Source organism: Plecotus auritus, assembly GCF_963455305.1.
Source record: "Plecotus auritus genome assembly, chromosome: 7".
Lineage (NCBI taxonomy): Eukaryota > Metazoa > Chordata > Mammalia > Chiroptera > Vespertilionidae > Plecotus > Plecotus auritus.
The window spans coordinates 40,543,800-40,685,145 of NC_137774.1; the positions used below are offsets into that span (position 1 = coordinate 40,543,800).

At 49.5% G+C, this 141,346-nt stretch overlaps 5 protein-coding genes across 10 annotated transcripts in view; 1 reads left to right on the forward strand and 4 right to left on the reverse strand.

The window, feature by feature from the left end:
* Nucleotides 1-2,673: 2,673 nt before the first annotated feature.
* Nucleotides 2,674-65,886, reverse strand: ITGAE (integrin subunit alpha E; the record flags this gene model as incomplete). Of its 2 annotated transcripts, XM_080678608.1 has the most annotated exons (31): nucleotides 2,674-2,986; nucleotides 3,928-4,038; nucleotides 8,463-8,558; nucleotides 10,170-10,265; nucleotides 10,567-10,623; nucleotides 14,005-14,112; nucleotides 14,194-14,257; nucleotides 14,774-14,851; nucleotides 15,721-15,800; nucleotides 16,306-16,404; nucleotides 18,247-18,379; nucleotides 22,209-22,279; nucleotides 26,072-26,200; nucleotides 27,719-27,882; nucleotides 29,573-29,703; nucleotides 31,064-31,194; nucleotides 32,450-32,674; nucleotides 33,265-33,405; nucleotides 33,687-33,829; nucleotides 34,782-34,917; nucleotides 35,623-35,690; nucleotides 36,179-36,329; nucleotides 36,917-37,070; nucleotides 37,816-37,967; nucleotides 38,542-38,657; nucleotides 39,076-39,228; nucleotides 39,434-39,551; nucleotides 39,864-39,931; nucleotides 41,276-41,367; nucleotides 49,992-50,112; nucleotides 65,853-65,886. In XM_080678608.1, the coding sequence occupies 31 exons, from the start codon at nucleotides 65,884-65,886 to the stop codon at nucleotides 2,822-2,824; spliced, it is 3,585 nt and encodes a 1,194-aa protein (XP_080534734.1). In that variant the 3' UTR covers nucleotides 2,674-2,821. The 2 variants fall into 2 exon arrangements, with proteins under 2 accessions (XP_080534734.1, XP_080534735.1); XM_080678609.1 differs by lacking the exon at nucleotides 14,774-14,851.
* On the forward strand, nucleotides 10,840-13,158 carry HASPIN (histone H3 associated protein kinase; the record flags this gene model as incomplete). The annotated part of the gene is made up of 1 exon (XM_080678610.1): nucleotides 10,840-13,158. The coding sequence occupies one exon, from the start codon at nucleotides 10,840-10,842 to the stop codon at nucleotides 13,156-13,158; it is 2,319 nt and encodes a 772-aa protein (XP_080534736.1).
* Nucleotides 65,887-66,944: 1,058 nt separating the features above from the next.
* NCBP3 (nuclear cap binding subunit 3) lies at nucleotides 66,945-102,800 on the reverse strand. Of its 3 annotated transcripts, none has more exons than XM_080678611.1 (14): nucleotides 102,593-102,800; nucleotides 100,662-100,727; nucleotides 98,296-98,401; nucleotides 90,004-90,129; nucleotides 87,685-87,813; nucleotides 87,384-87,457; nucleotides 86,598-86,706; nucleotides 83,965-84,064; nucleotides 83,577-83,680; nucleotides 81,503-81,797; nucleotides 79,801-79,955; nucleotides 77,520-77,679; nucleotides 76,476-76,634; nucleotides 66,945-76,011 (listed from the first exon to the last, which is right to left on the reverse strand). In XM_080678611.1, exons 1-14 carry the CDS (start codon nucleotides 102,773-102,775, stop codon nucleotides 75,903-75,905), a joined length of 1,875 nt encoding a protein of 624 aa, XP_080534737.1. In that variant the 5' UTR covers nucleotides 102,776-102,800; the 3' UTR covers nucleotides 66,945-75,902. The 3 variants fall into 3 exon arrangements, with proteins under 3 accessions (XP_080534737.1, XP_080534739.1, XP_080534738.1); XM_080678613.1 differs by having other exon boundaries at nucleotides 76,476-76,638; nucleotides 77,524-77,679; nucleotides 86,598-86,688; nucleotides 102,593-102,792; XM_080678612.1 differs by having other exon boundaries at nucleotides 76,476-76,638; nucleotides 77,524-77,679; nucleotides 102,593-102,792.
* Nucleotides 102,801-110,385: 7,585 nt separating this feature from the next.
* Nucleotides 110,386-137,644, reverse strand: CAMKK1 (calcium/calmodulin dependent protein kinase kinase 1). Of its 3 annotated transcripts, XM_080678614.1 has the most exons (17): nucleotides 137,510-137,608; nucleotides 135,435-135,616; nucleotides 129,446-129,847; nucleotides 128,545-128,592; nucleotides 127,811-127,864; nucleotides 127,389-127,440; nucleotides 126,978-127,111; nucleotides 126,605-126,641; nucleotides 125,770-125,791; nucleotides 124,251-124,339; nucleotides 120,983-121,182; nucleotides 118,840-118,893; nucleotides 118,058-118,131; nucleotides 116,439-116,526; nucleotides 116,141-116,269; nucleotides 115,414-115,517; nucleotides 110,386-112,364 (listed from the first exon to the last, which is right to left on the reverse strand). In XM_080678614.1, the coding sequence occupies exons 3-17, from the start codon at nucleotides 129,803-129,805 to the stop codon at nucleotides 112,292-112,294; spliced, it is 1,518 nt and encodes a 505-aa protein (XP_080534740.1). In that variant the 5' UTR covers nucleotides 129,806-129,847; nucleotides 135,435-135,616; nucleotides 137,510-137,608; the 3' UTR covers nucleotides 110,386-112,291. The 3 variants fall into 3 exon arrangements, with proteins under 3 accessions (XP_080534740.1, XP_080534742.1, XP_080534741.1); XM_080678616.1 differs by lacking the exon at nucleotides 135,435-135,616 and having other exon boundaries at nucleotides 137,510-137,644; XM_080678615.1 differs by lacking the exons at nucleotides 135,435-135,616; nucleotides 137,510-137,608 and adding an exon at nucleotides 130,023-130,203.
* Nucleotides 137,645-141,233: 3,589 nt separating this feature from the next.
* Nucleotides 141,234-141,346, reverse strand: part of P2RX1 (purinergic receptor P2X 1) — a 15,176-nt gene continuing 15,063 nt past the window's right edge. The window contains exon 12 of the mRNA XM_080678622.1: nucleotides 141,234-141,346. This exon is cut by the window's right edge and continues 1,052 nt beyond it. The gene's annotated coding sequence lies outside the window, so the exon portion shown is untranslated.

Genomic DNA, 141,346 nt, shown 5'->3' on the forward strand with positions numbered 1-141,346 from the left:
AGGAGGGACCAGGCCTGCAAGGGAGGGCAGTTGGGGGCGATCAAGCCTGCAGCAGAGGGCAGTTAGGGGTGACCAGGCCAGCAGAGGAGGGAAGTTGGGGGCAACCAGGCCTGCAGGGAAGGGCAGTTAGGGGGGACCCAGGCCTGCAGGGGAGAACAGTTGCGGGGGGACAAGGCCTGCAGGGGAGGGCAGTTAGGGGTAACCAGGCCTGTATGGGAGGGCAGTTAGGGGCTAACAGGCTGGCAGGGGAGCAGTTAGACATCAATTAGGCTGGCAGGGGAGTAGTTAGGAGATGATCAGGCTGCCAGAAGAAGCGGTTAGGGGCAATCAGGAAGGCAGGCAGGCGAGCAGTTGGGAGCCAGCAGTCCTGGATTGTGAGAGGGATGTCCGACTGCCCATTTAGGCCCGATCCTCCCAGTAGGATCAGGCCTAAATGGGCAGTCGGACATCCCTCAAGGGGTCCCAGATTGGAGAGGGTGCAGGCTGGGCTGAGGGACAACCCCCCCCCCCGTGCACAAATTTCATGCACCAGGCCTCTAGTATACTCATAAATGTCAGAAAAAATTAAAATTTAAAAGGAATAATAATGAAAGCATCTCAATTAGACAAAGACTGGGGGGGAGGTCATACGAATTACTTTCTACATTATATACTTCTGCACTGTTTACATTTTTGCAATAATTTTATAATCCATGAAAATTATTATAATCCATGTTTTTAGGAGTGGAAAGATGTGGTCAAGCTTTAACAGCCATAAACATAAAATAAGATACTATGAGCAAGGCTAGCCTATAACTAGGGCCTAATCTCTGTGCCCCCCACCCTCTCCCAGGCCAGGTTCCATCCCCTGTGGACCAGTGCTCTCTTCTGGCGACAGTATTTACTAAGGAATGAAGTCTCTCTGAGCAATTCACTAAGCAGAAAGCCAGGTAAAGGATTGGCAGTGTTAGTAAATAGACATGTTCATGCATACAATAAAAATGAAGCTACAGAATAAAATCCTGGTCTTCTCTTCTCCTCTCCTACCTAGTGCCTGTTTCGATGACTTTTGTTTTTATACATTTTACATTTGTTCTGGGGGCGTTTTTTGTGGCCTGATTTGAAATAACAGGCAAGAGCTGAGGATCTTGAAATATCAGACTAGGAACCACTTTCAACACTGTCCCTGAAGGATGAACTTCATAGCACACTATTTTGGAGACATCAACAGTAATGGCAAGAAAAATGCATTCTTGAAAAAAAAAAAAGAAAAATAAAAACTCATTCTTAGACAAAGTTGAGAAATGCTATATAATCTCTTGTGAGGAAAAAAGAATTACAAAGTATATTAAATGTGCACTAGAGGCCCGGTGCACGAAATTCATGCACGGGGGAGGAGGGTGTCCCTCAGCCCAGCCTGCACCCTCTCCAATCTGGGACCCCTCGAGGGATGTCCGACTGCCCATTTAGGCCCGATCCTGGTAGGATCGGGCCTAAACGGGCAGTCGGACATCCCTCTCACAATCCAGGACTGCTGGCTCCCAACTGCTCGCCTGCCTGCCTTCCTGATTGCCCCTAACTGCTTCTGCCTGCCAGCCTGATCACCCTCTAACCACTCCCCTGCCAGCCTGATTGATGCCTAACTGCTCCCCTGCCAGCCTGTTTGCCCCTAACTGCCTTCCCCTGCAGGCCTGGTCCCCCCCAACTGCCCTTCCCTGCAGGCCTGGTCCTCCCCAACTGCTCTCCCCTGCAGGTCTGGGTCCCTCCCAACTGCCTTTCCCTGCAGGCCTGGTCGCCCCCAACTGCCCTCCTCTTCCGGCTTGGTCACCCCTAACTGCCTTCCCCTGCAGGCTTGATCTCCCCCAACTGCCCTCCCTTGCAGGCCTGGTCCCTCCCAACTGCCCTCCACTGCTGGCCATCTTGTGGTGGTCATCTTGTGTCCACATGGGGGCAGGATCTTTGACCACATGGGGGCAGCCATCTTCTGTGTTGGAGTGATGGTCAATCTGCATATTACTCTTTTATTAGATAGGATAGAGGCCTGGTGCACGGGTGGGGGCCAGCTGGTTTGCCCTGAAGGGTGTCCCGGATCAGGGTGGGGGTTCCCTTGGGGCGTGAGGCGGCCTGGGCGAGGGGCCTGTGGTGGTTTGCAGGCCGGCCACGCCCCCTGGTGACCCAAGAGGAGGCCCTGGTATCTGGGGTTTATTTATCTTCTACAATTAACTTTGTAGCCTGGAGCAGAGCCAAGCCTTCTGCTTGCTCCATGTTGGCAGCCATTTTGGGGGGGATTTATGTATCTTCTATAATTGAAACTTTGTAGCCTTAAGCGGAGGCCTGGGCCGGCCAGGGTGTGTGGAAAGCTTGGCTTCCTCCATCAGCGGGGGCAACCCTAGCCTCCTGCTCTTTCCAGCTCCGTGGCTGCCACCATTTCTGTTTAGGTTTATGCATCTTCTATCATTGAAACTTTGTAGCCTTGAGTGGAGGCCTAGGCCGGCAAGGGCAGGCGGAAAGCTTGGCTTCCTCCATCGCTGGGGAAACCCAAGCCTCCCTCCTGCTCTCTGTGGCCGTAGCCATCTTGGTTGGATTTATTTGCATATTCGCTCCTGATTGGCTTGTGGGCGTAGCGGAGTGATGGTTAATTTGCATATTACTCTTTTATTAGATAGGATGTTAAAGGCGCTTCTGTAAAGAAAACAGTTTAATACGATTTAGTACCAAATCTTTCACAAGTTTATTTTTTGCACATGCAGAGATACTTTTGGGACGATGTGTTATTGAAAAACAATATTCTATTTTACAATTTATCAGATTCTGCCCTGCATCCTCCTAAAAGAGCAGGTCATCAGTACGACGCCAAGTTTCTAGGAGCTGAGGACTGGCTGACATTCTCTCCCAGCGGACGAGGAGGCTGGTCCTCACCTTCTGTGAGCAGATTCTCTGATTTCAGCTGGGCCTTCCTTATGCTGTCCAAGTTCAGTTGTCGGTATTTTCTTTTAAAAAAGCCACACTAAAACAAGGGGAAGGGGAGCCCAATTTCACACTGAAGATACCCATCTGTCTTAGAAAACCATTTACCTGGTTGTTGCCAAAAGAGCCCTTACACTCCTTGGCTTCTCGGGCTCCCTCTGAATCTCTCCCAGTTAATACAGTCTTCCAAGACCCATCCTAAATGCTGCCTTTCCACAGCCTTTTCTGGTGCTCATTCCCCAGTCAGAAGTGATTTTTGACCTTTCTCTGAAACCACAGAGCTCTTTAACCTTTTTAACTTTTAATTGTGCAAAGTATTATAGTTTTGGCTGTACTGCATCTTATTTATGTAAGAGTACTCAGCCCACTATGCTGAGGCTAGATGATCATGTCCGGTGTCCTACAACAAGAAACTCACAATCAAGTAGAAAGAGAAATAACTGACACACAGTGCCACTTCTGGATTTCCAGCAGGGAGCTCACAGGAAAAGCATACACCACAGCTCAAAGGACTCCGGAGTCCCTGGGCTGAGCAAGGTGAAGAGTGTGAGCAAGGTGAAAACGTGGGGAAGAGCCTGGGGGTGGGGGGGGATAGCTTGACTGACAGCACAAAGACACAAGCCTATTTAGTTCAACTCTGGAGAAAAAAACAAGACTTAGGGTGAGCGGGTAGAAGCCAGGGAGAATCTTGAACAGAAAAAAAAGTTTGAATATTAAAAGAGGGGAAGGGAAGGAAAGGATTTAAACAGGGAACAACAACCAAATCTGTTTTAGGAAAATCTCTCTTTACTCCAATACTTCAATTAGATTTTTATTTTTTTCAGACAGAAACTGTCTTACTCATTTGCCTACACAGATGTGTAGTTGAAGGAAGAGAGTAAAGTGGCCACACAGCCAGGCAACTGTTCTAAGTCAGGGGCTGGCTGTCCCAGAAAGTACTGTGCCCAACCCCAGGGCCTGTATAAACACGATAGAACTGACCTTGAATAGCAAGACTATAATGACTATCAAAACCAGAAAGCCAGCGACACTGCTTCCGATGATGAGAGCCAAAGGAAGGTACTCCTCCTCTTTCAGGAAAATGACAGTGATCTAGAACAAGACAAAGATGTGTCAGGTAAAGCAAATGGGAAAAAAGTGCCACACATTATTTTAAGGAGCAAAATATGAGTAGAAGCTTACAGTGCTGGGATAGAAAACCTGAACTATGCCTAGCCAGTTTGGCTCAGTGGATAGAGTGACGACCTGCAGACCGAAGGGTCCTGGGTTCGATTCTGGTCAAGGGCACATACCTTAGTTGCAAGCTCCTCCCCAGCCCGGGCCCTGGTTGGGGCTAGTGTAGGAGGCAACCAATCGATGTGTTTCTCTCACATGGATATTTCTCTTTGACTTTCCCTCTCTCTTCCACTCTCCCTAAAAATCAATGGAAAAAATATCCTTGAATGAGGATTTTTTTAAAAAGGAAAGAAAACCTGAACTATAACTGCTGGAGGCTCAGTGTGGACAACTCTGAGAGTTAAAAACACCAGGAAACCCAGTCATAAGGGGGCCCCCCACCACATTGAGATTTACCTCCAGGAGCTTGACCAGGTTCCCACAGTAAATACTGGAGAAAAATCTCTTGGCTTCCCAACAGAAAATACGCCATTTTGAAATACACCAGAGCACTCTGTTCTTTTTTTAAGCAACATTACTCATGTTTGATAATTTATTGATTTTGAGAGAGGAAGAGAGAGGGGGAGAGAGAGAAGCATCGATGTGAGAGTAGAACATCGGCTCATTAACAGACTGAGACCTACTTATAGGATGATATACACTTACTTTCCCCCCATACCTCACCACATTACTAAAGGCCTGTTTATAGCAGTTCCTAAAGGCAAAAAACACAATTTGAAGAGACAGAGCAAACATGAGAACTAGACATAGCAAGGATGTTAGAATTATCAGACAGAGAATTTAAGACAACTATGATCAATATGCTAAGGGCTCTAATGGATAAAGCAGACAGCACGTAAGAACAAAGATAAAGAATAGACAGGCGCCAAAACTGGTTTAGCTCAGTGGATAGAGCGTCGGCCTGCGGATTGAAGGGTCCCGGGTTCAATTCCAGTCAAGGGCATGTACCTTGGTTGTGGGCACATCCCCAGTGGGAGGTGTGCAGGAGGCAGCTGATCGATGTTTCTAGCTCTCTATGCCTCTCCCTTCCTCTCTGTAAAATATCAATAAAAAAAATATATTAAAAAAAAAAAAGGACAGGCAATGTAAGTGGAACGATGGAAATCCCAAGAACCAAAAAGAAATGCTCAAGATAAAACACTGTAACAAAAATGAAGAATGCCTTTGATGGCTCATTTGTAGACAGAACTTGGCAAAGCAAAGATCTCTGAGCTAGATAATCAATAGAATCCTCAAAAAGCAAACAGAACAAAAACTAAAGGGAAAAAAAGAGCGCAGTAACATGATCTAATGACCAAAATACTTTATAGCAACTATTTTGTTTGTAATACAGAAATAGAGCTAAGTCTGTCAGGAGACTATGACCTTCTGTTAAGGATTCTCTGACAGTTTAACAGAGGACCCACAAGATTGAGGTCTTCAGGTTTTAAAGACTGACAGAAAATTAAGATTCTACATCCAGCTATGCCATTATACATCCTTGATCCCCAAGCTTCACCTTCAAAATGATGACTTTTTGTAAATGATCTTCCAGCTCTGTTCTGACAGCTCTTTTTGAGCTTCCACAAGTCCCTAAAGTCTGATAACACACTTTCCCCCACCCGAAATATATGACACATTGTTCTGCTCCTCACTAGACTAAAGTATATGTTACTTTGAGATGGGAAAATAAATGCAAAACAGCATCCATGTATACAACCTGTAGAGCTCTTCCTATAGAAGCGATCCCCAGCATTGTCGTCTCAACTTCAGAGTCTAAGCTGTCTTTTCACTAACAGGACTCAGCTGGGAGCTTAGGGGCTGTGCTTCCCAAGTGAGACCCAGATATGGACGTCCCAAGTTGTGGCCAGCATACACACACATCATGGTGCCAGGACTTAAGTGGGGCCCAAGGGCCATCCAAACTTCTCTGCCTGGCCCCAGCCAGGTAGCTCAGTTGTTTGGAGCAACATCCCATGCACCAAAAGGTTGCAGGTTCCATTCTCGGTCAGGGCACATATGGAGGCAATAGATTGATGTTTCTCTTTCTCCCTATAAATTTTTTATAAAACAAACAAACAGGAAAAAAAAACAAAAAACACCTCTGCCTGCCCAAAACAGTGAGCTCCTTTCACACAAATGTTTAAGCACCAAGGTCAGTAATGCTTCGGAGAGAAATTCTGTATGGGGTAGAAGGCTGGACAAATTTATCTTTGAGGCTTCTTCTAACTGAGCTACAGATGGTGGTTACTCCCTAGGGTTGACCCTCCAGGCACTATTTACGTAGCTGACCTTAAAAGGATTAGGTTCTAGGCCAGGGGTGGGCAAACTTTTTGACTCGAGGGCCACAATGGGTTCTTAAACTGGACCGGAGGGCCGGAACAAAAGCATGGATGGAGTGTTTGTGTGAACTAATATAAATTCAAAGTAAAGGAGCGGAGGGGAGAGCAAGAGAACTGGATAGAACAGCCGGATCCGGCCCGCGGGCCGTAGTTTGCCCAAGGCTCTTCTAGGCTGTGACAGCTAGGAGGGAGCAAAGCAACAGAGAGGGAGCCTGTTTTTTCTTCTATGGAAGCGAGAGGGGTGGGGAGGGGAGAGGGGAAAGACAAGTAAAGTGATGAAAGGAAGCCCCAAGGTGACAGTGGTTTACCAGACCAGAACTGAGTAGAAGAAACATTCCTATTTCTCAAAGTCTCTTCCCTTTCCCCTCTCCCAAACCCACAGGTTTCCAAGGTGCCCCAGGGCTGCCCAGTGGAGGTGAAGGGAGAAGCAGGACACCATGCTTGTAGCAAACATTGATGGGGGCCTCCTCCACAGCCATTCTCTCCTTTTATTTTTATTTAAAGTATTTTATTGATTTTTTTACAGAGAGGAAGGGAGAAGGATAGAGAGTTAGAAACATTGATGAGAAAGAAACATTAATGAGATGCCTCCTGCAAACCCCCTTCTGGGGATGTGCCCACAACCAAGGTACATGCCCTTGACCAAAATCAAACCTGGGACCCTTCAGTCCACAGGCCGATGCTCTATCCACTGAGCCAAACCGGTTAAGGCCATTCTCTCCTTTTAGATTTTGTTCAGAAACCATGACCGGTCCAAGCTAATCAAGCAAAGCCTGGTTGCCCCCTTTGCCAATGAGACAAAGGAGCCAGACCATTGACCCTGGTCTGCCTCCCTTACTAGATAAACAGCAGATCCTTTTATGGTATATAAGCAGGAGTCTTCCCTTACCCGCAGCTGAAATGCACTTGGATATACTGCTATTTATACTCATAGATCCATTGTAAGTCAGGTGCTTATTGTCAGGAACTACTTAATACTTTGCTTAGGGTATCAAATTTAAAGAAAATAATTATAAGGAATCTATACTGTAGAATAAAAATATCAGTAAGAGGAGGAAGTACCTAAATAATTTAAGAATGTGCATATCAGAAACTGTTAACAAAAATTCCCTTTGGGAAGAGGAAGTTGGGGTGTGGGAAGAGGGGAAGTAAAGGAACCATCATTTTTCATTTGGTATCTTTCTATAAGGCTTGGATCTTCTTCTAAGCATTATTGGATTTTCTAAAAATCTGGACAGTGGGGTAATGGGGCACTTCTCTTTCTTCCGTATCATTTTCTCTATTAGAAATGCCTAAAAATAAAGGGAAATGCTATTCCTGACATGTCTAGAGAACTGTTCCTTTCTCCTCCTCCTCCAGAAAGAAAATCAGAGGGTCCAATATTTAGCAATCCAGTCTCACTCTCTTAACATTCCTTCTAATAATGAATCATGCCTAACTAAAGAGCTCACAGATGGAGCATCTCCAAAGCCAGCGGCACATCTAGGTGAGTGTCAACAAGAATGACAACTCAGGGGAGCACACACAGCATTTAGCCCATAGATCACAAACATCCGTTTGACCTGTGGTCATACTTCAGCAAAACAAACCCCAGGAGTTCCAGTGCTTAGTCTAAGACTTGTCAAAGAAGTATGCACTCTGAGTATTGTAACTGGTTAATATTATAATTAAACTCTGATACTACACACTAGAGAGTTCATGCATACAAACAATATTTCTCACTTTGGGGAAAAAAAACTTTAAATACCTTTTCAAATCAAAGCATATGTAGCTTTTGGTTCCAGCTTAGTTATTTCAGTTTAGACTTCCTCAGCTTAAGCCTCTTATTTAATTGCCTCATTTCACAGATGGAAAAATTGAGGCAGAAGCTGACTAGCTCAAGGTCACAGAGGCAGTTGGTGGCAGAGTCAAGATCAGAGGTGTAAGACTAAAAACAGGAACAGGGCCACAGCAGAGTGCTGTACAGGGGCACTAAGGCTGAGCACAGTTCTAGGACACCACCCGGAAGACAGGGATTACCTTAGTTCTGTGGTTCTCTGCATTCAGACCCTCATACAGAGATTTGTTGAAAGAAATTTCACCAAGGATCTGCAGTTCAGTTACATCTCTTAGGAACTATAAGGGGAGTGGGGGGAGGAAACATGTTTTAGACGTGGACTTACTGTTTCTGTACAGCATTCACCATCCTTCCTTTATTTGTGTTCCATCCTATGTATTCCTTAGCTTAATGAGCTCAGCAACCACAAAGTTGCCCAAGCAAAAAACCTGTGGTTATTCTCAACTTTTCTCTCTACCTCATGTCACACCCTCACCCACCCCCACCCCCCAAGTCAGTTTTCTTGACCATTTTTCCTTTTGTTTGGTTAATCCTCACCCGAAGGTATTTTTCCCATTGATTTTTAGAGAGTGGAAGGGAGTGAAGGAGGTGGGAGAGGGAAGAAAGGCGGAGGGAGGAGGAGGAGAGAAACATTAATGTGAGAGAGACTGGGGCTCTGGATTGAACTTGCAACCCAGGTACGTGCCCTTGACTAGGAATTGAACCTGCCACCCTTTGGTGCATGGGCCGATGCTCTATGCACTGAGCCACACTGGCCAGGGCCATTTTTCTTTTTTGAGCCTCTCTTGCACCTGTCCCTTTTCCTCCATTCCCATAGCTATTTCTTCAGTTCAGATCTCATCAGTCTTCTGGATCACTGCACGACGTTAAACTGGGCTGTAGTTCCCACTTTTGAATGAGTAATCAAGGAAGGCCTCTCCAAGAAGGTTACATGTGAGCTAAATAAAAGAAACCAGGCACATGAAGATCTGGGAGAAGAACACTGTCATGGAGAAGGAATAGCAAGTACAAAGGTCCTGTGGCCAGAACAATATGGATGAACAGAAAGGAGAGAACAGCTGGAGTATAAGAAGTTGGGCCGAGAAGAGTACTAGGGAGATGAAGTCGAAGAAGAAATCAGAGACTAGATCATGCAGGGCCTTGCAGACTACTGAAAAAGTATGAATTTTAGGATAAATGTATTAAAAAGCATAATGTTTGTTTCTAAAAGGTAGCTGTTGCCCTAGCCAGTTTGGCTCAGTGGATAGAGCATCGGCCTGTGGACCCAAGGATCCTGGTTTCGATTCTGGTCAAGGCACATACCTCCCTGGCCAAGGCCCTGGTCAGGGTGCATGCTGGAGGTAACCAATCCATGTGTTTCTCTCACATCAATACTTCTGTCTTTCCCCCTCTCTCCCACTCTCTCTAAAAATCAATGAAAAAATATCCTAGGGTGGGGATTAACAAAAAATTAAAAAATAAAATAAAATAAAAGGTAGCTGTGTGAGAAATGTTCGGAGAGGGCATGACAAGAGCAGAGGCAAGAAGAGCAGACAGAAGGTTGCAGCAACAGTCTGGGCAAAAGAGGGCAGCCTGATTGACAGAGTAGCAGTGGCCAAGCAGAGAAGTGAATGGATTTAGAATATATTTTGGAGGTGGAATAAGAAAGTTTGCCGTGGGAATAGATATGCGCAAGTAAGAAAGGGAGGAGGCCCACGAAATTCCTAGAAAGTAACTGGAGTGGTGAGGTACCCTGAGGAACTGGGTCAGGAACAGGTTGGGGCAGAAGGTGGGTCAGGAGACATATGATATTTGAGATGCCCGTATCCAGCTATGAATCTTTCTAGGGGAGCCAGATGCCCGTGAGCTGCAGGGTAATCAAATCTGGAGCATTTCGCAGTCTCAAGTACCTGCTTAGACTGACTCACGGAGAGCTCCGCTGCTACCGTTACATTTTCTCTATCCGAAGTGATGGCACAGCTCACCGAATGCCACTCCTCCACAGGCTGGAAAAGGAAAGTCTAGTTAGCACCATCCCTCTTCGTACGGAAAAGCTGTTACTGTAACGCTCAGCACACAGAGCACCTTAAGATCCCAGAACAGATGTGAGCAGTTCCTTCGCTCACCTTGGCGGAAGCCTAGCCGCAACCTCGGCACACAAGACCCGGTGAAGAGACTAAGGAGGCCGCTGGGGCCGCCCTGCACGGGCTTTCGGGGGAAACTTCGGAAAAGTTGTATCCGGGCCCTTCTTGTCACCCGCTCCAGACCCTCCTCCTTCCCTTGGCCTCTCGGGACCGCCGCGCTCACCTGAACCGACTCGCTCCCACAAGCGCGTTCCTGACGCTGGGTGCACACGGTGTAAGCCTGAAACGAGAGCCATCCCCGAGACGAATGAGGAGGCGAAACCGCCGTAGTAAAGCACCCTCCACCCAAACCCGCGAGCCCGTGGTGATACGCATGCGCGCAGGAGGGCGCTAGGACCCGACGTGCCGGCCGGCCGGTGGGCGTGTCGACGTCAACGTTAGCGTCCTCCGGATGTCTCGCGATGTTTGCATTTGAACAGTTTGGCGGGTGAAAGCCATGGCGGAGCCAGTCCCGCGACCCCGGAACCGGCTCTTACGAACGTATGGGGCTGTGGGCGGCGGAGGGCCGCGGTGGCGGTCGGGCCGGGCAGGCGCGCAGTGGTTCGCGCCTCAAGATTCAAAGCGTTTCTTCAGCAGCACCAGTAGCAGCAACGCCAGTAGTGACGACCCCTCGCCGTCTGTCGCCTCTGACGATTCTGATGACCCCGACTTCTGCAGTGAGGTGGGTCTGCGGCGGAAGCGAGCTGGCGGGCGAATCTCCAAGGCCCGGCCGAGCCTGATCATGACTCCAAGACGCTTGAGGCTGCGAGCGCGGCCGCCGCGGAAGTGCAGCACCCCCTGCAGCCCACTCGGTCCGCCGCCCTTGCCCAGCAGCACCCCGGGCCGCCTCAGCCCGGACCTCAGTGTGTGCAGCCAGCCCAGCGACAGCGGCGGCCAGCTGGGCACTAGTGCCTCCTTGTTTAGCTCCCCAGCCTCTCCAGGCCCCGGTCCTGGGTCCCCAGCGCCAGGAGACAGTGTCATAGGTACCGGCCCCTCTACCTCTCTGGATGCCACCTCTCTGGACCAAGCACCTCATTCCTGCTCCCAGGAGGCAGCAACAGGAGGAGGCAGGTTCACCAGATTGGCCCACAAAGCTCGTTCAAGCCTCACGTCAGCTTTCATTAGCCTTATGGACTCAGGAAACCCGGAGGATTCTGAGTTTGGGACAGGTGGGAAGGATATGAGGGAGTCCTGCTGTGAAAGGGAACTGATGGGGAAGAGGCTGGAGAGCCCAGGTTTATCAAGCATGCGAAAGAAGAGGGCCACAGACAAGGACTCTTGTCAAGAGACTGGGGCTCAAGGGGCTGTCCAGACAGAATATGAGGAGGCCAGTGGTTGCAAGAGCTGTAAAGGACCTGGGAAAACCAACAGGCCTGAGAGAACTGGGCCAAGCCAGAAAAGGAAACACCAGGAGGCAGTAGAAACCTCCCTCCTCCATTACGAACAGTTTAAAAAGGGCCAAAAGATGGGAAAAGATTCATTCCTTACCCAGGACCTGACTCAATTACAGAATGACTGCTCTTGGACCAAAGCCAGGGCTTCCTTCAGTTTCCATAAGAAAAAGATCGTGACTGCTGTGTCAGACGTGTGCAACAACACCACTACCAGTTCTCCCTCAGGGTCCTTCATATCAGAATATTCAAACCCTCCTGTCCTGAACAAAACAAGCAGTGCTCCATCCCCTTGGCACTCCTCTTCCATGTATTTGCTAACCCCCTCAAAGACACTACATGTCACAGACCAAAAGACATCTGATGCAGAAAAGGTTTATAGGGAATGCAACCAGGAGGGTCCTATCCCCTTTAGCTCTTGCCTTTCCACGGAAAGACTGGAATGCTGTGAGAAGATTGGGGAAGGAGTGTTTGGGGAAGTGTTTCAAACAATTGCTAATTGTACACCAGTAGCCCTAAAAATCATTGCTATTGAAGGACCGGATTTAGTCAATGGAACCCATCAGAAAACTTTTGAGGAAATCCTTCCAGAGATCATCATCTCCAAAGAGTTGAGCCTCCTGTCTGATGCTGTATGCCACCGCACAGAAGGCTTTATTGGGCTGAACTCTGTGCACTGTGTTCACGGACCTTACCCTCCCTTGCTCCTCAAAGCCTGGGATCACTATAACTCAACCAAAGGGTCTGCAAATGACCGGCCTGACTTTTTCGACAAAGACCAGCTCTTCATTATACTTGAATTTGAATTTGGAGGAATTGACTTAGAGCAAAGGAGAAAGACGTTGTCCTCCATAGCTACTGCAAAGAGCATTCTACACCAGATCACCGCATCCCTTGCCGTTGCAGAGGCATCGCTGCACTTTGAGCACCGAGACTTACACTGGGGGAATGTGCTCTTAAAGAAAACCAGCCTCAAGGAAGTCCACTACACCCTCAGCGGGAAGACAGGTACTATCCCCACCTGTGGGCTGCAAGTCAATATCATTGACTACACCCTGTCACGCTTGGAGCGGGATGGGGTTGTGGTTTTCTGTGACATTTCCATGGATGAGGACCTTTTTACAGGTGAAGGTGACTACCAGTTTGAGATCTACAGGCTAATGAAGAAGGAGAACAACAACTGCTGGGGTGAATATCACCCTTACAGTAATGTGCTCTGGCTACATTACCTCACAGATAAGATTCTGAAAGAAATGGTCTTCAAGAGGAAATGTAACACCCCTGCCTTGAAGCAAATAAAGAAAAACATCATACATTTCCATGGGACAATGCTGAACTTCAGCTCTGCCACTGACCTGCTCTGCCAGCACAGTCTATTTAAGTAAGTCAAAGGTGCCTTACCGCCCCAAAGCGGGAGAGACCACTAGCCTTGAAAGCCCCCAAAGTTGTTTTCGATCTCTATCCCCAGGGAAGGGTGAAATTCCTATTCTAATCAGCTTTTCAAACAAGAATTTTGTTTCCAAGTGGAAACTGAAGTGTTTGTGGAAATCTTTAAACAACAAACATTCTTTAAAAATAAACTACACGTGAGAACAAGTGTTTACAACTTTTAAGCCCTCTTTCTGTCAGCAGAGTCTATTCTGTAGGTTTCCGTATTTTCATTTTCAAGCCTTGACACTTTATGTAGCCTAAGGGGAAAAAAAATTCAGCCCAAGGTCTCAGCTGTCATACTAATCAGAGCCTACAGGTATTGGCAGGCTGGCTTTGGGAACCATACTATACAGCTCAGGAGTTAACCGAGAGCAAAGAGGCTGTAGCAAAGCAGAGACCAAGACAGACAGATTGGAGGGAGAGAGAAAAGGAAGATGGTAGACAGTTTATAGGGAGACATGCAAGAAACGCCATATATTTTATCAAGCTCATTTGCCAGTCACAGAGAAGTAGAATTTAACAATTTTCAACAGGAAAATAAATGTCTCCATAGCTACTAAAAAAGTTTTGAGTTTTTGCTTATTTTATCTCAAGGGAAGTAAACAAATATTGCTTTAAGAGGTGGGTGGTTGATAGTCCTTCTGAACATGACTTGGATAATTTACTCCTAATGTGTTCTCAGGTTAACTAATCTTGTTTTTACTCTTTTTCTAGAACTCTAGTTTTTATACCTTTGAGAATTTGTAGTCACTCTGAAAAGAGTTGCAATCATGATAGAGTCAAGAACCGCCTCTAAGTACCTGAGTCTTTGTCAGGTTCTTCACTCTTATAAGCTGGAGCCCTTGTAATTTAATTGGAACACAGATTTGCAGCTGGAATTCGGCTCCAAAGAAATTTTCCCCATGGATCTGCAAAGTAAAGAGTAGGAAGTCAGAGTTGGTGTTGCTTTGCTACTTGTAGCTTTGCAATAATAAATGCTAAGCACTTACATTGAAGGAGAATTCTTTGTGGTCAGAAAGCCCCTGGCTTGTGTTCATGTACATCACTGCTGGTCTGCAATTGAGAGGACATGTGTTAGGCCTCAAGGCCCCCTTGTTTTAAGTGAACCTGAATGCTACTAGTTGGGTACACTGGGACAGAGGGCACCAGATCCTTAAGAGGAATCAAAGCTAAATATCAAAATGTAAATTGGTGGTAGGGCAGTTGGGAGTAGGCAGAATATTTGAATAGTATATATTTGGGCTGGTTCTTTATCTAATTATCATTCTTCAGAGTGGCCTTACTTTACTCCTTCCTTCCTTTTCAAAGCCATAGCCCCTCCCTTCTTCCCTTCTTAGCATCATGTCAGGACCCTTTTGTAGCAAGACCAGTTGACATTACTACTTTGATTACTACCATGGGTTTCTAGAAACCAACTGTTAGTGTCCGAGAGATTGATGGGAGCCTGGGTTTTAAGCAGCCTCCTCTCAAAGAAAGGCAGTACCCATATCCAGCCTGCCCACCAATTCCACCCACAAGAGAGAATGCTCAAAACTGTCCCCCAGGTGTTGGCCCCTTGGAGGTACTTACTTGGGAAGAATTGCAATGAAGGCATGCTTGAAGTGAAGTCTGTGGGTCTTTCTGACCAAAGAGCTTCTTTCATTGGCACTAAGAAATAAGAGTGTCAGTGCACAGCACACCTGCTTTGTACATATGGCTGCTTCTGTACCTTGGCTTCCCAGGGTCATCAGGGGTCAGATAAGAAAAGACTCTTGGAAATAAGTAGAGTGCAGAAGAGTTGCTAGAAGTCCAGACTTGGAGAAACATTGATTTAGAAGGGTTTCTCAACCTCAACAATATTAACATTTGGGGCAAGATAATCCGTTGTGAGAGGCTGTCCTGTATATTGTAAGATGTTTAGCAGCATCCCTGGTCTCTACCCACTAGATGCCAGTAGGACCCCCCAAGTCGTGTACATCAAAAATATCTTCCGTAGCCCGGCCGGCATGGCTCAGTGGTTGAGCGTTGACCTATGAGCCAGCACCTCACAGTTCAATTCCTGGTCAGGGCACATGGCCGGGTTGCTGCGGCTCCATCCCTAGTGGGGGGCGTGCAGGAGGCAGCCAATCAATGAGTCTCTCAGCACTGATGTTTCTATCTCCCTCTTCCTTCCTCTCTGAAATCAATAAAAATATATATCTTCAGGTATTGCCCCTGAGGGGCAGACTCACCCTTATTTGAGAACCCTTTCCCAACACAGTATCCCATCCTACCTCCAAACATAGAGGTTTTGCAGGTGAAAGCTTCCCCAAAATTAAATGAACCAGAATTAGAACTCCAGTCCAAGGCTCATTTACCAGACTATACCATAGTTTTACTTTGTGTGTCAATGAAAGAATGTTTTAGATATATTTGCTAACCATGGGGACACAGGTGCCTTCTCTGGGCTCACTGAAGTGCCCTTCTTTTTGGCACGTGGGAGGGAGGTTTCTTCCAGGGCCATAGCCTGGGTCTACTGTGGCACAGGCACTACTTACTTGGTGATTGTCACAGTGATGTCAGCTGTCCTGTTTGGAAAGGCACTCTCCTCTAGCTGCCAGACTACTGAAAAGTTTGCCTGTTTTGAAAAAAAAGAGAGAGAGAAAAAAGTCACTTCATTCTTCTCTATACCACTCACAATTCAAACTACTTACTACTAACGAGACAGGCCTGGGAAATAATTTATATTGCTCACATTTTTGTATCATAGCAGGCTTCCACATTTGTTATTCCATGTAACCTTATTCCCCTTTACAACTGAGCAAACATTCCTGAGATTCTCACAGCACAAAGATCCTCAGTGGCACATCAGGGACTCAGCTCAGGACTAATAACTTTGGGTCTGATGACCCTTCCATACTACCTGCTATTTCACTCTGTAGTGAGCCAACAATTTTTCTGGCTGTATTCCCCCACGCACCTCTCCCTACTTCCAGAGTGGACTTGGCAGTTCTAAGCACAGCTATGGATTGACTGTACAGTGAAGGGAAGCATGGGACCACAACTGAGATTCCAATGAGACTGGAAAGTAGAAGTTACCAACTCTAGGGTAGTGAGACAAGTCAGCCAATCAAAACACTCACAGATGCCCTCCTGAGTATGGGGTGACCAATCTTGCACTTCATGACCAGGATAGAAGCAGCTGGCTTAGGGTGATCACACTGAATATTTGGGGAAGGAGGCTGTTAACACAGAAAAGACTGTTCTTAAAAGGCAAAAAAGAAGAAGAGCAGTTTTCTCACACCAATTTAGCATCATTTGCTCATTTTTTTCACATTCAAGACACCTTGCCCAGAGCTGAGGACACAAATCAGACTTGGTCCCTATCTTCCTCACAAGCTGGGCAGGAAGGCTCAGTGGTAGATGGTTGAGGAATTGAAATACAAGGCCTAAGGCAGCCGTGGGCAAACTACGGCTCACGGGCCGGATCCGGCTGTTCTATCCGGTTCTCTTGCTCTCCCCTCCGCTCCTTTACTTTGAATTTATATTAGTTCACACAAACACTCCATCCATGCTTTTGTTCCGGCCCTCCGGTCCAGTTTAAGAACCCATTGTGGCCCTCGAGTCAAAAAGTTTGCCCACCCCTGGCCTAAGGAGTGGTTCTGTGAAAGAGGTACAGAGAACAGCAGTAGAGAAAGCTGAATTTCAACTTGGACGAATGAAAGTCTTCATAGGGAAGGAGACATTTGAATTGGGCCTCGGGCCAATGCAAATTTCACATACTGAGATGGACTAGAAGGCTAGCATGAGCCCAGCACCACCATGCTGCCCTTTTCAATCCTGGTTCCTCATCTGGACCACTGAATACAGAGAATGATTTGAGCAACTACTTTTTTTTTTTTTTTTAACTACTATTTTCTTAATTCTCCCAAGGAGGGTGCATCACCAGTTCCTTCTGGATGCTTAGGAGATCATTCCATCCTTTCCATACAGTGGATGCTGTCCTAGCCCGAATAGCCTAAGACCTTCAGGGACAGACCATATCTGACAAAGCCAGGTTTATTGATTCATTATAGAGGAAAACTTCACTGTGTGTCTTACCAAACAAAGGAAAAAGTTACTGAAGGACTCCGGGGAAGGGTGGTGTTGAGGTGAGATGTAAATGAGGCAGTGTTTTGATAGGTTAAAAATCAGGGCTGTGTGTAAAAGGGTCACTCAACATCAGGTCTGCACTGCGGAGTGGTCCCAGGGACCCATGTTCTTGGGAACTATTCAGATGGATGTGAAATGCTTTATGTGCAGCTCTGTACCTCAGAAGGATATAGACTGCTTCTCTTTGTCAAAGTGACTTAAATTCTCCAGGCAAGGGTGAGATGGTTTCATAATTACAGATACAACTTCAAACAGCAAAGTTTCTGATTTCCAAAGACTTTAGAGAACACAATTGCTCAATGTTATGATACTTTATAGCTGCAGGGTGTCCTTGGCAAAAATACCATTTCCTAGTATCTTGCAGCTGGCTTCCTGTCTGCAATCCCAGGCTGATGAATGGCAGGGCAGACTTTACATTTTAGCCCTAGCTAATTTATTAGAGATTATTTTTCTCTCAGAACCTTGGTTAGGGAAGGCTGCAGGCAGGGAGGAGGGATTGTGTGGCAAAATGGCACCATTGAAGGTTTGTGAGACAGAGAATGGCATGTCTGGATCCCATGGCATGTAGTTGGATGGAGGGGCTTCATCCAGTTAATTTATTTTTTTAATATATTTTTATTGATTTCAGAGAGGAAGGGAGAGGGAGAGAGAGATAGAAACATCAATGATGAAATTGATCAGCTGCTTCCTGCACACCCCCTACTGGGGATCAAGCCCACAACCCAGGCATGTGCCCTGACTGGGAATCGAACCATGACCTCCTGGTTCATAGGTTGACACTCAACCACTGAGCCACTCCCTTTAATTTAAATCATTTATTGAATGGACCAAGATGAAGCCTGAGGCAGTTTGGAGGTTGCCATAAAAAAAGAGAGTATGCAGGGAGGAAAAGCCATGAGTGGCATGTTTCCCAAAACTGCTGTCATAGTTACCTTTTGTAGCCTCTTAAACTGTAAGTTTCTGGGGTAAGTCAAAGCCATGTTTGTCATGTAGGAATCTTCCCCAGAGTTAGTTAGGCTGATGTTCATTGTCAGCTCCTTTGTGACACCCACCACCAATTCCATCCTGCACAGGGTAGCAAATAAGCATTACCAGTTTATTATTCTGTAAAAACCTCGATGCAATGCAATAGCACATTCAACTAATTTCTTAGATAAATTGCCTAAAGAATACATTTACCCTAGATTTTCTTCCCCTTAACATAAGCAAACACTTGGACCTCCACACCCACCTCAGTTGCTGTGCGAGATAATAATAATAATGGCTACCATTTATTTAGTCCTTTCCATGTGCCAGGGTCTGTGCTAAATGCTTCACATGCTCAATTTATCCTCATAATAATCCTATAAAATAGGATGGTTATTCTTCATTTTATAGAGAAGGAAACAGAAACCAAAAGAGGCTCACTAATTTGCCTGAGGTCTAGCAACCTCAAAAAGGAATTGGGAGAATTGGATCTAAATCCTCTTTCTGTTACCAATTCTCTGTGACCATAGGCAAGTCACTCCCTTACACAAATCCATCCATTTCACATCTATTTAAAGAGTAGCTTCCCTGTGCCAGATACCCTACTCAGCACTAGAGTAACAGTGGTGTGTGAGACAGACAGCATCCCTGCCCCTTTTCTGGCCTTAGCTTTCCCTCCCACAAAATCATTCAGTCCCTTCTAATTTAAAGGCTATGGTTTAAACCAGGAGTCTGCTCAGCCTGGTGAAGAGAAGACTTGGGGCTTTGTGGGAGTTTCCTTCAGTCTGCTGAGGTGCATTGGAGCCCCAAAGTGCAGAACAACTGCCAGTAATTGAAATCTGTAGGAAAATGTGTCAACAGTACAAAGAAAACTTTCTACCATCTGACATAGTCAAAGACGGAATATGTAGCTCTGGGAAGAAACCATGTGCTTTGTTGTGTTGTTTTTATCACAGCTGAAAAGAGGACAGATTGATTGGAGGGAGAGAGGGGTCAGAGCCAGCCTGCTGTGGAGATCCATCTGAGGGATGGCACATGTCTGAAATAAGACAGTAGTGGTTGGGATGGAGAGAAGGGATAGAAACCAGAGATGGTAAGGCTGTAGTTGTGAGCAGAGCACAGGGAGAGAGGACTCAAGGATGAGTCCCAAGGTTACAGCCTGGATGACTGATGAGGAGGAGAGACCACAGGAGGAAGGGCAGAGGAAGTCGACAGAGAGTTCAGTCTGGGACATGATGAGAGGTGTTTACAGGATAACAAGGTAGAGATGTTGAAATGTCAGTTGGATGCACTGTTCCAGAACCCAGGAAAGAGATCTGAGAGTTGTCAGAATATTTTAACAGGGACAGTTTCAGAGGCCCTGAATTCAAACATGGATGTGTGCACACCTGATCTTCTAGGGCAGTGGTTCTCAACCTTTCCAATGCCGCGACCCTTTAATACAGTTCCTCATGTTGTGGTGACCCCCAACCATAAAATTATCTTCGTTGCTACTTCATAACTGTAATTTTGCTACTGTTATGAATCGTAATGTAAATATCTGTGTTTTCTGATGGTCTTAGGCGACACTGCTAGCGGTTCTCAACCTGTGGGTCGCAACAGGTTGAGAACCGCTGCTGTAGAGCCTAAGACCATCGGAAAACACAGATATTTACATTACGATTCATAACAGTAGCAAAATTACAGTTATGAAGTAGCAACGAAAATAATTTTATGGTTGGGGGTCACCACAACATGAGGAACTGTATTAAAGGGTTGTGGCATTAGGAAGGTTGAGAACCACTGGTCTAGGGAGAAGAGTCTGTAGTTTTCCTTAGACTCTTTGGGAGACCTATGTCCACAAGGTCAAAAACCACTGAAGTGTTTGGATGCTAAAGATTAGGCTTAACAATAATCTTGAAAAACGAAGAGACTGCTTGCTGTGTATGTACACTAGGGGGTGATGTAGGGCCAACTGTGTGTGCTGTGTCTCTAGTTCACACGGATTGGCTAAGAGGGCAGTGCTTGGTTTCATTAATTCCCTGTTGGAAGCAGTTGTGTTTGCTTGTTAGGCTGGATTGCAAAGCATTCAAAAGTCTTGAATTGGATCCTTATCGATTGAGATGGGCAGCGCTAAGCCATGCACATCTGAAACACAAGTCTTGGAAACGTCTAGAAGCACTGGCCATCGGTACCATGTTATACACACAGCACTGGTAGCCGGGTGGGCATTTAAGACCACCATACGTCCCAAACCAAACTTGTGATCTCTTCCTGCCTTCCAAAGTCATTCTTTCAAAGGCTTCCCCAGTTAAGTTCTTGGCATCACTGCCATCCTAGAATTTTGCGGTCATGGAAGTGGTTATAGCTGTGCTGTGCAGTATCACTAGCCATATGTGGGTATTGTGCACCTGAAATGTGCACAGTACAACTGAGGGGCTAAAATTTTAATTTTATTTAATTTAAATTAAAATTGGACAGCACAGTTCTAGATGCTCAGGCTGAAGCCTTGAAAGATTTTTTAGACCCCTCTCTTTCCCTCACTCCCCACCTCCAATCTGTCATCAAATCTATGGGCTTTAACTTCAGAACATAACCACCTTCATTGCTTCCACCCTTGCCCAAGGCACCATCCCTTCTCACCTGAATTATTGTAAGAGCTCCCTGTTAGCTCCCTGCTTCCACCTTTGCTCCTACAGTCTGTTCTCAGCACAGCAGCAAGAATGACCCGGTGAAAAATGAAAGATCATCCATTCCTCTGGCTTCCCAGCTCCCAGTAACAGCCTCATGGAAGGCCTGTGCAGCCCCAGGTGACCGTCCCCTGCCCACACATTGCCTCTCCCTCCTCATGCTACTGCAACCACACTGCTGTCCTGGCCATTCCTCCCACCTCCAGGCGTGCTCCCATCCAGGGCATTTGCACTTGCTCTTCCTTCCAATACCCACATAGTTCTTTCCTCAACATCCTGCATGTACCAAAATGCCTCCTCAGTGAGCCCTTTCCTGACCACTCCATTTAAAACTGCCACCCTACCTCTACCCCATACTCCCTCCCACCTTCCCTGCCCTATCTTCATAGTACATCTTGACAACATAATATTTACTTATTTGTTATCTTCTCCTCCTAAAAATAGCAGGAAGGCAGGGCTCTTTGTCTGTGTTGCTTGCTGCTGTATCTGCAGCACCTGGAGTGCTTGGCACAGAGTAGACGCTCCATAAACATTTACTGAATTAAGTAATTTGATTAACAGGTGAGCCAGGGAAGAGGTTGCCTCTTACACTGGCTTATGAAAATGGCATTGCCCAGGATGTCAGAGACCTGGGTTCAAGTCTACCAGATGACCCCTGTGTCACCATGCAGGCTCCCAACTACTGAGTCTGTTCTCTAATCTATAAAATGGGAAAGCAGATCTCTGTGTTGCCTCCCTTATGGGATGGCTGGGGAAAACAAGTCTATCTAATAAAGAGGGAATATGCTAATTGACTGCTACGCCCTCAAAGATGGTGGCACCCACAACCACAAGATGGCGGCGCTCCGCGCGCCTGCCTCCGGAGTCTCCCAGTCCCCTCAGCCCCCCAACCTCCCAGGGCCAGCCCAAGGCTCAGGCAAGCCTTGGATGTTGGCTGCCCAGCCGCCCAGGGCTGCCCGAGGCTCAGGTGACCAGGGCTGGCCGAGGCTTGTGCTGCCGGCAGTGGCAGCAGCAGAGGTGTGATGGGACATCACCTTCCCCTGATCTCTGGGTCACCTCCAAACCCCTGAGGGCTCCCAGACTGTGAGAGGAGGCAGGCCGGGCCATGCACCAGGCCTCTAGTGGATAATAAATGCAAAGCCCTTTGTGGGCCATGAGCAGAAGGAGAGGGAATGAGCAACTGATCCTGATGAGACGTTGGTTCAGGTAAGTCAGGAGGAAGTTGACTACAGAAACTGTGATGACTGGATTTGACTCACTGAGAGGTGGTGGCCAGCTGTAACTCAGCAACACAAAACAGCTTATTCTTGCAGGCCTTCTCGTAGGGCAGCTGTAACGAGACAGGGGCAGGATTAGCCCAGGGACCCAGCCATCCCCGGCAGCCTTGCCTCATGATCTCCTTAAGACATGCTGGACAGGCTGGGTTGTGTCCACATGGCTGTGACTGTGACATTTCTTGATCTGGTAGGGGTAGGAGGAACAGTTGGGTAACAGATGGCAAGTGATGGTCTGTCAGGTAGGGGGTGTGCTTGGTCCTACAACACAGGTATACCATGAGTCAGGCCTCTGGCCAAGGTGAAAAATGGGGTGACCTTCATGGAATGGTGGGAGGGCCTGTCACATTTCTATCACCAGAAATAAGCACCAACACTCACAACTCACTGTGTACTTTGAATTTGGGGAGGAAAACCTATATGAAGAAGAGTTTTCTTAGTCCTTTCAAGTAGAGGTAGGAACAGCAGGGGCACAAATGGAAGACCCCTAATCAATTATTGTCAAGATCTAGTCCTGCACACCCTCTGATTCCGTGGGTAGTCTCTGGGTGTTAAATGTTCCCCTTGCAATCGTGCCTACACTAAACCAAACTAATTCAGAGTCACAGTGGGTCCAAAGGCCCAGTCAAAGTTGAAAAGCCCTATCAGGTTGAAAAATCAAAGTTTCTAAAGAATCTGGGTGGTTTTGTTTGTTTGTTTGTTTTATTGATTTCAGAGAGGAAGGGAGAGGGAAAGAGAGATAGAAACATCAATGATGAAAGAGAATCATTGATCAGCTGCCTCCTACGGGCCCCCCACTGGGGATGGAGCCTGCAACTGGGCATGTGCCCTTGACTGGAATCTAATCTGGGTCCCTTCAATCCTAGGCCGATGCTCTATCCATTGAGCCAAACCAGCTAGGGGTGGGTTCATTTTTTATTATGAAGGAAACACAGCCAGCTCCTTAACTGGTAAATCTCTGCATTTATTTCCCCAGCAGCCAGTGACCGCATCAGCAGCTTACGCAAGGACTCTGCCCAGGGCCTGAAGCGGGAATGGAGCCCAGAGTTAGAAAGGAAACCTCCTACTTCCTGGAGGCTGGAGGTGCAATTTGCAGAAGTCAGAGCTTGACTCTCCGACTGGGTCAATAATTTGGGGCAAAGTTTTTTGGATTTTCTTTAGTTTTGTTTTTAATATAGACAAGTAGCCTGCTCTCTTTCATCCAAACCCAGTGAGAGTGAGCAAGGTTAAACTATAAGCTCCTAGCTAGAACTCATTCTCTGGAAACATCTGTGTATTTAAATTAATACCAAATCATGCCTCCTTGTCCATTTTATCAGTGGAATAAAAAATGTCTTTGCCAAACCATCAAAGTAACAATTGATTCAGGTAAGAATCATGAATAAATGTTAAACAGGATTCATTCATAATCTCCAAGCATCGCCTATAAGATACTTATTCATGACCAGGGGAAATAGCACCAGTCATGGGACAAAGCAGTGTGCCCCTGATATGACACCTGGAAGGACCAACTTCACTTCTATAATATTCTTACCCAAAACACACAATCTAATCTAATCGTGAGGAAACATTGGACAAATTCAAGTTGAGAAACATTCTACAAAATAACTGGCCTGTATCCTTCGAAAATGTTGAAGTCATTAAACAAAGAAAGACTGAGAAACTGCTCCAAATTAAAGGAGACCAAAGATAAGTGATGACAAAATGCAATAAATGATGCTGGACTGGCAGAAAAAGTTTTTTCTTTTGCAATAAAGGATGTTAATAGGACAACTGATGAAATTTAAATAAATTAGGTAATAGTATTTTATTATTATTTCCTGATTTTGATCATTGCACTGAGGTTTTGTAAGAGAATGTCCTTGTTTTTAGGAAATATATACTGAATACTGGAGAGTAAGGCATCAAATCTATAACTTACTCTCAAATGGTTCAGAAATACAAATGTGTGTATATGTGTGTAATTTGTATATATGTATATGTACTGTCTACATGTATCAAGAAAGAATGCTAAAGCAATGTGAATAATAAAACGTACAAATGTTAACATTTTGGAAATCTGGATAAAGAATGCATGGGGAGCCCGGCCAGCATGGCTCAGTGGTTGAGCATGAACCTATGAGCCAGGAGGTCATGGTTCGATTCCTGGTTGGGGCACATGCCTGGGTTGCAGGCTTGATCCTCAGTGTGGGGCATGCAGGAGGCAGCTGATCAATGATTCTCTCTCATCATTGATGTTTCTATCTCCCTATCCCTCCCTCTCTGAAATCCATAAAAAATATATTTATTAAAAAAAGAGTGCATGGGGATTATTTTGGAGTGTGCTTATAACTTTATAGTAAGTAAACCAACTATTTCAAAATAAAGTTTTTTAAAAACAATATATATAATTAGTGATCATCTGCTTATTGACGAAACTTTATTACATTAATTCTCCTTATCTTTTTTTCATCTAAATTGCTGTCAATACCAATTTTTAAAAAAATTCTTTAGCCTGGTAGGCGTGGCTCAGTGGTTGACCTATGAACCAGGAGGTCACGGTTCAATTCTGGGTCAGGACACACTGGGGCCTGCAGAGGCAGCGGATCAATGATTCTCTCCCATCATTGAGGTTTCTATCTCTCCCTCTTACTTCCTCTCTGAAGTCAATAAAAATACATTAAAATTTTTAATTCTTTACAAAATATACTATTATAAATTTAAAATAAAGTCTCTTGCCTAAAAAATTAAGATGTCAGTCTTGGTTCATACTAGTAGAGGAACCTGATTCCCTCCCTTCCTGGGCAGATGAGCAGTGAAAACAGTCACCCTAATTGTGTTGCTCTCTTATTTCTATTTACTATTTGTTTTGTTTAGTGTTTTGAGAGAGAGAGAGAGAGACCTCGATTTGTTGTTCCTCTTATTTATGTATTCATTGGTTGGTTCTTATATATGCCCTGACCAGGGATTGAACCTGCAACCTTGAACTATCATAATGACTCTAACCAACTCAGCTACCCAGGCAGGGCTCTGTTTACTATTTGTGATTAATACATTAGGTATTGACCAAAACTGGAGCTAAAAACTTATATAATTTAATTAACAGAGCATTTGGGTAAAAAATATTGGACAGTCGGGACTGTCCTATGATTACCTGGAAATACGTTACTAAGCTTTTCTGTGCCCGCATGAACTACTGTTGGCTTTTTAGTTTAAATTTTGGAGACTCAACTCATCCCAACTGACTGTAATTATTACTCTTTAAGGCTCATGTTGTCACTTCTTTGATCCTGCTGATTTTTCTATACCCCATAACACACTCTAAATGTAGACAGATAGAATATTCCAGAACCTGGATACAAGCAAAATCACCTTAGATATCAAAGAGTCAGGAAATATGACTTTGCTTTTCCCCTCTGATTTCCCTTAGTAATGAGAAAAGTTTCTTGTGACACTACCTGCCCGTTAGGGGGCAAGTTTGGTGGGCCAGACATTCAGCCTGAAGGCCCTGAGCAGGACCTGGGTAGACAGCTGTGCCAAAGGGCATCCTCTCTGCCAGCAGGGCAGGGTGGCTCCAGTCCAGTCCCCACATGGGACCCCTACCGGTCATCAGACACCCTTGCAACGTCAGGCAGTGTGTTCAAATGCTTCATTAACTATGTAGCAAGCACTCTGTGAACATAAAGGAACTAGCCTTGGGTGGTAGTTTGGAGACGTGGTTACCCACCAATGAGGCCCCATTGTGCAGTAAGGGGCCCAAATGCTGTCTGAAGACCCTCCCAATTCTAACATTCTTTGAAGTTACGGGAGCAGGTACTTTGGGCGGATGGTTCCCTGGAGGGTCTCATCCTAGCTGTGGGTAGAGTCACCTGGAAGATGGCGGAGGGCTCACTGTAGATGTCCAGGACAGGGTGGGAATGGCTCCTCTGGTCCTTGGAGTTCTGGAGTTGGTAGCTGACCTTGACACTGATGTTGGAGAAGCAGTCCTCTTCACAGAGCTGCAGTCACCAGGGAGGTGGAGGTGCAGTTGGATGTGGGGCAGAAGATGACAAGGAGAACACCTTTAACTTCAGTGTAGTCATGAAATAAACCATGAAAGTGGTGAGCCAGAGGTCCTAAGCCTCTTCCAAACAAGCCAGGCTGAAGGGAAGCTGTCATGTAACCAAGCTGCCAGGAGCATTGGAAAAATCCCTGGATCTGCTGTCAAATCTCATAACTCCTTATGGTTTCCACCCCAATCCTAAGGGGTCTGGCCATGATGAGTTAAAAACTGACGACTTTGCCCAGCCTGTGGCTCAGTGGTTGAGCATCAACCTATGAACCAGGGGGTGGCGGTTCAATTTCTGGTCAGGGCACATGCTCAGGGCTTGATCCCCGGTGGGAGGTATGCAGGAGGCAACCGATCAATGGTTCTCTCTCATCATGCATGTTTCTATCTCTCCCTCTCCCTTCTTTGAAATCAATAAAAATATATTTTAAGAAAACAATATATTCTTTAAAAACCTGATGATTTCATTCAGAGAGCAAATGGGAGGCACTGAGGGACGACTCATGGTCACATCTGTGTTTACAAAACAGCATGAAGGACATATTAGAGAGGAAGAACAAAATGCCATCCTTCTCTCTGAGTGAGCCATGGTAGAAGCTTCGAGCCAGGAGAGCAGGTGAGCATGACTCCTGGTGGAAAGAGTAATGCTTTTATTTAAAGAAGCCACAGACTCACTGGAAACTCTTTCTTAATCCTATTAACAACTGGAACAGATGTGGGGACAGATGTGTGGTTAGAAGCATAATTTATGAGGTTGTTGGAATAAATGATCCTTATAGGTCCAAAGTTCTAGGGCCTGTCAGGCCCTGAGTCCTGACAAATACTGTGTGTGTTTGTAGACACCTTTGTCAGGTGTAAACCTTCATAAATGATAACTTTTGTCTTTCTATTTCTACGTTCTGTCATTCAGTTTTTCTGATAATGATTTGAAGAAGGACCCTCAGCCCCACTTTTAGGTCAGTTGACAGGGGAAAGGAATAAACAGCAATTAGAACATTTCGCTTTCTGTTCAGATGCTAGGAAGCTCAGAGATATAGTTAGTGTTCAAATTAATTTGGATTTCTAATATAATTAACTTCCTCACCCATGCCATTATGTGGTTCCTGGTCTTTTATTATTTTTTAATATATATATATTTTAAATATTTTAAATATTTTTAAATTGATTTCAGAGAGGAAGGGAGAGGAAGAGAGGGATAGAAACATCAATGATAAGAGAGAATCTTTGATCGGCTGCCTCCTGCACACCCCCTACTGGGGATTAAGCCTGCAACCTGGGCATGTGCCCTGACCCGGAATCTAACCATGACCTGATTCATAGGTCAATGCTCAACCACTGAGCCATACTGGCTGGGCTATTATGTTAATTGTCTAGTTTGTATGGACGGATACATACCCTTCATTGCACACCCCTCAGTTCTTATGTCAAAGCACAGAACCCTCTGGACTTTCCCAAACTCTTCACTTACCTCTCCCTCTGTGGGGCTGAGCAGGCGGGACTCACAGAGACGGGACCCACTGCTCCACTCCCGAAGGCAGCTCTGACAAGTCCTCTGGTCCACACACTGTAGCCTCTTCCTCTCCTTCAACATATCCACGTCCAACGTGAAATTCAGAGACGTCCCTCTGAGGCCTGGGAGTGAAGACCAGACCTTCCCCATGAGGCTGGGATGGGCAAGCCCCAGACACAGCACCCCCAGCCCGCCTGAGGCTTCCCGGGAGCCCCTCCAGGGTGTGGCCCCGCCAGGTGCTTCCCTGGGGCTGGACTTCTGAGTTTCTTCACTTCAAAGGTACTTTTCTCATGTCTTCTGGCACCTGGCTAGCGTCCCTCAGGGTCCCAACCCAAACCCAGAGCAGCACATTCCCAGAGCTGAGGCTTTCTTCCCTAGGAGAGGGAGGTCTCAGGGAGGAGGCTGGGATTCAGGGTGAAAAGGAGGAGGAGGGGAAACAACACGGAATGGAGAAACGCAGTGGTCGGCAAACTGGGCTCACGAGCCACATGCGACTTGAGAGCCGCGGTTTGCCACTCTGTTGACTAATGATTTTGCCGACCACTGGACTAGACTAAATGTTACCGTGTAGTTGGAAACTGTGAGGATTAGGCAATTGTGGCATACTGTGTGCAAAGAGGTAAAGGGCAGTCTATGGCATAGAGTAAAACCTGAGGACTGCAGAGCTGGAAGCACCTTACAGATTACCTGGGCCAACTCCTTTACTGTACAGAACAGAAACCAGGACCAGAGAGGGAAAGACACCTGCCTAGTGTCACACAGCTGCTCAGCAGCAGCCGTCCGGGCTCCACAGCCTGAATCGTTCCGCCTGTACAGCGGGACCCGATAGGCCCGTCATTTCCTCCCTCATTCGATAATGGCCTCCTTCTGCAGGAAAGCCACCCGCCCAGGAGAGGGCTTTCTTATTTGTAGGAACCAGAGAGACATTTCAGGGATTGCTACTGAGACTCGACACCTTGGGGACTGTTGCTGATGGGTTGCTCTGGAGGGGAGCTCTTAGGTTGCCAGGAAGTTCCTGGGCTGTGAACGCGGGCCCACCCTCTGCCTCCTGGAAACAATCTCCCAACCAGTGCCAGGAAGGGATGGGAAGAGAGGCCAGGCCTCCACCTCCGACAGGTCATCCCATCCCACCTTGGCCAGGGAGACAGCGAGGAGGGCAGGGGAGAAGATGTAATCAGAGAGAACGAGGAAAGGCACTTCTCAGGGTTCCCTGCACACCCGTGGGCACCGTGGATGGAGATGAAGAAACGGCCGTGCCGAAACCAGTTTGGCTCAGTGGATAGAGCGTCGGCCTGCAGACTGAAGGGTCCTGGGTTCGATTCCGGTCAAGGGCATGTACCTTGGTTGCAGGCACATCCCCAGTGGGAGGTGTGCAGGAGGCAGCTGATCGATGTTTCTCTCTCATCGATGTTTCTAGCTCTCTATCCCTCTCCCTTCCTCTCTGTAAAAAAAATTAATAAAAAATATTTAAAAAAAAAAAAGAAAAGAAAAGAAACGGCCGCCCTTTCCTGAGTCTTTTTTTTTTTTTTCCAGAAACTCAACCCTTCACACCTGAGGAAGGGCTCCAATGTCCTTGTTCCCAACAGGGTCAGAGACCCCTGCAGAGTGAGGACTCACCAGCAGATCTCCCTTTTCGAGGGCACTTCACCCTGAACAAAACCTAACGTCAAAGGAGCTAAGCTCCAAATAGAGGGCTGTCAAACACCAGAACCTCATCACTCACATAGCCCAGCCCCACCCCATCCTCTTTCCCTGCCCTGAAGCCAACAAGGAATGACCCCAACACCATGGGCCAGCTAGGCTGCCTGTTACCTGACGTGGCAGCTGTGGTCTCAGAGCTGATTTCAAAACACAAATTCACATTCACAATGCTGTTGAAGCCAATGGGCAGCGCCTCGGGGGTGAAGGTCATGGACACCTCCAGGCGAACCACAGGTCTTGAGCTAAATAAGACAGCAAAGCGGACCATAAGAAGTGACCGCAGGTCTTCTGTACCAGTGCTTGGCTCATTCATTCCTTCAATGGGTATTATCGAACAAGTCTAATGTGCCACTGCTGTCCTGAGACTTCAGGGAAAAAGACAAACCCCTGCTCTAGTGGGAAAATAGACAACAAGCAAATAAACAAGAAGAAACAGTAAAATACTATGTATGGGTAACACTATGATAAAAACAAAATAGGATAAGGTCATGGAGACTGGGGGCTCCTTAGGCTGGGTAGTCAGGGACGGCCTCACTAACGAGGAGACATCTAAGTTGAGATCTGTTTACGGGAGAGAGCCAGCTATGTAAAGATCTAGGGGAAGTGCATTCCAGGTAGAAGGCACAGCTAGTGCAAAGGGCCTGCGTAGGAAGGAGCCTGGGTTGAGGAACACCAGGGTCAGCATGACAGGAGCAGTTCGTGAGACAGAGGGTAGCAAGGGACGGGGATGGAGGAGTGGGCAGGGCGGGCCGTGAGGAACTTCGTGGGCCGTAGTAGGGAATTTGGGTTTCACTAAGTGGGAGCTATTGAGGGGTTTTAAGCAGCAGAATGAAGGGATCTCTGGCTGCCGCATGGAGAATGGAGCACAGGGAGGGAGGCAGGGGAAAACGCCATGGCGGAGATCCAGGCGAGAGGTGACAGTGTGTTGTAGGGGGAGGTATTTGGGAGGCAGAGCCAACAAAAACGTGTTGATGGGTGGCAGGGGAAGGAAAAGAAGAATCAAGGATGACTGCTGGGTTTCTGTCCTGAACAAATGGTGTCATTTGCTGAGATGGGAAGCCCAGAGAGGGGCTGGTTGGGGGAGACTAAGAAGAAGAGGGCCGTTTCAGACATGTTGACTCTGAGATGCCTGGGAGCAACAGCAAGGAGGGGTGTTGAGTTGATAGCCAAGTCTGGCGCTTAGTGGAGAGCACAGGGCAGATCGGCGCCCCGTCAGCTTATTTATCGTCACGGCACTTGATCATTCGCTTAGGGATGGGCACAGGAGCGCTGACATTCATGATGACAATAATGGCAGCCACCACGGGGCACTGTGCTAAATCCTTCGCATAGATTCTCTCAATGGATCCTCATAACTCTGTGAGGTAGGCACTACTATTATTTCCATTTATAGATGAGAAAGTTGGGACTTAGAATTCAACAACCTGCCCAAGCACACAGCGTGAAGGGAGAGAGGAGGTTCAAACCCAGATGGGCAGACTCCAGAGCCCCTAATCACCTACTCTCTCCCGTCAGTGCCTGGCATCTTCATGAGGTCACTCAGGGCAGGGAAGGTGGGTGAGGCTGGGGCCTGGGACCCCAGGAGGCAGGGCAGACCCCTACCGGAGCACAGCCGCCCGACCAAGAGTGCCCACGGTGATGTCAGCAAGGCCATCGCCGGTCACATCCAGGCCACCGTCCACAGACATGCCGAAGTAGCGCAGTCGGGGGGCAACCGCTGCGGCTCTGATGTGCTGTGGAGGGAGAGACGCAAGGCATCGGGAGGGAAAAGAGAGTCCTTTGGATGTGATTCAAATCAGCAAATCAGCATCGGTCCCCACCTCTCAAGGGGAGCCTGCAATTAGAAGCTGGAAAGAGTAGGGCAGGGTCTCCCAGGGAAGAGGCGTTTGAATGGAGCCGGGAAGGACATGTGGGACTGGAGAGGGGAGATGGGGAAAGAGGGGTGGGCAGAGCAGGGTGGTCTAAGGAAACAGCCGGGGGCCAGTGCTGGAAACAGGAGGGGAGTTGGGTGCAAGGAGGCTTGATGTGAGGCTGGGGTGTCTAATCAAACACGGGGCGGAAAATGGGGTGGAGGGAGGAGGTGCAGGGTTGGGAGACAGCTGGAATGCTGGGATGCACACGGGGCTGACAGACTGTGCCCAGGGTCGGGCGTCTGGGATTATCCCGGGTTTCTGGTGGTGCAGACGGGGCCCAGAGGAACCACGGGTCTTGGGGGAAGAGGCTGCTTTCTGTTGGGCAGCAGGAGAGTGACCTACTTCGGAGCCACCCAGGCAAGGTGCTCAGGAGGCAGCTGGACATACGGGACTGAAACTGAGGAGAGAAACCAGTTGGAGGGGGTGAAAGTGCCATAAAAGATATAGCATGAGCCCTAGCCGGTTTGGCTCAGTGGATAGAGCATCGGCCTGCGAACTGAAAGGTCCCATGTTCGATTCCGGTCAAGGGCACATGCCCGGGGTTGTAGGCTCGATCCCCAGGGGGGACTTGCAGGAGGCAGCCAATCCATGATTCTCTCTCATCATGGATGTTCCTATCTCTCTCTCCCTCTTCCTTCCTCTCTGAAATCAATAAAAATATATTTTAAAAAAAGAAGTATGTATCTATCATTTTATTTAAAAAAGAAAAAAGATATAGCATGAGAGGTTGGCAACAGAGCCCTGGGGGTGAGAGCTCAGGCATGGAGGGCTGGGTGGGGTTAGGTGCCAGAGAAGGGACAGCAGGAGAGGGAGGAGGATCTGAGGCAGGTGCACGGCCGGAAATGCCAAGGAAGGGAGGTACAGGTCAGGGTAGACAGATGTTGTCACAAGCTCTTGCCGCTTCTGACGGGCCGGGAACCTCCCACCAGCCTGAGTGACTTCTGCCCTTCACTGGGGACCCCCAACCCTGTGGGACTGCCTGGCACTTAGACCAGGAACTAACTTGAGGTTCAGGCCATTACATCTGGGGGGTCACTGTCCCAGAGGAGAGGCGGGAGAGAGCCCTGCGGGTTACCTGCGAGGGGCTGGTAGAGAGGCCGTCCCGGCATCCGTTGTAAATATACACACTGCCAAAGCTGGCGCCATCATCGGCCCCCAAACCCTCCAGGGGGGCTCCGATGGCCACATCCGTGAGCTTATCCTGACTGATGTCCCCCACTGTTGCCATGGCAAAGCCAAATCGGGCATCAGGGAACCCAGGCTGCCCACTCAGCATGCGTGCCAAGGAGAAGGAACCATCCTGTAAAGCAAACAGGCAGCTCAGCCCTTGAGACAGGCATGCAAGGGTGCCCACCCCATCACTACCCGGGAGGCATGCTCCCTGGCCTTGTCAACGCAGAGTCCCTGGCAGGGAGGCTGAGGCTCAGAAGGGGCAGGGGCCCTCCCAAGCTGGCACAGTGAGCGAGCAGTAGAGCTGGTTCCTGTGCCCTCTGCTCCTGCAGTTGGCAGCACTGGGCTGGCCGCTGGGAGGCCTGGGTTCTGGTCTTGGCTCTTCCCCACACTTGTATGTGAACTTGGACAATTTTAACATCACCGAGCCTCAGCTTCCTCGCCTGTAAAGTGTGAGTGACAGCTCCCTCCCAGGTACTAGAGAAGCAGGTGAGATACTAGACAAAGCCTGCTTTATCACCTGGCTGCCACTGGGGTGTAGTCACCACCAATATGAGATGATGAGATGGGGAAAATGAGAAAGTGGGGTGCAGCGGGAAGTGAGTCGCTGTCCACCTGAGCACCTCCCCATCACTGCCTTGGCGATTCCACCTCCGCCACCCCTGCACCAGGCCAGTGGCCGCAGCCTGCACAAGCTCGCAAAGATGGAGACTCTCCCACCTGCTCATTCAGACGGTACACGTAGACTCTGCCTTCCTGTCCGCGAACGTGGTAAAACGGAGCCGCCACCAGCAAGAAGTCCGTGGTTCCATCCATGTTGATGTCCACAGGGCACAGCTCAGAGCCAAAATAGGACCCCATCTACAGCCCAGGGAGAGCTCGCTCACAGGGCGCAGGAGGCCCCTCCCCACCCCTCAGCAAGGCCACCCGCTCTGGGTCATTCCAGATGGATCTGTTCACCGGAGTAACACAGAAGACTGGGAGAGCAGCCCGACCCCACGCGGGGCACCGCTGGCAGTCAGACACACAGGGCCAGGCTGGGCCCCCCACCCACGGTGTGCCCTGGAGCCCATCCCTTTCCTTTGGGCCTCTGATCCCCATCTGTAGTAGTGGAGGGTCCGTGGTCCTTCCCCGGCAGGTACCTGCTCTCCCTCCAGCACTGGCACGAAGTTGGTCTCCCTGCCCTCCTTCCGGAGCTCAAACACGGCCCCTCGATGCTTGTGCCGGGGAGCCCCCGCCACGCAGGAAGGACCACTGGCCTTGTGCAGCACGGCCAGTGAGTAACCTGGGACAGGGGTGGTGTGGCTGTGATCAGGAGCACCCACCGGGCCAGGCCTTTGCCCCCCCAGCCCCCCTCCCCCACCACCTTCCCAGCCAGGCCTTCGAAGTGGCCCTCGCAGGAGGACAAAATAGGAGACTGTCAGTCTTATCTTCTTACAATTGGCATCAGGAGCTCTCCCACTTACCCACTGTTGCTGGTCACACACACATGCCCACCACACAGATGTGTTATACATACATCACTGTCTAAATACACGCATCTGCACACACAGTATATAAGGACTGAGGTGAGGGGTGGAGGGAGGCCCCGCCTTCCCTAGGCAGCCATCCAGGGCCACCCCATGAATCCGGTACTGAGCAGGCCCTGTCCCCTCCCAGGAGCCCTAATTTTCAGCTTCCAGATCCCTAACTAGGGTCCATCCCTCAGTCCATGGAAGCCTAGTGCATTATAAGGTGAAACATCAGTGTCCCTGCCCTCACCCAGGTAATCTCCAGGCCCCACCCTCACCCAGGTGGTCTCCAGGCCCCACCCTCACCCAGGTAATCTCCAGGCCCCGCCCTCACCCAGGTAATCTCCAGGCCCCGCCCTCACCCAGGTAATCTCCAGGCCCCACCCTCACCCAGGTAATCTCCAGGCCCCACCCTCACCCAGGTAATCTCCAGGCCCCACCCTCACCCAGGTGGTCTCCAAGCCCCACCCTCACCCAGGTGGTCTCCAGGCCCCGCCCTCACCCAGGTGGTCTCCAGGCCCCACCCTCACCCAGGTGGTCTCCAAGCCCCACCCTCACCCAGGTGGTCTCCAGGCCCCGCCCTCACCCAGGTAATCTCCAGGCCCCACCCTCACCCAGGTGGTCTCCAGGCCCCACCCTCACCCAGGTGGTCTCCAGGCCCCACCCTCACCCAGGTGGTCTCCAGGCCCCGCCCTCACCCAGGTGGTCTCCAGGCCCCGCCCTCACCCAGGTAGCTGTGCTTTCCAGCCTTGTTGTCCACCACCGTCTGGTTCAGGAACTGGCCCCGGCAGCTGTGCCTGTCATAGAGCAACACGCCCCCGGACCAATCAAAGGCCCCAACAGCACCGAGCAGCAGCTTCTCCTGTAGGGGACAAGGATTAGAGGCCATTTGACCCGGAGGTGCCCAGGGTCAGCCACTGTGACCTCGGTTCTACCGGCCAGCACAGCGAACCTTGTGCTGTGGGGTGAGGGGCATTCTGTGACCCCAGGCCCACCTGGCCAGCCATGCAGGAGGAAGGTAAGATGGCAAACAATGGTTCCTGCCTTGTACCCATGACCCTGTCCCTCTAATACCAACAACCCCAGAGCAGAAGCCATCCCGGGCCCAGGCGTGAAGGAAGCACTAAAAGAAGAGACTGAGAAGAGAGTGCTCATCTCCTACTTCCCAGGTTGCCCAGCCTGGGCTGAGTGACAGTTCTAACCGTGCTTCCACCATGCACGAGGGCCATGCCCTGCCCTCCGTGCCTGCATCTCGGCCCACCTGTGGGAACAGTGCCTCTGGTGGGGAGAAGTAGGCAACTTGGCAAGCTGGCCCAGGCCAAAGCCTGCTCCTAGTGTGTATTTTAAGAACAGCTCAATTCTTGAGCACACAGAACAAGACGACCCCCGTGATGAATATGGCCATTCTTTGTCTACCTCAGGGCTCCAGATTACGTTATCCTAACGTGGCTCCTTCAGAGGCATGACTAGGAGGCAGAGCTGCTCTGTGGCCCAGGGCCCCTAGTCCCTGGGTGTTGCTGGGGCCCCCTCCATGGCGAGCCTGCCTCGTGCTGAGTTGGCCACGTACCTCATTCAGGATCTGGGCACTGAACCCGACCTGTGCCAGCTGGAAGTGGAGGGCTTCTCCGACCGTGCCTGGAAGCCAAGACGCCCAGTGAGACACTGCTCTAGGCAAGATGGAGGGAGCAACCAAGCCAGGGAAGGGTCCAGCCTGGCCTCGCTCCCAGACGGAACTGGGTTTGGTGTGATGGGAACAGAACCAGGCTGAGAGCAGAGGTGTGGGTCCTGCTTTAGCAGCTACCGGACGAGAGCCTGGGCAGTTCCCTCCCTCCTTCAGGGCCTCGGTCTCCTCATCTGGGAGCAGGAACCACACCCAGTCATCCTTCTTTCTCCAGCACCAGGTCAGCTCATCAGAGCTGCGTGGAGATTCGGGGAAGTGCAGAGGCCAGGGCATATGGTTGCCTTTTTAGAGATGGAACAGCCGAGGCTCAGAGAGGTGATGTGAGTTGCCCTGAGTGTCACATGGAGGGAGGCCAGGGGTGGGGCTGGAGGGCAGGGCTCGGACCTCCTGCTGGTTGCCGAGGGGGCAGCCACAGGGTGGCCGAGGCCCCTGGAGCCCTCACCTTCCATGGGAACGATCCTTTGCTGCAGTTGGCTCAGCAGCCCATCCAGCGCCGCGTAATTGGTCACCTTGAAGGCATGGGTCTCCGGGGGGTCCGAGGCGATCAGCTTCAGTTCCTTCTCAGTCTTAGCCTTCGTAAATGCCTCTCCCACCTGCGTAGAGGCCCCGGATCCGTGGATCCACACCATGAGGGCTGGCTGCTTCCTGAGCCCCGAGGCCTTTCCAGGCCCAGGGAGAGGGCCGGCCTTGCCACCTGGCCTTCAGGGCCTCCACCTCGTGCCCCCTACTTTCCCTGCTCCCTGTTCTCCCCCAAACTCACACCGTCGTTTTACCAATCTACATGTGTTGTCCTGTGTGTTCCTTCTCACCTCTGCACACGCTGTTCCCTCTGCCTGCAGCGCTCTTCCTTCCTCCCCTGGACCCTCGGCCAGTTACTCCTGTCTGTCCGCCAAGACTCAGCTCACCACTGTCTCCTCTAGGACCAACCCCCCACCCCACCCTGATGTGGGCTCCCAGAGTTACCACTGCTCTCCCCATCACTGCTGAGCAAGTGAGCTATGCCCACATTGGGGAAATGAGCCTCTGTGGAGTGGGTGTGGTGCCCGGGACATGAGGCGGGGAGAAAAGAAGTTGGTGAGTGTGAACAGACGGGGGTAAGCTGCTTACAGAAGCCCCTACCAGGAACCCTGGCTCCTCCCCTACGGAGAGTGAGGAGGCGCCCCCTGCTCCCAGCTCTTACCCCAATGGCAAAGCGCTCAACACCTTGCATCTTTGTGGAGCTGATGACAGTTGTGAGGTTGAGGGGGTCCAGGAATATCTCCCCATCGGTGAGCACCACCATGACCTTGGATGCCTCTTTTCTGGAGCCGTGGCTTGGTGAGAAGATGTTGTCTCTAAGTAGGGAGAGTAAAGGAAGTGGAGGACTTGGCCAGAGAGATGGCTGAGCTTGGGGAGATTTTATTCACAAACCTGTTTTAGAATTGGAGAGAATTAAGGTGCCCTCCCAGGGGAACAAAGGCCCAGGGAGGGGTGGGGATGCCCCTACAGCACACAGCAGGGCTGGGTGGGGGTGGGGCACCTGCTCCCAACAGAAAGGTGCTGGACAGCACAGGGAATAGATTTGTGTGGGAATAACAATGACATTAAGAACAGTGGCTAATATTTACAAAGCACTTATGTGCCAGGCACTGTAATAGGCACTGTATGTATTTTAACCCATTTAATCCTCACGGAATCCTCTAAGGTAAGGGCTATTATCATTCCTATTTTAAAAGCGAGAACTAAGCACAGAGAGGGCAGGCACCCAGGTCTCCAAGTACAGACTGGCGCTGGGATGTGGACCCAGGCAGCTCGGCCACTGAGCCCAGCGCTGTCTGCACCGTGCTGTACTGCCGCTCACAAGAGGAGTCCTCGGAAGACTTTTTGGAGGACTGTCCCAAGGTGTCATTCATCAGCCAAGGATGGATTGAAAGACCTCACATTCTCCTCTCAACCGAAGAGGAGCTAGGACCCTGATCCTCTCCTCTTTACAGGTCTGTCCTGCCACCTCTCCAGGCATGACACCTCAAAGCCTCTGGGCAGGGATGCCAGCCAGCACCCAGTAGGTGTTCAGGTAATTCCCGCTGCCCTCACACTCACAGGACATGCTGCATGGCGGAGGCTGTCTTGGTGACATTCTTCACTTGAGTGATGTTCTGGACTTTGCTGAGGGAGGCCATCACATCCTGGCTGTACCGAAGGTCAAACTCAGTCTGGATCACGTCTCCGTACTGCACCAGGGCAAAGCTGCACTGGAGGGAGGGCAGAGGGAGGAGGAGGTTGGCAGAGTTGCCATGCCCTGAGGAGTGAGGAACGCTGAGGAAAAATCTACTCATTCCTCCTTGTTTAAGGCAAGAGGAGGTGCTAAGGCAGAGAAAGATGTGCCAGGGATGGCTCCCAGCGGATCGCAGACTTCTCCCTGAACCCATGTCCTTGTGTCCGCCCTCTCCCCTTCCTATTCACCATGTGACTTTCTTTGGCCTTTGGGAAATCAGCAAATGGGATACAATCAGAGACATGAAAAGTGCTTGTGTGCATTAGGTCTTGCCCTCTTGGAATGTTGCAGCCATGAAAACGTTGGGCTGACCTGCTGGAGACACATGGCCAGACAAGTGAGGCCACCAGTCCCAGTCAAGTAACCAGACACCTGCAGCTGCAGGAAAAAATTCAGGCAAGACCAGCAGCAGAAGAACCGCCCAGCTGAGCCAAGCCCAAAGAGCTGACCCATAGAACTGTGAGCAGATCAATGGTAGCTGTTTTGAGGTGGTTTGTTCATAGCGATAGAGAGCAACAGACTGTGTGCATCTAGCTCCTAGGGAAGCCCACCTCGAAGCACTTCTCATAGATCTTCCTCATCATGTTGGAGATGAAGTCTTTGGCTCTCTGGAAGTCTGGGGGATCAATGCTTCCCGAGCCATCCAGGACGATGGCAATCTCAGTGCCTGGGCCAAGACAGGGAGCAGGTCAAGAGTGGGCATGGAATTGGGGCAGGAGTGAGGGTGGCATGTTCTGCCCTATAGGACACCCACCCCATTCAGGCCCCAAGGGCTCATTTCAGGGAAGAAGTTGGTGAAGCTCCCAACAGCAAAGCCTTGTCTCAGAGGCTACGAGAGAGCCAGGACCTGCTCAGGCTCTGTCTCTGTGAGCCACTCCCATCACTCCCACTCTCTGAGCCTGTTTCCCCATCAGTAAGATGGAGGAGGGCAGAGCTGGGGGTGGTCAGCCCTGTAGAATCCAGACAGTAGAATCCAGCCACTGTTCCCCATATCCCAGACCTAGGCACCTCTCACCACTGGAGTTGCCAGCCTAGGCATCAGCTCTGAGAGCCTCAGAGAGCAACCCAGATCTGCCTCTTCTCACCAGCTCCTTCCTCCTCCTCCTCCTCCTCCTCCACCTTTTCCTCCTCTTTTGACTTCAGAGCCCGGCGCTGCCTGGCTGTATTCTCAGGGCTGCCTCTTTTGTTCCTGTAGCAGTCTCCAGCATCCACATGTGCCTCAGGATCCAGGAGATTTTCTTTAAAAAGACACATGAAAGAGCTCAGAGTCAGACAGCCTCCTTGTTCACCTCGGGTCAAGCCCACACTTAGCCCACGGCGGGCCTAGGCCCAACTTGCCCTCTCTGGGCCTGTGTCCTTCTGTATCTGCCATGGGCAGGTGCCCCTTCTTGGAGATTCAAGGAAACCTCCTTAGAGCTGTCCAAGGCCAGTGAGTATCCTTACCAATGTCGTTGAAAGAGACCAAGGCCTGGTGACTGAGGTTGGAGGCCAGCAGGCTGCAGGTGCCTGTGAGTTCTGAGCTGAGGCTGTGGGGCCGCCGGGCCACCACTTGAATGCAGATCTGGGGGAGAGAGGGAGAAAGGGAGAGGGAAAGTCTGGGTCACCCCCAGCCCAGGCCCCTGAGTCACAGCTACCCAGAACCACATGCCTCAACCAGGCAGGGGATGCAGGAACAGCTGGCTCACCCCTCACCAGAGGTAGACGTTGGTGCCAGGGTCAGAGCTGACATCAGCCCTAGAGTTGGCACCAGGGAGACACCTGGCCTTGGCCCTGAGAATAGCATGCGAGTCAGAACTGGCATTAATACAGGTTTGCCACAGGGGTCAGTCCCGGCTTCCCCGAGCCCTCCAGCCTCCTGCCCATGCACACTCACCAAAACACCGTGGTGGTTCCGGGCAACTGTCACTCCCCGGTGCCTCCCCTTCGGGATGGGGACATGCTCTGAAACAGAGAAGTCCAGGTAAGGTGGGAGGGACACAGGGAGGCCACCCTGGAGCCAAGGTCAGAGAGGACACAAGGCTTGGCCAGATGGTGATGGGGACCTAGAAATAACTGAGACTGGGGCTTTCCTCCAGGGCTCCCAGTCTGGTGGGGCCGGCGGGTAGAGAAGCAGGAGGAGTGAGCGTGTGCAGCGCGGGGGAGGTGTGCAAGATGCTGAGGGACTGACTGTATGGAACAATGGACCCTCCAGTCTCAAAGACCGTCTCTGGGGAATCTTACTGCCCCTCAACCCCAGGGGCAGATGTGGTCGCTCCTTCCTCTCCCTTCCCATGTGGGCCCCAGGACACGGTTTCATTTTTGTGGTTTGTTTATTTTTAATTTATTTTTATTTTTATTGATTTCAGAGAGGAAGGGAGAGGGAGAGAGAGAGAGAGAAACATCCATGATGAGAGAGAATCATGGATCGGCCGCCTCTGGCATGCCCCCTAGGGGGGATTGAGCCCGTGACCCGGGCATGTGCCCTGACCGGGATTCGAACCCAGGACCCTATGGTCTATAGGCCGACGCTCTATTCACTGAGCCAAACAGGCCAGGGCAACGGTCTCATTTTGAAGCATTAGATCACCCTGTCACCCTGCTGGACGGTGCCCCCTTCTGAGTCTGTTCAACACAGTGCCTCTCACAGAGACAAGGATTCTGCCATCCACAGCTGAGGGGCCACCAGCGAGTGTGTGCCTTGAGTCAGACTGAGTGGGATGGGTAGAGTTTGGTTAATAAACAAATATGGCCCATTCATTTGTTCATTCATTTATTCAAACAGCATTTATTGAGCATCTAGTAGGTGCCAGGTCCCATGCTGGACATTAGGGTGGCCACAGTTAGATTGGGAGGGTAGGAATGGATGCCACTGGTGTGTGATCAGTTGGGATAGGTTAGGTTTTGGAACCAGGTGAAGTTGGGTTTGCATCTGTGGTGCCCCCAATACTATGTGTGTGACCTTAGTCATACTGGTAACCAGAGGACTCCTCTGAGCTGGAGGTTCCTCTTCTGTCAAATGGTACGGTTTTGAGGGTTAAGTGGATGAAGAAGTACTAAGCATGGGGAGCACGCAATACATGCTAGGTATGTTTTTGCTGTTAGGATTGGGTCAGGAGAGGTGGGCAGGGATTAGGGTTGGGTTGGGATGGGATTGGGCATTGGGATAGAAAGTGAGCCCTGGGGGGGGGGGGGTCTGGGGGGAGGGGCTGGATTAGATGGGGCTGGGGTTGGAACGGTTTGGGCGGGATGAGTGGGATTCCTAGAAAGGGGTCCTGGGAGCATTCCCTGGAGCTGGGCCTGACTTACCTACAGGCTGGCAAAGGATCTCATCCCGGGTGAGGGAACACTGATGCAGGGGCGCTGCTGTCCTGTTGGTTCTAGGGCTGGTGACCAGGAGCCTGAGTGGGAGGGTAGACCGCAGAGTTGAGCCGCTTGCTGATACCCTCCTCCTCCCTGCCCGCCCACGCACAGTCTGCCCACTCCAGGCCCATGGGCTCACAGGCTCCGTGTCTGGAAAACCACGGAGCAGGCACAGACCTGGGAAAGGCGGGCAGACTCCCCGCCCAGGATGGCAGACACCACATTCCGTGGAAGCCATTGCTCAACCTCTACCTTTGCACAGCTCCTGGCAGGAAATGGTTAAACACACCCCTCTCTGCCCTCTGGCGCACCCTGACAGAGAGGGGTGATAGTGGCCGTAAATGAGGACCCTGCTCTTTGGTGGCCATGGGGGGACCCAGGAAGCCACCAGCAGCACCGTTGGTTATACTGGGGGCAGTGCCAGCTTTTCATTGGCTGCCAGGGAGAGTGGGCCGCCCCAGCTGGTGCCCCTATCCTATGAGTCAGTCAGAATTAGAGGTCTGGGGTGCCCCTATCCTATGAGTCAGTCAGAATTAGAGGTCTGGGGTGGGCGCCTCCGCCTGATTAAGCCTCAGAAGATGTGATGCCCAACAGCAAACTTTGCCCCCCAACCCACCCACCCCAAGCTCAGCCTAAACCTTCTCACTACCCTTGCTGCCCGGGGAGGGCTGGGCTGCCTGAGACAGGGAGTGAGCGCCCCATCTTAGGGTTGTGAGGAAGGAGTGCTGGGGCAGGGGCCCTGAGGCTGGGCTCAGTAACAGCGAACCAAGTCCAAGGTCTCCGTGCTGAGGGCAGTAGGAAGTCACAGAGGGCTTTATAAAAGGGAAGAACAAAATTAGTCGATGGCTCGAAAGGTCATAATGAGGCGATAGTGGGGAGGGCAGAAGGAAGTATGTCTCCACTTCCCCACCTTCCATCAAGCTACATCTTTCAGAATTATAAAATGGCCCTTTAGTCCGACATCTCATCGAGGCAGCAGTGGTAGCAGCTGCTCTTCGAGTGCCTCTACGCCGCCCCAGGACGACAGGAAGAAGAAAGCTGCTGGAAAGTCGGCCAAGAAAGACAAAGGCCCAGTGAACAAATCTGGGGCAAGGCCAAAAAGAAGGCGTGGTCCAAAAGGAAAGTTCGGGGCAAGCTCAATAACCGAGTCTTATCTGACAAATCAATACATGACAAACTGTAAGGTCCTTCCCAACTATAGGCTTATCATGACCCCAGCTGTTGTCTCTGAGAGACGGAAGACCCCCAGTTCCTTGGCCAGGACAGCCCTAGGAGCTCCTTAGTAAGGACTTGCTAAACTAGCTTCAAAGCACAGAGCTCAAGTCATGTACACCAGAAACACCGAGGGAGGGGAAGCCCCAGCTGCTGGCGAAGATGCATGAACAACTGGCCCCACCAGCTGTACATTTTGAAAAATAAAACTTTATTAAATTTAAAAAAGTATAAAATACATCCTCCACTTATTTCCACAGTTGATAGGATAATAATAACATCTACATCTGTGTGCATGCCCCGCCAACTTAACCCGCCCCAAGCTGACTTCCACCCAAGGCCCCCACATTGCCAGAGCCGGTGGACACCTTTCTGTCGTCCTCTTCCTCAACCTCTCAGCAGCCTGGGCGTAAGTGACAATCCCCTCCTGGAACCCTTTCTCCTTGACCTCCTCCGACCTCTCTCGTGACTCCTCCCCAGGCCCGTTCGCTGGCTCCTTCGCTGGCTGATTTCTCACCGGAGTCCTGAGGCTTGGTCTTGCTTCCTTGCCAGCACACCCTCCCTAGTGACCCCCGCCGCCCCATGGCTTCCATCCAACCCCCAATGCTGAGATTCCCACCTCCGCATCTGTGGCCCTAGCATCCTTCCAGCAGAAGGCAGACTAGCCTGGCCATAGGAAGCAGAATATTGTCCACCGCCGCCCCCCGCCCCCCGCCCCCCGCCCCCACCCCACCTCCCCGCCAGATGTCCGTGTCCTAATCTCCAGACCCTGTGACTATGCTACTTTTCATGGTCAAAGTGATTTTGTGGATCTGATTAAGTTAAGGATCTTTTTTTTTTAATTATATTTTATTGATTTTTTACAGAGAGAAAGGGAGAAGGATAGAAAGTTAGAAACATCGATGAGAGGGAAACATCAATCAGCTGCCTCCTGTACACCTCCTACGGGGGATGTGCCCGCAACCAAGGTACATGCCCTTGACCGGAATTGAACCTGGGACCTTTCAGTCCACAGGCCGACGCTCTATCCACTGAGCCAAACCAGTTAGGGCTAAGTTAAGGATCTTAATATGGGGAGATTATCCTGGATTTTTTTAATTTAAATTTTATTTTTCTTCTTTCTTTAAATGTTATATTTTGAGGAATGTCTTAATTTTTATGTTTGACAGAAACTTTGTCTTTTTTACTTTTTATTTTTTGTTAATCCTCACGGGAGGATATTTTTTCCATTGATTTTTTTTGGAGAGAGGGAAAGGGAGGGAGGGAGGGAGAGAGAGAGTGAGATTGAGAGAGAAACATCAATGTGAGAGACACATCGATTGGTTGCCTTCACACATACCCCAATAGGGACTGGGATCAAACCCGTGACCCTTCAGTGCGCAGGCCCACGCTCTAACTACTGAACCACACTGACCAGGGCTAAAGGTTATTTTTCAATTACAGTTTACATTCAATGTTATTCTGTATTCGTTTCAGGTGGACAGCATAGGGTTTAGACAATCATGCACTTTTACCAAGTGATTCCCCGATGTTTCAAGTACTCACCTCGCGCCACACATAGTTATTACAATATTATTGACTATATCCCTATGCTGTACTTCACATCCCCATGACTATTTTGTAACCGTTTTAGAGACTTGGACCTTCAGAATGGAAAGATAATAAATTTCTATTGTTTTAAGCCACTAAATGTATGATAAGTTGTTGCAGTAGCAACAGGAAACTAATACAATAACCAACTGCCCATTGTCTAATAGGCATTGCAAACTGGAAATGTCCAAAGCAGAACACATGGTCTTGACCTCCACACCTGCCCTGTCCGCCTTCCCCAGCAACATATGGCACCAGCAACCACCACAGTCCACATCCCCGAGCCTGGGGCATCCCTGCTTCACCTTTCACTCACCCCACATCAAATCCATGCGTAAGCCCTGTTGGTTCTTTCTCCAACCTATATACAGAGAGCATTTCTTTATTTTTTTTTTAATTTGTCAATATTACAAATTTATTTTAACAAACACCTGCCAGAATTTTTTGAAAATGTGACATTTTCCCTACCATTTAAGTGGAAATTTTTAAGTCCAGAAATATTGTACATGTTGAAAACGAACAAAAAGAAAGTGGGAAATACATGACGAGATATTGAGATATATTTTAAAACAAAAACAAATTTAAAATAGTGAGGCTGTTGCAGAAACCAAACAGAAGAAGCAACCAACCAAAAATCCATGTTCGGTGGGTCGGAATCCCAGTGTCCAGGAGGAACCGCCGACGTGTGTTTGGAGATGGGAACCTGGTGAGCAGCAGCAATAGAGCGCATTCCTTCTCTCCTTCCCTTGCCACCATCCTGACCACCATCCTCTCGCCTGATCTGTGGTAATACCATCCTGTTGTTTTTGTTTTTTAAAATCGACTTGTAATTTACACAGTCACTCCCCTGCTTCAGTAGCTTCCCTTTCACTTAGAGTGCAGCCCACAGGGCCCTCCATGATCCCGCCCCTCCTGCCTCTGAGACTTCCCCTCCCGCTCCTTCCCTCTCCAAGCCCCACTCCACACTAGTGGCTGCTGCTGTGCCCTCTGCCAGCATCTCTCGCCTCCCATGCCCCAAGGCTGGCTCATTCTCATAAATGCCTTCTCCAGCCAGCCCCACCTCACCGCCAGTCCCTCTGCTCCCAGACACCCTGTTTTATTTCCTTCGGAGCCTGTCCCCTCTGTAGTATCCTGCTTACATGTTTACATGCTTCTATCTGTCCCTCCCAGTGACCTGCAAGTTCCCCAAGGATCTTGTCTATCTCGTTATTCCCAGGCCTGGAACGGTGCCTGGCACAGAGCAAGGGCTCAGGAAGTATTTGTTGAGTGACAATGAACTGACAGCCCAGGCACAGGTGAGGGGACTAACCTTGGGCAGGGCTGAGGGGTGGAGAGCTGGGTGCAGCTGAACTCTGTAGGCTCTGCTGCTGAGCCCCCAAATTAGGTCACCTGCTCCGCACCCCTGCCTCTCTCCCTCCCCAGGCTCCTCCCCAGCCTGAGCCTCAGCCTAGGCCCCAGCAGCTTAGAACTGCGCCCTGCCCCAGGCCGTGTTTCGGTGGGGCAGGTGCAGGCCTTCCTCCCGCAGCCTTTGCCCAAGCTGCCTGCTCTGCCTGTGGTGCCCTCCCTCCCTCTTCCTACTGAGAGTCATCCCATCACCAGCTCCTCAGGAAGTCTTCCCCAAAGAAAGAGCAACGTGACCCTCCGAGCGGGCCAGGTGGCCTGACTACTAGACCCATCCCACCCCTGACTTTTGTTCCCACCGAGACCACGAGGGCACCTGCCAGGCTGTGCCCTGCGGAACCCAAGGTCGCCGTTCACATCAGTCACGCAAGGCTGTGGCCTGGGGCTCAGTCTGAGCTGCCTCTGCCGCCCACCTCCTTATCGCCCCACCACGGTGGGTGGTCTCTGGGTCTCCAGGTTTGCTGACTGAGTGACTGATTAACTAAACAATAACTGAACCTGCCATCAGCCGACAACCCACCTGATGGATTCACCCAACTGGAACCTGTCTCTCTTCTCAGCCTATTCCCACCCCCGCCCCTCACCCCTGGAAAGGCCTTCCTTCTGTCCCACTGCATCCCCGCTGTGGCAGCCACGCCCACGATGCTGCCAGCCTGGCTGCTATGTTCTAGGGAGACGCAGCATGAGGGAGAGGGGACATGTCCTCACACGCAGGGCACGGAGGCCTGCTCCTCTCTGCGGCCTGGTGGCCCGCGGAGCACTTCCTGTCCCCACAGCAGGCGCGTGGTCTCTGGCTCGTCATTGCGGCAGGAACCCAGGAGCGCCTCCCACCACATCCTCCGTGAGCCCCTCCACCTCAGCAGGTGTGCAGGGCCTTCATGAGCCCAGCCCTGGGTGGGCTCAGAGCTTCTGTTCCGGGGCTTCAAACTCCCCTTCTCCATGGAGGCCTGTCAGCTGCTGAGGGAGGGAGCCCTAAGCCTGCCAGGCCTGGAGCTGGTGAGGGCCCCGCTCTGGTATTGGTGCGAGGCGACTGAGGGGGAGATGGGCATAAATCACTGAGACTGAAACCTGGTCAGAAACACTGAGAAGTTTGAGAAACTGAATGCTAGGCCCGCGCATTAGCCTGATCCAGCAACTCCAGCGCTGGGCACATGCTCGAGGGAGGGAAGGGCAGTGGTCCACTGGGAGAAAGGGCCCGGCCCTGCTACTCATAAAGCCCAGGGAACAGCCCAAATCGCTAGCGACGAGAATGAGCCCCCAGCCACAGGCAAGCCCATAGGGGAGAGTCACAGATTATGTCGAGGGAGAGACGCCTAACATAATAGTGTGCCTACTGTGTGCCTGGTTTATAATACGTTCAAGATCAAGCAGAACTGCCCAGCTGGTGTGGCTCAGAGGTTGAGCGTCAACCTGTGAACCAGGAAGCTGGGGTTCCATTCCTTGTCAGGGCACATGCATGGGTTGCAGGCTGGATCCCCAGTGTGGGGCGTGCAGGAGGCAGCCAATCCATGATTCCCTCTCATCATTGATGTTTCTATCTCTCTCTTACTCTCCCTTCCTTTCTGAAATCAATAAAAAATATATTTAAAAAATAAAAAATAACCACGGCACACACCTCATTCGTTTGACCTGCTGCTAGTACTGATCCTATGATTCACAGCGTATTTCTTCCATTTTCGGAACAATGAGCATGCCCAGTCTGTCGCCATTCCAAGCAGGGCTACCATAAACACCCTGTCCCGAAAATCCTCCAGGGCTGGGATCTGGGAGTGGAATCACTGAGCCTAAGACCACGTGCATCTTCAGTTTGACCACACATGGCAAACTTGTTCTCCAAGGTGGTTACACCAATTTACGTCTTCACAAGTTTCTGTACAGCCACATCCTTACCAACAGAATGTCATCAGATTTAGTGTTTTGTTTGTCTAATGAGTGGGTACAGATGATATTTTCAAAAGATAAGATATCATGATTGAGCTTTAATTTGGCCAGAAACTATGCTAAACCCTTTAAAACGTGCGTGAGCTCAGCAGTCTTTGCATCAGCCCAGAGAGGCAGGGGAGCCCTGCCCCGTTGGAGAGATGAGAAGTGAGGCTGTGGGGGAGGCCTTGCTTCAAATACAGAGGGAAGCTGCCGCTGAACCACGGCCACCAGAGCCACAGCTGCCTCTTAGCCACCTCCCCCTCCTGCCTCAGAATTTCCATTTTATTTTATTTTTCAAATTATGTTTTGATTGGTATTAGAGAGAGAAGAAGGGAGGATAGAGAGATAGAAACATCAATGAGAGAGAAACATCCATCAGCTGCCTCCTGCATGCCCCCTACTGGGGATCGAGCCCGAAACCTGGGCATGTGCCCCAACCTGGAATTGAAAGAGCGATCTCTTGGTTCATGGGTCGATGTTCAACCACTGAGCCATACTGGACAGGCCAGAATTTCCATTTAAAAAAAAATATTTTTGTCACTGTCCAAAATTCCTACACTGAGCATGTGGTACTTTTGTAAGGGACAAAAGAGCCTTTAAAAACGTTACCTAGCCCTAACCGGTTTGGCTCAGTGGATAGAGCATCGGCCTGTGGACTGAAGGATTACAGGTTCGATTCCGGTCAAAGGCACATGCCCAGGTTGCAGGCTCGATTCCTAGTAGGGGGCATGCAGGAGGCAGCCGATCAATGATTCTCCCTCATCATTGATGTTCCTCTCTCTCTCCCTCTCCCTTCCTCTCTGAAATAAATTAAAAAATGTATTTTTTTAAAAATGTTATCCTATCTAATAAAAGAGTAATATGCAAATTAACCATCACTCCGCTATACCCACAAGCCATGCCCACCAGCCAATCAGGAGCGAGTATGCAAATTAACCCAACCAAGATGGCTGTGGCCATGGAGAGAGCAGGATGCTTGGGTTTCCCTGCAATGGAGGAAGCCAAGCTTTCCGCACACCCTGGCTGGCCCAGGCCTCCACTCAAGGCTACAAAGTTTCAATTATAGAAGATAAATAAATCCCAACAAAAATGGCGGCAGCCATGAAGCTGGAGAGAGCAAGAGGCTTGAGTTGCCCCCAGCGATGGAGGAAGCCAAGCTTCCCCAGCCCTGGCCTGGCTTGGCCTCTGCTTAAGGCTACAAAGTTTCAATTATAGAAGATAAATAAATCCCAGATACCAGGGCCTCCCCTTTGGTCGCCGGGGGGCGTGGCCGGCTTGCAAACCACCACAGGCCCCTCGCCCAGGCCACCCCATGCCCCAAGGGAACCCCCACCCTGATCCGGGACACCCTTCAGGGCAAACCAGCTGGCCCCCACCCGTGCACCAGGCCTCTATCCTATCTAATCCTCCTATCTAATAAAAGAGTAATATGTAAATTGACTGTCACTCCAAAACACAAGATGGCTGCCTCCATGTGGTCAAAGATGGCTGCCCCCATGTGGACACAAGATGGCCACCACAAGATGGCCAGCAGGGGAGGGCAGTTGGGAGGGACCAGGCCTTCAAGGGAGGGAAGTTGGGGGTGACTGGGCCTGCAGGGAAAGGCAGTTGGGGGGGGACCCAGGCCTGCAGGGGAGGGCAGTTGGGGGGGACCAGGCCTGCAGGGGAGGGCAGTTAGGGGCAACCGGGCCTGCAGGGAAAGGCAGTTGGGGGGGGACCCAGGCCTGCAGGGGAGGGCAGTTGGGGGGGACCCAGGCCTGCAGGGGAGGGCAATTGGGGGGGACCAGGCCTGCAGGGGAGGGCTGTTATGGGGGACCAGGCCTGCAGGGGAGGGCAGTTAGGGGCAAACAGACTGGCAGGGGAGCAGTTAGGCATCAATCAGGCTGGCAGGGGAGTGGTTAGGGGGTGATCAGGCTGGCAGGCAGAAGTGGTTAGGGGCAATCAGGAAGGCAGGCAGGTGAGCAGTTGGGAGCCAGCAGTCCTGGATTGTGAGAGGGATGTCCGACTGCCCGTTTAGGCCTGATCCTACCTGGATCGGGCCTAAATGGGCAGTTGGACATCCCTCAAGGGGTCCCAGATTGGAGAGGGTGCAGGCTGGGCTGAGGGACACCCCCCCCCCCGTGCACGAATTTCGTGCACTGGGCCTCTAGTATATGATAATAAAAGCATAAAATGCTAATTAGACTGGACAGCCAAACAGCGGAACAACCATCCAGATGACCTTCCGGACGACCTTCCAGAGGAAGCCAGGGCTGCAAGGGCCGAGCCCTTTTATGAACTTCATGCATTGGGCCTCTAGTTTTAAAATAGTTGTGAAGTCCCCCCACCCTCACCTCAGCAATGAAGAAAGAGAGGGGCCAGGTGAGGAGAGGGCCCAGGTGGACTGGCCTGGGGCTCACAGCCTCTTCCTCCTTCTCTCTCCTCCATGCCCAGGGGAAAGTGCAAGGAGGTTCTCCCCAGACTGTGGGGGTGGGGTGCCAAGGCCTTCTCTGGGGCCCCCTCGGTCCTCAGGCTGCCTGTGCCGGGTCCCACTCACCAGATCTGGTTGCTGCTGGGGTCTTGGTGCAAAAGGGAGCTGAGCACATAAGGCCCGCGTTCCTCGGGAGTCACCCAGGTCCAGTTCACATCCACGTTGAAAGCCCCCAGAGGAGCCAGGCCTAAGAAGAAAAGAGGAATATTTAACAAAACGCACCTGGTGAGGCCATGGCTGGGCCTTTTTGCCAGTTATCCCATCAAGCCCTGCAGTGTCATCATCCCCTCTGTACAGATGAGAAAAGCAAGACTCCCAAGGACATTCCCCCTCCCCCACGGGAACTGGACTGGAACAGGTGTGTCTGACCCAGAGCCCCTGATCCTCCTACTGAACTAGCCATGTCAGCTCCCTTCTCCGGGAGGTCTTCCCTGAGCCTCCCCCCAGAAACACTTCCCACCTTCTCCCACATCCCACCACGCACTTCCTGTACTGGTCACATAGCACACGCTCATCACTGAGTCTTTGTACCGAAGTGAAAATAGACAGTGAGTCCCAGCGTACATTCAGACTATGTACCCCCAAGTGACTCAAGAGAAAACGTATGTCCTCAAAAATACCTGCACAAGAATGTTTATAGCAGCTTTATTTGTAACAGTCCCAAACTGGAAACCACCCAAATGTCCATCCACAAGGGCAGGGGTAAAATAACTGTGGTATATCCATACAACAGAACACGACTCAGGAGTGAAAGGGAATGGACAACCAACATACACAGCAATGTGGCTGAATCACAAACATCATTATGCGGAGCGACAGAAGCCTTACACTAAAGAACGTCTCCTGTATGATTCCACTTGGATAATGCTCTAGGACCAGCAAAACGAGCCTACAGTAGAAAATATTGCCCAGCGGGTGTGGCTCAGTGGTTAAGTGTCTACCCATGAACCACGGTTCGATCCCGGTCAGGGCACATGTCCGGGTTGTGGGCTCAATCCCCAGTAGAAGGTGTGCAGGAGGCGGCTGATCAATAATTCTCTCTCATCACTGATGTTTCTATCTCTCTCTCTCTCTGAAATCAATAAAAACATATCTTTAAAAAAATAGCCTGTGGGGATTAACAGGGATGGGACAGGAAGGAACTTCCTGGGGTGATGCAAATATCGTATATCTTATTGGAGAGCCTGTATTACAAAGGTGTGTGCATTTGTCAAAAACACATTGAGTCGTCCACTTAAAATTTGTGTGTTTTACTGTATGTGAATTTTACCTAAAAAAACAACCCTATGTAAATATTGAACTCTAGTTGATATATATGCTGAAATATAAGATAGTTGATGGATGGATAGATGCATATAGATACATACATGGGTGGATATACATACACAGATATGTTTTATGTAATATATATTCTACACTAATAAAAGAGAAACATGCAAGTTGACCGTCACTTCACGATGCCCACCAGCCAATCAGGAGTGAGTATGTAAATTGCCCCCAGCTGCTCCGGGCCTCCGGGCAGCACGCATGCAGGCACGGAGCAGCTGGGTGGGGCGGGGTGGGACACCTGCTATTAGGAGGGTGGGGGGTGGAGAGAGCTACAGGAGAGGAGCAGTGCTCTGGCTGGAGCAAAGACTCCGGCCAGAGCGAAGATGGAAGGTGGCGGCCAGAGCAAAGGCCTGGGTCCCGGGTGCCGGAGGAAAACCAGTGCCAGCAGCAAGGGGAAGGAAGGCCTATTGCACGAATCTTTGTGCAACGGGCCTCTAGTATAAATATATAAACATATAAAGATAGCCCTGGCTGGGTAACACACTTGGTTAGAGCATTGTCCTGATACACCAAGGTTGTAGGTTTGATCTCTGGTCAAGGCACATACAGGACATAATGAATGCATAAATAAGTAGAACTGCAAATCAATATTTCTCTCTTTCTCCCTCCCTCTCTCTCTCTCCTCCTTTCTCTTTCTCTCTAAAATCAATTATATATATATTGACTTTGAATAATTATAAAGTCAGTGTTTATTAATACACAGCTCATTTTCAAAATTTAAAGGAATCTACATAAATGAATACATTTTTTGTCAATGCCTGTTTCAAACTGATGACCCTTCTGGTCCAGGCACTGCTGATAACGTGAAGCAATGGAATAAAAAAACACCAAGTATCATTTCATTTGATATTTGTGTGCCCTCAGTTCATCTACAGTTGCTGGTTTTGTACTGTAAACTTTATCTTAATGTATCCCCATAAAAAATGTCTGGTGGCACTTTAGGATAAATTTTCTTTGTTCTGGCTTCACCCATTATTTCAAATCAGTTAAACCTAAAAAGGAGTGGAAAATTAAGTGAGTTGTCAGCTGTTAAAGTGTGTATACATTTTTTGAGACACGTATATATACTATATATACTATGTGTGATAATGAAAAAAATAAAATGTTGACCATTGTAAAATCTAAGTGTGATGTGTGGTTGTTCACTGTACAATTTTTTCAAGTTTTCTATGCTTGAAATTTGTCATTAAAAATTTGGAGAGAAAATTGATATATCCAGATTGCCCGCCAAAGAGACTGTGCTGGTTCATACTCCAACGACAGAATAGGAGGCCTGCTTCCTCCCAGCACTGCTTCACTGACTGTGTGCAATCTTGTTGCTCTTGTTTTAAAGGAGCATCTCATTATTTTTTCCAAAACTTTTTTAAAAATTGATTTCAGAGAAGAAGGGAGAGGGAACCATTGATCGGCTGCCTCCTGCACCCACCCCCCAGCCCCCCACAGTGGGGATCAAGCCTGCAACCCGGGCATGTGCCCTGACCAGGAATCGAACTGTGCCCTCCTGGTTCATAGGTTGATGCTCAACCACTGAGCCAGGCTGGCTGGGCCCAAAACTTTTTTTAAAAACATATATCTTTATTGATTTCAGAGAGGAAGGGAGAGGAAGAGAATGATGGGAGAATCATTGATCAGCGGCCTCCTGCATGCCCCACACTGGGGATTGAGACCACAGCCTGGGCATGTGACATGATCTCCTGTTTTCATAGGTCGACGCTCAACCACTGAGCAACGCCGGTGGGGCCAAAAACTATTTTTTAATTGTGAGTGAGGTCAAGCCTCTTATCAGCTCATTTAATGCCTATTCATATACGTTATCTATTTTTATGAGGCATTTATTGTTTTCTTATTCATGTGTAAGAGTTTTTTGAGTCCAAAAGAAATTGTCAATGTAACAGATAGTGTTTCTCACTTAGCCCTTTGACTAGCATATTATATTTTTCCACGTCTACACTTCTTATGGAGTCAATTTATTTTTTCCTTTCTGACTCTTGAGTTTTGTGTCATGCTTCCCTACTCAGAGGTTTGTTTTTTTCAACTCACTCAATGTTTTCTTTGATATTTTGTTTGATTTCTTACGCTTGAATCTTTGATTCATCTAGATTTTATTTTTGTGTGTAGATTGAAACAGAGATTCAGCTTTACTTTTTCTTCCCCCAAATGAAATGATCTCAACATAATTCCCACAGATTTGAAATACAAGCTCTCTCATTCTCAGAATTCTCATATGCATTTGGGCCTCTGTTGGTACTCAGTTCTGCACCACTGACCACATTGTTTCTTACTTGGACACGTTCATTAGTCCCCTGACCTTTCTCTTCTAAGACTTGTCCCTCTGGCTACATCCTCTCTAAACCAGCTGCCAGAAATAATTCTTTTTATTTCTCTTTTTAAATTTCTTGATTTTTATTTATTTATTTATTTATTTATTTATTTATTTATTTATTTATTTTGAGAGAGAGAAAGAGAAGCAGCAGAGCGGGGAGGGGCGGGGAGGAGAGACATGGGTTTGTTGTCCCATTATTTGTGCATTCATTGGTTAGTTCTTACATGTGCCTTGACTGGAGATCAAACCCACAACCTTGTTGTATGGGACAATGCTCTCACAAACTGAGCTGCCCAGCCAGGGCTTGCCAGAAAGAATTCTTAAAATCATGGTCTGGCCCTGCTACTCCACTGCTCAAAACTTTCTATGCACATAGGAAAAGGCAGGTAAAGTTCAGTCTATAGACTTACCTGTTCAATTAACTTTTTGCCATAATGGCTCTTAAAAACCTATACCACTGTAGTATAATGACTTTTTCTTCCCTGAACATACCAAATAAACATGCCATAACGAATGATATTATGACATCACACTTTCAGGGGATAAACACACTCACCAATTTATCTGAATATAACAGTTTTAGCCCAGTGATGGCCTAGGGAACAAATCTGCCTTGCTTGCCAGGTTCGGGTAAACCCCATAGGCATTGTTTTGCACACACATGCCGATCCGGAGGGCTGCAGGGGTAGCTTCCACAGTTCTGTGCTCTGCTGAGTACACAAGCTATTTCCATGTGTTTCAAAGTGCTTACTTGGCCCTGAAGGTATTTTTCTGTGCTATAACTTCATTTTTAAGTAAAAATCTATAAGATAGCCGTAAGTCTCCAGAAGGTTGAAAAACAGTGAAGAAATGGTGTAGAGAGAACTATGTACCTTCTCAATAATGATTCCCTCACAGCCATCCTTTACCACCCATGTCAAAAGTCTTCATTACTCCTTTAATGAGCACAATAGACCTTCATTACAATAATTTTTATATATGAACTGTATCTTTATATTCATATTACTGGTTTTTTAAAATATAAACTTGATTTATTGGTCAATTAATAAATTTTTCCATCAGTAAAAATTGTTTGGCTATTGGGTTGGATGGACTGCATCACAATTTTTCATTGAAATTGAAGGAAGTATTTTTTTTCAGAGAATGGCTTTTCACTTAGCAGTAGAGTTTTAGGCACAAATAAAAGTAAGTAAGCAAAGTACATGTTTATAGATTATGCTATCTATATATATAAAAGCCTAAGTGACCGAATGACCTAACGACCTGTCAACCGGTCGCTATGCTGCGCACTGACCACCAGGGGGCAGATGCTCAATGCAGGAGCTGCCCCCTGGTGGTCAGTGCGCTCCCACAGCGGGAGTGCCGCTCAGCTGACTGACGGGTGCCAGACACCGGGCTCACTGCTGGCAAGTGCAGCTGCGGGTGAACCTCTCCCGCCTCCGTGGCAGCGTGCTAATGAGCAGCAGCGGCACAGGCACAGCAGGGCCGGGATGAGGGGGAGCGGCACTTTGCGCACTACTACATCCCCCCAGGGGTCCCAGATTGCGAGAGAGTGCAGGCCAGGCTGAGGGACCCCACCAGTGCACAAATCTGCACTGGGCCTCTAATATTTTATATAAGAGAAGGAAATATACACATATGAACATGTTGTTCTTCATCCATCAAGAAGTTATAACAATTTAAAATATGTATTAGCCAATAACATTGCTTTAAAATATACATAGCAAAAATCAACTGAATTAAAAGGAAAATATTAAAATCAACAACTAATGTGGGAGACTTTAATGTTTGGGGTTTTTTTTTATACCCCTCCCCCCGAGACTTCAATGTTTTAACAAGTCTTTCATATTAGCTCTAAAAGCAGACCAAAAAAAATCAGGATATAAAAGATCTGAACAATACAATTAACAAGCTTGGGTTAATTGACTAACAGAACACTGTACCCGACAATGGTAAAATAAACAGTTTTTGACATGCACATAAAACACTTACCCAAACTGACCACATGCTAGCCTCAATAAATTTCAATAGTTTGAAATAATTTAGAATATATTCTCAGTCTCTACTGGAATTAAACTAGAAATCAATAACACAAAGAAAACTTTAAAAATCTGAGTGTTTTAGAAATTAATGCACTTTAAATAACCTAGGGTCAAAGATGAAATCACAACAGAAATTCTAAAATATCTTGAACTGAATGAGAATTAAGATATGACAAATCAAAACTTGTGGGAGGCTTCTGGAGTGTGGGGGAATGACTCAGCACAGGGATCCTGGCAGCTGTCCTCTCAGCTCTCTCCCCAGAGCCACCCTGCCCCCTCTCAGATAGAGAGAGAGAAGAAATCAAACACTGCATTGGAAGTAATGAGGGAACCATCCCCTTATTCTAAAAATTGACTATTAAAAGGAAAGTACTAAGCAATTTTCTTGCCTTTCCTATGAACTGCATTTCAGAGTCACCAAATAGTCCTAGTTGATGAGGAAAAGTTTTTTACAGAAGAATTATTGCTAATGAATGTGGGAGGCATAATAAAATCACAAAACTCAATTTTGCAAGCCATTACCTAATTAACTCAGGCCACGATCTCAACGGATGAAGCTACTGATGAGTTTGCACAATTAGGCCGACACCCGCGCCCCCTCCCCCCGCCCCCAGCCCACTAGTAATCCTTAGTGTCCCCAGATGGGTCCCCAGCATATGTGCCTCCTGGTGTGACACCCTAGGAAAGACACAGGGACCAAGACTACATTTCTCACAAGTGCTCAATAACACCTATGCTGCTGGCCATCAGACCACATTTTGAGTAGCAAGTGTGTCAAAGACTTTGGCAAAGGAAACAAAAAGCAGCAGGAAGGATGGCAAAATCCTCAGAACTGTTAGAGTACGCTTGCCAAAAATGCTCACCCTGAATTTAATTGAAGTCATTAGCACCAACTTCCAGGTTTGGGGACATGTAGGGCAGTGGTCTGCAAACCGAGGCCGCGAGCCACATGCGGCTCGCGAGCTGCAGTTTGCTGACCACTGGTGTAGGGGATAGAAGAACAAACCACACCCAGGGGAAGCCAACGTGCAAATCCTGAAGGAAATGGCCTACAACAAGTACCGAGCTCCACTGGGAAGCCAGGCCTTAGAAAAGGCACACCAACCACACAATGCGCGAGGCGGCCCCTGTGGGCTTCACTTCAACAAACTAACCGTCAAAGGAAGACAGGAGGCTCTGAGTAAGGATGGGTAAACGACACCTCAGAGCGACTGCTCATTCGTTAGGGCCTAACGGTTAGCGATAGAAACTTTGCAGCTCTATAACAAAACATCCACACGTGACAGAAATGTGTACTGAAGCAGGCAGGGGTGAAATGACGGGTGCTTGGGATTTGTTTTTAAGTAATGCTTCTGAAACATTCATGTGCAAATGACTCACCCAAGTCTCCTGTTAACATGCAACTTCCACTTCAGTGCGTCAGGGAGTGGGGCTAACCAGCTCCTAAGTGATGCCATGTGCTGGTCCCCACACCAGGTTTTGAGCAGCAAGGCCTTAAAACGTTTGGCGAGCCCTGGTCGGTGTTGCTCAGCGACTGGGCATCATCCCATGAACTGTAAGGTCGTCAGTTTGATTCCCGGTCAGGGCACATACCCAGGCAGTGGGTTTGGGCCCCAATCGGGGCATGTACGGGAGGCAACTGATTGATATTTCTCTCTCACATCGATGTTTTTCTCTCTCTCTCTCTCTCTCTCTCTCTCTCTCTCTCTCTCTGAAATCAATTAAAAAAAACTGCTTGGTAAAGGAAACAACAGGAGACATTGAAATACGTGCAGCAAGTGTAGCAAACGCTTGGTAACAATGACATCTGTGTGATGGGTATCTTGGGCTAATCATTGTTGTTTTCCTTACTTTGGTACATGCTTAAAATTTGTTATTAAAATCCAGCCTTCCAGAGGCTCAGGAAGGAGGCGGAGTGTGAGAAGGCTTGGGGGCAGATCTCTTCCTGAGCAGGCACAAAGCGGGCACCTGGACCTCATCCTTCCCTTCATACCTCTGCCTTACCCAGGATGGCTTGTGGTGACTCATCAGAGATACACTACACTAAGGTAAAGCGTGTTTTAAAATAATGGGGCAGGTGGAATTAAAAAAAGACAGAAGGAAAATAATCGATAGAAAAAAGTAAGAAAAAAAAGAAGAAGAAAAAAAGGGGGCCTATCAAAACAGAAGGAAGCTAAGAGCTAACCTGTGTATCAAAGAGCCAGCACTTTCTATGATGGGCACTTTCACCTCTGCACACCGCACAGCACACGGTAGGCACGTAATACAATTATTCATTGAATAAATGCATAAATAATTGAACGCTCTCAAAGCCAGCATAAGGACTAAAATGACCCGTTATGTCATTCACAGCATCCACAAAACTGGGCGGGGGGCGGGGGGCGGGGGCGGGGAAGAGAACCCAAAAGCTATTCTAGTGTAGCAGAAAATAACAGAAAACCAGAAAAAAAATTTCTCTTAGCAAGAACATTGAATGAACTGGGACGGGGGGAAGGGGGGATGTGAAAAAAAAAAAAAAAGACACTGAGTGAACAAACCTGCACCCCAAGTTCCCCGGAACTGCTATTCATGTCCTCCCCAGCATGCCCCAAAGTAGAACGCAGACGATGTAACCAGCCATGAGCTCTTCCGTTTGGGGGCCTTGTATCCCTTTGCAGATTTGAGGGGAGCATCAGAACCCTCCCCAGTCCCTCAAGTGCACATGTGTACAAATCTTGGCCTCCTGAGGGCTCTGCTTGAAGGCTGGCCCCTGGCCCCTCCTCATCCTCACCATGCACCTCCTCTCAGAAGCCGCCCTGACCCCCAGACCCCTGCCTGGGCACTCGGTACCCCACAAGCCTTTCTCCAGTTGGAAATGACATATTCGTCTCCTGCTTACGTATTGCCTGGGACTGTTCCCCCACCACCAGGAATCCCCCAGGGCCCAGACTGTGTGGCTAGGTGTTGGACGGGTGAAGGGAGCTCACAGACCCCCTGTGGCCTATCCATGTACCCTCAAGAGCTCCAGAGCAAGACCCCAAGTGGGGAAGGGGGAGCCCTGTCCTCTATGAACTGAGTTTGGACAAAAGAAGTCCACAGGGAATAGGGACTCAGGGTCCTTGGCCTGTGCCCAGCCCTGTGTCTCCCGGGTGCCCAGGCTGGGTGAGAGTGGACGTCGGCACACTTCTTACTGTCTGTGTAACTTGGACATGACTCAAACCCCTGCGATAGTCCAGGGTCCTTGTCCGGGCATCCACGGCACCTCCCTGCCCAGCTCCTCTACACCCCCTCCCTGAACACCATCTCACACTTCCCACCTGTGGGCCTTTGCACAGGTGGTTCCACACCCAGCCACCTTCCTTAGCACCTGCCCACTCTGCCACCCCTGGGGGCCCTGCTCAGGCACCCCGGCGCCAGGAGCCAACCCAGATCCCTGTTAGAGAGTGGGAATTTTTGAGCACTCCGGAGAGGCCGTGGACTACGCCCCAGATAGGGCTGTCAGTGCTGACACCAGGCCAGGCCTTGAGATATGGTCTCATGGCCCCTTTCCCCTTTGCACCTCACAAAATAGCCTTGCAAGATAGAACACTGTCAGCTTTCTGAAGAACAGGATAACCCTATGAATAACATGGTCGTCAATAGCATGGCCCTGACATTATTTGGGAAAAACTGTTTTGTCTTGGGTTACTTACTCTGTAAAAACAGGATGTGGTTAATGTGCTTAAAAGTGGTCTTGCACAAAGGGTTGGGGCTGCTCTCTGACCTCCCTGCTTGGAAAGAGAGCAGTCGCCGGCCGGCAATAAAGGTTCCCTAAATTTTAATTTGGTCTGGACTCCAGTGGTCTTTACTCGCGTTTGCTCCACAACAGTCCCCAGTCAGAGTAATTCACTGCATGGGGGCCTCCCCTTCCTATCCCCTTGGGATCCTGAGGTGTCTCCGTCTGGCTCTGACTAAGTCCTGTCTGGGTCAGAGCGATCTGTGATTAAGTCAGTATCCCCCAAATGGTGATCTGCTCTGAGTCACCCATGACAACCCCCACCATCTCCACCACAAAGCCCAGCTCAGCAGTCAGGCCCAGAAGTAGTGTCAGGAAATGTCAGCGGGCCGATTCCTGATCCCACCTCATCCCATCCCATTCCACCCCACTTTCACGTTGTTCAACCGCGGGACCTTGCTGCAAGACTGGAGGAGCAGAACGGGGAGCAGACAATCACAGCTCTCCCACCGCCTGCTGTCTCCCAGCACCTGCTGTCTCCCAGTGCCCGCTGTCTCCCAGCACCTGCTGTCTCCCAGGCCCGCTGTCTCCCAGCACCTGCTGTCTCCCAGGCCCGCTGTCTTCCAGGCCCACTGTCTCCCAGGCCCGCTGTCTCCCAGCACCCGCTGTCTCCCAGCACCCGCTGTCTTCCAGGCCCGCTGTCTCCCAGGCCCACTGTCTCCCAGGCCCGCTGTCTCCCAGGTCCGCTGTCTCCCAGGTCCGCTGTCTCCCAGGCCCGCTGTCTCCCAGCACCCACTGTCTCCCAGGCCCACTGTCTCCCAGCACCCACTGTCTCCCAGCACCCGCTGTCTCCCAGCCCTGCTGTCTCCCAGGCCCGCTGTCTCCCAGCACCCGCTGTCTTCCAGGCCCACTGTCTCCCAGGCCCACTGTCTCCCAGGCCCTCTGTCTCCCAGGCCCTCTGTCTCCCAGCACCCGCTGTCTCCCAGCACCCGCTGTCTCCCAGGCCCGCTGTCTCCCAGCACCCGCTGTCTCCCAGGCCCGCTGTCTCCCAGCACCTGCTGTCTCCCAGGCCCGCTGTCTCCTAGCACCTGCTGTCTTCCAGGCCCGCTGTCTCCCAGCACCTGCTGTCTCCCAGTGCCCGCTGTCTCCCAGGCCCGCTGTCTCCCAGCACCCGCTGTCTCCCAGCACCCGCTGTCTTCCAGGCCCACTGTCTCCCAGGCCCGCTGTCTCCCAGCACCCGCTGTCTCCCAGCACCCGCTGTCTCCCAGGCCCGCTGTATCCCAGCACCCGCTGTCTCCCAGCACTCGCTGTCTTCCAGGCCCGCTGTCTCCCAGGCCTACTGTCTCCCAGGCCTGCTGTCTCCCAGGTCCGCTGTCTCCCAGGTCCGCTGTCTCCCAGGCCCGCTGTCTCCCAGCACCCACTGTCTCCCAGGCCCACTGTCTCCCAGCACCCACTGTCTCCCAGGCCCACTGTCTCCCAGGTCCGCTGTCTCCCAGGCCCGCTGTCTCCCAGGCCCGCTGTCTCCCAGGCCCCGAGCTGGTGCTGGGCTCGGGGGGGCCCGGTGATGTGCTGTGATCTGTGGGTGAATTAAATATTTGTGTCTGGGCCCAGGTCTGCCTGATTCCAAAGCCTCATTAAAAGCTTGAGGGATGGAATCAGAGCAGGTCATAAGGAGCCCCAGGGCTGGACATGGGCCCCAGTCATGCCAGCAGCTCACCGAGCTGGGGCAGAGCTCTGGTTTAGGGGCTGGTAAGTAGGTCAACGAGAACCTGTGTGTGTGTGTGTGTTGGGGGGAGGGGTCCCCATATTTGCTGAACTCTCCCAGGCACCAGCTGCCAACCCCTCCATGCCAGGCTCTGCCAGGGGTGAGTCATCTTGCCAGAGTAGATTCCTCCCACGCTCCTGACCACCTTTGCCCAGGCTGGCCCCACATCGCCTCTCTCAGTGCCTGCTGTCTCCCAGGCCCACTGTCTCCCTTCCCACTTCCCACTGGGGCTCAGGAAAAACAGCATCAGTCCCAGAGGGGGACAGTCCTGGGTTCAAATCCTGACTTTGCCACAGAATTGCTGAAGGACCTCAGGCCTGTCATCCCGCCTCAGTTTCCACATCTGTGTTGGGGGGGTTGTGCAGACCCAATGAGGCAACGCATGGCACAGCGTCAGACACTGAGCTAGGCGCACGGCATGTGGGCGCTGATGCTCCAGCGCTGTAACCACAGGGAGGCCTGCCATGCGCTCTGACAGCCTTGCCCTCCGCCTAAGCCCCCCACAGGCTGTCAGACGTGAGCCCCGCTGAGCCAGTGTCTGTCACCACACCACCCACAGGCTGTCTCCCCCACGCTGTTCCCAGCCGCAGGGACCTGTTGAGTCAGACTGCGACCCTTCCTCCATCCTGTCAGCCACCACTGCCTGCCCCCTCTGCCCCTACCTCCCCCGACACTGGGCATTTTATTTTTTTATTTATTTTTATTTTTAAAAATATATTTTTATTGGTTTCAGAGAGGAAGGAAGAGGGAGTGGGAGAGAGGGAGCTAGAAACATCAATGATGAGAGAGAATCACTGAGCGGCTGCCTCCTGCACGCCCCCCCCCTCCCCATTGGGGATCGAGCCTCAACCTGGGCATGTGCCCTTGACCAGAATAAAACCCAGGACCCTTCAGTCCGCAGGCCGATGCTCTATCCAGAGCCAAACCTGCCAGCGCCACACTGGGCATTTTAAATATACGTTCTCACAGCCCCATTTCTGCTTTAGCAAACTGAGGTCCAGGGGGCATGGTCTGCCAAATTTATACAAGGAGCCAGTTGTGGACCTGGGACTAGACTCAGGTGTCCTGACACCCACCCAGAACACCCCGGTGGGCCTTGGGGGAGGTTATGCCTCAGAGGCGCCTGCAGAGCATCCATCCGGTGCAGCTCACCCCTTGGCCCACCCACCTTGACCTTCCCCAGGCCTCAGACACCCTCAGTCCACATACAGTGGCCATCAGGTCTGGGCGCTCACTGTGCCAGCACTGTGTTCAGTGCTTGGGGATTTTCTGATTTCCCTCCTATTTCTCATGAGTCCTCCCCCTCCACACGCTCACCTGCCCAGCACCCCGGTACCTGCCACGGCAGCATCCAGCATCGTCCCGCCAGCAGTATTGTCCTGCCGGCTGGCCTCCTGGCCTGCCCTTTCCCCAGGACTCTGGCTCACTCAGCACACAGGTCTCACTGTCACTACCCCCAAAAGCTACTGCCCTGGCCTCCACTGCCCCAGGCCAGGTCCCAGCTCCCTCAGCCTGGCACTGTGGCCACCCACATGCCCCCCACACACAGCCTACAAGACAACCCCCCTGAGATGGTGGGAGACTCGGGTTCCTACAGGGCCTGCGCTCCTCACCTGTCTTGCCCACAGGCATGCACTTCTCTGACATTTTACCTCTGCCTGCAAGGTCCTTCCCCTCCTCGATGTGAGACCTGAAGGCATCCTCAAGGGGCCTTCACCCTGGGGCTAGAGTGGAGGAAGGTGTGTGTGTGTGTGTGTGTGTGTGTGTGTGTGTGTGTGTGTGTGTGTGTGTCCTGCTTTCTTTTCACACAGAGGCTCCAGGACAGGGATTGTACCATGTCCTGGTTGTGGGGGGACAGGCAACGTCAGAGTGGACAGCTTTCTGCTGCCACTCAAACCTCACCCTGCATTTTCCTCAATAGACTCCTCACACCCACCTCTTTGTCCATACCATTTTTCCTACACAAAAAGCCCCCACCCCCCATCTGTACTTGCTAAAGGTCTCCCCCACCCTCAGGCCACCTCGGACACTATAGTCCCCCACCCGCCATGACCAAGGTCTGGGGTTGTGCCCCAGACAGAGCCGGGTCTGCTGCCCTCCTCTCCCCAGAGGGGCCCAGGCCGCAGCCTGAAGGTGCTCCACCACAGCGGAGCGAGGAGAGAGAAGTGAGGAGCGGGCCCTGGACTCTGGTTCCTCTGCCCCTGAGAAGGCTTTGTAGGCTGAAAGCAGAGTTCCCTTCTTGACATGGGGGATGTAGATTCAACCTCAGACCCCAGGAGGAACAGTGAGCGGCTGTGGTCACAGAGTGAGTCAGGGATGAAGTGACCTGGGGACAGCAGGCCACTGGGGAGCAGCCTGAGCTGGGGCTAGAAGCGGGGGTATGGGCAGCTGCAGTTTCAGTATGTCTGCGTATCCGCGCCTGACTCAAAACCTCTCAGACAATTAATGCCATCTCATTTGCTCCCACGGATGAGACGTGGACATCCCCACAGTGGGTAACCTGGGAAGAGTAGAAGGTCAAGGTCAGGCCAGTGGCCTCGGGAGGCCCAGCCAGGCACAGGATTCAGGGCCCTGAGCCTGGGGTCGTGGTCTGAGGGGGTTCCTCCCACCCTCCCCAGCACCTCCTTGTCACTTTCTCAGACTTTCCCCAATCCTCTAGACTCAGGGCTAGTTTCACCTCCTCCAGGAAGCTCTCCAGGATTAGTCCATCCTATCTCAGGACATCACAGCTTAAGAGTAGAACTGTCACAATTTCATTTCCCCCACCCAAATTGTAGCTGCTGGGACCCTGCTCCCACATCCTTCCCATAACGTAGCCAAGCTGTGGGCTATGTAATCTCATGGCAAGCCCACTCCATCTTGCTCTCTGCTGTCCATCAGCTTGGGGAGTGGCTAGGCCTCAGGAGGGGTTCGATAAATGTCATCTGGATTGACATGTCTGAAAAAGGCCCCAGGCCATGGGGTATTCTAGAGCTGGGAGACAGGATAAGAGGTCTGTGCTGGACCCTCATTTCCACTACTGGCTTGTAACCCTGGACGGTCACAGCTCCTCTGGGCTTCAGTTACCTCCTCCACCTTGGGCGGGGGGTGGGGGGGTGGGGGGGGCGTGAACCATAATCTAAGCATCTTCTCCGGACATTCTTGGTGATGGGGGATCAAAGCCGTAAGCTATGAAGAGGGAGAGCCCCTCTGCACACCTGCACACCGTATGTAACTGAAAATAAAAGTGTAAACTGTAATATAAGGAAACGAAAGACCAGCAACGTTCTGACCTTTCCATGACTTTGATGTTTTTGTAATATTGTGTATTAAAACATGTCCCAAAATACTTGCTTCGCTGGTGCCTTGCACATGCTTAGCCTGCCTCTGGGTGCTCGGCCCGTGGCGGGTGCTCATCCTGAGCCCCTCCCAGCGTGGACTCAACGCTCAGACACTGGGGCTCACTTGCAGCCCTGGCCCATCCCTCAGGGAGAACTGCTTCTGTCTGATGTCCATCTCATTCTTCTGTCAAGCTGCTGCCCAGAGCAGGAGACCCCAGGAAGCCTGCCCGATCACCAGGCAGGACCACCCTGGCCTCACACCTGGCCCGAGCAGTCTCCAGGGGCGGACTGTGCTCAGTCCCATCCCTGCGGCCTGTGAGCAGGCGCAGGCTCAGGGCTCGGCTTGCCCCAGGCGGCTTCCACGGGAGGTTTAATGGCCAGAACAGGACTTCCAGGGAGTGGGAAGAGGAAGTGTCCCACTCCCCCCACCACACACACATACTCTCATCTTGGCCCCAACATCGTAACAGGAAGGTGTCTCCCCCAATGCATTCACCTCTGCCACACAGACACGACCCCAGTCTCTCGTCAACACATTCTCACAGGGTCTTCCCCTCATCAGTGGAACCCCTGGTCTGTACAAGGGTGCTTTGCTGGGGGAAGGGAGGTACCTGACGGTGCCTCCACTCTGAGAGCAAATTTGGCACAGACCCGAGGACCTGCCCAGAGTGGGTGCCATAGGGAGAGAGCCTGAGTGGGGACGGAGGCTGGGTGGGGAGAGGGCCTGGGTGGGGAGAGGGCCTGGGGGAGGATGGAGGCTGGGTGGGGAGAGAGGCTGGGTGGGGATGGAGGCTGGGTGGGGAGAGGGCCTGGGGGAGGATGGAGGCTGGGTGAGGACAGAGGCTGGGTGGGGAGGGAGGCTGGGTGGGGATGGAGGCTGGGTGGGGAGAGGGCCTGGGGGAGGATGGAGGCTGGGTGAAGACAGAGGCTGGGTGGGGAGAGGGCCTGGGTGGGGAGAGGGCCTGGGTGAAGACAGAGGCTGGGTGAGGAGGGAGGCTGGGTGGGGATGAAGGCTGGGTGGGGAGAGGGCCTGGGTGGGGAGAGGGCCTGGGGGAGGATGGAGGCTGGGTGGGGATGGAGGCTGGGTGAGGATGGAGGCTGAGTGAGGAGGGAGGCTGAGTGGGGATGGAGGCTGGGTGGGGAGAGGGCCTGGGTGGGGAGGGAGGCTGGGTGGGGAGAGGGCCTGGGTGAGGAGGGAAGCTGCGTGGAGAAGTGACGGGGTAGCAGAGCTCTGGAGTTCGAAGCCACAGGCTGTCAGCACTGCCGACAGAGCCCCAATGTCCTTCAGAGGAAGCCGGGGAACCTGAACCTCGGAGGAAGAGCATCTCCCTGGGGACAGTCTCACCCTTTCTCTAACCCCTGGCTCTGACAGCCCATTAGACAGACGACAGACGACAGACAAGGCTGCACTGAGGGCACAGCAGCCCCTCCGGGCAGGGGTGAGGCTGACTTACTGGTCACGCAGAGCAGTGTGTGGAAGAGCCACATCCTAGCTGAAGCTGAGGCGCGGAGTGGGCCTGAGCCTGGGCCAGCTCAGCTTCCCCTCCTCAGCGGGGTGCCAGGAGGCGGGGACAGACGCACAGACACAGGCAAGGACCCACAGGCAGACAGGCGTTTTCAAGCACACACAGGCGCTCCCACTGGTCCACGGCTGGTGGCCTGGCTTCCTCGGCAGTTGTGGTGGAGTCCTGGGAGCTGAGACACCTGTCACCCTCATTTCCTGAAACGGTGAGCTGAGCTGAGGCCTGGAAACAGCTCCGGGTGTCCTCAGCCAGAGCAGTGTTAACCCGGCTATTGTTTATCATCCATGTGAGTTTCAGCCCCTGCCCCAGTCACACCACCAGGACACCTCAGCCCGGCACCCCCTCAGGGCCCTTGGTGATGGTTCCCCGGGCAGTGACCACAGGAAGTGCCTTCCCAGCAGAGCTGGGGTCCTGCACCAGGCCCACACTCCAGCTCCGGGCCATGGAGGGCCAGGTGAGGGGAAGATCCAGCGCCCTGGCTGAAATCACTTCCTCAATTCAGCTGTGGCTGCTCTTTACCAGTAAATCCTGGCCACAGCGCCACGATGCCAGTAGTGGTTTACCAGAGCTCTGGGCTAGCAGAACAACGGCACATGTAAAATCCCATCCAACTCTCAGCAACCTGACCCACCCCAGCACCCGGAGGACACAACAGGCAGCCTGCAGTCACAGTTTAACGCCAACTCCATCTGTCAGACTTTCCGTGTGACATCTGTCATGGAACAAAGCTTCTCTCGCCCCCCAGCGTCCCAGGCTGCCGTGCAGAGCAGCGCTGTCCCGACCCCTGCGGTGTTCTGAGCTGCAGTCCCTATGGCAGTCACCAGCCACAGGTGGCAACTGAGCCCTGCCCTGTCACCAGTGCCACCAAGGACCGGACTTTTAAATTTTATTTAATTTTAATTAATTTACATTCAAAAAGGCAGGGGACTCGATGTCTCTTCTCACAGGAAAGACTGTATGTCAAGGGAGAGTATTCTGAAGTGTGGATGTGTTAAAGCACAGAGGACAATGGTGTTGACTTAATGACGGTGAAAATCCATTTTATTTCATTTCTCACATTAAAAGCTCGCTTTGCCAACGTCTTGTAAAGTTTGATGACACTTAAAACATTTTTGCATTGTCTGCTTTGGTCTGACCAAATACCTACTAGTAAGATAGTTCCCTGATGTTACATGTCTATTACACAGATGACAATTCACCATCTTCATACCATATGCCATCGAACAGAGAAGTTAAACACCTCAGAGCAAAGCTCCAGGTCGGATGATCTCCCTCCCAGACCACGATGAAGACCAGCCCATCACAGCTTGGTCCCCAGTGTGGGGTGTGCAGGAGGCAGCCAATCAATGATTCTCTCTCATCATTGATGATTCTATCTTTTTTTCCCCTGTCCCTTCCTTTCTGAAATCAATACAAATATATTTTTAAAAAGAAAAAGGAAAAATGAAAACACAGCGGGAAACCACATTATTGGAACGGCTGACAAAATTGAAACATGAACTACAGATTAGATACTACTATAATGATTAGACAAAATTATACATTTATCAAATTACCTGTGTCATAGGGGAGGCCTGGCCCGTGTCCACACCGCAGGGTGCAGTGACTGCCCTCCCCACACCTGCTCGGAGGGTCAGGGGCACCTGGCAGAGCCACAGGAGGCCTGCTGCACACTGAGCCGGAGCAGACCAGCAGCGGGGCAGGCTGGACCCAGGACTGCAGCCTGCTCGAGACTTCTGGGAAGCAGGACTTCACACCTGGAGTGTGACCTCTGGGCACCACAGGAGGCGAGGCGAGGTTGGTGCCTGGAGGCTGGACCAGGCACAGGGCCATTTTCTGCATCTTTGGTGATGTCTAGAATGAGGTTTCATCCAAGCTTGCTGATGCCAGCATGGCAGAGCCCTAATCATGAGCACACACAGGGGCCCTTCAAACCCATCTGACAGCAGTCACTATCCCCACAAACCCAATTTAAGGTCCCAAGGACTGTGTACAAACCTGGCTGTTTAGCAAGTACATATGTATCCAAAAGGAATGTGGAAATGACTTTAAACAAATGTTAGAGGGCCAACTCAAGGGATATTCTACAACACAAATGGACTGAACTCTTCAAAAACATTAATATCATAAAAGACAAGAAAGGCTAAAGAGTTTTTCCAAATTAAAGAAGAATAAATGTAGTGGGTGACACTGGATTGGATCCTAGACCAAAACAAAAACAAAAACAAAAAAATTTGCTTTAAAAAACATTACTGATTTAGCAAAATATACCATTCCTGGGAATGGTAACCAGAAAGTCAAGTCTCTGGTTATGGGCAGAAAGATGAGAGGTGAAGGGTATGACTGTGGAGAGTTACACAAAAGGCATCAACTCTAGCTGAAATTTACTAGTATTTTCATTAAAAGCAGTGGGGTCCCGCTGGCGTGGCTCAGTGGTGGAGTGTCGACCTATGAACCAGGAGGTCACAGTTCGATTCTTGTCGAGGGCACATGCCTGCGTTGCGGCTCGGTCCCCATTATGCGGCGTGCAGGAGGCAGCCAATCAATGATTCTCTCTCATCACTGATGATTCTATTTCTTTCTCCCCCTCCCTTCCTCTCTGAAATCAATAAAAATATATTCTAAAAAGAAAAAAGAAAGAAAAATAAAAACACAGTGGGAAACCACATTATTGGAACAGTTGACAAAATTGTAACATGAACTACAGATTAGATACTACGGTACTGGTTAGATAAAATTATACATTTATCAAATTAAAATTTGATAACTATACTATACCAGAGAATGGTATAGTATAGTTATCAAATAACTATGAGAGAATGTCTTTGTTCTCAGGAAATGTTCACTAAAATATTTAGGGAGTAAGGGACATGACTATGTAAGTAACCCTCAAATAATTCATGGTTCAGAGAGGGAAGAAGGGGGAGAGGCAGGGAAAGAATAAATGATAAAATCTGGCAAAATGTTCTTTATTCTACCCTTGAAACTATTCTGTAATTTTAAAGGAAAATGTTTTAGGGCTGGAGGGGCCGTGTTCAGCATGATGTAAAAGGACTAGCTACTCTGTCTCGAGAGTCCAAGCACCAGGATGAGGGTGTTCCCACAGCCCTGCCTCAGAGCCCCAGTCTCAGGAAATGTTTCCAACTACCTGCTTGCCTTCTGAGTCCCGGGAGAGCATTTGGAAGAGTGAGGATGTTACAGAGACTAGAGAGGACTGCAGTGGAGGCCAGGGCTGGCAAAGGGGGCTGGGGACGACAGAAGAGCAGCAGTCACCACCACTGTTGAACGGGCACTCAACGGGAGCCGCAGGCTCAGTGTCCAGGGCCTTCCGTGGAGCCCTCATCGGGTCCTCACAGTCACCCTGCTGGGTCATCCGATTTCACCAATGAGGGTGTTGGCTCAGAGAAGGTGGTGAAGGAATTTACCCAAGGCAAATGGCTAATTAGTGGCAGAGTTGGGACTCAAACAGGTCTATCTCCTCCAGACCCAGGACTCTGAACCAGTAAAAGCTGGTGCCTTCAGACCCAAGGATCTATTGTGAGCTATTAAAAAGCAGGGACCTCATTCCACAAACATACTGGGATCCTTGCATCCCTGGGTGCCATGCACTGAACTGTGTCCCTCAGACCCCCCAAATTAATATGTTGAAGTCATAACACCCAATTTGACTATATTTGGGAATAGGGCCTTTAGGAGATATTTAAGATAATAAAGGTAGGGCCCTAATCCAACAGGCTTAGAAGAGGAAGTGATCCTTCTCCCCAAGTGCAGGCAACAGGGAAAGGCCATGTGAGGACACATGAGAAGGCAGCTCTCTGTAAGCCAGGAAGAGAGGCTTCACCAGAACCCAACCATGCTGGCACCCTGATCTTGGCCTCCAGATTGTGAGAAAATAAATTTGTTGCTGAAGCCACCACGTCTATGGTAGTTTGCTATGGCAGCTCAAGCTAATATTCTGGGCCACCTCCTAAAAAAAACTCCCTTATAAATAAAACATTGAATGGTGTGTGCTGGGGAAGGGGGGCTTAGTGGAGAGGAAGCAAGCGAGAGGATCCTCTTGGCTTTTCATAACTGAGGGACTGGGAGAGGGGGATGGGGGTTGCACTTGAGTCATGGAACCAAGGGTCCAAGGTCTTAGACCTCTTGCTTGCCCCCACCTCCTTCCTGTCCAGCTTACAGTCCTTATGCTCCCTGGGAAAGTACAGCAAAGAGCTCACAACTCACATTAACACTAAAAGAAAACTGGAGATCCCTTCATGTGACAGATGGGGAACCTGAGGTCCCAAGAGGTGAAGGGACTTGCTTAGTCTTTCCCTGTCTGTACCTGGGACAAAGGGAGTTCCCTGGGCTCTAGCCCCAGCCGTAGCCTCCATACTATTTGACTCTCCCCAAATGATACTCTTACCTGAGCTAAGCGTGCTGCATCCTGCTCACAGGCCCCCTGAGGAACCCTTACCAATGACAAGAAGGACACATCATAGGATTAAACACACAGCAACCCCAGGAAGAGATGGGAAGGCCATGTCTTCTCTCCTGCCAACTGTGGGGGCCTCTTGCCCTCACTAACCTACACTGGTCTGGGGCCTCTAGAATTGCTCAGACAAAACAACTAAGGGCCCCAGGCAGGGAATGACTGTGGTGGATTCAACACTACCCGTACTCTGGAGTTTTACTTACACCACAGCAAAACCCCACTCCAATGCCTCACAACTATTTGAAACAGGCTTGGAGTTGGCATTTCCCTAATTGCTCCTGGAACATCAAAAGTCTGTGAAATGTTCCTAAATTTCATTTTTTTTTAAATGCTACAGTAGGTTTTCTCCTAAGACTTACTTTATAAACATGTAAGGAAAGTCCTAGGTTATTGAACTCAACAGTAATCTGCCTTGAAGTGTGCTATTCTCAAGATTATAAAAAAAAAATTTGGTCTTTTTAGTTCTTAAAAGAAAAAAATGGTTTAACTTCTAATTTACTTCTTATTATATAAGGTTTAAACGCAAATAATTATACATCAAGCATATTTGTGCAGCAATTAATGAATCTGTGAAGCCACGAGTTGCTGTTAGCTTTAACCCACATAGTCTGTCAGCATTTCGCCATAATTTTAAGAACGCTCCCTGTGAGAGCTGGAATGCTGCTTGAGGCAAAGGGCTGCTGCGGAGAGAGCTGCTTCCTTTTGCCTTCTCTGGGCTGCTGTTCCTCCCCAACAGGACCAGAGGCTAGGCTGTCCCAGCAATCCTTCTATCTATGGGGTTCCGTCCACCTCCTGTCCTGCTCTCCTGCCTTCTTACCTACGTAATTCTCTAGCAAACTCTTCATAGAGCTGGGTAAGTTTCTGCTCAGCTATGGCCAGATCACCAAAATGGGAATTTTATCGAGGTTTTAATGAGATGTTTTTGTTATACAAGTATGCACTGCTGAGCAACCTTCCTCTTCTGAATCTGGTGGTCTTGACTGAAAGTAGACTGACGTGTAGACAAAGGCACCAGAGCTGGGTTAGGTTACCACAGTCCATTTACCAAACACTCTTTAGGCGCCACTTACTCTGGTATGTTGGGAGGACACAGAGGCGACAACAGGAAGACACCTGCTCATTGGGAGTTCACAGGCTGGCAGGGACAGTAAAACAAAGACAAAGTGTGGTGGGTACAAGGCAGGAAAACAAGTACTAGCCAGGCCTCAGCGGAGGGAGCTGCTCCTGCAGTGGGGGTTGTGCACACCCAGCACCTGTCCGTGGGGGGCCTGTCAGGTGCCAGGACTGGGGAAACCCCAGGAACAAGCCAGACATGTCCCTGCTCTCACAGAGCTTACAGTCTAGCAAAAAGACAAACCAGGAATAGGGAACTACAATCCAGTGGAGAGGTGGCAGGCTTGGGAGTGGATAGAGATTTGGTATCATACACACACTTCACTTAGGCAAACACTATGGCATTTGTCTGGGGAAAAAAGACAAGGAAAAAGGGAAATAATTTTAAGTCATTTGGCCCATTCACCTGCCTTCCACTCACCTAGCAGAAGGCAGGAGGGCCAGTGGCGAGCTCAAGCTCTGCTGCTCCTGTGGCCTCTCACTCCCAAGCACCTCTTCTCACCTGAGTGGGACTATAACACCTGAAGAAGTGTCTTTTATATAGCATGGCCCTAATAATCGCAGACCAGACACTTCACCTGGTGCTCCACCAAAGGAACCGTGACCTGTTTCCACACGGGCAGGAGCAACTGCACTCACTATGGACCTCCTGATGCTGGTCTTCAACACAGCACTTCCTCGGGGTTTCCAAGAGGAACTGTGATTACACGCAATGTTCCCCTAGGTATGATTTTCTACTCTAACCCTGGAGTGAGCCAAGAAGACTTCCATGTGGCAGTACTGTGGGGCACAAAGCGGGGACCCAGACCCTGGCTCTGAGAGCTGGGGTAGCCTCATGGAGGGGTTGCTAAGTCCTTGAGCATGAGGGAAAAGAGAAGGCCAGGCAGGAGGGGACAGGGCCAGGGGGAGGGGGTCAGTGCGGGAGGCAGCACTGAGCAGAGCCTGGAAGGCTGGGAAGATAGCGATGAGCCAGGGAAGTAGTGAGCAGAGGGCAGGGGAGGGTGGGCCAACAGGCCAGAAACACTGCCAGAGACTAGGTCTTGACCAGCCGTGTGAGTATCGGAGGAGTTTGGGATTTATTCCAAGGGCAATGGTGATGCTTAGGAAAAGGTCTTCGGCAGAGAAATAACAGAAAGTTCACCCTGAAGCACATGAAAAGATAGCCGACATCTGTAGTCATCAGGGAAATGCAAATCAAAACCACAAGATACCAATTTATATCAGAAAATAAGTTGCTGTCGAAGATGCAGAAAAACTGGAACCCTTGTATATTGCTGGGGCGGGGGGAGATGAAAAATGATGCAACCACTTGGAAAAACAGCCTGGCAGTTCTCCAAAAGGTTAAAGACAGAGTTATAATATGACCCAGCAATCCCACTTCTAGGTATACAACCCAAGAGTAATGAAAACATATGTCCACATAAAACTTGTACATAAATGTTCATAGGAGCACTATTCAGAATAGTCTCAAAGCAGAAACAACCCAAATGTCCATTAACAGGTGAATAGATAAATAAAATGTGGTACAGCCATACAATGGAATATTATTCAGCAACAGAAGGAAATAAAGTCCTGATACATGCTACATGGATGAAACTTGAAAATATGTTTAGTGAAAGAAGCCAGTCACAAATCAAACAAAGTGTATGATTTCATTTATATGAAATGTGCAGAATAAGAAAATCCATAGCGACAGAAATAGTGGTTGCTAGCGGGGGGCAGGGACAGGGAATGAGGAGTGATTGCTAATGGTACAAGTATTCTTTCTAGTGATGCAATATTCTAAAATTGAGTATGATGATGGCTGCACTTCTCCGTGACTATACAGAAAGCCACTGACGTGTACAATACATAAATTATATATCAATCAACTGCTAACAACAGAAGTTCACCCTGGATATGGTGCAGAATAGAGAAGGAGAGATGATGCAGAGACCAGTGAGGAGCTGCTATAGAGATGGAGCAGGAGACAGTGGTTGAACTTCGGGGAGGGTTTCAAGGAACTGAACTAGACGAGGCCAGATGAGGAAAGTTTACATCTGTGGAGCCTCTGTAAGTTCCCCTGGGTAGCTGGTACCTCTCCCAAGAGGTAAGTGGGAAACAAATGAGGTATCTAATTATTATCAAGCAGCATAAATGTATTTAAAATCTTGTACGTATAAAGACGAAGAGAAATATGAAAAGTGCATAGTCCTGCTGCCCACATCCATGAAGAGTGCCACGTGTAAAAGCCCACTGAGCTCCTGCCAGGGGACTGTCCTGACTGTCCATTCTCACTCCCAAACTCCAAAGGAAGGGGCTGAGCACTCGGGGCACACCTAACATATTGCACAATCTGAGTATCTGAGTACAGTCTGGAGAGCAAGAGAGGCTGAGAACAATAACTTTCAGAAATACACTGAAAATCTTTTAAGATCCTTTTCTGGGTTCTGTGTGTTTGTGAGAATTGCCAAGCTGCTAAAGTGGGCACTTTTCTTGGTTAAATCGAAGACCCGGTTTGACTACAAACCACCACTCACCTGAAAGTCTTCCCTGGTCTCTACCGGAGACCGGGGAGGACCAAAAGGCCCTGGGACAGATGGGCCTGTACCACTGCTGGGAAACGCAAAGGAAAACCTAGGAGGGGCATTTTCTGAACACTACAGAGACCTTGTCAGTTGGGGCCCTGACCACAAAGACTCTGTCCCACCCAGAGACTGGAATGGATGGGGTAAATCCCTGTCCACAACCTCATGCACAACCTCAGTTGACTCCTTGACCCTTCCCTCACCTGCAACAGAAACCAGTGCTGGCCAGCTTACTGCAGCCATAACTGGGGCAAAAAGTCAACCACCACTGAGACACACCAACAAAGCCAGAAGCTCTGGTTCCAGCCATTCATTTGCTAAATGGGGAAACCAAGGCCCAGCTCATGGAACACAGCCAGGGGTGGCACCCAGGTCTCTGACTCTCAGGGCCTCATATTTCTCACTCGATCAACTCCCAAACCCTCCTCAAGAACCTGGCTCTCAGTGTGCTTCAAAGAGCAAGAGAAGCTAAGAAGCCTCAGCAACCTTAGGTCTCACCTGGCAGAGAAGCCTAAACCAGTGGTCAGCAAACTGCGGCTCGCGAGCCACATGCGGCTCTTTGGCCCCTTGAGTGTGGCTCTTACACAAAATACCACGGCCTGGGCGAGTCTATTTTGGAGAAGTAGTGTTAGAAGAAGTTTAAGTTTAAAAAATTTGGCCCTCAAAAGAAATTTCAATCGTTGTACTGTGGATATTTGGCTCTGTTGACTAATGAGTTTGCCGACCACTGGCCTAAACGATCTCTTTCCTGGAATCCTATTAGGAAGGTGAAACATATCATGGGCCTGTTGTTCTAATCTTTCTAAAGGGAGAGAAAAAGGCAGGTTAAGCAACAAAATACGGACAATGCAGGCTTTGCTGCAGCCCTCACGTCTCACAGCCCTTTACGTGATTAACAACAGTGCTCTGCACTCAATCAGCTCTCCAGGGAACACTAATGAGCTCAGCCACAAGACGAGGAGGAGCTCTAGAATGCAGGGTTGCACTGGGACTGGGACACTCCAGGCAGGTGGAGAGCTGTGACATCACAAAAGGGACAAAGCTTCACTATCCCTAACTCCCAAGTGCTGGTGAACTGAAGTGAAACACCCTTTTTAAGCTGCAGAGGAATGCAAACATTAAATACTTCAAAATAAACATCAGACAGGAAAACAAATTAATCTACTGCCTTTTAGTTAAAAATATTCGAACTAAAACTAGAAATAAATGAACTAAAATTTCTATCACTAAGTCATTTGCCAGTTTTGAAGATGTCTCCAGGTGCCAGAAAAAAGGTCAATGCATTACTTCTAAAAGGATAATGAACAACACGACCCCATCTCTGATGGGTGGGTGTTTTTCCTACAGTGGCCAAAGGCAAGCTGAACTCTATGTACAACAGACAATACAATTAGGATCATTTAAAAATAATGAGACTCCTCTCTTTGCCTTCTTCCAAAGTATATAATATATATTTAACAGCACATTAGACACCACTTGAGCTTCCCTGGTAGCCAACAGGAAGTATTTTCACATATAAAAATTAAAAATTTAAACCTTAAATCATTAATATTTTTTAAACATAATACAGACTTAGAAATTGTTCAACATGACCCCATGACCCCACCCCTAGCACAAAAAAATCCATCCCAAATCCAGAAGTCACAGTTTTTGTTCCTAAAAATCCCCCAGTACTGAACTTGATCTTCACGGCAAGCCGATTACTAACAAGAGGTCCCTAACAGGTATCTCCAGGAGGAACGGAAGCACGACCGACGCTGTGTCTGTGATCTACCTGGGCAGCACTGGTGCACCTCTGAGGTCAGGTCCATGAGATTCGGCCCCACACTAGGGTCCTGGAAGAGTGAGCTGGCAGCTTCCCTCATCTTCCCCCTCGAAGGCTGTCCAATAAGCACCTGGGAATTGACTTTTCTTGGGAAAAGGGTGCTGGTAACAGCTGTCAGGGCCAAGGCAATAGTGAGAAGTTCAGTTCTCTGTTCTTTGGATGAACTGTGTAAAACATTTTTTTTTAAAAGACACAATGTTAAAAATATTAAGAAAAACATCTACAAAATCTGGAGGGCTGCCTTTTTCTCAAAGGGTAAAGCTTGTGGGGTGGTAGGAAAAAAAATTGAGGGCCCAGAACTATAACTGCAGCAAAAGATAGATAGATGCCCTTCAAACATGTCACATTCTTAAGAGGTCTTGCTAAAGTAGCAAGAGCTGAGGGTGACTGTATGAGTAAAAGCGGGAGGGGCACCAACTCCTGCAGGGGAGGCTCCTACTGTGCACCCCACCCTGCGCAAGAATGTCAGGCTTTAGGGCAGCTGCCATCGGCCCCAAGGGCATCAGGACTCTGCCTCTGAACCAGAGCTGCTTTCCCGACTAACTTCAATCTGGAGAGATGGTAAGTTATCTAACCGGCTCTTCTTTTGGCGAGACTGTTCTTTCTCCTTAATCAGAGCCCCCCATGCCCTTTGCAGCTCGGAGTCATCTTCCTCAGTGCCAGGAGCCCTATGATCCACTTTCTTCGTGTTCTTTTCTTTGGTCTTGGATGCAGATCCTAAGCGAGTCCATAAACTACCTGTTTAAATAAGAAGGCATTTTAGTTTTGGTAGTCAATGCTGAGAAGCAGGGTAGTACTAAGGAAGCAGGGGTACTGCTGACACCTGATGAGCAGGAAACAGTGGTGGGGGGGGGGAGCGGGGGAGGGTCTGTGGCACTTGCAACCATTGTGCAGCCTTGCACAGGTAATCTCATCTCCCTGGCTGCAATCCCCTGCCTGCAAACTGAGGGATCTGGACCCAAGGGGAGATTCTCACAGCCAGGGAACATGTGCCTCCATGCTGAGCATATTAGAATCACCAGGGAGTCTGTGCTACACCTGGCCCCTCCCTGGTGAAACTCACCACCCGGTGCACAGTTGCATTCTGCCAGGAGTGGGCCATCCCCAGATCATCCCAGCTACAACGTTCTATAAACTGATGGGCCTGCAACACTGCAAACTTTTAGAGATTCTGCCTACCCTCCATTAATTTTAAAAATATACTTTATCAATATCTAATAGAGAAATGTGTGTTTAGAATTTCATAGTATAGCCACACTATATGGCAATTAAGTTTTATCTATAAAGAATATAACCATGTAGGAAAGTGACTATGGTAAAACACTATATGAAAAGGTAGGGTATGTATATGGACAAAGACTGGAATAGCATACATGAAACTAAAAAGTATTTGTGCTAAACTGAAAGAACCAGAGATGGGTCTTTTTATCTATTTACTAAAATTTCCATATTACTATCATTATTATTATTGTTGCTGTTATTACAATTATTATGGAAGAGAAAAAATATTTTTGGCACCTGCTATTTACTGCCTTCTGCTAACAAAATATTTCAATGCTTTACCCATTTGTCCTTGCTCTTCTTACCCAATTCCCATTCCCATCAGTTTTAAGTGTTACCAACCTGATTTCTTCTCCCGAGTATCAGAATAGAGGCCTTTAATGTCTTGCCTGGGAACACCTAGCCTACTATGAACATCAGAAAAGGGTTCTCTCCGAACAACGGGGTTACAAGCTTTTTCTGGAGAATGTGGTCTTTTTCCTAACCGCTGGCGTATATCTAGGAAAAAAAAAGTACTACTGTTACCAAGTGTGTGTGCTTTGCTATCTGTACTGTCAACCTGAGATCCTTATAGGACCTGGTCCAGATCTCCCCGAGTGAGGACAAAGGGCCAACACACTCAAGCTTCTCAACATCGCTCTATGCCAGTGATTTTCTTTCTTTCTTTTTCCTTTTAAATATATTTCTTTATTGATTTCAGAGAGGAAGGGAGAAGGAGAGATAGAAACATCAATGATGAGAGAGAATCATTGATCGGCTCCCTCCTGCACACCCCCCACTGGGGATCAAGCCCGCAACCCAGGCATGTGCCCTTGGCCGGAATCGAACCTGGGACCCTTCGGTCCGCAGGCCGACGCTCTATCCACTGAGCCAAGCTGGCTAGGGCTATGCCAGTGATTTTCAACCTTTTTCATCTCATGGCACACATAAGCTAATTACTAAAGTTCTGTGGCAGACCAAAAAAAGATATAATTTTGATTCATCCACATGGGACAACATGTTGGCTGTTGTCATTCTTTCATTTGACAATCTAAAAGAAAAGAGGTCAGTGCCCCTGACTAAATAGTCAGGTACTGCATGTTTTAAAAATTCTTGTGGCACACCAGTTGAAAATCGCTGCTGTATGTAATCTAGATTTCCTTAGGAAAATTCAGATGTAAGGGTTCCCAGTGGGCAGGGTCCTCAGCTGACTGCTCCAGAAAGGAATTTCTGAGGCAGAATCAACTGTCCTTTTTTTTTTTTTTTAAGTAGAACCAAGCAGACCAAATGATTTACAAACATTTTAGTTAACAAGCAATATTGCAAAAGCCGAGGGCAGAAGCCACAATCTTTGAACATATAAGTTCTCAATAAACTTATTACACTTAACAATAAATGTAATGAGAGTGGTGAAAAACAAAAGATTAAGAGAAGATGTTCCAAATAAAATTTGTTCTTCCTCTATACCCCCTCCCACCTCCGAAATCTGCCTTTCATCCTGAGTTCCTTCTAACAGTAACATAATAACAGCAACAACAAAACCACCTTTATTAGCAAGTCACTGTGCTGGGCTCTTACCCACCTTGCTTATTCTCGGAGAGCAGCACCCATCATCCGAATCGAGTTGTGCATATGCTATCTGCCCTCAGGAATACTGGCCTGAGCCCCTTGGCTTCTCTCCCTTTCCTCCCTCACATCCCAGTGCTGCACAAGGTTTGACATTCTTGTCCACTCTTGTCTCTGTGGTCCCTGACCTAGTTCAGGCCTTTGTGACTTACTTAATTCTATATCCTACCCCACTCTGCTCCTAAGTTATCTTTCTAAAATAGATATAAAATCAGGTTACTTCCTCAAAAAACTATATTTGCCAACTGAGATCTTATTCTCTCCCCACATTCTCTAAGAAGCCTTCCACAATTCTGCCAGAAGATCCAGCTTCCCTCTCTGCTCCCATAGTCCACTGCTTACAGGACTATCAGAGCATTTCCTCCACTCTGCTTTTGGGGGAATGATCTGAATGTGTGCACTCGTGTGTCTCCATCAAAGTTCTAGGATGATTGTGCATCCCCTCTGAAGACTTCGAACACTCCTAGCACCTAGCCCAGGGCCTGGCACACAGCAGACATGGCCAAGTATCCGATACACTCATGTCTGGTTCAAATTCTTAACCATTTCTACAACAATTTATATTACCCCTACATATAAAAAAATACCAATGATTGTGTCAACCTATGAACCAGGTCACAGTTCGATTCCCAGTCAGGGCACATGCCCAGGTTGCGGGCTTGATCCCCAGTGTGGGGCTTGCAGGAGGCAGACTATCAATGATTCTCTCTCATCATTGATGTTTCTATCTCTCTCTCCCTCTCTCTTCCTCTGAAGTCAATAAAAATATATTTTAAAAAATACCAATGACATACATAGTAAAATAACTGTTAAGTTCAAAAATACTGAAAGCTAGTATTAAAAAGTCGGATTATTTTTCATGTCCTGAAATCAAATGCCTAACCCATAATTTAGAATGAACTATAACAACTAAATCTGTCCACAAATGACATCATTTAATCTAAAAACCTATCCCTGCCCATTTGCCTTCTGGAGCTCAGAATGAAGCCCAGAAACAGAACTGAACAACAATACCTGACTTAGTACTGCTGCCTGATGGCCGTGGACGTGTGTGCTGACGTTTTTCATCTAATAAATGTCGGACGTCTGCAAATTTCTCAGGTGGTAATTTGTTACCGATTCGGTGTTTGATATTGCTTGTTGATATAGTATCTGACCTCATGGAGTTCCTTAAGGAAAAAAAAAAAAGACACAGCTAACTAACTTCAACTATGGGACAATGTCCATGCAACAATCTCATATACTTCTCTGGGAACAATTAAAACCCAATCTAATCTAACATTCACTTACAAATACTACACACTGGTAATTATTTACAAAAATCATGATCAGCCTGATGTAACGAGACCAGCCAGGTGAGCAGGTTCCAAGGTTTCCACACCTGATGTTTGTCAGCCATCACGAGCATGTAACTATGAGTCTCCTTCTCCTGGGACAAACATTGAGAGGCCTCTGCTCGCCCAGGCTGTAGACAAGATACAACAGAGTCTGCAATCCCTTTCTTTAAGGGCTGACTTCTCCGTCAAAGACATCTGCTACCATGCTAGGAACCAGCATTATTTTGGCAGCATTTGTCCTTACAAAGTTCTGTGAAAACTAAAAATAAGGATGTGAACAAAGCCATACAAACCAGCTTGAATGGTTCCTTCCTTTCCCCAAATACACCACCAAGAACACTTAGAGAGAGCATCCCTAGATTCCAACCCTTCAAGTTGTGCATATGCTACCTGCCCGCAGGAATATGCTCATCCTCATCCCCACTAGTCATCAAAGAAAAGCACATTAAAATAACTGTTTTTTTGCCCTGGCTGGTTGTACAGTGGTTAGAGCGTTGGCCTGTGGACCAAAGGGTCCCGGATTCAATTCCCGGTCAAGGGCACGTACCTTGGTTGCAAGTTCACCAGCCCAGGCAGGGGCTTGTAAGAGAGCAACCAATCGATGTATCTCTCTCATGTTGATGTTTCTCTCCTTCTCCCTTCCCTTCTCCCTCCCTTCCACTCTCTAGCAATCTATGGAAAAAATATCTTCAGTGAGGATTAAAAAAAAAACAACTATTTTTTTGGTCCATAAAATTAGCAAAAATTAGAAAATGTAATACCTAACATTGATGAGTATGTAGGTAACAGGTGGCAATGTGAGTGAATAAAACCTTTCTGGAATGAAATTTTGCATACCATATTTTAAAACATATGCAATAATTGTAATTTAAGGAATTTATCTATTAATGCGATAGTAAGAAAATAGAAACCTAAGTGTCTATCAATAAGAGATTGGGTTAAATAAACCATGATACTTTCAAACAATGAATTACATACAGCTGAAAAAATAGTGGATCCCTATAACATGTTGAATGGAAAAAGCATACTGCAAAACAATATAAATAGCGTAACTTCACTTTTGTACAACTATGTCTATAATTTCTCCATGTGTTCTGTGTATGCATGAAATTAGTGGGAAGGTTATTCACCCAGATGCTAACAGTCCTTGTCTCAGGAAAGGATGACTATACAAGTGATTTTCACCTTTTATACTTTCTATAACAAGGATCTCTTCTTGTATATTTTGAGGAAAACTCAAACACTTTTATTCAAACTCTACAAAGGACTAAAATTAGAACAGATAAAGTGATTATAAAACTAAGAGAAATTAAAACAAAGTTAGTAATTAGTATTTAAAACCAAATTAAAAGCTAGCCCTGACAGAAGAATAATCTTACCTAATATTTTTCAACTGAGATTCCACTTCATCAGCATACATAGTCATTTTCATGCTTTTCTTTGGTGAAGGAGTGGAAATCATTTTCAGTTCTAGATCATAGTCCATTTCATCAGAGTCTGAGCTGCTGGCACTGGACCTCCTGGATGAGCTCCGCTCCCGGGTCTGCTTGAGAGCTGGGAGCTCCTCATGGTACTCTACTACCACCCTGTCGTCGGCATCCATGTCCTGGTCCTCCTCCTCCTCCTCCTCCTCTTCCTCTTCTTCAATGGGTTCCTCAGGAACATTCACTAGTCCTAAGGAATTTTACCAAAAAAATTTAGAAAAAGCAATGACAAGTCTAATTTTCTATTTACTTCACTGACTTCTTTAAAAGAAAGGGCTCCCATGCCCAAGATTTTATTGACGCATTATCTATAACAGTGCCAATCTGGTTGCCATTCTCATACCTACAACAGAAGGATGGCTAGGTCAAGTATGATCTAGCAGCCCATGGATTATAAAATTATCTAAAATACAGTCAACTGCCATTATTCACAGACTCCATATTTTTTATTTTGCCACATTTATTTCTAACTCCAAAATCAATGCTCGCAGTGCTTTCATGGTCATTAGTGGACATGTGCAGCATGGCAAATATGAGTCGCCACACATGCATCTTCCCAGCACAGGTCAAACGAGGCAGTGCTCTTTCCTCTTGCTCACCTCACACTTATGTAAGTGTCCTTTTGCAGTCTAGTGAGTGCCACGTTTTTCACATTTATGTGGTGTTCGTTGGTGATTTCACTATTTAGTAATGCCAAAACTGTCTAGTGTTCCTAAATGTAAGGAGGATGTAATGTGCCTTAAGAGGAGAGGAAAATATGTGTATTATATCAGCTTTGTTCAGGCATGAGTTATAGTGCTGGTGACTGTGAATTCATGCTTATGATTGTATTAAATGTATTAAAATAAAGTGTCTTTAAACAGAAAGACAAGGTTATATATTGATCAGCTGACAAAATGGTATGACCGGATTCTCAATGGTTCAGTATTTGCTCCTTCAAGGGTCACAGTGACTTAGACCATAATCACCAGAAATAATGAAAATCAACTGTAACTTTAAAGTTCATGAAAAAAAACATATAAATAGTAGAAGAAGCACAATATAGAATATATGTTTACAAAAATTATAATATTTACTATGAAACAAAAAAAATAGGAAAAATGTAAAATGAAGTCAGTATATTATAGTGCTAGAATTAGGGGCAATTCTCTTTTTAATATTTTTAATATAAATATGAAGATTGCATGATGAAAATATCTTAAATATCTTAATGTAACTAAAATTAGGAAAGTGTAACTGCATAAAATGCAAATTTCACGTATATAATTTTCTATATACACATTAAATAAAAATGTATAGATGTGACCTCTCTCTGTCCTTGTTACAATGATAAATGTGTATGCATGTTATTCCATGTTTGTATGTTGACTTAGCTAGTTCTAGTTCTACCAAGCATGTGGAAGATAACCACAGCTTAGGTTCAAAATAAAAAACAAATCTTTATAAAACATAATGAAAATGGTTCTTTTACAATAAGCAAAGAAAGAAAAAAAGAAAGACGAGAAGAGAAGAAAGGAAAACAAACCCAAGTCATGATATCCTATTTTTCTGGAGACATTCATGTGCACAAGCCAATACGCATAAAACACTAGATATAGCAAGGCTTCATTTTCAGATAAAGGAACAATAAAATCAGCTCATCTGATAAAGTATTTTTTTTTTAATTTTTTCATGCAGCTTTTGATATAAATAGGAAAAATTAGATTACTAAGAATAGTTTTATTTTCCATTTTCCCTATGTCACATTTGACCTTTTTTATTAGAACAGCTTTTATAAAATCATTTGACCTCTTTGTATGGGCAATTTAAAATTAATTGTGACTTGACTTACTTTCCTATATGTTGGCAGAGGGTGAGGGCAAGGAAGAGAGGATGATAAAGTTTGGAACCTTAAAAGACTGTATTAAGAATAAAAATATGATTTCGGGAGCCAAACATGTGTCTACCCAAGAGCTGAGCAGGCAACTACCGGAATGTCGATGTTTATAGGACGTCAAGCCAACATCATCCCCAATCATGGCTCTCTTCTTGATCACATCCCGCTGAATGCGACGGGAATGATATCTTCGCTTCCTGCAACATTGCCAAAATAAGCACATAATCAAAGACCAACAGGAAGGACCATGAAACCCACTGATTAATTTCAACTACACAATGACAAATGTCAGGTACTGAGACAGAGACATCTGAAATGAAACTGAAACTCAGTATTCTCACACCTTTTACCACAGTTAAGAATCTTGCACTCTTCCCTCGTCTTCCTTTGAGTCCACACATGGAGTTGACATTCCACTGCAGAATACCAACTAAAGGATTAAGCAAAGTTTAACTATTGTGTTTTATACTTTTGGACTCACCAAGAATTACTAAGAATTCCTTTCATGCCTCCGTAATTTGGATTCCCATATTTCATGTAATACTGACTTCTTCTGGCTGCTCCAAGTTCTTTTTTGTCATCTAAAAATTAATTACAACAGTTACCTAGGATTTCCTGTGGGTGTGAAAACAATGTGTTATAGTTAAAAATAAATAAATAAAAAAGACTGTTTTGCATAGCTGGGATCAGGTCAGCACAATCAGCCAACAGAAGGGAAAGATGCACTGCAAACATTCCCCTCTGTGTGCCCACTAAGGCAGTGTGTGTGGCGGGGGGAAGGACATTAGGGGGGAGCAAAGCAGAGATGAATGAAGTGAAGCAGCTGTCAAGGAGGAAATACTTCATAGAGGAAATACCACTATTAAACCCCAACAATACAAGACATAAGGTTCTAAGAAGCATGACAGAGCTTCAATCATTACAAGTGCTCAGGCATCAAATGGGCTTTTTAGAAAGGGTGGCATTTTTCACTGCCCCCTGAAAGGTGATATTCATTTCTTTTTTGTAATAAATATATATATTTTTTATTTCAGAGAGGAAGGGAGAGGGAGAGAGAGACAGAAACATCAATGATGAGAGAGAATCATTGATCAGCTGCCTCCTGCACACCCCACACTGGGAATCGAGCCCGCAACCCGGGCATATGACCAGAATTGAACCCGGGACCCTTCAGTCCGCAGGCCACCGCTCTATTCACTGAGCCAAACTGGCTAGGGCTAATATTCATTTCTGAATCATAACATACCAATAACACAGAATCGGGATTAAAGAAGCAGACTATACATAATTCCATATGTTTGATAAACCATTTTTTCCAGTTTATCGTGATTTCCTCAAAATGGCTTAAAGTACTATACATATATCTAGAATGCTCTCAACCACTCAAATCAGTAAATGCAGAGAAGATCCCTTTGTCAGGTTAAAAGGTCCATTCATAGGAAAGAAAGGTGGTCAGTGATCACACATACTTTTCATCATATAAAGGACCTGGACAGCTCTTTGGGCCCTCACTGACTGCAAAGGACAAACCCCAATGTGAATGTATCAGTGCCATGGGTAAACTTAGTCACACAAACTAGTATGCCCCCCTACAAAAGAAAACATGCCTGAGGAGAAACAGCTGGTTCCAGATCAGAGGCAGGGAAAATACAAGTTGGGTCTGGAAAAACAAGATGTTTTAGTGTGCCATAAAGAAAGTGGTCCAAGAATCATGGAGACATGTCAAAAGCACACAGCGGGAAGAGGCTCTACTGGCCAAATCCAAGACAATTCGTGAATCAAGATAATGATAACAATGGATGATACCCAATGAATAAAATAAAACTCCATGAGTCTAAACTGATATAAGTAAGTAAATAAATAAATGGGTAAAAGGGAAAGCTCTTCCTTATAGCAGACTGCCAACTAATAAACGGTGCAGTTAATAAGTCAATGGATGCTAAAGCTACTGCATGAAAGCTTGATGAGCAATAGGCTACTTACATAATCTCAAAGTATCTTCCCACAAATTTTAAAATTACAAATGGAGAAATAGAAACTTGACGGTTTAGAGAAACCTGGTGATCATTACCTTAACCAAGTGATGAAAGGTACCATCCCCGGGTATGGGACAAGTATCATGTGCCTCCTGATATGAGGCACTGAAAACAACACATTATCACTTCTGTGGTATTCTTGCCTAAAATGCACAACCCAAATCAGAAAGAGACACGAGACAAAACCAAACCAAAGGTTTGTCTATAAAATAACGAGCCTATCTCTTTAAGAAATGGTTCAGTCAAGGAAAACAGAGGAGCAGGTCCAGATCCAGGGAAACTGGGGAGACATGGATTACTTGAACACTCGCTCAGGAGTGGACCCCATGTTGGGGGGTGGGGGGTAGTAAAAGGAAAGTACAAATTTATTTGACAATTATCATCGTCGTCATCATCAAAAACTGCTACACACAGCACTCACTGTGTGTCAGGCAGCTTAATGTACAGAATGAGGAATTCTTGGAACAACTAATGAAATCTGAATGTGGATTATGGATTATTGTGTATTAATGCTAAATTTCTCGATTTTGAGAAGTGTGCTCTGTGTAAGACAAAGTCCTCATTCTAAAGGAATACATATTGAAGTATTCAAAAGTGAAGGGTCATTTCTAATTAACTGTCAAACAATTAAAAAGAAACTTTGTGGGGGTTTAATGTGCACCGAAAATCATTGTGTATAAAAAGCCTTACAAATTATTATAGGCTTGACCTAATTCCTTAGAGAATTAGACCTGAAGGGCACTATGAGCAATGTCCAAGAGGTTATTACTGTGATAAATAAAAATATACAATTTTAAAAGGTTTTCATGGTTCAGATGATAAATTGGCTGAAAAGCACATGGGCAAACCAGCTTTAACAGAAAATAACTTACTTTAGCCAGAAATCACAAAAGAATACAAATAGTTAATATTTACTTTCCAAGTCAGAAATTCCAACTCGGGCAGCAAGACATCATTTCATAAGCACAAAATACTAGTTTGAGATTACTTGATCTAACCTCTGATTCAAAAGAGGATGTCATTCAATAATAAATCACTTTGATTAATAATAAAAATCAATAGCAAATATTATATTTACCTTTTGTAGCAAATCTCATGAATAACTTATTTCCTTTAGCAAGTTTATTAGCTGGACGAAGATCGTTTCTTAGCAGAGACTCTTCTTCTACCTGAGATAATGTTTCCAACTTAAGAAAAAAGAGCATTTCAATATAAAAAATTAAAGCCATTTTCACTTTTATTCAGTAGCGTTACCATTGATTAAGAAAGCATTCTGCCTTTAGTAACACTCTCAGTATTACAGCACTAGGTTCTAAGTCAGAGGTCTTCCCTGACCACTTTGTCAAACAATGGTTTCCATCACTCTCTATCCACTTACCCTTCTTAATTTTACTCATGGCAATTATCACTGCCTGACATTGTATTATATACCTGTGTATCTGTATTATCTGTCTTCCCCACTAGAATGTAGGCTCCAAGAGAGCAAAGACTTTGCTTGGCTTGAATCTATATAATGCATCTTTTTACATGAATACACTTTAATTTTTCCAACATTAGTACATAATCGGTTAGGAAATATGCCATTTCTTGCTTTTTCCTAATTTTACTTATTAGATAACACTTCAAAGTATTTCTTAACAAAATCATTTTCTCTTACAGAAGTGTAAGTACTATTCTAAGATCTCAAGATAAATCATGCATTATAATCACACAAACTTAAAAAGCAAGGTTCTGGTGTACCCTCAGGAAGTCTAGTGGTGAGAGCCAGAGGAAGAACGCAACTTAAGTCTTTAAGCCTTAAATAAAAACATAGCAAGCAGTTTTTTCAGTGAAACCTTACATATATATTTTCCCTATTACTAACCTCTACATCACTTGAGTTTTCATCTTCAACTTCTCCTTCTTCAGCCTCATCATCTGAACTGTCTTCCTGCTTGTCTAAAATGGAATGTGAGGGACAAGATGATCTTTAAAATAACTCCATCTCATATCATTTAAAAGTCCGATTATTTTCTCCATCTGTTTACTAATGATCCAAAACATCAAAGCCTTTTTCAGAAATAACTAGTGATGAGATACTATATAACACTTTGCACAGAAACCCAAACCAACTGAGTAAATAATAGGACTTTCAGCCCAAAAGTCCCTTCTTTGTGTTCAGTTACCTTTTTTGCTTTTCTCAGATGACTTGTCCTCATTGGCATCCCTGCTTTTTATCTTATCCAGGTCTGGCAGAGAGCTCATATTGATAAGGGCTCGTGTGGCTGTCATTTCATCCAGCCAAACCACATTACCTAAAATAAAATGTAAAATAAAACATATCACATCCAAATGGTTAAGTTTCCTGAGAGCAGAAACTGCATCATATTCATTGTTAAACCTCATCTAGGTACAGATTGAGAGCAATAAATATACAAACCAACGAATGAAAAGAATAGGAAGTAGTAGTAAAACCTCTTTGATGAAACTGGCCTTAAGCTGCATTCCCCAACTGGGTTCCACAAAATAATGGTCAAAGATTCCATGCAAAAGTGTTTACATAATAAAACTGCCTGGCACTTAGTGCTATGTGTTAGTTCTTGATGAGAATGATGATGATAATCTATAATAACAAAAGGGTAATATGCTAATTAGGGTGGACGTCTTCCAGACGTCCCCCTGGACATCCATCAGGTCAAAGCCACAGCAGCTGCGAGGCCCGGGGCTCAGGCAGCCATGGGCTCAAGCAGCTGCTGTGGCCAGCAGTGGCAGCAGCAGTGGGGTGATGGGGGCGGCGCCTTCCCCTGATCAGCACAGTCGCCTCCTACAGAGGGAGGCCAGACTGCAGCTTAGGCCCCATGGGGAGCGGGCCTAAGCCATCAGTAGGACATCCCCTGAGGGCTCCCAGACTGAGAGGGGGCAGGCCGGACTGAGAGGGGGACCCCCCCCCCCACCACGTGCACGAATTTTTGTGCACCGGGTCTCTAGTTATCAAATAAATGTGGATTGTCCTCTATACCACTGCCCCTCCAGGGAAGCCCTATGCTATTCCTTATCATCCAGACATGCTTTTAAATGATGATCCCCCAATGATGATGGTACCATCATGGGATATATACAATGGAGACATAACAGACACTTGGCTTTGTAGCAACTAACTGAATTTGCTTCTTTAAGGAAAAGAATTTATCCAAAAAGAAAAAAGGTTTTGAGAATTCTTATAAAAAAGAAACCTGTTTAGCTATGGAAAACAGCATTTATATCTCAGTTTTGAGGTCTAAGAGTCTCACCTTTGTTACCGACACGCCATGTGGCCTTGGACAATTTACCTTCTCTGTTTCTCAGTTTCTTGGTTTCTGATTCACAATATGAGGTAGCTGAACTGGATAATTCTAAGGGTCTCTCCAATTGCAACATCCCTTATCTAGTTTTAATGATTTAAACCAGTGGTTAGCAAACTAAAACCTGCAGGTCAAATCCAGCCCATCATCTGTCATTTATTTGTTTATATGTGTACCAGATTTATTTAGGTATAATTAATGTACAATAAACTACACATCCACTGCCTGTCTTTGTAAAATAAAGTTCTAAAGAAAACAGCCAGGCTCATTCAACTACATACCGTCAATGGCTGATCTCATGTTATTATGGCAGAGCTGAATAAATGACAGAGACTATATGACCTGCAAAGCCTAAAATATTTACAACCCAGCCCTTTATAAAAAAAAAAAAAAGTTTGGCAACCCTGATTTGGATAATGTAAGTTAAGGAAAAAGAAAACAGGACAAAAATATTTTACTCAGTCATGTTTCTTATTTCAATGAAAACACTGAATCAACATCTTTTAAAGAAAGCAGCCAGAAAAACCAGGCTGCTATACAGGGCACAACCTGGTAGGCCAGCAAGGTAGCAGTAAGTGAAGCCAGACTAGAAATGAGTCAAGACAAAAAGCCAGTAGCGTGATCACCAGTCACAACAGACTTGGAGTGGGGAGGCAAGTTAAAAATTACAGTTGGCTCACAAATTAAACAGCTCACAGGTCTGGTAAAGTGGCAGGGTTTCTGATATAGTTCTAATTAGAGACACTGAGGCAGAGCCAGCCCCTGGATAATCAACTGTATGGCAAGCTGCAATGACAAAGTCTAAAGTCCTGAAAACACAGCCCTCAGCCCAAGTCTACAGAGCTGGATCCACCCCTTTGTTGGGAAATTGTGGAAGTTCAAGAGGCCTTAATCGTATACACTGGGCTCAGATGCCAGCAATCAGCTTTATAAGCCCTGGTCACCACTCTGGGCTGACTTAGAATACTCATGGGGTATAATTTGGTAGACTAGTTAATGTATCTGGTTCTCATCAATGGGGATTTTTTTTCTCTTCTACACTAAGGGCAGAGGTTAGGCACAGACAAGTAGTCTGGGCCATAGTCATTCACCATCTGAGGTGGCGAGAACAATTTCAAAATCATAAGCAAAAACATATTTAACAGAAAACTTGGGTATACTTACAGGAGGTATCATCCAACCATTCAATGTGAGCCGGAGGATATTCTTTAAAATAGGAAAAGATATCCTGGGTACTCATCTCATCTACTCCGCAAATGTAGATTGTCTCCAGTCTCACTTTGGGGATTGCTAAAAACACAGGACACAGAAAAGATGATAGAATTTTCCCACCCACTATTGCACATTCCACCCTATTACACAGTTCAGGTAACATGTGTTTAGAAAAGAAATATGCTGAAAGAGATGACATTTATTTTAAAAGAAAAGGAGAGATGACAGCAAGGTACACTATTTTGCTTTTTATCACAGACCAAACAGCATTAAATCAATTATTTAAGTCAGAACAGGCTTTTTGGCTAAGAAAGATTGAACAATTAATGTTGATAAAATACACAATACCTCTCCCCAAATTAACCAGCAGTTAAAGCAATACCAAATTCAATAGGCTTTTTCATTAAACTAGGCAAGCTGATTCTAAAATCTATATATATAAAAAAGCCTAAGCAGCCAACCAACCGGCCGCCCATCCAGTTGCCATGACACGCACTGACCACCAGGGGGCAGACACTCAAACCAGGAGCTGCCAAGCTGCAGTGACTTGGCAGCGGTGGTCCTCGGGTAACACACCCCGAAACCAGAGAGGAGGGAGCCTGATTCTTTGTGGTGCTGCACGATTCCACCTTCAGCCGTGGGTTATGTTGTTGCTGGGGCACTATAGGCCCCAAATCTGGTTTACTGCACACTTGTGTTTGTGTTCCACACCCTGCATGACAGGAACTTTGCAGAGTGCCCTCTCGCACTCCAGGACCCTTCAGGGGATGTCAGAGAGCCGGTTTCAGCCCGATCCCCACAGGCCAGGCCGAGGGACCCTGCTCACTCCACAGACACCAGGGAGGGACACAGGAGGCTGGCTCCAGGGTGTGTCCAGCCCATCTCACCCAGTCCTGCCCCGCCGGCCACCTTCTAATTAATTTCCTTTCAATGTACACAAATCCGTGCACAGGGTCACCAGTTTTTAAATATTTATCAAAGAAAAATGTGGGCCCTGACCGGTTTGGCTCAGTGGATAGAGCGTCGGCCTGCGGACTGAAGGGTCCCAGGTTCGATTCTGGTCAAGGGCATGTACCTTGGTTGCAGGCACATCCCCAGTAGGGAGTGTGCAGGAGGCAGCTGATCGATGTTTCTCTCTCATCGATGTTTCTAACTCTCTATCCCTCTCCCTTCCTCTCTGTAAAAAATCAATAAAATATATTTAAAAAAAGAAAAAGAAAAATGTGGAACAGTTCAGGCCATTCCTGAAAAAGAAGAGATGCTGCCCCTGGATATAAAGCAAAGAAGGAAACTAGAGTAATAAAATCCTACAAATACTGATAAAATGACAGCTTAAAATAAAAACAGGCAAAGAACATGAGTAGACAATTCACACAACAGAAAATACAATAAATACATGAAAAGATGGCTGACCTCACAATCAGAAATACACATATTAAAACAAGATACCACTTTTCAATTACTAGAATTTTTTTAATTTATGTATTTTATTGTCAATTGTTGGTAGGGTGGAGAAAAGAGCCCCTCCCTCTGCTGGTGGGATTGAGAAGTGGCACAGCCACTCTGAAGGACAAATTGGAAGTGTCTGTTATAAATGTAATTTAGCACGTGACCTTTAGGCATAGTTACTCCTCATGTGGGTTCATATAGTAGCTCACACAAAGATGTTTGTTTTGTCATTTTGAAGAGTAAAAGGTTTAAGGGGAGCCCACGTAGGTGTGTCCAGACTACCTGGTAAATCAGGTGATACCTTCCTGACACCCAGATTATGAAGATGGAGATACTATTAAGACCTTTGAATCTCAGCAAGTCCTTACTAGTGACCAGCAGTGCAACAGTGAACAAAGGCCCAAATGAGACAGGTGTTCACAATGGACATCCAGGTTGGGAAACTGAAGGAGTCAGACCAGGGAGCCTTTTCAGTTCTTGGAGCTAAAAGCCATGAGTATGGATGAAAAAGGTCCCAAGGGAAGTAGAGAGGGAACAAACAACAGGAAGAGCTCCTGGAGATGGCAGAGAAAACAGACCAGGGAAAAAATGTCTGAGGAAGACTTGTTGACCTGATAACGGGGTTTAATCATAAATAAGACAAGCAATAAATAAATACATAAATAAATAAATACCAAAAGAACCGACAAAAATAAATACCAAGAGCATCATAGCACTGTTCTAACATTATAATGCTTTTATTAAAAAAACAACACAACCCTGCAGAAATAGCTTAAAAACAAAAGACAGTAAGGAATAAAACTTCTGGCCTCAGATGTCTTTATTTAAAAATTTTTTAAATTGATATTTAGAGAGAGGAAGGGAGAGGGAGAGAGATAGAAACATCAATGATGAGAGAGAATCATTGATGGGCTGCCTCCTGCACGCCCCCCACTAGGGATCGAGCCTGCAACCTGGGCATGTGACCTGACTGAGAATTGAACTGTGACCTCCTGGTTCATAGGGTGATGCTCAACCACTGAGCCACGCCGGCTGGGCTTTATTTTAATGTACAGAGAATGGTATACACATCTAGAAATGGGCAATGAACAGTCTTGTTCAAAAGAAGCAGATATAGATACAAAGGCCATTATCACTACAAAGATAAACGTTTCAATGAGCTGAGGGAAAAGTTCATTCTCAAAAGAGAACCAAACCAACTGTGGCAAGATGCACTAGAGATGGAAACCTTGTTAAGCTCAAAATGTGATGGAAGACTGCCAAAGGAGAATGCTCAATACTTTCTCACCTTGCTGACAATGTCACTGCTTAAAATAAAACAAAGCAGGAGCCTAGATTTGTGCCCAATCAATGAGGAAGGGCTAACTGCTGAGATGGCAGTGAACAGATGGATGAGGGAATGAGAATGGCCATTTACTGAGTGCTGACTACCAGCAAGATGGTGAGGGCATCACCTTGCTTTTTTTTTTTTTTAACATGAAAGAAAACAATGAATGACAGGGAGTAGGAAAGTAGATTTCTGAAAAATCCAGAGAAAAAGAAACCAATCCCAAGGCCTCACACTAGAATGTTGAAAAAATTTATAAGACATTAAATATAGTTACTCAGAATATGAGAGGTGATTCCCAAGGAAAAAAAAGGCAGCAAAGCTTGTGTGAGAACAATTTGCCAAATAACACATATGGGAGACAGACAAAGGGTAAATGACTAATGACAAAGGTAAAAGAACAAATATAAGAATCTAAAAGACTAACATCAGGCTATATAATGACATGGAAAATGCAGATGGCAGATTGTCAAGTGAAAAGGAAAGGAAGAAACAAAAATAAAATCTGCGTGCAGAAAAGATTAGAAGGAAATACACAAAATGTTGACAATGACTGGGTTTGATGATAGACTGTGGGCAACTTTTCTTCTTACTCTCCTTCCCAAGTTTTCTTTGGTGAACGTGAGTTGTTTGTGAAACATCTAATGAAGAAAAGGGTACAGTTCACAGTATATAGGCTCATCAAAAATTCCGATGGCTTTTTTTGTCCGTACACCAAAAAGTTACAGGTTTGATCCCCAGTCAGGGCACATACCTACGCTGTAGGTTTGCAGGTTGCTTCCCAGTTGGGGCACATACAAGAGGCAGCTGATCGATGTGCTCTCTCTCTTCCTTTCTCTCCCCCACCCCTTCCTTTCTCTCTAAATCAATAAAACATACCCCCAGGGAAAAATTAAATATATATATATATATTTAAAAAATTTAATGTCATTCTCTGGAATTTTTTAAAAGGAGCTGATCAAACAGAATCTACAATCCCTTAAGAAACCAAGTCTCGCCCTAGCTGGTTTGACTCAGTGGACAGAGTGTCGGCCTGTGGACTGAAGGGATGTGGGTTCGATTCTGGTCAAGGACATGTGCCTTGGTTGTAGGCTAGAACCCTGTCCTTGGTCAGGGTGTGTACGGGAGGCAACCAATCGATGCGTGTCTCTCACAGCGATATTTCTCTCTATCAGTCTCTCCCCCTCCCTTTCACTCTCTCTTAAAAAAAATCACTGAAAAATATCCTCGGGTGAAGAGTAACAAAACAAACAAAAAATAAAACCAAGTCTCTCCCTTGGAAATGATGTGAGTTCTCTAAGAAGCAAGCCACACAAACCTCTTTTCTTTTTTTGGCAGCATTACCCCACACCAAGAAATTCAAATTCTATCTCGAGACCATTAAGGCATGTAATCTAGTTCCTCATGACAATAAAATGAAATGTGGACCTGATAATAAACTAAGACTTATAATTCATGGATCTGTGTTTCATGGCATGATATGGGATTATCCTGATCAACATTTACCAACAGCTGGATAAAGATGCAGAAGCCTGGCATACCAAAGTGAGGAATATAGCTAAAATGCTAAAAAGTACAGTTAAGATGAAAATGAACTCGATAGACTGAAATGGAGTCTTGAAATTAAAAAGATATAATTTGGTAAAGATAAATAAGAAAGTAATTCTTAAACAGTGCCTCAAGTACAAGACAAGACTGCTTTGATGGGGAGAATTCCCAGGGAAAAGACTTGTGTGCTTCGGTTGACTGGAAGGTGAGTACACTATGAAATGACTAAGACAGAAATCGTGGGATAGCCCTGCCATTCTCTCCATGAATCCAACATATCTGGAATCTACACCTCACCTTATGAAGGACATTTAGAAATTGAAAAGAGTTTAGAGGAGAGAGGCTAGAAAGTCAAGTCACATAAACAAAGTGTAGGAAATGGGCTTACTGCTCATTCACCTGAAGGATTATTATGTGAATGAGGAAAGAACATAATGTTGTTCTAAGGGTCACACAGTAACTAACTAATAGACAGAAATTATTAGAAAGCAATTTCTGTTCAACATGAGGAACATGTATTAACATGTATCCAAAACCAAAATTAACTGCTTCATAAATAGTCCTTCTGCCATCACTAGGAAATGTTCAAGCAGAAGCCAAAAGATCATTGGGAACTTTGCCAAAAGGCCTGCAGCACGGGGCAGGAGTTGACTTTTGATGACCTCTGAGGTTCCTTCCAACCATGAAAGCTTTGATCTTGGGGATAAGGAAACGAAAGCTGCTCGGCCCTGAGTGGCTAAGAGTAAGCAGCAAGTCACTCCTGATGCAGAATGATCAGTGCAGCACATCCCACACTCTACCTGAAAGCTGGCAGAGAGGTTAGGAGCACAGGCTTCAGCCAGACCAGCCTGCAAATCCCAGCCTTGCTACTTACCTAGCTACTTGCTATTGGGACCTCAGGCAAGGTTCTCAACCTCTCAGCACCTTAGTTTCCCCATCAGTAAAACAGAAATGGTAATTACCTTCCCTTCACAGGGCTGAGTGGCATATACTAAGCATTTACCAAACGGTATCTTTATTATTGCCATTGGTATTAAGAAGAAGCAATAATTTGACACCTAATGTGGCTGCAGGAGTCAAGATGTTTATTCCAATGTTCCCATTCTCCCAAGAGGCTAGGCCACTTAGAAGACTGCTTGGAAGATGGAAAATGCCAGATAATGAAAATAACAACTAACATTTATTGGGGACTTACTATGTACCAGACATAAGAACTGTAACATTATGCTAGACCCTCCCAACAACCCTATTAAAACTACTGTTATCTGCCTCTCCATATGAAGAAACTGTGTTTCTTAGAGCCTAAGTAACTTCCCCAAGTCACAGAGCTAGAAAGGAACAGGTCAGGATTTGAATATAGACAGCCAAGCTTCAGAACCCACACTCTTTTCTTTTTTAAAAAACTGATTTTAGAAAGAGGGAGGGGAGGGGAAGGGGAAGGAGAGGGGGAGGGGAGGGAGAGATCGACATGAGAGAGACACGTCATCAATTGGTCACCTCCTGCATGAGTCCCCACCAAGGCCAGGGGACTGGCAACTGAGGTACATCCCCTTGACCAAGATGGGCCCAACTCTTCGGTCCATGGGCCAATGTTGTAACCATGGAACAAACAGGCCAGGGCCAGAACCAGAACCCACACTCTTAATCACCATACTAATGGTTCTCAATCTTGACTGTACAATAGAATTACCTAGGGAGATATAAAAATAACTATCGCTGGGACCTATTCAAACCCCTCGCCTACCTCCCATCCTAATTTAAACTGATCTGGGATAGGCAGCAGGGTTCTCCAAAGCTCAGGAAGACTACCCTAGACCATGCTGCCTTCTGGATGAAAAACAGATTATAATGAGCAACGTGACCCAGCTCATCCAGGCAGATCTATTGCTTTTTAGGAATATCTTAAGAACCATAAGATTAAAATTGCTTTGCAAAAAAAAAAAAAAAGAAAGAAAGAAAAATTGCAAAATTTAACCCCAAAAGTGATCCTATTCATGTAGGTATCATATTCTCACGTTATAAACAAGGGGATTGAGACCTAACAAAGTTCAATAACTTATCCACATTCACAAAGGAACTGGGAAAAAGATTCCAGGAGGGCACCAGCACATTAAAGAGCTGCAACAGAGGTAAGAAATTTGAGTGGGTGATTAGGGCTTCATGGAGAAAATGACATCTGAACAAGACAAAGCATGGGACAAGGAAGGGCAAAATCAGCAGAATGAAAAGGCACGAATTGCCACAGTGAACGTTCACAGGCTAGAAGTTAGCAAGCTGCAGTTATGAGAGAGGCTTCAGAGCTCTGCTTGGGCCGACTGAGCAGGCACATGAATGCCAAGCTGCACAGCTATCCTTGGCCTTCATAGGACTTTTCCTGAAACAGAAATCCACTCAGGTAGATGCCTGGAAACCCAGCCTGCAAGGGAAGCAAGGTCATATTTCCAACTTGAACTCATGAGGCAAAAAAAAAGTGTAAAGCAGGATTCAGAGTTGAGCTCTGTATCCAAGCTACTCTACCCACTGGGACAGACTGAGATTTGGGTCTGTGCTATCATATCACATACATCAGGCAATTGGTCGCCTCCTGCATGAGTCCCCAGCAGGGCCAGGGAACCTGCAAGCAAGGTACATCCCCTTGACCAGGAATTGAACCCCTGAAATCCTGACTCCACTTTTACTAGCTGCTTAACCTCAGGCATTTATTAAACTTCTTTGAGCCTATTTCTACTTCTTTGTAAAACAAGAATAAAAAATATATTCCTCATAGGGTTGTTGTGAGAAATGAATAAGAAACGAATATGCAATATGCCAACTAACATAGTGCCAGGTAAGACAGCAAGTTCCCCCAAAGTAGTTATTCTTTCGTTCATTCAACATGCTTTTATCAATCAAGCAAGCCTAGAGAAACTAGAGCAGAGCACAGACATTTAACATGCAGAGGTCTGCCTATTAAGTCCTTCAGAAATACCCAAATTTGCAAATACAACAGAGGGAGACCTTTTGTACTCATGGATTTATTTTATATTAGTGTGGAATAATAAGTATGGCTATGAACTCAATAAAAATTTTCCCTTTATTTTATAAATTGCTTCAGAAGACTGGGGCAGATTACTCTTTATAATTCAGGGTGAGTTCCAAGAAGAACACTTACCCTAATAAAATAGAAAAATAAGATAAAATCATAAGCCTGCATCTAAAGAAGTACTGACAACTTTCCCCTACCAATCCAATACTGCTCTGACTCCCCTTAAAGAGGTCTCACTGTGATATACTTCTAACACATTTATTTTATTATTTTATCCTCACGCAAGGATATCTGTTCCATTAATTTTTAGAGAGAGTAGAAGGAAGAGGGAGGGAGAGAGAGGGAGAGGGAGAGGGAGGGGGGGGGGAGAGAGAGAGAGAAAGAGAGAAACACCAATGTGAGAGAGACACATCGATTGGTTGCCTCCTGCATGCCCCCGACCAGGGCCAGGAGCCTGCAACCGAGGTATGTGCCCTTGACCAGAATGGAACCCGGCACCCTTCTGTCTGCAGGCCGACGCTCTAGCCACTGAGCCAAACTGGCTCTGGCTACTTCCAATACATTTAGACAAAGAAAAGTTAAGCTTTCTATAAGAGCAGAAATGGATGACTACGTAGAAGCACAGGTTCTAATCTCAGTTCTGCCACTAACTGGGTGACTTTCTTTGGGCCTCCTCTGACAAGACAATCTTTTTTTTTCCCAGCTCTAACATCTGAGACACAGCTAACACAACTTTAAATAGACCACCTCAAAAATGGAGGCTTCAAACGTCTCTTTCCTTTGGGAGTATTTGAATGAGGACTGGACATGCAAGGCAAGGCCAGAAGCACCAGCCATGGCAAGAAACATTACTATCTGGGGAAATGTGGACAAATTCCCCCCAAACACCCAGTACCTTTCTTCATCATGTCTCGGTCCAAGGCGATATTTCTTTGGGCAAGATTTACTTCTGATCGTAAATGGAAGCGCTTGGCTCGTTGTTCTTTCTTTTCAATTGCTTCCTAGAAGGTACAATAAAAGCCACGTTTCAATGAACGAGAAAAGTTAGATCGCACACACAATCACAAATACAACATAAGGCATCAGTGACAACCCTAAAATAAATCAGAAGAAATAAGCAACAATGTACCTTTAATAATTTTTGCAGAGAACTGGATATTCAAAGTCAGTGACTGGGAGGGTGTACATTAATGCTGCTATAATTTGTAATAATCTCCATGATGATTCAATGCCTATCACTGTGTCTGAGGCAGAGTAGGAATTCAATGAATATTAGTTGATCCAATGAGTAATAAGTAACGCTTAATTCTCTGACATTTCATTTATTAGCAGTCATGATTCAAACAAATTACAACTAAACAATCTCAAATCTCAATTTTCCAGGTGCAGAAACTGAAGCACAAAAAAGTTAAAAGGTTTGCTGGAGGTACTTCAGCAGTAAGTGGGGCAGAACTTCTGATCTCAGTGCTATTTCTAGGAGTCCCCCCCCTCCATCCTCATTTTACTGTCTGTGTGCATGGTAATCACACCTATCACGCTCATCCACATTATGTCTACATGAGCAGTCCACTCCCTAAGGCTTTTTCCTGGTTTAAAAATAGCTTTGAGGCAAAGAAACTCTCTCTCTTCTAGGCTTGTATCCATGGAATTGCCAGTTTTCAAATTAAGTGACAAGAAGCATTGACGCTTCATTGAAAAACAAAATAATCAGCTTCATAAGTTTTTTTTTTTCCAAGACCTAAAATAAATCCAGATCCAACTGTGGGTTTCTGATGGCTCTTGGGAACCCTTCACTAATTACATATTGACTTTGCCACACTAATTGAAGGTCTGACTATACAGAAAGCTTGTGGGGATTGGTAAAGCAGCAACACTTCTGTTATTTCCCAACAGTTATGCTAATTTTCTTCCCTGAAATCTTTCCAGTGCAAATAGCTAATCTACCTTTCTTTAGTAACAATTTAAGTACCAATTCTGGGACTACCACTCTTTCCCCCATTGTATTTGTTTAATATAATGGCAAACTGTATAGGATTAAGAACAGTACAGTCTACTTCTGGTTCAATTACAATAAGAAAACATCTTCACTTTATTTTCTTGTTTGTCTAAAAGATCATTTCTTTCTTTTGGCCATTAAGCCATCTACGACAGATTGAGTCCCAAATAAGGGACTGGGGATGTGCCCACAACCAAGGTACGTGCCCTTGACCGGAATTGAACCTGGGACCCTTGAGTCTGCAGGCTGATGCTCTATCCACTGAGCCAAACCAGTTAGGGCTAAGTATGACATTTTTATTTTTTATTTTATACATCCAATATAGCCACATAGTACTATTATTCAGAATTCAAGATTCTATTCCAAACTCAATTGCACACATTAAAGCAGAAAGAATGTCTAAACTGGATATCACCAATTAAAGCAACAAATATACACTTATTTATATAAGGAAAATAATAAGTTTGGCTCTGTGAAGAATTACAGTGAAGTTGGTAATCTAGTAACAGCAATCACTAGATGAAAGATAATATTCCCACATACTGAGAATAATTCAGCTGACTTGGTCTTCAAAGTTTAGATAGCCACACAGTAAAGAAATCCTATTTTTCTGGGGGGGGGGGTTGTGTGTTGTTTTTTGTTTTTGTTTTTGTTTTTTAGGAAGGGGGAGAGAGAGAGAGAAAAAGTAACATCGATGTGAGAGAGATACATCAATTGGTTGCCTCCCGCACGCACCCCAATCAGGGATCAAACCCCACAATCTAAGTATGTGCCCTGACCAGGAACTGAAGCTGCGACCTTGTTGCACAGGATGACGCTCCAACCAACTGAGCCACACCAGCCAGGGCAGGAAATCCTATTTTCCTAAGCCTGCAGCCAGTGAGGAATAAAAGACATTTACTAAAAGCCTACTATGTGCCAGGCACTTTTCATGTTTTGTTTCATTTAAAGTAAAAAATAGTATATCACTTTTAAAGAATGTATACAGCATAAAAAAGCATTTGCAGTGCAGAACTTTTTCTTGGATATGATTAAGCACAGGTATAGTGATTTTATCTTATCGTGAACATGAGAATACACAAATACTGCCTGGATGTTTCCAGAATGCACAAAAGCATCATTGTGTAATATAAAATTTAAGTTAAATAAATTTTAATCCAGCAACTAAAGAAAATAGGTGGAAAGAATAATTGCAGTTCCGCCAATCCTAAGAACCAAGTTCACCCGCTTGTCAAAATGAATAAATAAATCATGGTCTGTCTTACCTTAGAGGTGACATCAATTCCAGTGATGAAACTGCCAGCCTTGTTTTCATATCTTCTGCTTGTGTCCTAACACGAGGAAGAAGAGTAAGAAATGCTGACAGCAAATGACGAAAAATTCATAAAAACAGCTGATGCTTTTGGGATAGTCATTCTCTTGAGCAATTCTTCCCCCACTCTGACAACCCCTTATCCTGAGGAAGCCCATCGCAGTGACTGTCGTAGCAATCACCACGCTAAGAAGTCACTTCTAGCTTAGAGCCTGTCCAAACCTTAAACAATTCCATCTACTGAAGGTGTCATGTAAATGGAAATCTACAAGCTTTTGTGAAAAGCATCCAAGATGAGGCACAGTCACCTATCTCCCCAACCCAGACCGGCCCAATTTATCATGCCAGGCCATGAGGTAAATAAAGCACAAGTCTTCATCAAAATGCAGAAAATCCAGACTCGCCCAGACCTACGGAAAACACAGCATAGTGCAATGAAAAGAGGGTGGGAATTGGGAAACCCAGGACTGAAAAGGCAGCTATGACGTTCACAGACTACATGACACTTCACAATTCCTTTGGCCTCTCTGGGCCTATGTTTCCTCCATGGTATCTGCCCACCTCCCTGACCTCTTACTGCTCTCATATTTGTTCCCCAACAAAACAATCTTGTGCCCATCTCAGAGCCTTCTGCTTACTGTTGTCCCTACTGGAGACACTTTCTTCCAAATCTGCACATGGTTGGGTCCTTTGTGTCACTGAGGGTTTGGCTTAAATGTCACTATCTCAGAGGACTTCCCTGACCATCCTATCCCATGCAGCTTCCCGCTCTGCACACCCTACCTGCCCTCTGCACTCTCTATGCCATTAACATGCTTTATTCTTGTCATAGCATTGACCACTATCCGAAATTATTTGTTTATTTGTGTCCCCCAACTGGAACATAAACTTCGGGAGGGAGTTTAATCTTGATCAAGTGCCTAGGACTGTGCCTGGCACATAGTGGGGGATGCCGTAGGTGTTAAACTGAATGAATACAGGGATGACACATACTTCACAACTACGGTGATATTGAAATGACATAATGTAGTAAATGGTAAAATGACAGTTAATTATTGTTACCGGAGCCATTATCATTTCCTATCTAGAGTGATCCACTTTCACCTTTCCCCATAATTTCAGTTTAACACCAAGGCTTGCTGACATGGTAAAAAGTCGTTCCTTCGTGTTAGGTGAGACATTAAGGGCCTGAGAAGGGCCACACAGGCCTGAGACCGGCCCCAAGAAGCGGGCAAAGGACCACCAAAACACAAGCAAAACACCGCTCACCATCCCCGCGGTGATAAAAGGCGGACCAAGAACCACTGCGCATTCGCGGATGTTTTGGTTTCATGAAAGGTCAGATGTCGGGGTCGGTGTGTGGGGGCTACAGAGCCGTGGGGCTGCGCGGGGGCAAGATGACCCTCAAGTCACCACAGAAACATGGAGCTCCTATTGCTGTCAAGTCCAGCCCGCCCAGAAGAAACCAAGAGAGCTCCGTTTACCAGACACCAGCCACCCGCAGCAGGACCCGCAAGGAGCCCAGTGTGCCGGCGCGCTGACAGTGCCGTCAGGGCCGTTCTCGGTTCGGTTCCCGCCCAGACAACCCAGCCCCTCCTCACTCACCCCCTGGCACAGACTGGCTCAGAGGGGCGGGAAGGGGACGTCCTTAACCACCCTTCAGCTCTCCCACCTCCTGCAGCCCCTCAGCACCCATTTCCGGGCGCCCTGCGTCCTTTCTCTCGCTCCCGGTCTCTTCAACCAGGCGCCCCCGCCCCCCGGGCGCTCGCTCCCCTCTCTCCTTGCCCCGACTTTCCCCGGCCGGGCAGCCGGCCGCCTCCCCTTCCGGCCCGTCCAGGCGCGGGACACTCGCTCGCCCGGCGACCTCCCCCTCGCCTCCCGTACCGGGATCAGTTCTTTCAGCGAGCGCCGCACCGGCACAATCTCCAGCTCGCCCTCCTCCACCTCCATGGGCTCTGGCTCGCCACGTTCCAAACCGGACTCCGCCTCAGGCGACGGGAGCCCCAAGGCCAGCCCCGCCGAGGCCTCAGCCTTCACCGACACTCGCAGGCCCCGTACGGCCGCCATCGCCGCCCGCCGGCCGCACCACTGAGAGCCCGCCCCGCACAACCGACGGCTAGAGCGCCGCCTCCACTGCCACCGAGCAGCCGCCTCTGCTGTCTAGAGCGTAGCCCCCTTCGCTAGAAGGCCCCCTACAGCGCCGCGCCCCCTGGTGTCGGGAGGAACCCGGCGGGCTGCAGTAGGACTTGGGAAGGAGGAGGCCGGACCGAATGGGGACGAGGGTGGGGCCTGTTGGAGGGGGCGGGGCATGAAAAAATCGGTGTAGTCTGGATTTAGAAAACGCTTTAAACCTGTAAGAAAACGCTTTAAACCTGTAATAAAATATTTTTACTGTGGTCATTATGTGCCAGTGACTATTCCAAGCACTTCACTCCTACAACAGCCCTATTAAGTAGGTACTGTTATTCCCATTTCACATGGAAAGAAACTGAGACACACAAATTTACCCAAGGTGACAGGCTATCCAATATAACAAAAGGGTAATATGCAAATTGCCCCCTCCACTGGGAGACCAGGGGGCGGGGCTGGTCCGCCAACCACCCGAGGCTCCTCCCCCCTCCAAGTTCATCCCCCATCAGGGCAGGCCTGCTGGACCCCACCTGTGTATGAATTTGTGCACCAGGCCTCTAGTATAAGGGATAAAACTTGAATCTGAGCCTAGGCAATGAGGCTCCAGAGCCCAGAATGAGCTTTGGTCTATGACCTCTGAGCAGTCTGTAGGTTTGCCTTGCCAACCTATGTCTCTTTCAAGTCTCCCAATAATTGACCCATTTTACATACACAAAAATGGAGGCTCCAAGAGCGTAGTGAGCTGCCCAAAGGCCAGAGCTTTCCTGACTCCTGAGGGCCAAAAACACTGTCTGTAAAGTTCTGAACATGGTTTCTGGCATGTTCTAACAAGAGCTCGGTGGGGAGAGAGGGGGTGTCTGTAGGCTCCCAGAGGGATCCACTGGTCAGTTTTTCCTTTGAGTCCTGATTTTGCACCTTACACCCTATGTTACCTTGGGCTAGCCTGGCCCCTTTCTGGGCCTGTCTTCCCATCTCAGGAGGGTGTAGCTGGGATCCTAGGGTCTCAGAGGCCCTACTAGCTCTGACCATGGAGGAACAGTCAATTATAAACCAAGGGAGAACATTACCAGCATCAGACACACCTGGGTTTCATGTGCCACTTATACCACATGTGATCTTGGGCAAGCCTCTTAACCATCAGAATCTCAGTGCCCTCAGTAGTTGTATGGGACAATGTTGCCCACCCCCAAAGGAGGCTGTGGAGGTTAAATGAGATAAGTGTAGCCACCAGTTCACAGTGGGACTTGACTTAGGTCTATAAGTTGGTTGGCCATCGGGGACTTTGACGAGACCAATGTGCACGAAGGGGAAGGTAACTTAGAGATGGAACTGGAGGAAGTGTGGACAACTCTCTTAGAAATTTGTGAAGATGGGGGCTAGGGGACAAAGAGGGTATTGAGGGTCTTCTAAAAGTTTGGCTGAAATTGGCCAGTCCCTCTCCTTTCTCTCACCCGCTCCCTTCCAGGGAGGAGGGGAATACATAATGGAATCCTACCTGTCCTGGGATAACACAGGGAAAAGTCACTAAAAGGTAATATAAGCTCCTATGGTGAAATCAAATGCTGCCGGAGGACTGGTAACACGGTCCACTGGCCTGAGGCGGTGTCCTGCTGACTCACGCAGAAGTGCTCTTCGATGCTATTTTAAATTGGACACCCACAAACCCACACCCCCAGTTCATGTCCTTGGACAATTTGCAGGTCGGTAGTTAAGGAAACATTTCTCCAGTTAAAGAAAAGGCCTCTGACCCTGACGCAGGCGGGTATCTATGCTCTGCGCAACCCCACACAGTAAATTATTGAAAGGACTGTCCTCCCTCACTTTCTCCGTGTGACTTGACCACTCAGCATCATTGACACTGATGGCCACTCCCCAGTTCTTGAAACCACACACACTCCTTATATGGTCACTCTGGGTTTCCCTTTCACCTCCCAGGCGGCCTCTGCTCCAGTGCATTTTCAGGTTCTTCCTCTTCCCCCAGCATTAACAGTCCCCCAGGGCTCACTCCTGGATCCTCTTTCTTCTCATCCCAGGCACACTCCCTAGGCCATCTCATTACACCCATGGCTTCCAGTTCCACTGCCATCCCTACCCTGAGGACCTCCAGGTCTCCATCACCAGTTCTCCCCTCTCCTCTGTCTAAATGCCGCCTGCACATCTTCCCTGGAATGTCTTAAGGCACCTCAGACTCAACTTACCTGAGACTCAGAATCCCCCTTCCAAGCCAAGTCCTTTCCTATGTTCCGGACTTCCCTGATCAGCACCAGAGTCAATCCAGGTGTGCAAGCCTGGAAAGCTAGGAGCCACCCTGGACCCCTTCTTCTCCCACCCCATAGCCAGGCCACACATAATTCTTGTCTGGCCTCCCACATCTCTCTCATATCCACCTGTTCCTTTCCATCCTCTCAGCTGCCACCCCTCAGCTTCTTTCCGTCCCAGCCACCATCATATCACCTCTTGTCTGGACGCTGCAGTGGCCTCCTCACTGGTTTCTCTGTTTCTCCCGTTCCTCCGCCCCCATCCCTCCTCTACACACTGCAGCCAGAGTGATCTCTTCAGCACATTATGCAGCCCTGTCACCCGCTCCAACTTCATTCTGCGTTACTCTCCTCCTCACTCCCAGCACCACCACTTCAGTTCTTGGAAAGCACCATGTCCCTGCTAACCACAGGGTCCTTGCACAAGCTGGTCTCTCTACTTGGAGTTTTCTTTCCTCCCCGTTGGCCTAGCTAGTTCTTCCTCAGCCTCAGATCTCAGCTGGAGCTTCCCTTTAGCTGGAAAGCCCCCCTAACTATTCTCAGAGAGCCACCACCACGGACCTTTCCTTTAGAGTTGCCCATATCGGTTCCAAATCATCCACACATGTACATGGTGATTTGGTTAATGTCTGACTCCTGTGATGGACTGTGAGCGCCATGAGAGCAGGGACAGTGTCGATTTGGTTTAGTGTCTAACTCAGTGCCTGGTTATAGAAGGCCCTGGGCAAATATTAAAAAGATGGATGGATGGATGGATGGATGGATGGATGGATGGAGTACATATCAAAAGAAAATGAGACCTTTTCCCACATTTGATTTAGAAACATGCACCAGATTTCCCCCTCACCACCACCACCACCCTTACCACATTCTAGACCAGAGCTAATCATGTCAACTATCACTGCTCATTAAAATCACCTACCTAGTGCACATATTCACAGCTGGTAGATAAATAAGTCCTGGAGATCTAATAGACATTACAGTGATTATAAACAACAAAACTATTAAAAACATTGAACTAGATATTTTTAAAAAATGTATTTTTATTGATTTCAGAGAGAAAGGGAGAGGGAGAGAGAGATAGAAACATCAATGATGAGAGAAAATCATTGATTGGCTGCCTCCTACACACCCCTTTCTGGGGATGTGCCCTTGACCGGAATAGAAGCTGGGACCCTTCATTCCACAGGCTGATGCTCTATCCACTGAGCCAAACCTGCTAGAGCAATGGTCGGCAAACTCATTAGTCAACAGAGCCAAATATCAACAGTACAATGATTGAAATTTCTTTTGAGGGCCAAATTTTTTAAACTTAAACTTCTTCTAACGCCACTTCTTCAAAATAGACTCGCCCAGGCCATGGTATTTTGTGGAAGAGCCACACTCAAGGGGCCAAAGGGCGGCATGTGGCTCGCGAGCCGCAGTTTGCCGACCACGGTGCTAGAGCATGAGACTAGATATTGATTGTTTCTACCACTAGAAGAAATCATTATTATGTAACAAGACAGAGATGTTGGGTGTTAGCTAATGGGACAGTGGCAATCACATTGCAATATATAAATGTATCAAATTATACACCTTAAATTTATACAATGTTATATGTTAATTATATCTCCATTGTAAAAATTTAAAAAATCACCTAGGAAGCTGAGAGGATTACCTGCTGTATAATTCTAACTATATGACATCCTGGAAGAGGCAAAACTACAGAGACAGTAGAAAGATCAGAGATTGCCAGAGGATGGGGGTGGGGTGGAGAATGAGGGGCTGGGAGGGAGGGAGGGATGAACAGGTAGAGCACAGGGGATTCTTCAGACAGTGAAATGATTCTTATGATACTGTAATGGTAGATACACACAACATTACACATTTGTCACACCTAGAATATACAACACAGAGTGAACCCTACAGTAAACTGTGGCTTTAGTTAATAAGAATGTATCAGTATCCGTTCATCAGTTATAACAAAGTACCACACTAATGGGAAGCAGGAGAGAGGGTTGAGGGATTATATGGTAAGCATCTGTACTTTCCACTCTTTTTCTATAAACCTAAAGCTGTTTCAAAAAATAAAGTCTATTAATTAAAAAAAAATCCAGACACCCAGACTACATCTCAGACCAATTAAATCAGGGTGGGGCCCAGTTTTAAAAAAAATACTTTTATTGATTTTAGAGAGAGAGGAAGGGAAAGCGAAGAGAGAGAAATATTGATCCGTATGCACCAAGACTGGGGACCCAGCTCACAACCTGGACATGTGCCCTGACTGGGAATTAAACCAGCAACCTCTCAGTGCACAGGACGATGCCCAACCAACTGAGCCACACCGGCCAGGGCAGCATCAGGACTTTTAAAAAGTGCCCTAGGGCCTAGGCCAGTGGCCGGCAAACTCATTAGTCAACAGAGCCAAATATCAACAGTACAAAGATTGAAATTTCTTTTGAGAGCCAAATTTTTTAAACTTAAACTTCTTCTAATGCCACTTCCTCAAAATAGACTCGCCCAGGCCGTGGTATTTTGTGGAAGAGCCACACTCAAGGGGCCAAAGAGCCGCATGTGGCTCGCAAGCCATGGTTTGCCGACCACTGGCCTAGGCGATGCTAGCAGATGGCCAGGTTGATAACTACTGTTGAGACTGAATTGGGAGGGGCAGACCACAGCCGGGAGCTCTCTCTCAGCTTTGGGTGGGTTTCCCGACGAGGTGGGTGGAAGTTGGCACAGGTTGCCTGAGAGCAGGAAAGGAGCGTGCCTGAGGGCACGGGGGTCCTCTCCCGGGAAAGCTCCAGCACCTTGAGGCTGGTGCCCTGGACTCTGGGAGGCCAAGCCTGGAGTTTAACCAGCCCCTTCCTGTGTTATGGTCCCCCATTGTTCTGGTTCCATTTCTTCAGCATAGACCTGTGCCTAGGTCATGAGGGGAAGGTCTTGGGGAGACCAAAGGACTGCTGGGGTCAAAGGGCATGCAATGTAGAGCCCATCAGCCAGTCACATGAGCTGCGGCTAGAATAAACAGTGACCAGTCCTGCTGGAGATGGCACAGAGTGAGCTGGGCAGTAACAGGGGACACAGAGCCAGTGCCGAGAGCATCTGAGAGCGAAGGCAGGAGGGGCTGCCTCCTGCATGCCCAGGAGTGTGGGGCAGTGGTCGTTGGAAAACCGAGGCGGTGGAAATCTGGGCCTGAGCTAGTTTATAGGCGGAGGAACAGGAACAGAGGACCGGAAAAGGCCAGAGATATGCAGGCCTGAGAAGGAGCTCACAAGGGATCCAGCGGAGAGAATGGGGTTCCCAGAGGGAAGGCCTCATTCTTGTGATTCCGCTGAGATGCTCTTCAGATGACCTTCATTGCGATGGAGCTGTGAGTGGGCCGATAGAAGTTGTGAAAGTTCTAATTCCTGGTCCCCGATTCCAGTCTTGGAGGAGGTGGACCAGACTCCGGACCACACGCCCAGGGTGCCTCTGGGGCCGTGGACCAGGGAAGACTACCTGGAGGAGGTGACTTGGAGGTGACTGGGGCCTGGGCAGTGGGGAAGGCAGGGAAGGTGACTACAAAGCCAGATGGGCTAATGACAAATTGGTCAGTCCAACCTGCATGGGGACTGGCAGCTGCCCTGGAGGGTGAGCCGGGACCCAGACTGTATTTCCTGGATCATCCTCACTGGAGAAATAGATGTGTCTGAGACCCCGAAGGCAGAGCCAGGTCTGTATGTGTATGGGGAAGGGGACCAGGAGCAGGAAAGGATCATTTAAGCTGTGGATGCCCAGGCCAGCAGGATGCTGGAGCGGTGCAGGGAGTCCTTGCAGGCCAGGGACTGTCCTGCAGGTGAGACCAAAGGCAGGCCCCTTCACTGGCTCTCCTGGGCCTCAGTTGGCCCCTCAAGACCAGGCCTGCTTATGTGCCCGAGGAGAGGCTATGTAGGTGTGCCAGCCTGTGTGTGTGGAGGAAGGGTGGGGAGTGTGGGAGAGGAGGGATGCCCTGTGGGTGTTTATATGGGTCCCAATATGTGTCAGTGTTCCCTTGGGAAAATTGGAACCCTCAGTCGCCCTGACCGTCCCTCCCACCTTTCCCCAAGGCTGAGACCTTATAGGATGATAGTGTAGGGGGAGCAGAGAGCAGGCAAAGTGCCTGCGGGATCTTCCAGAGAGAGCAGCAGGGCTGCTGGCAGGGGCCTCGAATGCCAGGCTGAGCACTGTCGGGAGCACAGGGTTCTGAGGGCTGGGTATGCTCAGGTGAGCACCAGGATCACCTGGCAGCTGGTGAGAGGGTGGGTTGGAGAGCTGAGGACCAAGGCCAGGAGACCAGTGAGGCAGTAAGAGGTGGTAGGGTCCCAAGTTGAGGGGCTGCAGTGGTGGGGAGCAAGTGGGTACAAGAACCCACTCATCGGTTCTGGCGATGGGGAATTTCTGCCTCGCCTCCAGCACCCCTTCTGGAGAGACCTTCCCAGGATGACCAGGGAGCGGGCAGAAGCAGCTCTGGCCTCCATCTTTCAGATGGGAAAGCCGGTCACCACGCCAGGCAGCCTCTGGCATGGTCTCCTTCTGCTTGGAGCTCCACAGATGGGCAAATATGCCTGTGCCAAACCCGCTGCCCCTGACGCTGGTTCCGGGCAGCCCCAGGGCAGGACGTTCTGTTTTCCTTTGCAGGGTCTCCCTCGCTGAGTGCCCACGCTGTGCCAAACACTGTGTCAGATGCTTGGCACAGGACTTCGTTTAACCTCAAAGAACCCTGAGGAGGTGCTATTATCCGCATTCGATCGATAAGGAAACTGAGACTCCTCCAATGACTTGCCGAGGTCACACGACGATTAAATGGCAAAGCTGGATCCAAGTTCAAGGCTGTCTGACCTCAACGATGACTCTTTTCATCGTGGCCATGAGGGCCCTGGGATCAGCAGGAAGCTGCAGGGTCCAAAAACCCCAGGCCAGTGCCCAAGGCTAAGGGGGCACAGGGAGGACATGGGGCCCACGTCACAGGGCTCCTGTAAGGCTCCACTGGGACTCCTGCCACACGAGGAGTAGACAGCCCCCGAGGACCAGACCCCGGTGCCCCTGGGCCCCTGTGAAACAGGCCGGGTGCCTCATGGGCAGCCCATTGGCTCCCAAACACCCTGTTGTTCCAAGCAGGAGCCACAGGACTTGCTCAGCAGGCTGAGCCAACCCTCCTCCCTCCCTCTCCCCTCTCATTCCCCCCAGAGCCCCTCCCACCACGGTCCTGCTCAGACCTTCCCAGAAATGCAAGCACAGCCAGCTGGCGAAAAAACACACCCAGATGCACAGAACATACACGCAAAGTGCTGTTGTTTTAACGCAAGAAAGGGCTTTTATTGTTTTTAACTCACTTCCTGAGAAGTTAATTTTTAAAACACTCTTATGGAGTTTATTCATCACTTGTGCTACATTCAAAAATGATGCCAACCCAAACCCACGGCGGTGGGGTCAGCACGCCATCCAGGCTGTGACCTGGCCAACGAAGCCAGGCTCACCTTGGAGCTCTGCGAGGGCAAGTCCGATGGACGTCGCCCCTTGAGACCCCACCCGCCAGGCCCCAGCGCAGAGATGCTCAAAAAAAGCGTGCGGGTCGGTGACCGGCCTCCCATGAACTCTATGAAAGTGTTCTTAAAAACAGTAACGAACTGTTTCCTTAAGCCCTGGTTACAATGCCTGTGGGGGGAGCCAGGGAGGAACGTGGACCCAGTGACAACGGGCCACATGCTGCTCATAGTCTTAAACAGACATAGAAACTATATTACAGAGGCATGTGCCAGTGCAAGACATGCGAGTGTGCTGTGCAGCAGATGGGCACGCACATGCGTGTGCGGAGGCGCGACAGACACCCACAGGCACGGAGATGTGCAGGGGACCCTCCTCGGGCCCAGCCTCCCTTTCCTTCTCGGCACAAGTCCTCTTGTGAGATGAAACCCATGCCGGCCACTGTCACCCCTTGTTTGGCCCATGTTTTCAGGGGAGGTATCTGAGTCCTGCTTTGCTTTCCTTTGGAGGTCAATCTCTTGAGCATTTGGTTAGCGCACACCAAGCCATCAAGTAGTCCCACAGATACCAGTATATCTGCCCCAGCCTGGCCAAGACAACACACACACACTCCAGCCCTCCAGCTCGGGGCAGGCTGGATGGCGACTGTCCCGGGGTGAGGCAGTGGCGGAAGGCCTGCCTCTCCATGGCCGCCTGCCAGCATGCACGCCCCACCAAGGCCCCACTCTAGGGTGGCCTTCACCGTGGGCAGTTTGTCCTTCATCGTAGGAATGTGAGGACAGCTTCTGGGCCCAGATGGGGAAGCCGGTTCCAGGATTGGAGATTGGGTTCCAGTTACTTCAGCATCTGCAAGGCCACGGCCCTGTGAGTCCAGGGCTCTCAGGCCATGTTGGCCCCTGGTGTCTCTTCTGCAGCTATGGCTCTGAGGAGCCACAGAGGGAGTGATGCGGGCAGGGAAGACGTGGTGTTCCTGGCTCAGGTCTCTGCTCAGAGTTTAATTCAGCCCTTTCTCTGGCTAGTGCTGGGTGTGAAACACAATCCAGCAAGGTCAGTTCAGCTCACCTGGCTGCACATAAGGGTGGGGTGCACTAGGAACCGCCCAAAGCTTTGGAGAGGTCATTTGCTGTTCCCAAGCAGGTCTTTGTATCCCCTTGCCCCCATGTTAAAAACAAAAGCAAAAGACAACAAAACGAGAATCGGAATTCTCCAATTCTCCCTGCCCCAGTGAGGCCCTGGAACACCCATCAAGGATTCAGAGACTCCATACCAGTGTTCTCAGCAGACTCGAGCTCTGGCAGCATCCCCCCGCAGTGGCAGGGTACACCCCTCCATGTGCGTGGCAGCTGAGCCCGGCCTGCCCAGCCCCAGCAGGAGGTCTCCGCAGTGGTGGTAAGCCAGGCCTCCTCCTGCCATCTTGGTTTCTTGCCTCCTGCCTCTGGGCCTTGCCGACGAGCCATGGGTTCCATGGGGAGAGCCAAGACTAGGAGAAAGGCTCGAGGGAGCCCTGCCCACCAAACCCCAGGTGACACACATTCCAATCCTGTCTTGGACACGCGCAGAGGTCATGCAGCATGACGGGGGGAGGGGAGCCAGGAGAGGGTCCACAGTCCCCAGCCCCCTGCCCGCAGGGGCGGCTGTCGGCATGAGTGCAGGGGCCTTTGGAGGCGCAGGATGAGCGTGCTGCTGGGTGGCCCTGGGCGCATGCAGGGGCTCAGGACGCAGCCTCATCTTCTTGGACACCAGGGAGCTCCGGGCTCTTGATGCCTTCACCACACCCGTTTTTCCTGTTCAGGGGATCCAAGGGGCAAAGGGACCTCAGGGGTCAGAACATACACTCAGAAAGGACACTCTCCCGCACACTCACAGGCATCCCAAGCTCACCTTCCTGCAGCGTGGCCCCTTGCTGGTCTCCCTACCCCAAATCTTGGCTTATAACACTCCATGGCTCCCTACTGCCCAGAGATGAAGTCTGGAGCCTCACACGATCTGACTGGGCCAGTGGTCGGCAAACTCATTAATCAACAGAGCCAAATATCAACAGTACAATGATTGAAATTTCTATTGAGAGCCAAATTTTTTAAACTTAAACTTCTTCTAACGCCACTTCTTCAAAATAGACTCGCCCAGGCCGTGGTATTTTGTGGAAGAGCCACACTCAAGGGGCCAAAGAGCCACATGTGGCTCGCGAGCCGCAGTTTGCCGACCACGGGACTAGGCTGACCTCCCTGTGCCCTCACAGGCCTTCCATGTTGGCCTAGATCAGCCCCCACAGTCCTGAATAGAGGGGCTTTGGTTTTACATTTTCTTTGTCTTGTGCACAGGTAGAGTAACCCGTCAATCTTGGGATGATGTCACACGTTCAACAGGTTCCAGTATCTGATTTCCCCTCTAAGACCTTTTTTTTTAAATGACCAATGAACTGGTTTGATATCTTAAAAAAGGATCAATCCCATTTAACTTGACTGTAGTGCTTCAACAATTATCCCAAAGCATGCAAAACAGAGACAATCAAGGACAAATTTGGGACTCTATTATGATGTGAAACCTGCTTTTCAAAATTAAACTTGAGTCACAGAATTATAGAATTTTATAGCTGTAAAGTATTAGGCCCAATACTTAACAAAGGGAACTGGCCTGGGACTGGCCTGTCTCCCCATTAACATGTCTATAAAAGGACAATGATTCCCTTCCTCACTTGCAGTCCAGCCCTGTGCCAGGCATAGACTAGGTGGGTACAGGATGTCTTTAGCCCAGTGGTTGGCAAACTGCGGCTCGCGAGCCACATGCGGCTCTTTGGCCCCTTGAGTGTGGCTCTTTCACAAAATACCACGGCCTGGGCGAGTCTATTTTGAAGAAGTGGCGTTAGAAGAAGTTTAAGTTTAAAAAATTTGGCCCTCAAAAGAAATTTCATTCGTTGTACTGTTGATATTTGGCTCTGTTGACTAAGGAGTTTGCCAACCACTGCTTTAGCCTGTGACTGGCCTGTCCCACCACTAGGGGTCGCTGAGTCACAGGCACTGAGCTAGGGTGACCAAATGTCCAGGTTTGCAGACATGGCTTTGACTATGCATGTAGTCCTGGCATAGTTAGTAATAGCTTCCTCTCTCACCCTCAGAAGTGGCTGCATTGGATGCTAAGTATGTGATCCCCTGCACTAAGCCCAATTCCATCCCCGAGGCCTGCAGACCTAGAGGAGCCAGGGAAGCCCCTTCCCAGCCCTGGCCAACTTACTTAAGAGACAAAGGAATGGGAAATTCAGTGATATCGAGGCCTCTCCCAGACTCTACCCCTCACTCCTCACTGACCAGAAAGTTTGTCAAGAGGAGGAAAAGAGGTTGGTATATGGACATCCTTGAGGGCAAGCAACCTCTGGCAGGGAGCAGACACCAGCTTGTCCATGATGAGGGGACCCGGCACTTCTAAAGGGCCCACTCATGAGAGGGCGGCCTCACAAAGAGTCCTTGTCTGGGCCCCTAGACAGCACAAGTGAACAGACTCCTTCCTGAGAGGCCGAGGTACCTGGACTGTGTCTGACTCCCTCTCTGGGGAACACGCCTTCCCCACACAGCAGGCTGGAGACACAGTTCCTCCTCCCTGCAGCTCCCTTCCCAGGCCAGAGGGAGGCACCCATGTCCCAAAGCCAAATGCGGGCCCAGAACCCTCGCCTGGCTTTCTGTCTGCAGGTCTGTGCGCAAACTCCTTGTTGGCATCCCCAACTGACTTTTATTTCATTTTAGTGGAAGAAGATGGACAAGCTGAAGACCAGGCTCTCAGAGTTTTGAGGAACTGCTTTTCTGACTTCTAGCAGGTGGTGACTGCACATGCCTGGTTCACAGGAGGGAGCCTTCAGCAAAGGAGGGTTCCTCTTCCTTGGCCCGGGCAGCTGGCCTGTCCATGCTCACTTGCTGAACAAGCGTTTCCAGAGCGCTGACCAGGCACACGGCCTCAGCAATGGCTGGAGATAGCATGGGCCACTCAGGAAAGCAGCCAGCACTGCCCCATGCCGGGAAGTCGGCAGGAGCGCTCTCCCTCCACAGCTGAGCCACCCTTCTATGAGAAGCAGACATGAGGCCTTGCTGCAAACTCTACCATGGGCTGAGGAAAGAGGTGCAAACAGGGCGTCTCCGAGGTCCAGCTGAGTCTCCCTCTGAGGAGACAGAGGGAAGCTAGGTAGACAGGGACCAGGACCAGGACCAGGACAGGGAGGGGGAAGCAGAACCGGGGAACCCAGCCAGGCAGAGTTACGAAGACAGCCCAGCTGGGTGGGAAAGAAGGGCACATGTGGGAGACATGTATAGATATTACTAAGACAGGCAGCTTGCAAATAACCAATCACAATGCAGCAAGGCGTACAACTAATCCCAAGAATATTACTAAGGCAGAAGTCTTTGAAAGAGCCAATCAGAAGCTAGCAAGCATTATACAAAAGAGCGTGCACTTCTCTCTCTTGTTCTCCAACGTGCTAGGTTCCTGGCTCCTGTGGCATAAGCCACCTGGGACTCTACACATGGGACTAATAGACTTTAATCAGCTTGGATGCTGAACTAAACCTCACTGCTACATGGAGTGGAAGCTCTGGACACTGGCCTGCTTTTGGAACCCCAGCTGTACGTTTTCCAGCACTGGCTTCTCTCAATAAACTTTGCTTCCACTAACCACGTTTGCCTGCGAATCCATTCTTCAGTTTTGTGAGACAACAAACTCGGACTCAAACCCCACATTTTGGTTTGAGCTCAGCCTGCACAGCCCAGTGACAGTGAGAGTGGGAGGATGTGCCCCCATCCCGCCCCACCCCAGGGAGTGCCCTGCAGGTCTCAGCCCACCGGTACTTACAACAGTAAGTTTCCTGGAACAGACATGGATCGCTCTTCCTTCCGTGCTTGGGGCTCAAAGGGGTTCCCAAAGGAACGCTTTCTCAGCATAGACTTAACCAGGATCTAGGGAGGGCACGTCAGTCAGCATGAGGGACACAGGCTCCCAACCACCAGACCCACTGGCAGCCTCTGCGCGGACTCCCTGGGGGGCAGCAGCTAGTGGGCCGTGCTGAGGCTCCCTTTCAGTGGGCAGAGAAAGGAAGAGTATTCCAGCAGAGGGAAGGATAAGGGCATGGAGGATGATGGTTGAGGGTGAATTCCGGGAATTGGCAGGAACCCGGTGCAACTGGTGCCTGGGGGGCTCAGAGGCCAGAAGAATACCTTGAGGGGCCTGGGATGCCAAGCTGAAAGTGGGGCTTTATCCTGAGGGCATGGGAAATGCCTTCGAGCTGAGGCGGGAAGATGGAGTGAGGAGTGCTAGTGCCGGACAGCGCAGAGGAAGCTGTGCAGCGGCCTGAGGGACATGCCAGGAGAGACTGCTGCACCCTGGCTCTCGGACTCTGTCCCTCCTCCTACAACAAGGACAGTTCCAGGAAAGCCAGCAGAACAGTGGCCTCTGGCCTAGCATCGGGCTGGCCCACCAGGCGTCCTTCTAAACCCCCACAGGGCCCAGCAGAGAGCTAGTCTCAGGCGATGGCCACGCCCTCCTCCCAGGACAAGGAGCCTTCTGCCCCTCACCCTCTTACCACTGTGGTCCAGCTGGGGATGAGCTTGACTGAGTTCTTCACCTCCTCCTCGGTCACCTCCACCACGCTGCAGTGCTCCTCCTCTGAGGGAAGGGGCTCCTCCCCATTCTTGGTCACCCACGGGTGCAACTGCGAAGTCGGGAGGGCAGGGAGGGTCAGGGACACACGCACAGACACCCAGTGAGCAAAGGCCCGTGGGCATGCCAACAATAGCCTTGAGGGAGCCCAATGCCCACCAACCCACAAGGCCTGGGGTAGGGCTCTCCACAGGAGAAACTGAGGCCTATGGCTCCCCCACCTTGATGTCTGGCACCCCAATTCTCCTTTCGGGATTCTTGTCTAGCATCTTCAGGATCAGGTCCTTGAGCTCCTCACTGACCTTTGGCCTAAAGAGAGGAAGGAAGGAGATGAGGGGGAGATGGCTGATGAGGATCCTATCCTTCCCACCTCTCCCTCCCCATCCTGCTTCAGGGGTTCCCTGATTAGCACCCCAGGGCAGAGACACACCCAACCCTCATTGCTCAGACAGCAGGGGGGCACCCCCAGGGATGCCCCTGGAATAATGTGAAAAGAGTCACTTTATAGGACACCAGGACACCTTTACTGCCACTCACCATCTTAGCCCCACCTCCACCTGGGAGGTGGCAGGAAAGATTCTCACATGATAGAGGAGACTGAGGCCCAGAGAGGTGAGCGGGTTAGCACATGGCTGCGCAGCAGAGTGAGGGCAGGGAGGAGGGACTCAGGGGACGGGGGACCAGGACCATCTCTGCCCAAACTCTGGGCTTCTTTGCTACCATTCTTGGGGAGCCCATCCCTACAAGCCTGCAGAGAGGGAAGCCACTCTTGGGACTGCTGGCCCTGGTGCCCTCTGCTGTCCTAGGTACTGAATCCTGGCTGGGAGAATGCTGGCCTGGCAGGGGTGCTGCAGGAGCAGAGGCCCAGGAGACAGGCAATGGCAGGGAAGGGTGGGAATCCAGCTGCCTGGTGCTGCAGGGCAAGGAGGCTGTGTGGTGGCAGGACCCAGACATCCTGAAATGCTAGGGCCAGGGCGTGGCCTCTTCTTGTGAGCTTTGGGAAGCCTTGCAAAAAGCTGAAGATATGGTGAGATTTATTGTGCTTTATCAGGGTCAACCTGGCCTGACTGTGGTGACTGGACTGGATGGAGGCTGACAGCAGGGAGACCTAGGCAGGCACCCAGGTGGCAATGCAGCCAACAGATGATAAGAGGTGGACTTTTGAGGGCTTGGGGACCAGACAGGCAGTGGACACGGGAGAGCAGAGGTCACTGAGGAAAACCCTAGGTTGGCTTGTGACCTGCCTTGGGCACTTTGGGCAGATGGCAGAAGTGCCCTGAAGACTGCGGAGCCTTGGTAGCCAACGTCATTATCGGAAGAACCGTGGATGAGCGGGGCGGCCTCTCTATACAGTCCCTCTGGGCTCAGAAACCTCAGTCACATAGGGAGGGAGAGAGGAGGGACTGGCTTCAAATCCCAGGCCCACTGATAACTTTCCCTCAGGACTCCACTTTTCCATCTGTGAAACGGGGCAGCACATTGGCATCTGAAACCCCTGTCCACCTGTGGGGGGCGGTGGAGGTTCCCCATGGGTCCAGGGTCTGATTGGGGGTGGTGCCCTGGCCCACCTGGAGGCCTTCTGTGAAGGAGCAGTGTGAATGTGTGACATGGTCACCCTGCCCCACTCCCAGCCTCAGAGCTCCATCTGCACAGAGACCCATCCAACTAGATGTCTCAGAGGCCCTGAGCCAGTCCCTCCTCTATCTGCTCAGGGTTCTCCCAGGAACAGCACCCCCACCTCCAGATCTGCAGGCGGGGGTGGGGCCTTCGAAGGGCAAAAGCTCTGCTAAAGACCCACTTCCCTGGGGGTGGGCAGGAGCCCCTGTGGCGGACTACTCACTCCTCAGGAAACACCACGTCCTCGTTCTTGATCTTCCTGTGTAGGGCCAGGATGTAGTCATCGATGAACGGGCACTGCGGGTGAAGAAGCAGACGAAGGATGTAGGCCCAGAGCCTTAACTCGTGCTGGAGACCGGCCCTATCTCTCTAGGACCCCATTAGTCGGGAGGAACCTCGTCTACTTGTCCAGGGCCTGGCACACAGCAGGTGCTCAACAAACACTGACTGACCAAATCAGTCATTGAGGAGACCCTGAGGCAGGGTGTACCCACCGGCATTACAGAGCCTGCAGGGCGGCCTCCACTCCCAGGCCTGGGATCTGGGAACATGCTCACTGAGGTTCCCTCCTGCACCTCAGTGTGGTAACTGGAGGGGGAGCACCTGGGGACAGGGATCTCGGCCAAGTCAGTGTCGGGTGTCCCCAAGGCCCAGCCTGGCCCAGAGCAGGAGTCAAAACCGATTGGTTGAATGACTGACTGAGTGAATGTGTGTAAATGAATGGCATCAAGGGACAGGACACAGAGCACTCGGCTGGAGCGGTGGCGACTCCACCATCCGTACCTGCCTTCGGGATGTCTGCCGTCCCAGGACGCCTTCACATGAATCCCCTCCCAAGGGAATAAGAGAAAAACAGAAAAAGCCTCTTTTCCCACCGTCTTCTCTGAGGCAAGTGGCCTCTTTCAAATGTCACGTCACTTTAGAACTCAGAGGAAGGGCCTGCTCCTGTCAGCCATCCTGGTTCAGCTGGGCCCAGCCCATGGCGCCGGCCCACCCAGCACTCACCTTCCCATAGACAAAGCAGTACAGCGTGACCCCAGTGGCCCACACATCCAAGGCCTAGAAAGAAAACAGCTCCCATCAGTCCCCCCCAAATGGACCAACACCCCTTGCCTACCAGTTCCAGGGGGCTGTGGGAGAGGGTGTGCAGGGAACCTCCTTCCTCAGTCATGTATTCACTCAGCAGACACTCCCAGGCCCTGGCTCCATGCCCGACTCTGTGCTGAGCACTGGGACACGGGGTGACCAGAACAGGGCCCCTGCCCTTCAGGGATTCCCAGTTTCTTTGGAACAGGCCCAAACTAGATACATTTTCAACTCAACAGGTGCAAACCTCTTTTACCTATAGGTCACATTTGCTGTACCCATCACACAGATGCGGCCGGAAACGATGGTGTACTGAACTTACACGTGCTAAACCAGCTCATCATCCTTCGTCCTAGTGATCCACTGGAGAAGCCACCATATACCTTCTTTCGGACCCCAGAAACAGCCCTGCCCACGCCGAGGCCTAGTTCATAACTCCCCTCAGGCCCCCCACGCTCTGGTTCTAGCATGTGCTCTCTGTTTCCCTTTCTGGAACCTCACCTCCTCTCCTGGTATCTGCTTTATCTCGTATGGGAGTATATTCTCAAATCTCTACCTACATATTCTCGCTACAGATGCCTCATCTGAATCCAATCCAGGAACACAAACAAACGCAAACTGACATCATTCTACAAAGTAACAGGCCTGTTCTCTTCAAAATGTCAAGGTCAGGGAAGAGAGAGAAGCCAAGCTCTTCCAGATGTAAGGACACCAGAGATGTGACAAGTGGATTATGTGATGGGCTCTGGATCCGGTCCTGAACCAGAACAAGACAGGGCTCTGAGGACGGTATCAGGACAAGTGGTGAAATCTGAACAAGGCTGATTAGATAGCAATCTTTCATCAGTGATACATTTCCTAATTTGATCACTGTACTGAGGTTACATAAGAGAATGTCCTTGTTCTTAAAAAAATATTTGCTGAGGTATTTAATGATAAAGGAGGAAGACGTCTCCAACTTAACTCTCCAGTGGTTCAGAAGAATGTCATACGCTTACACATAACTATAGGGAGAGTGGTGAAAAGGCATATAGGGCAAAATGTCAGTAATTGGTGAATCTGAGTAAAAAATTACATATATATATATATGTAAATTACATACATATATATATATATATATATATGTATATTTGGTATTATTCTTGTAACTTTTTTCAGTATATTTGGAATTATATCAAAATTGAAAATTAGCCCAGCTGGCATGGCTCAGTGGATTGAGCGTCATCCATGCCAAGAGGTTGCTGGTTTGATTCCCAGTCAGGGCACATGCCCGGGTTGCGGGCTCGATCCCCAGTTGGGGGCACGCAGGAGGCAGCTGATTGATGTTCCTATCTTGTTCCTATCTCCTCTCCCTCTCCCTTCCTCTCTCTGTAAAACAAATCAATAAAAACATATTTTTAAAAAATTGAAAATTAAAAATTAAAGAAGAATCTCTATCTACACCCCTGACCTCTCTCTTGAGCTCCACACCCACATCCCACACAGGCATCCAAAAGCCTCCTTGGCAGGATGTGGGGGGGGGGGGGCGGGGGGCAGCCAGCATTCCACAGTGATAACGGGCATGTGCGGGGGACACAAGGAACTGCAGCCCCAGCTCAGAAAGCTTTGCCACTGTCTCTCACTCAGGAGAAAACCTGAACTTCCAGGCCTTAGCACTGCCCAAGCCCCACCGTGCCCCAAGCCTGTGTCCCCATGTTCTCTGGGCCTCACCTCCTCCTCAAATCCTCCCCATTCTTCAAAGCCTAGTTCAAACCCTGCCACCTCCAGAAGGGCAGAGAGCTGGGCTGTCTGGGCTCTGTCTGCTCCACAGCCCCGTCCAGAACTCAGCACAGAGCAGCTGGCAGAGGCACCTTGGGGACATTTTGCTGGAACATGAGAGGAGGCCAAAGTCGGACTCTAGGAAGAGGTATTTATGAAGAGGTATTTATGAAGGAAGGGACTGCGTTCGGTGTTCTCCCCGAGATACAGGACCCTGGCATCCTCAGCTTGGAAATGAGGCCTCACTGCAAGCTACCCCACCCCTTCACCTGAACCCCAACCCAGCCCAGGCCCTGGGAGCCACCTTCCCACTGAAGCTCTGGCCGGTATCGGAGATGGCCTCGGGGGCCATGAACGCCGGGGTGCCGGCCGTGCTGGACAGCTGGGCGTCGTTCCCCTCAAACTGGTTGCTGACGCCGAAGTCAGCGATCTTCACATGCCCGTCGTCCCCCAGGAGCAGGTTGGATGGCTTGATGTCCCTGTGGACGATCTTCTGGCAGTGCACTGCAGAGAGAGGCAGCTGGAGTGCCGGCCGGGCCCGCGGCCCAGGCCCGTGGCCCACAACCCGCCGCCCGGCCGGGGAAGCCTGTCTCAAGCCAGCTGAGAAGGCGCCCACACACACTTCTCTCAGGAGGACCCCAGAAGAGGACTCCAGGGCCCTCTGCTCTGCTCTGCAGGGAATGCATTGAGGCCAAGTCAGGCAGTACAGACCCAGGACTGGACTCTTAGGGGCCTTGGGACTCCAAGTCCAGTGCTCTCTCCATGGCAATCAAGGCAGGTCAGAGGAAACTGGGGGAGGGGAGTTCATGGGCCATCTCTGGCTCTCCCAGAGATGACATGGGTACTGTCTGCAGGCCCAAAGCCTATCAGTCTTTCCCAGTCCCATCCCCCACCCAGACGGTCAGAGATGCTCCCTCCTTGGACTCGGGGTGGGATTGCAGGGCATCCTGCAGAGGCACTGCCTGAGCCCTATGGACTCTGGGCTGAAGGAGATCCAGGGAAGGGGGCATCCCAGGCCTTGGGCCTGCAGGAGTGCACATGGCTGGGTAAGAGTCAGCCTTCGCTAGTGGGCTGGGAACTCATCCTGCTTCTTGGGCACAGCACTGCTGGGAAGAGACAGGCAGCTCAGGCTGGGAGAAGGCACTGACCCCGCCCCACTGCCATGCACTGTAGGCTCCCTCCTCAGCAAACACTTTTTCCCGGACAGACAGACCCAGGATGTTGGAAAGGAGGAAAAATGGAAAGGGAAACAGGAGAGGGGAGCGGAGGAGGGGAGGAAGGCTAGGAGCCAAGGGACTATAACAACAACAAAACCAATGGTCCTACAGTGATGGTACCAGATGAGCACAGGGATGTGACACATACCTATCCGTCTCAAGAGGCTGTGTATTTGACCATGGAAAGTGTCTCAAATTCTTCTCTCAAACCCTGGCCTCCCCCCTGAACGCCAGGCTCTCTGTCCACATGGATATCCAGTAGACATCTCAATCTTTCTCAAGAAGATGTCTAATCCAGAACTCCATTTCTCTGTCAGGAATCCCCACCACCATCACCACCAAACAAAACAGGGCCAAGGGTGAGAGGCGGCCAGCTGGTCGCCTCTAGTCTTTTCCTTTCCGTTAACAGTGTATTACCCATTGCTGTTAACAGAGGTCGCTCTCTCAGACCCCACAGCCAACTCATCAGCAAGTCCCATGGACCCAACTCTAAGATCTATTCCAGATCCAGCTGCTCTCATAGCTGCATCACCGAATGTGCTCCATCTATAAGCACCAGGCTGGATGCTCCCACCAGAGCCTTCCTGGGCTGCCTCAAGTCTGCCTTCAAGGGACCAGAATCACGAGGCAGTCCTCAGCACCCCAAGGCTCCGTTCACCTGCCTGTCCAGCCCCTGGTGCTCACTCGTCCACCCAGGAAGCCCTTCACCTTGATTAGCTGGGTATTGATGAGGCTTTGCCCAAAAGTCAGATGGGATTAGCTTGTTTTTTTGTTTGTTTGTTTTGGGGGGGTTGTTGGGGGGAAAAGAGGTGGAAGATAGATCCTCAACTGAGAAGAAAGTCCAGGATAGGAAAGGGATGGAGGCCAAGCTGCTGCACCCATCAATGACCACACCCAGAGTAAAAATGCCCCCTGCCTATACCTCAAGACCCTTGCTAGGGACTTTCTGCAAAGCCTTCCTCTCTCGGTGCCTCAGTTTCCCCATATGTATGAAGAGAATATTAATCTGGGGGCATTAGAGTGGGCCCAAATGCAATAAAGACAGTCCTGGTTCCTGTCACCTCTGCTGGGCCCTCACACTGTTCCCCCAGGGCAAGAATATGCTCCTGACAAACCAAGCTAAGATCTTAGAGAGACAGGCCCCACTCCTGCTCCCCAAACCAGGCCAGAAGCCCAGGTGTCTGGGGGCCCTCTCCAGGACTGGTGCTGGCCACCCCACCTCCTTCGTGTCTCCTCCCCACTGCCACAGCCCTAATCCAGGACTCACCATCTGTCACTTGGCTGTGGAAACAGCCTCATCCCTAACCAGCTGGCCGCCTCTCACCCTTTAGCCAGCCACCACACAGGTGCTGGACAGAGCTTTCTAAGGTGTAACCCTATCACACCTCTCTGCTACTCAAAGCCTCCAAGTTACAACACGACAGAATGAAGTCATGAACGTCCTCTGTGGAGGCATTCTCAGCCCTCATGCCTTAACCAGACTGAACTTCCTCCCATTCTCAGAGTCCACATCCACCCCCTCTGTGCCTCTGCCCACCCAGTTCTCTCTGCCTGCTGTATTTCTCCCACCCATCCCGCAAGCCTGGCCAACGAACTCCTATTCATCTTCAGGACCCTGGTCCCAAGTGGCATCCTCCAGGAAGCCTCCCTTGGCCCTCAGTGCTCTGACAGCCCCCGTGCCTCCCCAGCTTTGGCAGGCACTGCACTATATCAGCTGCCTGCTTAGATTCCTGTTCCTGTAACTAGGCCATGAGATCCCTGAGTTCACATCTCAAGGTCTTTGTCAACTCCCTGCCCCCAGCTATCACTCAGTAGGTACTCATAAGTGAGTGAATAAATAGGAATAAAGGGACTTGGAGATAGAGGCTAAGATAACATCCTCCTTCCTGAGCTCTTGTCCCTTAGGGCCCCTCACAATAAACCCACACTACCACCACCCACAGGCTCCATGACAGACAGGCTCGGAGCGGCTGGACGTACATCTCTTCCTTCCCACACCTCTTGAGGCCCTGCAGAGAGGCTGAGCGTGGCTAAGAACTCAGCAGGGGAGAGATGCAGACAGAACACCCACGGCGCAGAATGACTTGATGATGACCAGGCATCAGGAAGGACCTGGCGCAAGCCACATGAAGTCTGGCGCCACCCCTCTAGCCTTTAAGGAGGTTTAGGCCCCGCCCCCAGGTCCAGGGCCCCACCCCCAACTGAAGCTGATTGGCAGATCAGCACTGACTGACAACACCTGCTCAGAGCCTTCTCAGCCTGGGCTCCGCCCCCTCCGGTGTCTCCCACCCCTGTCCCCTGTCCCCTGTCCCCTGTCCCCAGTCCTGGGCAGCAGGCAGGCTGCCCCTCACTCACAGTACTCAAGGCCCAGGATGATGTCCCTCAGGTAGAGGCGAGCTTGTTCCTCCGGGAAGGGCTTGTCGCAGGGCACCTCCATGACCGGCCTGTGGAGGGCGGGGCGAGGGGTGTTGAGCTGAATCAGGTTGAGTAGAGACAGACAGCAGGTGAAGGGGAACAGGGGCGGTGACCTTCAGGCCACTTGAGACCTCCCAGGAGCCCTCTATCCTCAAATGGGTCCCCAGAACCTAAGATATTAGCTTTTTCCTCCCATATGTGATAAAAATTTAAAAATACACGGACACAAATATCCCTTCATGATCACTGTAATTTCAAATTAGCTTTATCTTAATTTCTGATTGGCAATATTCCTTCTTCTAAGTACTGTATTATCTATAATCAAACAGTTGTAAAGATGCCATATAGAGCAATCTTTTTCAAACTGTAGGTCTAGACCCAACAATACAGAGTAATGAAATCAATTTAGTGGGTGACTACCCCAAGCTGAACCCTGACACTGCCTTTTTCCTAAGGAAGAGAATATATCCGAGTATATCATGTGTAATAAGGATAGGCGCTGTTTTGTAAAACTTTGGTTTCAGTTACAGATATAAATGGCAATGTGAAACATATTTCTCCCTTTGAATGGAGGTCAAAAACATTTGAAAGGCCCTGGGCGAGCAGCTCAGTTGGTTAGAGTGCTGTCCCGATACACCAAGGTGGCAGGTTTGATCCCCGGGCAGGGCACATACAAGAATCAACCAATGAATGCATAAATAAGTGGAACGACAAATCGATGTCTCTCTCTCAAATCAATAAATTACAAAAACACACACATTTGAAAGCCCCCGAGTCTTAAAGGGACACCACTGCCTGTCTCCTCCCCAAATAGGTCTTTAGGAGTCCCCCAGCAGAGCGAAAAGTTATAGCCTGGATTCAAGGCCTCAGGAATTAGGGCTTCCAGTCCACCCAGGCCCATGGCCACTATTCCATGGCTGCTGCTTTGCAAATATCCTGAGGCCAAATAAGGCAGACATGAGTTAGATCCCTGGGTTTCATCAGTGACTTGCTGTGTGATGCTGGGCAAGCCACTTACCCGCTCTGAACCTCAGCTTCCCCTCTTGTAAATGGGAGTGAATGGAGTCCCACCCACCCAACTCACACACTTATCAAGCCGAAGGAACTGTTTGCAATTTGAATATAGGTAAGAGAGGTAAGAGTTGAGTCCCTTCTCTACACTTTTGCTTGAGAAACACTCCATTCTACTCCTCTTCCATCAAAATCTTCTTCCTGTTCTTCCAGGCCTGGTTCAAAACCCACCCCTCTTCCAGAGGCCTCCCTGACTATTCTGGCCTCACTGACCTCTTGGTCTCTCATCGCCCCCCCCCCTGCCCCCGCCCCTCAGCCCAGGGCTTCCCAAAGCAGGGCCTGGGCCTCTGCCTTCTCCCAGAGCAGCTGACCCTAGGACTAGGGACACAGGAAGGGAAAGGAAGGCCTGGGTGAGACTTGACCTGCCTGATTGGAATGGGGAACTCACCCCTTTCTCAGGAGGTCAAACACTGAAAGAAAAGAAAAGAGAAGAAGGTAAGCTGCAGCCAGGCCGGCAGAGCAAGTGATGCCAAGGCCCCTCCCTGTTCTGGAGGGTGGGAGAGGGGGCAGGCAACCAGGCATACTTGAGGGAGGGACAGGACAGGGGTCCCATGGTATCAGAGGAGGTAAATGGGTAAGAGTGGGGTCTACTATGGACCTGCCTCATCTGATACAGCATGGACCCCTTTTACGGGGCAAGGGTGGGGTAACTGAGGCTCAGAAGGGGCAGAAATGTTCATAAAGGTCATAACAGATAGGCTGGTAGGAGAGGGAGTGGAGATTAAAGCCTGGGCCTCTCATTTGTAAGCCAGTGTTCATTCCTTCTGCCCCTTTTCCTGTGGCCTCTAGAGCCCAACCATGAACCAGGCACCAGGAACTTAATTTAACAACATTAGCATTAATGGCGAGTATGTCCTCTTGCATGTAATTACTCATTCACTCCTCACATCAACCCTATGAGGTAGATACCATTATTACCCCCATTTTACAGGTGAGGAAACTGAGGCACAGAGCTATTAGACAGGGTCTGGGAACCCACATCAGGGAGCCTGCCTCTTGTGTCTACTTGACCCATTGTCTCTCTGACCAGCAGAGTGGGGACTTGGAAATGTCTGTTGGACTCTAACTGGATATTCTGAGCCTGGTTCAGCAGGGCTGGGCAAGGGGATCCAGGGCCGGAGAGTGTGCATTTCCTCCCTGGCCCCCTGAAGGCCATTTTCTCCCTGAGGAGCCCTTGGACCGACCCCAGGTAAGCTGCTTTGGGAATGAGTTGGGTCACTCACCCAAATAGAGATTGTCCTCAGCTGGGTCATCCAGGACCTGGTCAGAGGGAGCAGACATGGGGGTAGGGCTTGAGGAGGCATGGGGTGGAAGTGCCAAGCCTCCTTGTCCTCCCCAGCTCCAGCGCCCCCAGTATACTTTGCAGCTATCCACCGACAGATGAGACCTCAGGAATCACTGACGCTCACCCTCGGTGAGACCTCGAGAACATCCCAGACCAGCCTGAACTGACCCCTGAAGCCTCCCTGCAGTCCCTGTCCCAAGTCTGGCTGTGTGCTTGGAGGCCTCAGCCACTTCTGTCTCTCGGCAGGATCCCTGGGTCTGCGCTGTACAGGACTCGGCACAGGTACCCACCCGTTCACCACCACCTCCTACCTCGATCAGCTTCACCACATTCACGTGGTCCAGCTTCTTCAGGATGGCGATCTCCTGGTACACCCGTTCCAGGGGCAGCAGCTGCTTGGCTGGTCCTCCCTGGGCAGCCTGGGACCCTCTCGGGGGAGGGCGACCTGTGGCCAGGAAGAGGAGGCAAGCCCCTGCTGCAGGAGTCTGGGCCTCACTGTGGCCCCGCAACCAGCCTCAAGCAAAAACTTGCAAGACTATGGTCTTGTCGCCAAACCACCAAGCACATGCCTGCCACCAGGCCTTTGCTCATGCTGTCCCCCCTCCACTCCCAGTCCTACCAAAAACTAGCTAGGGACTGAGTCTCCTCCTCCTCTGTCACCCCCTGCCCCCCCCCCGCCCCGGCTAGGGGCCCCCAAGCACAGGACCCAATAAGATACATACGTGGAAAGCCATACTGCTTCAGTAACTTCTTTTTGGAAAGAACTTTCATTGCCTAAGGAGGGAGGGGCAGGCATGTCACTGTGTGCAGCCACCAGGGGGCAGTCCAGGCTGGTCACATGTGGCACCTGCCATGCCACTGAGGGTGTGGCTGGGAGTGGTTAAGCCGGGTGAGGAGGTGGCCACATCTGAGTCTAGACCTTACCCCTCTTCTCCAAAATTCCTTTCTGGAGCTCTCCCCGCAGAGGCATCAGCCTCTGAATGCATATTACCAGGGTCAAGAAGGTCACTTCCTTTGCATGCCCCTAGGGACAGGGAGTTCACTCCCTTCAGAGACAGTGTGGTCCTCCGGCACAGCTACTGTCCACCCCCCAGGTTCCTAGGGCCGGGCTTAGGCAACACCTCCCTCCTGTCCCTAGACTCACATAGTGCCTGTCTTCACTTTCGTTATAGGCCAGCCTCACCACACCGTAGGCACCCTGCAAATAGGCACAGGTCAGCGCCGCCTGGGCAGACACCCTCCCCCAGGGCTAGTTCAGGCTAAGGGGAGCCTGAACAGCGCTGGCCCCCTCCTCCCGCATCCCATCTCCACTCCCGCCACCAACGGGCTTGAATTTCAGACAGAGAGGGGGATCCTATGCCTTGGTAACTGCCCCTGCCTGGCTCAATGCCACTCCATGCCTCCCCCAGTCCCTCCCAGTCTTCCATCAAAGCTCTGGGGGAGCCCTGGCCAGTGTGGCTCAGTTGGTTGAGCATCATCTCATGTACCGAGAGGTCGCCAGTTTGATTCCCGGTCAGAGCATATGCCCAGGTTACAGGCTCAATCCCTGGTAGGGGGCATGCAGGAGGTAGCCAATCAATGTTTTTTTTCTCTCTCTCCCTCTCTTTCTAAAAAAATCAATAAAAACATATTTTTTTAAAAAACAACAACAAACACAACTCTGGGGAGTCAGGAATCAGGACTCATCTCCCATCTGCCCCACCCACACCAGTCATTTCCTACAAGAGACAAAATTTTCCTCACTCCCAGGCCTGGGCCTTCCTGTCTCTGCCTCACATTCCCAGGAGAAGGGACTGCACCGAGCAGAGCATCCTGACAGCTTGCCTTCGCAAAATCCCGAACTAAATTCCCACTGATCCTGGCCAGCCCCAGTCCTACCTTGCCAATCTCACTCTGCAGCTTGTACTGGTTCAACTGCACACAGTCCTGGGGGATTGGGGGGAGAAGAAGCATCAGGTAAAGCTTGATCAAGAGGCAGCATTGTTCTCACCTCGGGATCCTGTTCAGGGATCAATCCTGGCCCCAGACAACCTTACTCCCAGACCCAGAGGTTTTCAGCAACCTTTCAAGTTGGGATGAAGGAAACTTGGTGGTGACAATACCACCGACAGTGACAAGAAGCCTCATGAATGGGGAGCCATGGCTAAGGAAAAATGCACTGATTCCTGCCTGGCAGCTGAGGTCTGGGAGACCCAAGTCTGTAAGAAAGCCATGAGCAAGCATTTCCAGAGGCGCTGAATGTGAGGTCTAGATTGCACGAACAAGGATGAGAAGAGGGACAAGAGACCGGAGCCCTCGCTCAGGCATAAAAGGCTCAGCCTCTGAAGGATATAGATTGCTCCGTACTCAGGTTCACGTTCAGACCTAAGTGGCAAGGACAGAGCCAGGGGGAGCCCAGAGGCTGGCAGCATGCTGGCAGCTTCTGAGTCAGAGTAGACTCGAGGAGGCAGGATTCAAGGTGGGGTTCAAGCTGGGTAAGTCTTGGGGTGGGAGGACACTGTGTCTGTCCTCAAATCTCTAAGAGGACTTCTTGGGGGACAAAGGCGGGTTTACTTCCAAAGCCTGGACTGGGGGGGCTGGGAATAGTGGGATGTATAGGATGCAGAGGTTGGGTCAGTTGGAGCTTCCCTGGGTGGGAAGAGGCCTTATTGTGAGGTAGTGAGCTCTTTAACTCTGAGGGTATGCAAACCAAAAGCTACCACAGGGATAGGAATAGAAAGGGTCTTCACGGAGGACTGCCGAAAAGCTCATGAGCACCCCCTAGCTCTGCCCCACCAACCTCTGCATCCGAGATGGCCACGTGGTGGGACTCGATGGTGGGCCTCCGCCAGGCCCGTGGGGAGATGTGGCTGGCAGGCCCTGTGGTGTAAGGCCCAGCCTGGGCCTCCAGGCAGCTTCCTGCTGGCCGCTCCTGCAGAGACAGCTTCCTAGTGGAGAGGCTGGGTCGGGGTAGGGGGAGTCCTGAAGCACTGCCGGGGATCATGGAGGCAGCTCTGGCCCGTGGTGGGGGTTCCACACCGTTCCTGGCAGGCCCGGGGCCACCATCTGCCTCCTCCAAGTGGGCCACATCGATGGCTGCCACTCGCTCCACCAACTCTGCCCGAGGATCCTGGCAGCAGACCGCTGGGCCCCCCTCCATTGCCACGGTCAAGGGGGTCCTCCGTGCAGCCTTATTGGGAACCTGAGAAATGAGGGCAGAAAAGGCTTCAATTCTGGCCATGGAGCAAGGAGGTCAGATTTCTAGGCCTTTCTTCCATTGTAGCCACAACCCTATGAGTCCCACCTCCATGCCTTTGCCTTGCCCATTCCCTCTGCCTGGGTTGCCAGTAGCCAAACTTGGACCTGTCCCTACTAACTGGAGGATTTCCAGGAACTCATCTGGCTCTGCTGCACATCAGCCCTCTAGGCCTCAGTATTCCCATCCGTAAAACAGGCATATTCATGTCTGCCTTGCTGGCTTCACAGGGAAGCAGGGAGAATCTGATGATCTGGAGTCAGAACAGACAGACACAGGCGGAACACTGGAGGCCCAGCAGCCTTGGGAGAAACAGAGTACAGGGTCAGTTGAGGCCAGCAACCAGCAGACAGCCCAGTGACTCACCAGCCTCACCCCTCGACAGTAGACAGTAGAGCTTTCCAAGGCTGCTGCCTGGAAGCTGAGCTGGGCGCTGGTAACGCAGAGGCCTCCCTGATGCTCCAGGCCCACTCACCTCCTCTGGGGAGGCCTCTTTGATATTCGAGCCCCTTCCCCCTACCCCTCTCACTGCTTCCAGGAAGATTTCCCTGGGGCTCCAGCCTCTCAGTTTCCTGCAGGGAGGCCTCTCCAGGGCCACAGGGCAAGTCTCCCATACTCCCTTCTCTGGCCCAGCAGAGCCTGCAGCCAGGACAGGGTCCATCAGGGGAGGGGCTGCTGCTTTGGTGGCTGTCAAGAGACTTCACTGTACTACAACGGCCTTCCTTATTTTTCCAGTTTATTTGTATGGCCACAATGTATGCCATCTGTTCAGGCTGAGATGCTCCCCCTGGCCTGGCCTTACACCATCCCTGGCCCTAGTGCAGTCTGAGCACCAAACCAGGCCAGAGGCCAAGAACCTGAACCCCGAATCAACCTCCAACCTCCAGCCCTAGCCCTTACCTTTGACAACAGCCCTGGCCTGAAGCTGGACCCCAAGCTGAACGCAGACACTCAGGCTGGGGCTCATTTCCTCCTCAGGCCAAGCAATGGCCCCACCCCAGCTCGATGCCCCACCCCTTTCCTGGGCCAAATGAGGCATCTTCTCAAGAATAGGAAGTGAGTGACCCCTGACCCTCTGCCCTTCCTGTCTGGTGGTAACTTCCTCCGACCCAGTATAGCAACTTGGAGAACACGGGTCTCTGTTTCACCCCCTCATTCTCCCGTCACCTTGCTTTGACAGCTGTCAAGGAGGCAGAGCTCACTGGAGTCCACTGGCCACAGAGGAGACCGGGCTGGCTTCCAGGCCCACTTGCCAAGCTCCTGTGGGGCTGTGGGCAGGCTCCTTCCTGACTCAGAGCCTCATTTTCCCCATCTGTACCAGGGATGCAGACCTTCCCTTCCCAGATTCCCTAGGGACACAGCAAGGCTTGGAAAAGGATCATGGGTAAGGGGGCATTCCAGACCCCTGTGCCTGGCACACAGTGTGGGATGAGTGGAAGCCTGGAAGTGGCGGAGCTGCGGTTGACATGCAGAAAGGAAGGGGGAAGGGAATCAGACTGGTAACAGGCAGAGAGGAGGCTGCACCTGGAGGAGTGAGCTTGTTGTGGGGGGAGAGGGGGAGGAGGGCACGAGGGTGTTGGTGAGGCTAGAGGCCCAGGTTTCCCTGGAGGAGATGAGAAAGGAGAAGAGCTGGAGCATCAGAGAGGCTCACTGGAAGAGCTGAGAAGGAATGAGTGAGTAGTCGGAACGTTTCACTCCCCTGGAGGAAGTGAAGGGGGCAGTGAATGGGGTTAAAGTATCAGGGAGGCTTTGGGAACCAGGCCCCTTACAGGAAGGAAGAAGCCAAAGTTGAAGGGAGCCCTCCAAGCCTGGCCCACCCATCCCCCTCCTCCCGGTTGGTGGCCCACCCTGGGACCTGCTGCCTGTCCCCCTCACTCTGCAGGCCCCTTTTCTCCCACCAGAATACAAACTCCATACGTTAAGGCTCTTGTCTGCCTTGTGTCCATAAAATCATGGGTGTCGGCAGCAGTGCCCGGCACAGAATAGGAGCTTGGTAAGTATTTGTTGAATGAATGAATGGTTGCCATAGTGATCATGACAGCTCTATCCCCATTAGATGGGAAAACAGCCTCAGAGAAGGGACCCCAACAAGCCTAAGGCCCCAGCCCACAGTAGGGAATGAATCAGTGTCAGGAGCTCCTGCCCTCTGGACCAGGGCAGGCACCATGGGACAGAGCCCCCACCCACAGAGAGTAAAGGTGGCCCTCGCCCATAAAATTTGCATGATTTTCCTGAGTGAGGCTGTTACCCCAGCCAGAGGCCATCCTGCGTTATCTCCCTTTCCCTTTTCTCAGAGACGGAAAGAGGCCAAGCAAGGGGCAGGGATGGCCCTGGGGTCACACAGCAAGTCAGGGCAGAGCCTTCTTGCTTCAGCCTGGGGCCTGTACCTGGTTTAGGCTTTGCACCTTCCTGGCTGCAAGCCCATGGGCAGGTGACTGCCCCATGCGCCTGGGTTTTCCTCATCTGCAGAATGGGGGGACTAGCAGTCTCCGCTCCCTGAGCCGGTGGTTGTGAGGAGTAAAGGAGTGAACGCCCATGCCGGGCTCAGAACGGGGCCTGCCACGAAGGAAGCCCCGTAAAAGTGAGTTGTTGTGCTGCTGCTGTTGTGATTGCCTGGCACACGCTGTCGCCCAGATGGATGCGCGGGCGGCACAAGGCGGCTGTGAGGGCTGACGTCAGGCCCTCCACCCTCCCTCCCGCCTGGATCAAATTCAGGTGACTAAGCATGTCTGTGCAGGAGGAGGCCCGGGAGGCCCCAGGTTCCTGCCTCGTGTCCAGGCGACAGGGCCTGGCGCCCCAGACTATGCATGTGAGAGCATGTGTCCACACGTGAGACAATGTGTACAAGCAGGGCTGTGGGCCTGGGGTGACAGCATGTGTCTGTGTGTATGTGGGGTGGGGACCCACACGTAGGCACACATTTGCGTGGAGACAGAAATCTATCAGTGCGGTCTATATGGGTGTGTACGTGTGACCACGTGCACTGTGGGGGCCATGGGAACCTGAACACAGGTCAAGTTTGAACTTCCCACACCATCACCTGATCACCATCCTGAGGCTGCCTGCTGGGCTGGGCTGTGTGTCTTGGGCAGGCCCCAGGTCTCTCTGGGGGCTCCCCTAAGGGGTCTTTCCAGGCCTGCCCCAACCTTAGGTCCTGATAGATGCTTTGTAGCAACTGATTCGGCAGATAACTAGGGACCACATGGGCAAATAGACAAACAAGAGTGGCTGGGACCCAGGCCCAGGACAGAGCAAGGACTCCTCTGGGCATGCGGAGCCTCCCGGGGTCCAGCCTAGGCCTGCAGCTGAGAATGGTCAGGCTCAGGCCTTCACGCACTGGGAAAAGCTACCCCAGTCCTGTCCTCACAGGCTGGGGCTGTGCTGTCTTAAGTCTCTGAGTGTGTTAGAGCCTCAGTTTCCTCATATGTGAATCAGATGGATGGCTACCATCCTGCCGATTCCCACAGCTATAAAAGGACATGGATGAGACTGGAAAATGAAGCAGTTTGTGCCCGGGCAATGTGGGACTGGGATGTGTTGTTGTCAGGAAGCCACCAAGCAAGAGCCTTGATGTACATAGTATAACCCCTTATCTGTCCCCTAGCTCTGGGAAGGCCTGGCCCATTGCCCCCATCAGGAAATGTCCCCCACCCCCCAGGTGTCTGGCTATTCCCAAGGGATGCAGACTCTGGCTCCAGATCCTGCTTGGCCAAACCTTTTCCTTAGGATGAGTCCCATCCGCCCGGGCCCCTGAGAGAAGGCCCAGAGCAGGACAGAGCAGGCAGCTCCTGCCCTCATCACTGTTAAGCAGCGCTGGCTGGGACGACTTCAGGAACAGTTAGGCCTCAGACTGAGTCCTGGAAGGCTGCTGTGAACGCCAGGGCCAGGTTGAGCAGGGGACCAGCTACGATCCAGACAGAGAGCACAGGGCCTTGACTGGCAGAGGGCTAGCCAGACAGGAAAGTTGTGAGGAGGCGGTCTAGCCATCCGGGCCAGACACAGAACATGGCCCTGACATCGTCCGTCCGAGCTGTGTTTATGCTCCTGACAAGTGTTTGGATGGCCCAAGCAATGGGTGCCCTTGGCGGCTCCCGTTCCCCGCCTCTGCCTGGGATGACTCATTACCCTTGAGGGAGGCCCGGGCGTCATCTGCTGCCAAGTCATGCTTGAGGATGCCTGCTGCGAGGACACCCCCTTCCACCATCCCCGGGAAGGCCCCAAGCACCCAGGTGGGCTCTGCCCGATTCTGCACAGCAACCCTCAGCGCAGCCTCAGTGCACTTGGCTGATGGTGTCCAGACCTCACCCTTTACCAGTGCACCTCCTCCAGTCCGGCTCTTCTCAACCAGCTGTCTCCTCCCCTCCAAGTTCCTGGGCGGCTCAGACTCAACAGGGCCCCGATTTAACTCAGCATGTCCCCCAAGTCTGCCCTTTCTCCTCTGTTCCCATCACAGTGATGGCACCATCATCCTCTCACTTCTCCCAGGCCAGGAACCTAGGAGCCTTCCTCATCACCCATCTTCTTCCTTTCGCCCAGCCTTGCTCTCCCCACCCCCATTTACTCTCCACTCTGGCTGCACCACACTACTCCCAGCTTCCTGAACGGCAGACTGGGCTCTGCTGCCAGGCCTTTGAACAAGCTGTGCCTTCTGCCAGGAGCACACCTCCCGCTCCTTTGTTGCTGGAGGACAACTCGGACATCTCCTCTGGGAGTCCTCCCTTCCAGATCTCCCCACTGCTGGGGGAGGTCACCAAGTTGATACTCTCTAAAAGCCCAGAGCCAGCCTCCACTTTCTTTCCCAACTGCTTCGGCCACACAGGTCTCCCCATTCTAGGTTCACATCCTGAGCGAACCCCATCCCATCCTCCACACCAGTTATTAGAGGGAACATTTCTATTATGCAAATACTAGTGGCCCAGTGCACAAATTCGTGCACATTGAAAGGAAATGAATTAAAGAAATATTTTAATATTGCCATTCACCCTTCCTCTATGTGTCAACCAAATTCACGATTGACAATGACAGATGGAAACACATGCATGCAATTGGTGCCAGCAAGAGTTTTATATATGTCACACATGCGCGAGTCAACTTAGCCTTTTACAGATATAGAACTTGCTTAATTAGACCTGCTTTCTGATTTGGCTAAACTTTTTCCAGCCCAGTGAAGCACCCCAACTTCTCTTTCAGGTAATTGTCTGCAACACAGCAGTAAATATCAGCACGAAACAGATTAATATTGTAGATCACGCAGGGAGAACAAAGGGTAAAATGTTTAACTGTAGCAGTGTTTGACTATATTCTGCGCAGTGAGAAAACCTGAAGTCATTTTCAAGGTCCACCATTTCTTACTTCTTTTCAGTCGGGTCAAGTTTCTAAGCTTTCTAAATCTCCATTTTCCAGCTAATGAAAAGAAAATAGGATTCCACCTAGTCTCCTATCTACCTACTCCAGGAGTTCTGTGAGGATCAAATGAGAGGAGGCACGGGAAAACACTTCACAGATATTTGGTTAAAGTGTAAAGTGTTTGCACCTGGTTATAAAGCAAGTCGTGTTCCTGGGCTGAAGAGCTGCAAGGAGGCTAGTTGTCGCTAGGGAGAGGAAGCCGGGCGTTGCTATGTGGCGTCATTACCCGGACAGAGGGAAGGCCACTTAGCATATTAGCCTTTTATATAGGTAGATGGTCACCGTTCTCCCAGACCAGGAACTTGGAATCTGGAAGACAGAAGGGCAGGAGACCTACCCTCAGACTGGGGGCTCAGAGGCTGGGGAGCAGCCAGGGACACAGACTCCTGGATGCAAATCCAGAGCCATTTATTCATGCAACCAATACTACTGAGCACCTGCTACACGTGCTGGGAAATAAAGCAGTGAACCAAAAAGATCAAGGCCCTGCTTCCATGCAGTTTCATTTCTACTGGGGGCAAGAAGAAACAAACAAGAAAGCCTGTAATTAACAGATGACACATCAAGTGGTACCTGCTATGGAGAAAAGTACAACCACGCAAGGGAAATCGAGTGAGGGGCTGGGCGTGTATTTATGCAGTGTGGTCATGAAAGGCCTTTCTGATGCACTATTTGAGCAGGATCTGAAGTAAGGGAACAAGCAGTGTGGACATCTTGGATGGGCATTTCAGGCAGAGGAACAGCAACTACACAGGCTGTGAAGTGGAACAGAGCTCACTGTCTGAGGAACAGCAAGGAGGCCAATGGGGCTGCAGGGGGGTGTTCCACATGTGAGAGGGGCCTGACAGCGATCAGTTACACCTAGGTGAGAAAGCCCTGTCATTCACGGTGCCTGGCCTCAGGATGGCTTCCTGGCAGAGGTGGCACTTAAGCTCTTTCATGAACACTGAGTAAGGATTTCAGAGGGGGCGAGGATGGAAGTTCACATTGTCCATGACAGAGAGCCATTTCCTGGCTGGGACTCAGGGACTGGCTTGCAGGAGGGGGAGAGGGGGGAAGACAGAAACCAGAAGGGCCTCAAAGGCCAGAGGAGGATTCTGAGCAGGGGAATGACTCAGTCCAATGAGCTTCAAAATGATACCTATGGCTGCTGTGGGACTGAGGGTGAGAGATCAAGGAGGAGGTAGGTGTCACTAGAGTCTGTGGACCTAGGACACGGCCTGGCACACAGTGGGTGCACAATCTTATGTGCTGAATGAAGGAGTGCGGGCTGTGGGGGAAGCCAGTGCATTTTCCCTGGGATCCTCAAGGACACAAGCTGTGTGCTCCTGCTGCACTCGCCTCGGCCCACTCGGCAGATAGACAACCCCCTATGCACGCACCGAGGTGCAGTCTTGGGACCTGGGACATAACTTTCTCTACACACCCCTGTACCCTCAGGACACACACACCCTCTCCACCCTCTCCGGAGAGGGGGATGCCAACGTCCCTGTAACCAGCCCTCACACACCACTTACCCCTGTAATGCACACCCCCCCACACACACAGAGGCACACTCGTGTCCACGTGACACACGCACACCCGCCTCCAAACACCACACACAGGTCCCCGCGCACGTGTACGCCCTCCGAGCCACCGGTTCTGTACCCGTCTGGCCCCCAGAAGCCGCAGCGCCCACCAGCACCGCCCTGCTCCATCCCCTTCCACCCCGCCCTAGCCCGGGGAGGACTGCGCAGCTAAGGCCACACTCCCCAACCGTCCCATTCAGCCCCCGTCCCCCACCCCCCAGCTCTTGAACGAAGAGTCAGGGGAGGGCCGTGTGGGAGGAGCGCTCCGCGCAGATCCACACGTGGGTGCACCCGTCCGCGCCCACCCCGCATAGACACGGTCTCCCACCAGGAACTGGGGCGGCGGTGGGTGGTACGCCGGGTGTGCACGCAGTCCGCAGACCTGAGCTGGGGAGAGGACGCAGATGGAGGGGCGCCCGCGTAGATGCGGTCCCGCTGCCAGCGCAACAGAAGCAGGTTCTGAGAGACACCGCGTAGACCCGACCGGCCCCACAGATATAAGCGGGAGGACCCCGCATGGTAGAGGTCCCGGCTGCCCTCGTAGACTCGGCCTCGCAGACCCCCCTCTCCCGTGCAGGCTCCCGTTCGTCCCCTCCCGCTCCCCGATCCAGGTCCCCTCCCGGCAGACCCCTACCTCCACGCCGGGCGACAGTCTCCGCGGCCCGGGGGGAGGCCAGGCTCGCTCCCGCGGCGCGCGCCCCACCCTGCCCGCCACGCCGGGGCCGGGATCGCCCAGCTCAGACCGCCGGCGCCGCGGCTCCAGGCAGCGTTCGCTACCCCGCCCACCGCCGCACCGGACCCACGCTCATTGGTCAGACCGCGCGGCCTCTCCGGCGCCGCCCAATCAGAGCCCGGGATATCCGCCCTGCTCCTGAAGGGGCGGGGCCGCGGCGGACCAGCGGCTCCCGAGGGGCCTTTACCCCCGCAGCGGGGCCGAGCCTTCGACGCCCCCGGCGCCCAGAAGCAGTCTAGCTGGAGTACCCCAAATTCTTCCAGCCCGCGGCCTGGGCTTCCTATAGGGGACCGGTGCTTCCCCCAGAAAACCCTTTGTCCCCTGCAGTTTCGACCTGGCCTGGGCAAGAGCGCCCCTCCCGGGGGCGCGGGGTTGAAGCGAGGTGCGCACTAAGGGAGGGACAAGACGAGAAATGGGGTCGAGGTTGAGAGCCAGGGAGAAAGGCCTTGAATGGCAGTCAAGGGGTTAGCCATCTGCTGGGTGCATAAGGGACACGGAAGCAGTTTTGTATTTGGGGAAGGGCTCTTCTAAGCAGGCGTCAGGACTGGCTTAGCTGGGCCAGAAGGGAATGGAAGGGACTCTCCAGGAAGGCCTGAGCCTCAAGGCAGCTATTTCTGGGGACTCTCCCCTGGCGAACTCACCAACTCTTGGTTCAGTTATGCTGTTCTCCAAATGTGAATCCTCTGGCACCTCACCTTACCACTTGTCCAAGACACAGCCCCGTATCTCCCCCAATCCTGGCTTCTTGAGCTTCTGTTTCAATCTGGAGCCAGAAACTTGGGAGTCACTGTAGGCTACCCCTTTCCTGCCCAACCAGTCCATCACCACGCCCTGCCAATGCTGCCTTTTAAGTGACCCTGGAATCCAGCCACTTCTCTCCACCTCTCTGCCCCTCCCTTAGCTCAGGCCACCATCGTTTTGCACCTGGATTGCTGCAGCAGCCTCCTCATTAGCCTCCCACCCCTGTCCAGTCTTACCACCCCACCCCAGTAGCCTTTCTCCACCTGGCAGCCGGAGACCTCTCTCAGAAACACAAATCCAACTAGTCAGCTCCCGCTTAGGAATTGTCCATGGCTCACCAATATCCCAATAGGTTCAGTCAAGCCCTCCATGACCTCAGTCCTAACCATCTGCCTAACTCATTTCAATACCCCTCTGTCAGGAACCCTTCCCTCTGACCTCCTCACCACCCAGTGTCCAGTGTGGGTTACCAGCCCCTGCTAGGGACTTCCTTGTATGAGCATCTGTTTATCTACCTGTTCCCCATTTGGACTGGGAGCTTCATGAGGGCAGGGCTGTGCCTGATTCAGGCAGCACTCAAAAGATGTTTGTCAAATGAATAACTAATTAGGTATGGTAATTAGGGATGTGGGGTTGGAGTTCAGGAAAGAGGGCTGGGCCAGCAGACAGTTTTGGAATTTGTCTGAAAGGATCCATAGTTGTAAGTAGAGCAATGGGAAAAGGTGAGATAACTCAGAGCAAATAAAGCAGGGTCCAAGGACAGAATATTCACTTTTTAAAATATATATATTTATTTATTTCAGAGAGGAAGGGAGAGGGAGAGATAGAAACATCAGCGATGAGATCAGCTGCCTTGTGCATGCCCCCTACTGGGGATCAAGCCCGCAACCCAGGCATGTGGCCTTGACCGGAATCAAACCGGGACCCATCAGTCCGCAGGCTGACTTTCTATCTACTGAGCCAAACCAGCTAGGGCCAGAACATTCACTTTTAAGGAGGAAAGATTTCTGTACCAGTTTTGACTTAAGTAACAGAAATCCCACATAAGAACCTCAGGGAAGACAGTCCTGGGCTGGTATGTCAGATGTGCTTCACAGACTTCCAGATATGGCTCTTTCCACTCACTGCTCCAGCAACCTTTGGTATGACACTTGTCTTCATGGCACAGGATGGTGGCTAGAGCTCCAGCCATCACATGTACATTCCAGGTAGTGGGATGAAGACAAGGATGAAGAAGAAGAGGGTAAAGGATTTGCACCAGCTGGCTTTTCAGAAAAGTTCCCAGAAGGTGTCACTTGACACTTTCACATATATTTCATTAGCTGAAACTTAGTCACATGACCAGACACAGCTGCAAGAGGAGGTTGGGAAATGCAACTTTCATTCTAGGCAGCCACATATCCTGCCAAGAACCAAGGGCTGTATCACTCACTATAGAGAGAATAGATATCTGGGGACAACTGGGTCATCTTCTCTTTCCACTATTGAAAGAGAAGATAGAGCATTACTGTGTGCCAGGCTCTGTGCTAGGCACTTTCATATCTTATCTTATCCCAACCTGAGTAGGGGCTATTATTATCCCTGACACACACACAGAGGAGGCTTGGAGTTTTAAGCAACTTGCCCAAGGACACACAGTGACCCATGCCAGAGCTGCAGTTGAAACCTGTATTTTCCCTGCACTCCAAGCTAACTGGAAAATCAGGAGAGGGTGGGTCCTAGAAGCTGCTGGAAGGAAATCTTTCGATAAAGGAGGACTTGGTCAACAGTATCAGAGGCAGACAGGCCAAGCAGGATACAGCTGAAGTGTCTACTTGGATTTGGCAACAAAGATGCTGCTGGTAACTTGGCACGGGTATCTCATCTCAGAGAAGTGGGGGCGGGGACTGGAGGCCAACTGCTGAGGGTGGGACAAGGGAAACTGGTCTTTCTGGAAAGGTAGCAGTGAAGGGCAGGCAGAGCTAGCTTCAGGGGAACGTGGGCCATGGGCGGGAGGGGACACGAGAGGGGAGCAAGGGCAGGAGTGAGAGAGGAGAGGGGGCCTCTGCTGGGAGGTCTCTGGATTGGGTTGGATACAAAGTTGGAATCCTCTACTCATCTGGGAGGGAAGTGGGCAGGAGGTGCAAAAGCAGGTAGGGGTGGAGAAGGAACAGAGGAAAGAAGAGGGAGTTCCTGTGTTATAAAATCTGAAGTTTGGTTCCTGGCTGGGGAAGAGGGCAGAAGGCCAAGGGCCTGCCAGCCTGTCTGATGTAGCCACTAGCCATGTGTGGTGATTTCAATTCATTAAAAGTGGATAAAATAAAACATTCTGTTCCTTGGTTGCACTGTCCACCTTTCAAGTCCTCAATGACCACATGGGGTTGGTGACCACTGTATCGGCCTGTTGGATGGCACAGGTCTAGACAAAGCATGGTGATGGGGGTGCCCAGAGACCCTGCGTGGTTCTAAGTTCAGACTAGTGGCCATGCCCACAGCAGGGCCCCGGAGAATCCTTCCACACTGTCTTCACTCATGACCTTCCTCCCCTCTTTGGGGTTCCCTCAGCTCTCCCTCCTGGGGCAGCCAGCCCCCTCCTCACCTCTGCTTTCATGAGGCCCCTCATGAGCCTGGTTCTCTGCTTGTCCCAGTGCCAGGCCTCCTATGCAGGGGAGGGGCTTGTGGAGGGTTGGGAAGAGCTCCAATGTTCAGGGCTGTGCCAGGACAGTGGCCCGTGGATAGAGGTGAGCTAACCCCCAGCACTGACCCTGCTGGTCTCAGGGCAAAGCGTCAGCTCACCATCACCCACCGACAGATCCAGAAGGACCTCAAAGATCACTCAGCTCAACCCACAGTGCACAGATGGGCTTCAGAGAGGGCTGAGAAGAAAGTACAGAGGCAGAGGTTTGTCCTCATTCCTTTTATTGTACTCACCCCTCGCATTCCCCAGACCTTGTGTTCAGACAGAGCAGGGCAGGCCTTGGGAGCTGGGGCTGGGCCACAGGCAGGGAGCCCAGAGTT

What these genes read in the sequence shown, in the direction of transcription:
- NCBP3 (XM_080678611.1), bottom strand. Translation starts at nt 102,775, where the DNA reads ATGGCGGCCGTACGGGGCCTGCGAGTGTCGGTGAAGGCTGAGGCCTCG. An exon ending in ATGGTTGGATGATACCTCCT is followed by an intron (nt 87,814 to 90,003) that starts GTAAGTATACCC and finishes ATTTTATTTTAG; the next exon opens with GTAATGTGGTTTGGCTGGAT. An exon ending in CATGAGATTTGCTACAAAAG is followed by an intron (nt 84,065 to 86,597) that starts GTAAATATAATA and finishes ATTAATTTTTAG; the next exon opens with ATGACAAAAAAGAACTTGGA.
- CAMKK1 (XM_080678616.1), bottom strand. Translation starts at nt 129,805, where the DNA reads ATGGAGGGGGGCCCAGCGGTCTGCTGCCAGGATCCTCGGGCAGAGTTG. An exon ending in TGAGGACAATCTCTATTTGG is followed by an intron (nt 125,792 to 126,604) that starts GTGAGTGACCCA and finishes CTTTTCTTTCAG; the next exon opens with TGTTTGACCTCCTGAGAAAG. An exon ending in CATCCTGGGCCTTGAGTACT is followed by an intron (nt 121,183 to 124,250) that starts GTGAGTGAGGGG and finishes CTCTCTCTGCAG; the next exon opens with TGCACTGCCAGAAGATCGTC.